This window comes from Aethalodelphis obliquidens, unplaced genomic scaffold, assembly GCF_003676395.1.
Source record: "Aethalodelphis obliquidens isolate GAN/ISIS:26980383/991018 unplaced genomic scaffold, ASM367639v1 scaffold14, whole genome shotgun sequence".
In the NCBI taxonomy this organism is placed as follows: domain Eukaryota; kingdom Metazoa; phylum Chordata; class Mammalia; order Artiodactyla; family Delphinidae; genus Aethalodelphis; species Aethalodelphis obliquidens.
In genome coordinates this window covers 37,878,023-38,002,463 of record NW_020837958.1, presented here as the reverse complement: position 1 = coordinate 38,002,463, position 124,441 = coordinate 37,878,023, and the positions used below count along the sequence as shown (strand labels likewise).

Here is a 124,441-nt window from a genome sequence, read left to right as displayed (position 1 = left end):
TACAATGAATGCATGTAAAAATGTTCCAGATTTGACAATTTCACTGTTGAAATTGTCTAGCAGATAAATTAGAATCTCATTAGAGAGAATTCCCTGGCAGTCCAGTGGATAGGACTCAGTGCTTTCACTGCCAGGACCTGGGTTTGATCCCTGGTCGGTGAACTAAGATTCTGCATGCTGCTAGGTGTGGCCAAAAAAAAAAAAAAAAAATTTCATTAGGGAAGTAAAGTCTCAATGAAAGGAAGGCGGAAGTAAGACACATGACAAAGGGGAGAAACATGTCCCATCCTGTCTGGACAGATGGGGTGGCAGGGGTGGGGGGGATGGATGAAGGAGTGGAATCAAGGGAGGGAGGACTATGACAAAATCAACCTGATCTGGGACTTTAGCAATAAACTGAGGTACTGAGGGCAGAGGCTTTTGCCCTCTTCCCTAACTGGGACTTTAGAAGGGAACAGCTCTGCAGCATGGACCTACTGTTGCCCCAAGAGGATAAAGAAGGCAGAGGGACATGGAAAGGAAGAAGTGTCCCTTGATCCCTACATGGTGTGGAAACTGAACAGAGACTTGTTAGGCTCGAGGGAATATGAGGCAGAGAATCACTGGGGTCTGCAGCACCAAACAGAGTTGTTGAGAGGAGGCCAAATTGGCAGGGAGGGGCAAAAGGCCCTGACAGCTGAAAAAGACAAGACCACGACGAATTCATCCACTTTAGAAGCAAATTCTGGCAGGATGCCCACGGGTGGAACTGGGCCAACCATACCCAGAGAATTCCAGCTTGTGCACACCCAAGAACCAGTATTAGGCCAGGGACCCCTTCCTTCTGACATCAAAATGCCACACAAGCCCTCCTGTCTACACCTAGATGCCACTCTGGAGAGGAGCAAAGGTAGAATGCTCAGAATTTTAGAATGCTCAGAATTTGAAATTCTGAGCCTGTATTTCAAAGAGAAAAAATGAAACCTAAAGAGAGTGAAACAAATTGATTTCTAGCCTCTTCTCCTATCCAGCAGAGTAGAGAATGGGAGTGAGACTTGTGAGGAAAATCAGATCAGTAATTGAGAAAGGAGCTAAATTTTATTTGCATATCCAAATTTGTGAGGAAATTTGTGACCCTACTCTGTACACTATATGCACTAAGAATCCAAAGACCAAAAATTTCATTCATTAGTGCTCTGCAGCTCACCTGAAACTCATACTTTTTCAGCTTTTCAGTCTAATTTGAAATCCTCATTCAGAAATAGGATATATAGGAGAAATGTCTGAAATAGAAAAAAAAAAGTGCCAGTTCACCCACTAATGCCTAAGAAGCCCTGGTAGCTGTAAGAGTAGCTATAATAGGTACTATTATTATTCCGTACTACAGATTAGGAAACTTAGATACAAATTCAGTCAGTTATTCAAGGTCATAAAGTCAGAGCCAGTTTGTTTTTTACTTTATTGTCTATACTTTCTTTAAAAAAAATTTAGTCAGGGCTTCCCTGGTGGCACAGTGGTTGAGAGTCCGCCTGCCGATGCAGGGGACACGGGTTCGTGCCCCGGTCCGGGAAGATCCCACATGCCGCGGAGCGGCTGGGCCCGTGAGCCGTGGCCGCGGAGCCTGCGCGTCCGGAGCCTGTTCTCTGCAACGGGAGAGGCCACAGCAGTGAGAGGCGCGCGTACCGCAAAAAAAAAAAAAAAAAAAAAAATTTAATAGTTATTACAACAAAATCATACCTGGGCCTTATTTTAGGCTAAGTATACTCTTACTCAGGTTTCAAGTTCTTACTCTGCTTGACATACTTTTCTCACTTTGTGAGAGAAAATTGGACCATTTTAGACCATATGACTATGAGCCTGTGCTTGAGAGCCATGCAAGGAATGGCATTTTGAATAAGAGTACTTTTAAACACTTCAGGATGACAAATCCTCTTGGATGGGACCTAAGACAGCACTACTTTATATTGAACTTTTTTCTGCATGATAGTAAACATCCAGCACAGTTGTCACTGGCCCTGAGGATCTGAGCCACTGGTTAGAATGGGGATTCAAGTTCGCCCCACTGAATATGGCTTTCTCTAGGTGTATGTGAGTTGGGGGAAGGAGGCCCCTCTTTGATCTTGGATGAACGATTAGCCCATCCGCGGAGAGTATGGGTCCGCTGGAAGACTGGTTGGTGCCAGCACTGAAGGTAGAGACATGGGCCTTTTGAGTGTTTAGTCTTTTTAGATTGAACAGATTAACCCATTTTGGGAAGCAGATCCTACAGGCCATATGCCAGGTCCTGGAGGAGTCACTTTCAAATCGGTTCTCTCCTTTAATCCTTTTAACAATCCTGCGACTGTTGTCAACACCCCCCCACCTTTTTGCACTTTTTAAAACTGAAATATAGCTGATGTACAATATTACGTACGTTACAGGTACATAATATAGTGGTTCACAATTTTTAAAGGTCATACTCCATTTGTGCTTAATATTATTATTATTATTAAAGTATTCAGAGCCAGGTTTTGAATCCGGGCATTTGTCTCCAGAATCCATTCTCGCTATGGCATTCTATTGCCTGTAATGTAACAAACGTTGGGTAGACAGTGGAAAACATGAATCCTCACGCACTGTTGGTAGATGGGTATACTAGTGTATTCTGGGGAGCAATCTGGCAGCACGTAGTGAAATTAATTAAATACAATATGTCCTAGCAATTTCGCTCCCAAGTTTAGGTCTTAGAGAGTCACACACAAAATGAGTTGGGAAGTGTTCTGTCCTACTCTGCTTTCTAAAAGACCTTGTGTCAGAATGATATTATTAAAATGGTTGATATAATTTTCCAGTAAAGCCACCTTTTTTGTTTTGTTTTTCTGAGGAAGTTTTTAATAACAAATTCAATTTCTTTAGTAGGCTATAAGGTAGCCTGATATAAGGCTATCAGGTTTTTTTACCCCTGAGTTTTCAGAGTTATTTATATATTCTAGATACTAATTCTTTGTCAAATAGGTGGTTTGCAAATACTTTCTCCCAGTCTGTACCTTCCTATCTTAATAGGATTTTTCATAGAGCAAAGGTTTTAAATTTTGATGAAGTCACCATTTATCAATTTTTTCTTTTATGAATCATGTTTTTGATGTCAAGTTTAACACTCTGCCTCACCTTAGATATCAAAGATTTTCTCCTGTGTCTCTTTTCTAAGGGTTTTATCGTTTTATATTCTACACTTAAGTCCACGATCCATTTTGAGGTAGTTTTTGTACAAGGTGTGTGACTAGGTCCAGACAGATAGATTAAAACTTATGTATTTCTGTATGCATTTATTTTTGCCTACGGATGTCCAAGTTCTCCAGCTCTACTTGTTGAAAAGGCTACTTTTCCCCCATTGAATTGTGCCTGCACCTTTGTCAAAAATCAGCTGGGCATGGTTGTATGGGTCTGTTTCTGGGTTCTCTGTTCTATTGATTTATGTATCTACCCTCCCCTCCATCAATACCACACAGTCTTGATTACTGTAGCTATGTAGTTAAGTCTTGAAATTCGGTAAACTGATTCCTCCTACTTTATTCTTCTTTTTCAAAACTGTCTATTTATTCTAGTTCCTTCGCCTTTCCATACAAATTTTAGAATACAGTAAGTCTCCTACATACGAATGAGTTCCGTTCTGAGATCACGTTCGTAAGTCCAACTTGTTCGTAAGTCCAACGAAGTTAGCCTAGGTACCAACTAACACAATCAGCTATATAGTACTGTATTGTAATAGGCTTCTAATACTTTTCACACAAATAATATATAAAAAACAAACACAAAAAATAAAGAAAACATTTTTAATCTTACAGTACAGTACCTTGAAAATACAGTAGTACTGTACAACAGGTGGCATACAGGGGCTGGCATCGAGCGAACAGGCAAGAAGAGTTACTGACTGGAGGAGGGAGGGGAGGTGGGAGATGGTAGAGCTGAAGGACCGTCAGCAATAGAAAACGGAGGGCAAGCTGCATGTGACTATGTACGCCAGACATGTGAACTAACTTACGTGACTGGACATCTGGACGCATGTTTGCATCTTTGAAAGTTCAAAACTTGAAGGTTCGTGTGTAGGGGAACTACTGTAATCTTACCTGTGTCTACAAAAAGTCATGCTGGGATTTTGACAGGAATTGTGTTTAAACCTCCGTACCCATGTGGGTACACAACTGATGTCTTTACTAAGTTTTGCAATCCAAGAACATGGCATGTCTCTCCATTTATTTACATCTTTGATTTCTTTCATCAGTGTTGTAGTTTTCAGCACAGAAGTCCTGGAGACTTTTTTCTTGGGAGTTTTAAAGTTACAAGTTTAATTTCCTTAATAGTTACAGGGTTATTTATTTATTTCATATTGCATGAACTGTAATATTTTGGTGTCTTTTTTGGGGGGGAAATTGTTCCATTTCAACTAAGTTGTCAAATATAGGTCCAGAGTTGCAGTATTCCTTTATATTTGTCTGCACAGTCTGTAGTGATATTTGTTGTTTCATTCCTGATACTGATAATTTGTGTCTTTTCTGTTAGTCTTGCTAGAAGTTTGTAATTTTATTGATCTTTTCAAAGAAACAGCCCTTTGTTTCATTGATTTGTTCTATTCAGGTTGGTTGTTTGTTTTCAATTTCATGAAATTCTGCTCTTACCTTTATTATTTCCTTCCTTCTGTTTGCTTTGGATTTATTGCCCCCCATTTTTCCCCTAGATTGAGGTGGGAACTTTGATTACATTCATTTAAGGCTCTTTCCCAATGTATACATTTAGTGCTATACATTTTCCTCTCAGCATTGCTTTAGCTATGCCTCACAAATTTTGATATGTTCTATTTTCATTACATTCAATGTATTTTTATATTTCCCTTGTGACTTCCTCTTTGACCTATAGATTATTTAGAAGTGTATTGTTTAGCTTCTGAATGTTTGGAAATTTTCCTGTTACTAATTTCTAGCTGGATTTTTTTGTGGTCAGAGAACATACTCTATATGATTTCAAATCTTAAAATTTGTTGAAATTTATTTTATAGCCCAAGATGTGGCCTATCTTTTTTTTTTTTTTTTTTTTGCGGTACGCAGGCCTCTCACTGTTGTGGCCTCTCCCGTTGCGGAGCACAGGCTCCGGACGCGCAGCCTCAGCAGCCATGGCTCACGGGCCCAGCCGCTCCGCGGCATGCGGGATCTTCCCGGACCAGGGCTCGAACCCGTGTCCCCTGCATTGGCAGGCAGATTCCCAACTACTGTGCCACAAGGGAAGCCCTGGCCTATCTTAATGATATGTTACATGGGTACTTGAAAATGATTTGTTGGTGGAGTATTCTATAAATGTCAGTTAGAGCCTACTGGTTAAAGGTGTTGTTGAGTTCTTCTATGTACTTGTTGTTTTTCTGTCTAGTTGTTTTACCAATTGTTGAGAGTCTCCAACTGCAAGTTTGGATTTGTATATTTCTCCTTTCAGTTATATCAGATCTACTTCATGTACTTTGCACACTGTTGTTTGGTGTGTACACATTTAGGATTGCTATGCTTCCTTGCTGCATTGACCCATTTATTATTATATAATGTCCCTTTCGCTCTCTGTCAAAATCTTTTCCTCTGAGGTCTACTTTATCTGATATCAATATAGCCACTCCTGGTTCCTTTTAAATAATGTTTGCATGATATATCTTTTTCCTCCTCTTACTTTCAATTTGCCTATATTGTTATATTTAAAGTGAGCTTCTTGTAGACAACATATAGTTTGGTCTTTTTTTTTCAAATCACTCTGCCCATCTTTGTTGTTTAATTGGTGTATTCAGTTCATTAACATATAATTATTGATATGCTAGGGAGTAAATCTGCTTTTTGTTTTTCTGTTTACTCTCTCTGATTTTTATCTGTTTTCTTTTTTCTGCTTTCTGTGAGTTAACTGAATATTTTTTAGAACTCCATTTTGAGTTATCTATAGTGTTTTTGAGTTTATATCTTTATATAGCTTTTTAGTAGTTGTTTTATGTATTACATTATATATACATTACTTAACATGGTTTACTGGTGTTGTCATCTTGTTCAAGTGAAGTACTGAAACCTTACTTCCCTTTATCCTTCCCTGTTTATAATGTAATTGTCTTAATACATTTAGAACCACATCAATGTTATAAACTTTGCTTCAACCATCAAACACAATTCAGAGAACTCAAGAGAAGGAAAGCTAGCTGTACATGCATACGTTTGTTTACACATATATTTGTGCCCTTTCATCCTTCCTGATGTTCTAAGACTTCTTTTATCATTCCCTTTCTATTTGGAGAACTTCTTTTAGCCATTCTTTTAGGGTAGGTCTGCTGGTGACAAATTCCCCCAGTTTCCCTTCATCTGAGAATATCCAAATTTCCCCTTCACTCCTAAAGGATATTTTATTTTCACTGGGTATAAGTTTCTGTGTTAACAGTTCTTTTATTTTAAAATCTGAGAAAAATTGTGCCACTCCCCTATAGTTTCCATGGTTCCTGATAAGAACTCTGCTGTCATTCAAATTGTTTTTCCCCTTTAGGTAAGGTGTCATTTTTCTTTAGTTGTTTCAAATTTTTTCTTTTTATTTAGTTTTCATAAGTTTAATTATATATGTTTTAAATGGATTTCTTCATGTTTATTCTGTTTGGGGTTCACTTGCTTCTTGAATCCATATGGATTTCTTACCAAACTCGGGAAGTTTCTGGATATTTTTCATCAAGTGCTTTCTCAGCTAAATCCTCCTTCTCATCTTCTTCTGGGACTTCAATGACACAATGTCAGATCTTTTGTTATAATCCCACAGGCCCCATCAATTTTTTCAGCCTATTTTCTCTGTTGTACAAATCAAGTACTTCGTATTATCCTTTTTTTTTTCCCCTTTAGTTATTTATATTTTTCTGTTGTAGAATTTCCATTTCATTCTTTCTTGTAGTTTCTATGTTCTGGCAAGGTTCTCCATCTGTATATTCGTTGAGGCCATATTTTCCTTGAATTTCTTATCCATATTTTCATTTTATTATTTGGACACATTAATAACAGCTACTTTGAACTCTGTGACAACTAAATCCAATATCTGAGCCCACTAGAGTCAGTTTCTATTGAGTGTCTTTTCCCTTGAGAATAAATTACTGTTTATAATTTCATATTTTTATAATTATAATAGGGCTATAATTTCTTATTTATTTGCATGTCTCGTAATTTTGGTTGAAAACTGGATATTGTGAATAATATGTTGTAGAAACAGAAACTACAAGAAAGAACCAAATGGAAATTTTCATTCTGTTATGTTCTGAAGATTTGTTGTTGGTGTTGTTATGAAGGAATTTTGGGATGGGGGGCCTCAAAATGCAAATTTTATATTTCCTATGTTGTGCATACAACAGTTGACATATCTACTTAGTTCTTTTGGCTTCTAGCAGCTGCTTTTTTAGCCTAGCCTCAGAGCATCCCACCTGCATTTACATAGGTTAGTCACTGGCCAAAGACTTGGACAGATTTTGGGGGTTCATCTCCTCTATAGTGCTTTTGCTTCTGGGATTTTCCTTTTAAATTTCCAGCTGCTCTCCACTGCCAAACCCTGTCTTCTGACACTTCAGCTGCCACCCAAGCTGGACATGAATTGAGGAAATGTATTCAGGCAAAAAAAGCAGCAAATTTGCATATCTCACTCCAGTGCATTTCTGTCATTCGAAGATAGACTCCACACTGGATTCTGCCAGCTATTTTTGCTAGGTCCCACTGAGTCTCCCCTTTGCATGTGTAATTTAGTAGTCATCCAAAGATTTGGGTTGAGTTTGTCCAAATTTTGGTTTCACCCCTTATACCACTCTTTCTTCCAGGATTTCTGCTCTTAAATTTCCAGCATTTTTACCAGCCTTGAACTCTGTCCTCTGCTGTTTTGAGTGAGTAAGGCTGTGGTTTTCTGTGTTTGGAACTGGGGGATAGGGTGGGGCTGGAAAATGGGGTGGGGAAGGAAAACCTTCAGACAGAAAGACCACAAAAATCACAATTCTTACCCACTGCAGCTAAAGTCTTTCATGGGTAACTCCTCTGCTTTCTGCCTGCTTTTGTTCACTTTCCAGGGCCTTCAAATATTGTTTTTTGTTTGTATTTTGCTCAGATTTTATAGTTGTTAATTGTGGCATAACTGGCCTGACAAAGTAACTCGAAATCTGGAACCAAGGCTCATATATACACTGTATACATTTAAGAGAACATTTATAAGAAAATCCTTCCCCCATTTTTTTGTAGTCACAAGGATTTGGATAATCTAAATGTCTTTAGAGGAATGGCTATGTTAAATGTTCTAAACAAACACATGTTGGAACACTAAACAGATGTCAGATGCAAGTATGTACTAGATCCCAGGGATACAGTATTAAATAAAACAGATAAGTCCCTACTCTCTTGGAATTTACATTCTAGTGTGGGGAAATACATAATAACTATATAAACAAATAAATATGTAATTTAAAAGGTGGTGATTAGTCCCTTGAAGAAACACTAAGCATGGTAAGGCAGTAGAAAGTATTGGCTTAAAAAAAAAAAGTTAAAAAAAAAGTATTGGCTAGAGAGAGGGATTACCTGATAGATTGACATTTGAACAGAGATCCAAATATAGTGTGGAAGTAGGCCATAAAGATAACTGTGAAAATATATTCCAGGTAGATGAAATAGTACAATGGCCCCGAGGCAGGGGCATGCCTAGAATATTCAATAATTAGCAAAGTGGACAGTATGGCTGAAAAGGTGTGTATGAAGGGGGCGAGTGTTAGAGAGATAATTGGAATCCAGATAATACAAGGGGCTTTTCGGTTATAGTAAGAACTCTGGGCTATATTATGAATGAGATGGGAAGCCATTAGAGCATGTGAAGAAGAGGTTAAAGTGAGTTATAGGTACATATAGCAACACGAAGAGAACTTAAAAGCACTGTGTTGAGTGGGAAAAGGAAGATTTATAGGAAGATATCACTTATGTTCACTCATGAGCACAGATTAAAAAGTCCTATACAAAGTATTATTAAACTGATCTCATCAATACTTAAAAAAGATATAATCAACTAAGCTAATTTTATTCCAAAAACTCAAGGTTGGTTTCACATATGGAAATATCTTTTACTTGCTACACTGACAGAATTTTAAAAAATATATGATCATCTCAATTCAGAAGCAGCATTTGACAAAATTCAAAATCCAATTCATGATACAAGTAACAGCAAGTAGAGCACATTACTGATCTGACAACCATTAATCAGAATCTCACTTCAAATACCACACTCAATGACAAAATACTGAAAGCTTTTCCTTCAAGTCTGATAGTGATTCAGACTTCCACCAACATCACTCTTCTTGAACATAGTGATGGATCTCCTGGCCAGTGGAGTATAGCATGGATAAGAATAAATGCTATAGAATTAGAAAGGGTGAAATAAACTGATATGATGTTCAGAGACGATATGAGTATAATATATGTAGAACATAAAAGAATACAGATAAATTATTAGTTAGTAAGTGAGGTTATTTAGCAAGGGTGCTGCTCCATGGTCAACACATAAAAATTGGTTATATTTCTATATAAAAGCAAGGAGAAAATGAAATTTCTAAAGATCCCATTTGCAAGACGTTTAAAAAAGCAACAGAAAATGCCTAGGAATAAATATAACAAAAGATGTGCACGAAGAACTTTGCACATAAATCTATAAAACATTATTGACAGCAATTAATGAAATGGAGCACACAGACCACAGATTTGGAAGCCCCAGTATTACAAATGTATCAGTTCGCACCAAACTGAGCCTGCATAAGAAAATCCCATCAGGGTGTTCAGGGAACTTGACAATCATGGAAATGCAAAGGTCCAACAATAGTCCTTCTGGAGATGAAAAACGTGTGGGACTTGCTGTACCACATACTAAGACTTATTAGAAAGCTACTGTAGTTAAAACAGTGAGGTACTGCTGTAAAGATAGACGTACAGACCAAGGAATGGATTAGGGTGCCCAGAAACAAACTCGCACTTAACAGAAAAATATGGAAAGGTAGAGAGTAACAGGAAAATTTTTTTTTCAATGAACAGTTTTGTATTAACTGGATATCTAGATGGAAATAAAATTCAACTTGGCTCCTATTCTAACCACACAGAAAAATCAGTTGCACATGGGTTGTAGAACTATGAAAAGCAAAATACTAACACATCCAGAAGATAAGTTAGTAAGATATCTTCATCATTTTGGGGTAGGAATGATTCTTTAAATAGGCACACACAGCATTAACCATGAACAATCGATAAACCAGGCTACATTAAACTTCTGTTCATCAATAAACACCCATTAAGAGAGTGAAAAAGCAAACCACAGAATGGGAGAAGATACATGCAGTACATATAACCAGAAGGGATTATGGTGTGTGTGTGTGTGTGTGTGTGTGTGTGTGTTTATATATGTATATATATATATATATAAAAAATACAAAATCAACAAAGAAAAGACAATCCATTAGAAAAAGTGGGCAAGAGACTTCAACAGGCACTTGATCGAAGAGGATTTTCAAGCAGTCAGTATATGAAAAGAATTTTCAAGCAGTCAGTATATGAAAAGGTCAATCCCATTAGTAATTAGGGAAATGAAAAGTTAAACCAAAGGACATAACATAACACATATACTGGAACTGGGGGACAATGCCACAAGATAGCAAAGATATGGAATAAAGTGAATTCTCACGTGGATTAAGTGAACACTCATTTCCCTGGTGAAGGGAGTATAAATTGAAAAATTTGTAAACAGCCTGGCATTAACTATTAAAGTTGAGGATATACATACTTTATGACCAGTTTTCTCCTAGTTATATTCCCAAAGGAAGCATGTGCACATGCACAAGAGGCACTTGCAAGATTGTTCACAGCAGCATTGTTTGTAGGAACCACAAACTAATCATTAGGCAGTTCACATTCTGTTTCTCTTCCTTCCGGGTACACGGTAGGCTCGTACGGGAGGTATATATGGCAATGAGACTTGTTTTGGCTAATTAAACGGGGCAAAGAGGACATGTGTCGCTTCCAGAGTGAAGCTTTTGGTGCCAGGGTGTGATCTGTCTCGTTCCCTTTTCTCGCCTAGTGATTACGGAAGCATGTACTGCAATGGAGTTTCATTAGCTTGAGTACCTTAGTGACTACGAACAGAGTCCCTGCCAACCTACAGCAATAGTAAAAAATTATCTTTTGTGGGGTTAAGCCATTAATATTTTGGGTTTTTGTTTCCTGTAGCATGATCCAGCCCATTCTGATTGATATATAACTCAAAGGTACATCAACAGTTGAATCAATCAATAAACTGTGGTTTCTTCACAGAATGGGATATATTTCTACAGAAATAAAAATGAATGAAATTCAGCTGCGCTCAAAACATGGCTGAATCCCATCCATGGGATGGGAAGAAGCCAGACACATGGAAATATATACAATTTAGGTATGGATGCTCAACTGGTAAGACTATAAAGAGAAGCAAGGAAATCAATGTCATGAAAGTTAGGATGGTGGTAACTTCGCAAAGTCAAGAGAAGAAAGTTGGGAGGTGACATAAAAGAGGCTTCTGGGTGTTGACAGCCTTCTGTTTCTTAGTCTAGGTGGCGCGTACACAGGTACCGGCCTTGTGATAAACCATTAGGCTTAACATTTTTGTTTACTTTTCTGTATGGGTGTGTGTTTTGTTTACTTTTCTGATGTGTTCAATTAAAAGGGATTTAAAAAAAGATTACTAGCCGCTGTAACAACAAACCAAGGGTATAATGGCTCAAAAAGATAGAGATTTCTTTTTCACTCACGTGAAATCCAAAACAGATGTTCTTAATTGGTGGGTGGCTCTCCTCTAAGTGATGTTCAGGCTCCTTCCACCTTTTGGCTCCGTCATCTTCAACGTGTAGCTTTCAAGGTCATATGCTCAAAGGCCAAAGTGGAAATAACATGGGGGACTGTGCATAGGAAAATTTAAGGACCCAAGTCACAGAAGTAGCACACCTTAGTTCCACTACCATCCAACTGGCTAGATTCAATCACATGGCCCGACTTAAGAATAAGGGAAGCCGGGAAAGAATACAGCTAATTTCCCAGGAAGAAGAAAATGGGTGCGAGGAACAGCTGGCAAGTCTCTGCCACAGCATGCATATACTAAAACCACCATCTATTTTGCCAAAGATACACAGGTGTCCAGGGGCACACAACAAACACATTGTGGGGTACAAGAGGAGTAGAAATATGAATCAGGAATAAAGTAAACAAACAAAATAAAGAACAGGAGAGGGGCCTTTCTGAGCCGGTCCTAATATAGCGCCATGAACCTAGAGGAGGATTATCTCAATTCTCAGCATCAATCTATGTACCCAAAACAGTGAGAGTAAAGTCAAGTAGCAATGGTGACAGCACTGCCATCCTAACCAGACTGACTAAAGTTGACCTTAGGTTTTGCACCTGTTCATCCTCCCTTGGCTCCTGTCTGTTCTCTAAGCCTCACTCCCTGGACTTTCCATTAGTTCTCTGAGTAACTTATTGACACCCTTCCAATAATTTTTCTTCTTAACCATCTTATTAAAGCCAAATTTGTACAGAGCAGATTTATTTTACCTACTGCACTTCCAGAATATGCTGAACTTTCGCCCTTACAGCAGGCACCCTATTCTGTCCCTGGCTTCGGCGGGACGCTGCTGCAGAAAGCCCAGCGCTTACACCTGCCTCCAGCAATAACAGCCAAGCGGCAGGAAGATGACCCTTACCTCCCAAATCTCAAATGAGTGCATCTAGTCGGGGGCACTTATTTTGTACTCAGAACCCTAGCTGCAAGGATTTTAATTTCTCCAGATGGCAAAGAATTTGAGGCAACCAGGCCAATATATAAGTTTACTATGGTGGATGCATATTATGAAGTACTTCACAGCTGACAGAAGCAACAATCTAGATGTATGAGCAGCTACGTGGAATATACTGGCTATTTACCTATTTTCTTTTGGCTCCTACACTCTCCATATCTCCCTCTGCAGCACACCTCCCTCTCAGCCCCCACGTACACACACTCTGGAGTTGTGTTGTTGCAGCTGTGACTCTGCAGAGTGTATTTCCCAGAATCCACTGGCAGGTGGTTCCATTAGGTTCTGCCAAAGGATGCCATAGAGGGAAACTGAAAATGAAACATGGGGGGAGAGTCTTCATTCCTGTTTTCCGGTTGCTGTCACAGTATTTCAGCTGCAGACAGTTGTCTCTGCTTACTAGCTTCTTTTGCACTCAGCAGCAGCTTTGCTACACTTCTGAGACACCAGCAGCAGATCAGCTCCCCCCTTGGCAGTCAGAGAACAGTCAGACCTTGCTCTCTCACCCTCAAGGCCATTTCCTTCCTCAGAAGTCCAAGCACCAGGTATGTGGAGGGAGCCTCCCCATAGAGATCTGAGTACTGACCAGTTAAAAGTGGCCCCTTTTCTGAGCTCCTAGTTTCTGGTAATTATTTCCCTTCTTCCCTTTTGTTTTCCCAGGCCTTAGGACATTATCTGATTTCTCCAGTTCTTAATTTTTAATTACATCAAGCATCTTCTTTTGTCTCAGCCTCTATCACTTGTAATCAATTCTCTGCATTAAATGCCCTCTATTTGAAACACTTAGTACTGTTTCTATTTCCCTGAGTGGGCCCTGATTGATAACATAGATGGATATTAAAAACACAGTTGAGTGATGGAAAAAAAGAAGACAAGATTTGTTGACAATACTCTATAAATAAAGCACATGCATGAGAACAATTCACATTTTACAAGAATACTTGCACAAGTAAGAAGATGTTAAATAAGGGTGCTAGATACACCTACACAGAATTTACTCTAAGGTAATAAAGCTGATCCAGGCCCACCAACCTTCCTATTGTACGTGAAGTTAGAAATGCAAGCTTCATTGACGGGAATTTTTAGGAATAGAGAGAACTTCTCCCTGAAAGGTAAAGAAGCAGCGCTGTCCCCTCCATCCTAAATCAAGCGAGGAGGGCTCCAACACAACCACTTATAGTCATTTCATGTTCCCAGGAGAGGGAGAGACCTTATATTCATTCAGCATTACATTCTCTAGCAAGACGCTTGCTACACTCAGAAACTTATAGACCCGGCTCCATATGGCCACTGGGGTGGAGCCTGGGGCAGAGGCTTCTTGGGAGAAAGTAACCTGAGTCACTTGTGAGGGTTTGGAGCCAGAGAGAGAGAGATGGAGAGGTCAGAGTCAGGCTAGCTGGGACAGGGCAAGGGGAGTCAGGGGCTGGCGGGGCTGCACTGCTGCTGTTTGGTAGGACAAACATGCATGAGTTTCCCGGGAGCTCCCAAAAAGGTAACCACTCCTAAGGTATTTGTTGGAACCTCTCCCAGGAGGGCTGCCCGCCAGGGTGAGGGACTTCAGCACTAGGACGCTGTGCATACGCTGTCAGTGTCGGGAGCTGAAGAGCCGAGGGGGAGTGTGGGCTGAGTATTGTAAGCAGGGAACCAAAACCAGTTAGTGCGCAAGTGCCATGGCGGGACTCCAGAGAACCCCACACACTGAGCCAACATTTAAATGCCTGTCTTAGTAGAACACACTGATGAAGCTAAACTAAATCAAAGTTTAGCCTTTGTGCCTCTAACATGCCTTCCCCCATCCCAGTCCTAGAAGTGACAGAGGAGGTAGAGAATGAGTGAAATAAACAGACCATGAAGGTTTCCCCACCCCACTGAGCTGGAGGGAGAACAGCTTTGAATTGGATGAGTTGCTGACAGGCCACTGAGATGTGGGAAGGGGCGGGGGAGACAAATATATTTAAAATAGTAATATTTCAGATTGGTCTCAGCCATGTTATAGGGAATAAATGGAACGTATTTACACCAGAGTGCTAACAATGTGGAAGGACCCTTGAAGTAAGGCCAAAAAGATAGGGGCTGTGGCTACCTGTGCGACTCCTGAGAAGGGTAATAGTAAGTAGGGTGTCTCTGCTTAATCAAAACACATCATCTTGTGACCATGAGGATCAAGAGAGTCACACAGACCTAACTGCTAACATCCTTGAATTCCTGAACCAATGCCAACAACCACCAACCATCAGGTTTCTAGTTTTACAAGAAGAAAAATCTAATTTGTTTAAGATATTCTTTAGGGGGATTTCCTTTTTTTGTTGTTGCTTTTGTCACAATCAAAATGTAACTGATAAACTGATAAAATCAGTATCTCAACTTCCTCATGTGAGCATTTTTTTCCCCAGTTAGGAGCCTAATTCATAGGACTGGGGAAGTGTTGACCGGCATCTGGTAAGCTAATTAAATGTCTGAAGCACCCTGAAGGAAACAGAAAGGGTTCTGTGATCAAGACAAGGTGGACAGGGTGGCCAGAGAAGCTATATTAGCCAGGGCATATCATGCTAAACACTAATGCAACAGAGGTTATTCCTTGTTCAAAGAAGTGTGGATATTCTCGATCAAGCAGTTCTCCTCTAAGCAGGGACTTAAATATCCAGACTCCTTCTATGCTCTGACTCCATCTTCAAAACACGTGCTTCAAGGTCACCCTGGAAGGCAGAGGAGGGGGTGGAGAACACGGAGAAGGCTCGTCCACTCTTGAACTGTCTTGGTCTGGTAGTGAAACGTCACTTCTGCTCCCTTTCCACTGGGGAGGACGATGTACACAGCCCCACCTTGATGCAAGGTGCTGGGAAATGTAATTTAACTGTGTGTCCAGGAAAAGGACATTTTGGTGAGCATCTAGCCCGGTTTTTCCACAGAAGAAAAGGTGATGCTGGTGTGAAGATCTGGAAGATGAAAATGAACTCACCAGGGAAAAGTATCCTGAGAAGATGGAGTGGCAAATGTAACGACCCAGAAGTAGAAACGGCTTGGAACACTTGAGGAATGGAAAGAAAGCCTGTGTGGCTGCCGTTTCGTGTGGAAGCAGTGGGTTAAGGTGCAGCTGGAGAGGGAGGCCTGGGCAAGATCACACAGGGCCTGGGAAGGAGTTTGCCTTTTGTTCTCAGAGCACTGTGAATCCACTGAAGGATTTTCAGCAGAGAAGTGACATATCTGACTTACATTTTAAAAAGCTCACTTGGCTGAGTGGAAAATGAATTGCTCTGGGGACAGGAGTGGAAGCAACTGGACCAGTAAGGTGGTTACTGCAGTAGTCGAATGTCCTAGAACCAGGTGGACAGCCTGGGAGGTCACCAGGGATGGAGGACAATGTAATTAGAGGTCTCTGTGAGAATCTGTAAAGGGCTTCGTGAAATTATGTAAGTGGTTGAGTGACTGGAGCCGAGCTGTGTCTCTGCCAAGACCACGTTGCTTCTTTGGGAACTGTGCTCCCTTAGAACAGTGTTACAGGAACAAAAGCTGGAGCACCCCAATGACTGCAGGGGCAATAAGCCTCTAAAAGGGATGCTGAGGAAGCATAAGCACAGACTGCTAGCCAAACCCAACTTTATTCTCGTCTCTCACCACGCCTCCAACCCTTTTTCATTTAGAGAAAAGCTGCAGCAAGCCTGTGACTTTTCAGCTCATTCTTAGTTCACAGATGTCTTAGAATCAGTTTAAGATAGAAAAACAGTCTCAGATGATTGCAATGTCTAATCCTACGTTACAATAATTAATCTGCACCTATTGTAGCTTTACCTATTTTCGCCTCCCAGCTCTGTCCCACTTAAGTCAAGGAGCCTGCACTGGGGAAGGGAGGAATGGTCTGGATGCTCTCTGCTCTTCTCACCTCCTCTCCACCTAAGAGCTGCTGACTGCTCTGGGCCCAGCTGCAGAGAGGAAGCGGGTAAAACAGTGCTTGCTTGACTGGGTGTTTCTGTGCCCCGCGGGCCTGCTAGATATTTAAAGGGAGCATCATGCTGTCCCTTTTCTGCAGTCCCCTTTACCTTGGTGGATGCAGCTTTATTCTGGGTGGTTTCCTGAGACTCCCTCCTCAGCCCACATGGCACACTCCTAGCTTCTTTGTGCTAAGGTCTCCTTGCCTCTTCAAATGGTCCTACCGGACAGGACTCAAGACCAGCTGACACTTCCCTCTCCTGCAAGGTGCAAAGGATACACTCATGCATGGCTTACCACGGCAAATTCTGGGAACACAGGCCAATGCAAAAGCAGCAGCACTCCCCTGGCTCCGCCCCTGAAACAGTTAATGAATCTCTGTTTGCCCTCCGCATTTCCAGGGCAGGAGTCAGATTCCAGGTTCACCATTTCTTGGCTTTAGGAATAAATACCTCAGGCTTCCCAAATGCTCCCAGTGGAATCTCCAATTACACTCTTTCCCACTCTTGTTTACTTCTTACTATGACTGCACTCCTTCATTCTGTTCTCCAATTGTTCCTTAAACTGATCTCACTGTTCCTTAAACAGCTGGCATGCTGTTATTTCTTAAAGAAATATATATTGTTCTCTCTTCAGTCTAGGCTCTCAACATTAGACACTGAAGCCCAGGCATGGACTTGAAGAACAGCTTGTCCTGAAGCTGACGATGGAGCAGGGGGGGACCCAGACTCAGGAAAGTCCTGCTTTCAGAATTGATAGAAACGCAGATGGAGGCTTGGCTGAGTTAGGGGGAGCCGGGGTCCTGAGTGAGACCCAGAAAGATGTTTATGTAGGTGGCTGGAGCCAGAACAGGCAAAGAAAGAACCCAAATTTTAAGTAAGGGAGGAAAGCAAAAGAGGGAAGAAGGCAGACCCCAGCTGTCCTGCTGAGCATGATAATAAAGCAGGGAAAATTAATCAAGATCTAGGAATATAAATAACACTTGGGAAACAGAGATATGGAGCTATAAAAAGGTGACGTGTGCACTACAGTGAGACAGATGCCCTGCTACTCCAAAACATCCCTTAGACTTTATGGCTTGCCTCCCTCCCTGTTATCCCAGGAGATTCCTGTCCCATGGAGCTGCCACAACAGTTGTCTCCCCAACAATCCCCAGTGAATCCCGCCAAGCTGGAGAGGACTGTCAGGGTATTTTGTCTTGGCTGCCTGGTAGCCAGCTCCACTCACCAGCCTCACATCACCCCCAAGATGGAAGTCTCTCTAGTAGGCTGTGTGAACCCTCTGTCCCTTTGAAATTCACGCTATCCCACCTCTCCTACTCTTTGCAGATCTCCTGGATCTGCCCCCTTCTTCAAGAGGTTGGCACCTGTTCCACGCTTATGTCTACCATCATCCTGGAGACCTTCAAAGTCCACGCAGAACCTCTCTCAATACCTGAGGCCTCCATGCATTAACCAATCTCCGGGCAACCTCCCTTGCACACCTCTCAGGCACTCACCCCTATAACTACACTCTAAACTTAGCCATTGCCTGGAGCTGCTCTGCTTCCAATATGAATTATTCAGGCATTCCAGTTTCTGACCACAGTCTCCCATCCTTCTAGGTTACTTGTTCAGTTACCCCCAATGCAACAACCTACTCCTGTCTTTACTCCACTCACCTGTTCTACCAAATTCCATGGTCCAGCATAGCAATCACTTACTTACGAACGGTCTGAAATTCCTTTGCTCACTTATTTCAATTGCATGGCAAGTTTCCAACTCTGGATGATCCCTCAGTACTCATTTTTCCCACAGCTACACCTAGATTCCTGAGTACGTAGAGAGAACCACAGCATTGGGCTCACTATAAATTCATGAATAATACCACTACAAATTCAAACCCCAGGCCCTCAACATTATGCAGCAATCCTCTCCCTGCTGCGACCTGACCTCTCTCTCATCTTAATAGACCTTTCAACAGCATCTGTCGGCCTAAAACCTCCCCACTCCTTCCACATTAAGAAATTCATTCTCCTGGTTTTACTCCTCCATCTCTGGCCCCAACTTATCTTCTTGTCCCCTTTATTGGTTCATTTTCCTTTACTCATCCATTAAATGCTCCTGGGAGTTCTATTCCAAGCCACTTTCTCTTCTCGTTATCTTACTTTGGATATCTTACCTATTCCTATGACTTGAGTTACCACCTCTGGCTGCTGAGTTTCTGTCCCACTTCCAAGTGAACATCAAGGTACCAAAAACCCAACCTTTTGAATGGCGTCACCAGCCCAACCAGTTGCTCAAGCCAGAAACCCAAGACTTGCTTCAGATTCCTTTCTCTCACCAAGCCGCAATGTCCCACCAGTTCTACTCACTGAAGTTCTCCCAACCGCCTCCGCCTATTCCACCGTCACTAGTTCACAGTGCCCTCATCAAGTGCCCGAACCTGGGCTCCTGCAACACCCCTGCTTCTCATCGGTCCCACTCAACTGGACCCTGTCATCCTTATCACCTCCTTAGATGGATCTCAAGTGACCAGCTCAGGAATACAAAGATAAATATGAGTTGAGAAGACTGCAGCCTAATGCACAAAGCAATCGCCACACAGTATTTAGATGCTGAAATTGCACTCTTCTCGTAGCGCTTTGAGAGCGCGGATGAAGAAGTTAGTTCTGCTTTGGGAGTAACGGAGTAGGAAACAACTAGGCTGTTTGGAAGGATGAGTAAGACTCTGCTGATCAGATGAGTATTCAGCAGAGAGAAGCACATGCAAAGGTACTGAGCAGTAGCTGCTGGATGGTTCATAGCCCAGTCTCCAAACATGCCCTCTGGCCTACACAGCCTGCCTCAAAACACCCACCTTACTGGAGGCACCCAACTGGCTCAGAGCCCTGGAACCTGTGTCCCAGTGGTCACTCTCAGTTCTTGTTCTTTGAAATAGGTAGAACAGGCTATATCTTTATACCTGGGCCCATGGCAGATGCCTTCTGGAAGGGGCCAAGGACCTATCATTCCAGTTCATCTTCTCCCAGCACTAGCCTTCCCTGCCCATAGCTTTCCTAAGACATGCTGATTTGGGCCCACTACAAGGCAGAAACAACAGACAGACCCTTCTGCCAATGAACAGCCCAATCTCCACCCCAAATAGCATCAATCAGTTGTGATTTATGAAGAGGCCCAGCTCCTGCACCATCCCCCCCTCCAAGAACAGCTCATAATCTGTCAAGAATCTCTAAAAATCCTATAAAATAAGCCTGTTGAAAGGCCTACCTTGAGCTCTCCCAGAGTCTTCCTCAGTCAACAAGTCCATTCTTTACTCTTCAACCCCTAACCCTGACTGCAGAAGGTCTTTAGAAAACAGTAATGCTTACAACACACATCAGCCACAGCTACAGTTTATTGTGCACCTCCTGTGCACCCAGCCCTAGCTACAGATTTCCTCATTAACCCACACCACACAACAATCCCATGAGACGAGAATCCTACCATTTTCCAAATGAGTAATATGACATTCAAAGATTAAAAGACTCAGCAATCAGTGGCAGGCCTACCTGATTCCGAAATTTGTGCCCTCAGCCAGACACACACCAGGGCCCTATGGGACAACAGATACTAGGAGTAGTTTGGGCCATATAGCTCCAAAGATGGAGATAAGGATCAGGGGAAAGAAACACTCAGTACAGGGACAATCAAACCATCCTGACCTAGAAGCCCAGACTGACGTGCTCAGCCAGGATGCTGGTGGGCTACCAGCTGCCCCAGAGCCAAGAAGCAATGCCTGCCCCAGGCCTTCAAGGCCTGGGCAGACCAAAGCTGTAGAAGCTATGGGTAAGCAGAAGGAGCTGATGCGCAAACAGGAAAAGGACAATAGAGGAGAGTGGAGATGCTAGGACAGAAAGCCCACGTGGCTCCTGAGAGATGGAAAGAGGAGCCACACCCAGAGATGCATTGAATTCCAAACCATGTCGTTTCCATGACACTAAGGGCATCCACAATTCCCAGTTACTCCTGCGTTCTCACAGTAACTCCTTATTCTTTAGCTAGCCCAAATGACTTTATGCTTCTGGAACCAAGAAGCCTTCATTAGAGCAGGGCTGAGCCAGGGGTTTCATTACATTTTGTTCTTGGGACGGAGTAAGGGTGGTACCAGGCCCCGGGTCACAGCCTGAGTACTTCAGAGTACTGAGCCTGGAGTTTAAGACTTGCCTCCCCTTTCAAGGGGGGTCCAGAGGTCACCTGCGCTTGTAGAGACAAGGCTGGAGCTTCAGGCCTGAGAGCTGAGCCTTGGGCCCGACCCGAGGAGGCCCAGTCTTTTGAAAGTCAAACAAGAAGAAGTGGCTGTTGGTCAGGTCCTAGGGACAGAAAAGACCCAGTGAGCTGTAAATCCTCACCCCAGCTCCTCAAACCACCTCTGTCCACATCCCGTCCCTGCTCAGAAAGCTTCCCAGGGCTCTCCCACAAGTCATGCCTTCAAGGAGCAAACGTCTGTGTCTGATTATGACCTCCATCCTGAACACCACTACTACCCTGAAGGGCCACACATGTGACAAAGATACGGACAGACTTCTTGGGGCCCTCACCTTGGAGATGACCTTGAAGCCCAGTTTGGTGACAGCCCCCAGAAAGGTCCGAACATCTTCAAAGCGGCTGCTGACCTCAGCCACTTTCAAGAGACCCCTGAAAAGGATGGAAAGTTCTGGGTAAATGCACAGACACACGCACGTGCACATATACATGCATCTGTTTCCTGGGGACTCCTACCCTGGCTTCAGCACTCGATTTGCCTCCTCTAGGAAGTCTCTGATGTTGGTTCCCATCAGTGAAAGGCAGAACACAGCCACGTCTACAGATTCATCCTCCAGAGGCACCTATGAAGAGTATCGTATGAAGCACACATTATGGGGAGGAGAAAGCCAGCACCGAGTGCTAGGGGTGCCGGGCAGAGAGGGCATGCTAGAGATTAGCCCATGAAGTTTGGGCCTAGGGCACAGGCCAGATACATGGAAGGAGTGGGGTTTACCTGGGCCATGTCACACACAGTGACCCGGGGGTCCAGAGAGGCCAAGTCGAAGCAGTGCACAGGGTTCCGGATACTTGAAGCCAGGCGGCAGTCCCCACAGCCAAAGTCAGCCACCACCAGGGACGCAGGCCTGGAAGTGGAAGGGAGGAACAGCTCGCTGGTCTGGTCTGAGCCCGTGACTGACACACCTCGCTTCTCACAATGCCCAACTCCCACTCACCGCTGGTGAAGATCCCTGGCAATGCGGTCCACTGGCTGCAGTGGCCACTTCTTGACTTGGCTCTGGAAGCCACGGTGGTAGAGGAGAAAGGCCTCAGGGTCTTCCTGGAAGAGGCGCTGCGCAGCACTGCTGGGCCCTGAGTACAGCCGTTCATTGAGGCAGCGGAACCGGGCACCATCCAGCCGCTGGGCCATGCGGGCTCGCAGAGCCTCCGCCCGGGCTCCATGGCTGTCTGGACTGGGGGCAGGAGGCACCTCTGTCTCCTCTGTGGCGGCTGTGGCTGGGGCCTGCTCTGGCGCCCGAGGAAGCCGAAACTTGTTCTTCTGTCTACGCTTGTTCTTCTGCCGGTTCCGCCACTGCTTGCGACTCAAGGTGTGCGGAGGATTAGAGCAAGGGGTCTCAGGGCTTGGCTCGGTGGAGTCATTTGCAGCACTAGAATTCCAAGCTTTGGAACCTGCAGGGAGTGAGATGGGAAGGCATATTTGGGGCGATATCCCCTGAATTCAGAGGCTTAGCAAGAGACTAAACCTGAGACAGAGATTGTGGCCTAGATGAAAGTACTTCTTATTCCCTAACCCCAAATCTAGTGGTGGCAGATAACCTCTGTCATATGTAGGATCAGCTGATCCCCCCTCCCTGTCCCACATGCACTAATACCAGTTTGGTCAACATTGTCCAGGGGCTGGGCAGGATTTGAAGGGTCCTGTTTCTGGCATTTCCTCTTTCTTTTCTCTTCTGCAGCAAAGTCATTGCCAAGAAGAGCCCCTTTGTGGCACTTCTTCCTTTCCACTTCCCCTTCCTTGGAGTCACTGCTAGGTGGGCCCTGTTTTTGACGTTTCTTCTTCCTTTTCTTCTTTACTTCAGGAGAAGTGCTGGCAAACAAGACCTTTTTTGGGCGTTTCTTCTTTCTTTGCACCACCTCCTCCTCGTCCTCCTCGTCACTGCCAGGCAGACTGGGGGGCTGCTGGGGAAGAGATGCTGCCTCCAGGGCCCGTAATGTGGCCAAGAGCTGGCGGTGCTTGGAGCCCTGGGGGAAAACAAGGGATGAGAGCAGGGGCGAGGAGAATGGATGGGGCCTGGAGAAAGAAAGGAGAGATGGGGACCTCATTCAGACACTGGTTAGAGGCATATGGATTATTCCCAGTCAACTTAACTTGTCATGAAGACTGCCAGACCCTGAAGAACTTTCAAGTCGCCATCCCAAGGAGGGCAGAGAAATCAGCCACCCCACTTTCTTCATTGTGCAGATGAGGTAATGGGGTTCCCCAGAGAAATGTTCTCTGCACGTGCTTTTCCTTCCAAGCTACAAGATCAAGGCCAGGGACCAGGAGTTCCAACCCTCAATCTCAGGCTTCTACCTCTAACTAATACCTTTTTATAAAAGTTAGGAAGGTTTCTGAAAACAAGAGTAACGGGATCACACGTGTGTGTATTAAAGGTGCCTCCTTTAATAGTTGTAGTGTAGAGAACAAACTGAAAAGGACAAGCTGTAGACAGAGGCCAGTGGCACGGACTACAGCAATGGGTTGAGGGGCTGAAGAGGAGGGAATAAAGCAGACAGATTCCATGTTGGAGGCTGACCGAAGGGTAGAAAGAGCCTGAGCAAGTGCAGCAGCCCTCACATCGGCAAAAGCTTAAAGGAGAAAGGTCTGCTGTCTGGGAGGCCATTCTAGGTTGAAGTCCTACTGGGTGGTCCTAAGCCAGGCACTTATCTTGGAGCTCCCCTCAGCACCACCTCCCTTTGAAAGGTAGTGCTGACAACCCTTCAACGTCGCTTACTCTTGCTCTCTCCAGTGTCCACACAGCACCCAATGACCTTTTCAAAATGCAAATCTGAAGAAATCATTCCTCTGCTAAAACACTCCACTGGCTTCTCTCTCTCTTTACCGTATGCAAAGCCTCTAATCTAGCTCTCCAATTTCTACGGCACCCCCTCTCACTCTCTCCGTTCCAACTACACAGATTATTTCTGTGTAGGTGTGTGACCCTAGCAGAACATGCTCTCTCACACCAGGGTCTCTGCACGTGCTTTTCCTTCCAAGAAACACTCTTTGCTTCACTAACTTCTACTCACCAAGTCTCTCTCAGTTCCAACATCACTTTCTTTTGGAAGTTCCGGGATTTTCGGGCGGTCGCAGGCGTCCCCCTCCCCCTAATACACATGCGGCGCGCCCCAGCTCTGGGATCCAGCGGGGTCCGTTCCGAGTGCCCCTGCGGGTCCACTCACCTTGATTTGCGAGTCGGCCGTGGTCCGAGGCCGTAAGGCTACAGACCCGAGGTCCGCGACTACTGGGGCCTCCTCGGCCCACTCCGGCTCCTCGAACATGGGGTTGGGGAGAGCGAGGTCGCGCGGTCCACCAGCCTCTCCACGTGCCCAGCTAGTCTCCAGGAGTCAAAGCGCTCAGAGCCTCCAACACAGGGCCGGAAACCAAAGAGTGAAAGCTAAGGCGGCTAGAGCAGCCGGCTCAGCGCCGAAAACCATCGAGTTTAGACACTGGTGGGCTAGAAGGTCAAGGAAGGCGGGCTGGAGGGCTGGGGGAAGGAGGCCCGCGCTAGCCAGAGAGGGCCAGGGGCGGGGCCGGGCGGCGGGCGCGGCCGGACGGGAGTTCCCCGGAGAAGGCTCCTCCAGCCCGAGTCCCGGTGAGTGTGGGAGCACCCGTGCCCCCTCCCCAAGTCTCAAGCTCTACCAGGCGGTCACCCCTCACTCCGCCTACTCCATTCTGAGTGGGGAACGAAGGCCATCCCCGGGAAGGACCTCCGATCCCCTCCCCCAGGGTATAGGGAGCCTAAACTCCCCCCTCCCCCCAGCTCTGTCCGCGGGTAGGGTCTCTGTGCTTGCTCTCTGACATCCCTTCGGGAGGTACTGCCTCTTAATCACCCCCTACTTCGCCCGACCCGCCTTTCCCTCGCGCCCAGGGGACACAGTACGGGATCATCCCGCTGCCCCCCTAACCCCTTCACAGACCTCCAGTAGCCGGGTACGCAGTGCCCAGACCCCCACCCCAACACAAACACTTCTCTCCTTTAAGGGACAAGGCTTGGGGCTTACCCCCCCCTTCCCTGGATCCTTCTACAGTCCCCACGCTTTCCCAATCGAGGGGACTCAGCGCCGGGACGCTGCTATGGACGACATTTTCACTCAGTGCCGGGAGGGCAATGCGGTTGCCGTCCGCCTGTGGCTGGACAACACGGAGAACGACCTCAACCAGGGGTGAGCTGAAGTGGCTGGTGGGGGAGAGGAAGGGTAAAGACATGCTTCTCTCCTTGATGTGGGGTGCTCACGTCTGGTGCGGGCTGCTGACTTTCCTATCTAGTGTGATGAGGGCTAAGCACAGCCAGTCAGCGGGGCAGAGGGTCTCCACACAGGAAGCTGTTGTTTGAGCTGAATCTGGACTGAATAAGAATTTCACAGGCAGAGGCTGCAGAGAACTTTTCTAGCCTCAGTAAACTGCATGGGCAAAAGCTAGGGGGCAAGACACCCAGAAGAGGGTGCCCAGAAATTGTCCGGAGTTCCATATGGCTAGAGGATAGAAGACCTCTGTGGGCTTCTGTGAGCTGAAGCACTGGGTACAAGCGGAGAACGACAGGAGATAAGATTGGAAAGGTCTGCAAGGGTCAGCCAGATCATGCAAGAATATTTAGACTATAATAATGCATTTATTCCAAGAACAAGGGTTTAAAGCCATGTAATGATATGATGAGACTGTCCATTTGTTAAGTGTCATCTTGGATGCTTTGTGAAGAGCAGGTGGTGATGTGAAGAGTGGCACCAGAAGTGGTGATAGCTTGGACTGGAAATTGGGGCAGGTAAAAAAGAAAAAAATGATCAAATTCCTGAAATCTTTAGGATAAAGAATTGGTGAGACTTGGTGTGGGAAGTGAGGAAGGTCAAAGATGATGACCAGGGTTCTGGCTTGGGCACTTGGGTAGATGGTGGTTCCTTTTACTGACATGGACAAGACTGAAGGGTGATGAGTTCCACTCTGGACATGTTAAAGTGACAGTACAGTGAAGTGGATATGTTGAGTAGGCTGTTGGATTTCAAGAGAGAGATATGACTTGGAGACAGATTTGGGAGATATTAGCATGTAGGTGGCACCTGAAGAGGAGGGTGTGAAACAGAGGGGATGAGAAACCTACAAGACCAAAAAGGAGCAACTGGAGGTTGAAGGATAAACAGGAAAATATGCTAGTAAGGCTTGGAGAAGTGAATGTTTCAACAAAAGGGGAGTGGTCAACGGTACTATAGACTGCTGAGAGGTCAAAGAACTTGAGCACTTTAAAGTAACCACTGAATTTACAATTAATTATATGTTTGATGATCTCTGTGAGGGCTGCTTCAGAGGAAAACAAGTGAAGAAACTAGACTAGGTTCCTTCATTTAAAGAACTATACTGAACTTCTGTGCTGGGTGCTAGAGGTCCAGAATCAGACATAATGCTCGCCTTCAAGGCAGCAGCCCTGTGACAGGTTGAATGGGAGGTAGAGAAAGTGAATGTAGACAAGTTCTTTAAGGCTGGCTGAGACAGGAGGACAAGAAAAGCTGTAGTGATGTTGATTCAGCATGGTGGATTTTAATTTTATTTTAAAATTTTAGTTTTTGAGGTTGGGAGATTTTATTTTTTAGGTTTGAGAGGTAAGGATCACCTGTCATCTTCATCCAGGCTTTACAGTTTTCCATTAGGCTTCTATGCTATTTCTCCATAATTCGCAGTCACTCCTTCCGTTTTTCATATAATTCTTCAAAGGGTGCTCTGATAAAGACAGCGAGTGCAGTTAGTATTTTGTTGGTGGGGTTATAACGGGTCAGGTGAGGTTGTCCAGTGAGCCTGGCATCTAGGAAGACTCAGCTGCCAAAAGGTGAAGGGGTGGCATTAGCGTAACCGGTGCTGGTTTGAGTAGATAGGCTTTGGGGGCCCAACTGGCTATATGCTGGATATGAAGTGAGGGTGAACTTCCTGCTGGCCTCTTCGGGACTAAAGTTCAGGTTCTGAGGTGACCAGCAGCCTGACAGTGGGCAGAACCCTTGTGCCTATACTTTTGCTCTCAGGCTCTGGCCTGCCCTGGGGCTACAGACTGCCAGAGGCTGATAAGCTGGGGCACAAATTAAAGAGCTGGGATGCAAAACTGACTGATAAGCAGGGGGTGGTGATTGCTTTAGGAAGAGGAAGGGGAATACCCACCTCCCAGGAAAGGTTTTGGCTATCTTTGGGAGCAGATGAGGGCAGCTGTGGAGGGAAATCTAAGTTAAAGGCCACACCCACCACCCACATTGGCTGTGGGGACATCTGGGTGGCCCGCGGTGGCGGCTCCAGGCCCCGCCCAGAGCCCGCACACGGGAAGTGACCGCAGCACTAAGGCATCCTGAGGCTGCCGGCCCAGACCACGGACTGCCCCCCTGCTCCGCCCCTTGGATCTGCAGCCCAGGACTGGAGGGAATTTCCTTTTATGGCCCCAGGCTGTCAGGCCGGCCTAGCTTCCACACAGTTGGGTTTTTTTTTGTTTTTGTACATTTCTTTTACTTTATAAAATACAAGTTCTTGAGAAAAGAAAAAAGTCAGGTGTAGCTTTCTTTCTAAAGAAGCCATTCTCATTTTCTTGTTTTCTGTGCCCAGGATTGCTTGAGTAGAGGAATCCTGTCTTATGTGGTGGTATCTACTTCATCATGAATGACTTATCAAAAGCATTTCTCCTTTTCATTATAAACCCTTCCAAACCATCATTTTAATTCCATTTCCTTTTTAGATCTTAATTTCAGTATCAGAACCAATCAGTAAGCTTGCTTCCTCTCCCATGAGCTGCGGCTTTCCTTTTCAAACCTACTTCTTCCCATTAACGTGCACTGAACAGCTGCCGTCACTGCTTTCTCTCAAGAAGCTTACAGTCTAATAGACAAGACAGGCCACTAACAGATTTTTACAATCCAGTGTGACAAGTACTGTAGTAGGGGGATGTGCCAGATGCAGTGGAAAACAGAAAGGACCAACAGATGTTGCAAAAGGGGTGCGAAGGAAACCAGATGAAGAATGTTACCACGTAATGAGGGCATGCCAGGGAAGAAAGGCTAGTGGGAGGTGGTGATGGAGACAATGAATCATGTGGATTTGTTGGGATTTCAGGTAGTGGTTGGTTGGGTTTGAAGCTCAGGGGAAGGTCTGAATTGGACAGCTTTGGGAGTTGCTGGCATGAATGAGAATCAAAGTCCTAGAGGTAAAGTTTCTCAGGGAGAGTATGCAGAGTGACTATCAGTTTTTTTTGTATCAAAGCCTTTGCCCCCATCCCACCTCCAGATCAATGACCATTGCCCCTTCCTCAAAGGGACGATCATGGCTTCTCCCCCTTGCACTGGGCCTGCCGAGAAGGCCGATCTGCTGTGGTCGAGATGCTGATCATGCGTGGGGCACGAATCAATGTGATGAACCGTGGGGATGACACCCCTCTGCACCTGGCAGCCAGTCATGGGCACCGTGATATTGTACAGAAGGTATGTATGAACCCCTGCCTCTGTCATCTACTTGATGTACCTGCCTGGAAGTCAGCCATAGGCACTATAACATACCATAGAAAGTATGTATACTCTTCTCCCTCCTTGCATGCCTCAACACACATCTCTCATTTGGGACTGACTGTACCTTCTGCCTCTTTCTGTTTGGCCATGGGGACCAGCTGCTGCAGTACAAAGCTGACATCAATGCAGTGAATGAGCATGGGAATGTGCCCCTGCACTATGCCTGTTTTTGGGGCCAAGATCAGGTGGCAGAGGTGAGTACTCAGCCCCAGAGTTCTGGGATGGGTGGGAAGCAAAGTCTAAGCTTGAGTGGGAGATTCTAGAACCCTCAACCCATCCTATGAGTACTGCCCAGTACTCACGACATTCACAGGGTTTGTACTGCATCTACATTGATGGTTGGTTGTGACTGCCCTCATCACAGCCACCTTTTAATTCCAGGACCTCGTGGCTAATGGGGCCCTTGTCAGCATCTGTAACAAGTATGGAGAGATGCCTGTGGACAAAGCCAAGGCACCCTTGAGAGAGCTTCTCCGAGGTCTGTCCCCACCCACCGCTCATGTCTTATCATGTTTCAGCCTATCTCCTCCCACCACACAACAGCTGAGGTCAAGACTGTTTGTCTTTCTTCCTTAGAGCGGGCAGAGAAGATGGGCCAGAATCTGAACCGTATTCCATACAAGGACACATTCTGGAAGGGGACTACCCGCACTCGGCCCCGTGAGTCAGTTGTGAGGGGAGGGGTGGTGATAGAGAATAATCCTGGGCTCCTGGGGCTGGGTGAGAGGGAGCCTGGTTAGAGGGAAGTACCTGACCTGCCCGTACTCTCAGGAAATGGGACTCTGAACAAACACTCCGGCATTGACTTCAAACAGCTCAACTTCCTGGCGAAGCTCAATGAGAATCACTCTGGAGAGGTGACCCCTGCCCTTGCCCTCCCACCCCCCGACACATTACCTGCTCTGCACTCATTTTAAGTTTTTCCTCCAGTTAGTGGGCAGGAAAGCAGTGGCCTTAGTTAAAGCCTTCTAACCCACATCTGTCCCTCAGCTATGGAAGGGCCGCTGGCAGGGGAATGACATCGTCGTGAAGATGCTGAAGGTTCGAGACTGGAGTACAAGGAAGAGTAGGGACTTCAACGAGGAGTGTCCCCGGCTCAGGTGCGGCAAGGCCTAAACTGGAAGCCTGGGTTCCAAGGAACCCTGCCCAGCACCCAGAGGGAGATCTTTTATGCTGGGTCTCAGCCAGGGACACTCTCTCCCTCTTCCAGGATTTTCTCCCACCCGAATGTGCTCCCAGTGCTCGGTGCCTGTCAGTCCCCACCTGCTCCTCACCCCACCCTCATCACACACTGGATGCCATATGGATCCCTGTACAATGTGCTACACGAAGGCACCAGTGAGTAGGGGATGCCAAATCTCGTCGTGGCGGGGGAGGGGAGAGAAGTGTAAGCCTCTCCAAACTACTTAACTCTTGCCTCCTCTTTTAGATTTCGTTGTGGACCAGAGCCAGGCTGTGAAGTTTGCGCTGGACATGGCAAGGGGCATGGCCTTCCTACACACACTAGAGCCCCTCATCCCACGACATGCACTCAACAGTCGTAGTGTAATGGTGAGGTCACAACTTCACTCCCGGCCCAGGCCACAGAAGCCCTTTCCCTATCTAGAATAGGACTTACCTCCTTCCACACAACTATCTTCTCCTCCTCAGATTGATGAGGACATGACTGCTCGAATCAGTATGGCCGACGTCAAGTTCTCCTTCCAGTGCCCCGGACGCATGTATGCACCTGCCTGGGTGGCCCCTGAAGGTGAGTGAGTGCATTATATTGGGAGGCAGAGAAGGGGCAGCTCAGTAGTAATGGAAGGGAAGCAGAGACAGGATAGGCAGCTGGAACAGTTAAGTCCTGTCCCTCCAGCTCTGCAAAAGAAGCCTGAAGACACAAACAGACGCTCAGCAGACATGTGGAGTTTTGCAGTGCTTCTGTGGGAACTGGTGACACGGGAGGTACCCTTTGCTGACCTCTCCAACATGGAAATTGGAATGAAGGTGAGAGCATAACTGGATATACTTGTGTTGGGGGAATGGTGGTGGTAGTGATAATAATTGTAGTGGGGCTGGGCTCTTCCTACATTTGTTCAAATATACAGAATCCTGTCCTGAGGGCTAGAGGCCGCTCCCCACATGAGACTCAAGTTCTGAGACCCACGTTGTTTTTCCTTGTGCTTGCAGGTGGCACTGGAAGGCCTTCGGCCTACCATCCCACCAGGCATTTCCCCCCATGTATGTAAACTCATGAAGATCTGCATGAATGAAGACCCTGCTAAGCGGCCCAAGTTTGACATGATTGTGCCTATCCTGGAGAAGATGCAGGACAAGTAGGGCTGGAAAGTCCTTGTCTAAACTCCAGAGGTGTCAGGACACGGTTAGGGGAGTGCACCTCCCCAAAGCAGCAGGCCTCTGGTTGCCTCCCCTGCCTCTAGTCATGGTACTACCCCAGCCATGGGGCCCATCCCCTGCCCCCATCCCTACCCAAAAAGGGAATGGGCTTAAAGCTTTGTCACTTGCCACACGGTGTCTCCCAGCATGGGAGGGATCAGCCCTGCCTGTCACAATAAAGTTTATTATGAAAACAGGCTGGTGTGGGGACAAGGGGATGGACAAGTACATTTAGACTGGGTGGCTCAGGTGAAGTAGTGCGGCTTCTTCACATTGATGCCATACTCGCTGAGGGCAGGGGTCAAGTCCTCCATGGTTAGAGTGTACTTGCGGTCCTGAGGGAAAAGGGAAGAGCACCAACTGAACAGAGGAATTCCAGATTTCAATCCCAGGTGGGTGACCCTGAGTAGGTCTTTCACCTCCCCTAGGGCTTAGTTTCCCTCAAAGGGGTTTCAGTATAATTTAAGCCTCTGCTGCTGTAGGAGGTAATAACTGACTCAACGAGCCTCGCCTCACACCTTGCTCTTGCTTCGGGAACTGCCAGAGGCTGTGCCCTTCATTTTGCAGTGCTGTAGGGCATCGTTGGCAATATCTGAGATGAATTTCTGGGCAGCTAGGGAGATGAGCCGAATTCTAGAGAGAAAAAGATGGTATGAGAAGGAGGTGGACAACAAACTCCACACAAGCACCCAAGGCTCTAACCTGCCCGGAGTTTACTCACATGCGTGGGTCCGAGGCCTCAAAGCCAGCACGGTTCAAGTAGTAACCAGTCACTGCATCGGGGATCTGAGAAGTCAATTAGACGACTGTCAGTGTTAGCCCTGTGTACTGTGGGGCTGAGAGTGGGAGGGTACGGGAAATGGAGGGCAAGCCTGGCTACCAGGAAGCTCCTCATTTGGGTGGGCAGAAGGGATAAATCACAAGAGCTAGTAGGGGAGTAAACGCAAGAGGACGCTGCAAACACAGGCGGCGTGGCAGAAGCTGACGTGACAGCGGGCCAGCAGCCTGTTCAGGCGGGAAGCCCACCGTAGGCGTGTAATCCTCCAGCTGCATCAGGAAGTCCACCAGAGGCGTGCTGGACACCACCGGCTTCACGTCTCCGTTGGCCGCGCTTGGCAGCACGTAAACCCCGTTAGACATGGCCCCCTCCGGGGGCGCCGCGCCGCCCGCCGTCACCGGAGCTGGAGGAGAACCAGCAAATTGAGACATGGAGGTGGGAGGCGCGGGGGCCCAGCTAGGTCTGCCTTAACCCTCTGCCCTCACCCGCCGCTGGGGCCAGCCCAAGGCGCGGCCCTCGCCCTCACCCGTCCCGGCCCTCACCCGCTCCGCGCCGCTCGGCCGGCTCCCCGGCCCGCGCCGCCACGGCTCCCGTGCCCCCTGCCGCGGCTCCAGCCCCAGGCCCCCCAGCTGTCCCCGCGGGGCTGGCCTTGTTCTCCGCAGCGACGCCGGCGGGCAGCGCGGCGGGGGCCGAGACCGCGGGGGCCGGGCCCGAGGCCGAGGCGGCAGAAGCCGGCGCCGCCTCGGGGTCCGCGCCGGAGCCGCTGCAGCTCATCGGGCCGGTGGGAGAGGCGGCGAACAGAACCGCTTCCGCTTCCGTTCACGTTACGCACGCACCAGGGTTGGCGTCACACGCCTCGCGACTCGCCCCTCCCACGTCACGTTCGCTCCTCCCTTAGGCTGCTCGTCTGTTTCCGCGGCCCCTCCGGCGGCTAGATGACGAAGGCCGATGGGCGGAGACAAAGTGTTGGAGAAGCGCGATAGCGCGAACATTTCTCCTAGGCGGATCCGCTGGGATGGGAACGCTTGAATGTCGAGGAGTCTCTTCCGTAGGTCTGGGACCCCTCACCAAGCCTGACGCCCGAAAACCTTGCTTTGGGGCCCATCGCCCCGACACCTCTCGACCGTTGGTCGCCTGCCAGTCTGCATCCTTCCTAGTCCCTTTATTCAGCCTTTTAAGGGTTTGTAGTGGAGTTGGATAGCCTCTCTCGCTGGCAGCTGCCCAAAGAAGTGAGGGCAACAGGAGAAAGTGCTGCTGCAGATGGGGAGGGAGGTACAGTCCACCCTCCGTATAGGTGGTGAGGGGTGGGCTGTATTGGTTCCAGGACCCTCCCCCAAACCCCCTGTCCCCCTTCCCCCCCTCCCCCGCCATGGATACCAAAACCCATGGATGCTCAAGTCCCTTATATGAAATGGCATAGTATTTGCACTGTATACTTTAAATCATCTCTAGATTACTTATAATATCTAATACCATGTAAATGCTATGTAAATGGTTGCTAGTAAATTCAAGTTTTGCTTTTTATAACTTCCTGGAATTTTTTTTTTTTAATATCTTCAATTCATGGTTGGTTGAATCTGTGGCTGTGGTATGTGAGGATACAGAGGGACGGCTGTCTTTCAGCCTGAATAAACAAGATCTGAAAAATCACAGCTAGTGAAAGAGTGGGTTTTTCAATGCAGCAAACATTTATTTAATTCCTATTTGCCAGTCCTGAGCTAGGGCCTGCAAATACAAAGTTAAGTAGGACAAGGTTCTAGTCCTCTAGGCACCAATAGTCTTGGAAAGGGAGGCAAAGAGTTAACTGGCCATTTCAACAATATATGGGGGTTTAAATACTGGAGGTAGACACAGAGCGTACAGTGCAAGGGAGGAAGGGAACTAACAGCTGCTGCCTGTATCTGTGTGTTAGGCATTCTATTAACTTTATCCCGTTTAATGATTCCCTGAATATTAGAGGCAGGTATCAATATCCTCACATAACAGATGAGGAAAAAGCTTCAGAGAGTTGAACTTACTTGTCCAAGGCTCTCGCCTAGTCTATATCAGAACCAAGAATCAAACAGGTTTGTTTTCAAGAATCTAGGATTTTTCTGTCATACAAAAATCAACTAGCTTCAGGGAGCCAAAAGGTTCACACGAGAAGGTGACTTCTGAGCTGACTCTTGAAAGAATTCTGTAAGTCAACCAGGCAAAGGGAGCCAGGTGTAATGTTAGGGCCCAGAATATCTTGAGCAAAAGTGAAAGTGTCTGTGGGGAGGGCAGGAAAGGATAAACAATTTGTTACTCAGGAACAAATGGCAAGTAAGGGATTAGGTTTTTAAGTCATGATAAAAAGCCTGAACTATATCCAGTAATCTTTGAAGGGTCTTAATCAAGTAAATGACCTTATGGGATTTGCATCTTACTCTGGTAGATGGTTTAGGGAAGGGCGGAAAGTAAGGACACTTCTTGCAAGGGCCTCCTCAATTCAGAGGAGAGGGAATATGGCTCAGGGCTAATGTCGTAGCAGTAGAGATGGAGAGAATTCGATGAGTTCTAGATATACTTAGGAAATACAAATGGCAGGACTTGTGGATTGGTAAAGATATATTTAAGAGTTTTAAAGTCAGCAGGACTTGTTGATTGAAGATGATGATGGGAGGAGGTGAGGAAAAGGGAGTCTAGGATGACACTTTAGGTTTCTGGCTTGGTTGGAAGAAGCATAGTGTCATTTACAAAGAAGAAACAGAAGAGAACAGTTTGGGATTGGGAAGAAGGGAGATGAAATATTGAGTATCACACATATTACTTTTGAGGTATCGATCACTGTTGGATAAAAACTCTGATATAGGGAGATGGTGATGGCTGTGGATGCCAGTGATTGATTTGTTCCAGGGTCAATGAGCAGAGTGAGAAGAGCAAAAGACTAAGGATGGAGCAATGAAATACAACAACATTCGATGAGGAAGCAGAGAAAGAGAAAGAGGGAAGAGGGAATGAAGGAGGAATAGGGAGTGGTCAGAGGAGAAGTTAAGCCCTGGTCGCTAAGGAAGGAGAGGCAGTAGACTACTGTGACAACCCACAAAGCAAAGATTGGGAAGTGTCCACTGGATGAAGCAGCAGGGAGGCATTCATTTCTCAGTGTTTCTCAGGGGAGGAAAGAGTGAAAAATAAGAGCAGAGGTCTCATGGCAATGAATTGAGGAGTGAAGATGAAGTGAAATAGTGTACTACACAGACAGTGTAAACAACTGAAAAAAAAAGTTGAAAAAAAAATAAAAGAAGAAATGGAAGAGGGGGCGGTGTGCGGAGGACGCTCCCAAACAGTGCAGGTTATAGCATCTGTAGAGGAACCCGGGCCAGGGGCAGGGGTACCTGAGTATAAGGGAGCAGGTAGCGTTGGGAGTCAAGTCAAGCTCACAGCATTTCTGGGTTAGGGAGATAAGCTGCGGCAGTCAACAGTTGAGGGTTTAGCAGGGCTCCCAACAGTGCAGAACCAGGGACCAAGCCACCGGCTGTGGGGCAGTGGACAGGCCCACTCTTCTAGCAAGAAAGGATCAAGGGTTAATTAGTGTCTTCAGCAGAGCTGGGAAGTTGGGTGTTCCCCAGCCTGTCACAGGATCCCAGCCAGGGCCAGAGCAGAAACCTTGACCCTCCACCTCTTCATTCAGACAGGACTCATGGCAGCCACGTGTTACCTAGGGAGAAGGTGGGCATCAGATCCCGGCTTGCTGATACTAGGAGACTGCAGCACCTCACCTTGTATGCACATTCCAGAGGCTATCCCACCCCATCAGAATTGTCCTCAAGTTCATCTTAGCACTCGACATACTCTTACGTAAGTGGCCACACCCCTCTCTTCCAAACTCACATCAAAGAGTCCTTCCCCATGCTTCTGGTAGAGCCGTGGGTTGAGAAAACCAAGAGGGGGGAGGCCTCTGAGGATTCTGTGTTCATTTATCAGGGATAGGAGTCCCCCAAACACTGGAGTAGAGGCCTGCAAGCGTGAGGGTACAAGTAGAGGTTAGGGGTTCAGAGTGATTGGACTTTTTGGGAGGGATGGATCAGAGGTCTCTGAGGAATCAGGGGTTCTGGGTGTAAGGTCTTGGGGGTGGAGGGTGAGGGTAGTCCCTGGGTGGGGGTTTGGAGCCAGGCTAATTCTCACCGAGGTGCCAGACACCCATGGAATGGGCACATGGTTGCTGACCACCCAGTAGCCATCAGAGAGTGCAGCCACGTCTGGGTAGGCACGGCCGCTGGCATTGAAGTAACTGGATGGTGGCAAGTGGGGACTGGAGCTCAGGTACTGGGCTACAGCTTCCTCCTAAAAGGCATTCTTGAGTGAGTATCATCTGCTGAACTGAGGATCCCACCCGTCCCCCCTCCATCCACACAAACACACACATACCTGGTATGAAGGCCGTGGGAATACATTGCTGAAGCCGCCACCACTGATATAGTCAACAACCTCATCTGTGACTCGGAAAGGATTCTGGAAAGATGTGCCTCCCACCGTGGTGACATAGGGGCTGAGGACAGAAGACAGCATTCAGATTGCAGGGTCCAAAGGGCACCTCCAAAATGCATGGGGATGGGTGAGTATGGGTCTGGGTCTTGCTGGAGGGACTGGGGAAGCACTCTGGTGAAGTATGTACATGGGGATGACTGAGAGATCTTGGGTCCTCAAAGCATGGCCTGAGGTGACTGCACACTTTTTCCTACGGAACACCCACCAAATCTCCCCCTAAAATGCCTGGAGACTGAGGAAGTGGAACACTGGGAGCTATGTCCTACTCAGGAGACTCGGGGCCTGCGACCTACAGGAAGAAGAGGGGGGTGCAGGTAAAGTTGAGGGTTGGGCCACAGGAGCACCTGGTGATCAAGACAAAGGTTCCAGATCATGAGGACATAGATGAATTGGTGGCCACAGGCAAGTGGTGGACTGGGGTGCTTACCTGGAGGCAGGGAAGCTGGGACGGAACCGGTGTCTTCCCGAGACAGACCAACACCCAGCCCCACTGTCACCTGGGAGAGAGACCAAGTTTGCCACTCAGTTTAATTGGTCAGAGTTTGGAATGTGGGTTCAGATGTCGGAGAGGAAATTCAAGTGTTAGTCATTACTGCAAGAGGTCAGAGTTGAGGTCAGGTCAGTGGTCCCTGTTGAGTTCAGATTATGAGATAGAGATCAGGTCCAGGAGTCACTGCGGGGTCAAAGTTCTGAGGCTGGGTGGGTGTGGGAGTCTAGGTTTAGAGTAGGAGGTCACCTGAGGCAAAAAGCACAGTAAGACCCCGAGCAGCAGCCTTCATGAGCTCGGTGTTGACCCGCTGGATGTAGGCGCTGCTGAGGGAGTCCTCATCATCTCCGTAGCTCACGGTGTGCACATGTGGCAGGGCTGACTCATTACTGAGCAGCAGGAGCCACTGCAGGAAGGGCTCCTGTGACTCATGCCGGCCTGGGGCATAAAGGCAGTCATTTGGGAGGTTGTCAGGATCTCCCTGGAGCTCACGGGATTCCCTTGGGGAAGCAAAGACCACCACTCACCCCCACCTCTATCCCCACCAGCCAGTCCCCTTGGCAGTACCAGGGCTACTGTAGACCCAGGTGGAGATGTTGGCGCCAGCACTCATCAGGTACTCTACATCTAGGCTGGCCTCAATTCCGGCCTGGCCCCGGCCCTGCTGTCCGACCACACGGGCTACTGATGCCTGGTGTGCAAAGCTCCCACCGAAGAGGTGCATGAACTCAGCCAGGTCTGACTCATGGAAATACTGCTCCAGGAACTATGGAGGGAATCAGAGGCGATATCATGGGTCAGAGGACACAGCCCCAAGGGTCAGGTCAGGGGATACTGTCCCAGATCACAGGATTGGGGGTGAGAGCCCAGGGGTTAGAGTCAGAGAGTCAGCTGGTCAGGCACCTTGGGGAGGTGGTAAGGACCCTGAGGCTCTCCGCGTGGCTCACCTGGGCACAGGCTTGACTGTTGTTGGTCGTGCCAGAGCCCACGTCTTGTGCCGTCAAGTTGTACCGCTCACGGATCACAGATGGGGTCACCCCCAGGTGTAGGCCAACAGTCCCTGGGGTCACCCCCAGGTGTAGGCCAACAGTCCCTGGCACCTGTGGCTTGGGGCGTTGCCTCAGGGTTGATGTGGGGGGAAAGCGGTGCAGCCCCCCCACTGTGGGGAGGAGTCAGCCTTGAGGAAGAGATCCTTTAGCCTCCAACCCCCCATTTTATCACTCACCCCCCCCCCCCCCGCCACCAACCCCACTGGGTGTTACCAAAGTCCACGTGGGAGGCCAAGGCCTTCGGGAGCCGGTAGGGACGTGGGGACCTTACAACATGGGTCTCTGCAGGTCCCCCCATATAGTGATGAAACTCAGCCCCAGAGAGCAGCAGCTCTGCTTGTCTGAAGTCAGAGATCAGAGAACAGAGGTCAGAAAGCATGGAACAGAGCTGAGGAGGCTGCCTGAGCATCACGGGGCAGTTAGTCGTTATCTCCCCAAGTGTTTTCACCCACAGGCCCTGGCAAGCTCTCAGCTCCCTTCCACTGCAGTGACGAATCTCCCTGATGGGATGATTGGTGCCCTCCATGAGGCAATTATTCCCTCTTACCGGACACTCAGCCAGCAAGTCAGAAAGTCCTGTGTGGTCACTGAGTGGCAGTTCCGGGCTCCAGCAGCCAAAAGCCATTTTTGGACTGTGTGGAGGGTCAGTGGTGATGGCCGGACCAGTTCAGCCACATCCTCTAGGGTCAGGTACTTTCCTGCAGGGATTCAGTAGAGGCTCTTGCCTTCATTCCTTGCTTTTCTCAGTTGCCCTTTTTGAACTTTAACCAGGAGACACTGGAGCTTAACATGATGGCGAGTCACTGCTCTCCTGTGTGGATGGATCGTGCATACACCTCCCGGGTGAACCTTAGACTGCCCCCCTCACCACGAAGGGCTTCCAGCAGGGGAAGCCCACCGTCCAGCTTGACCGTTGGAGCAAACCATGGACCTTCTGGAGCATAGTGGGGGGTAAAGTGGGGAGAAGAGTGGAGGGGAAGAGACTGCAGACCGGTGAGGGGGCTGGCAGCAGTCCAGGTGAAAGAGTAATCAGCTGAGTTGGTGGCAACAAGGAATGGTGAGACAGTGGAGTATTTCAGAGCTGGAACTGGCAGCCTTAGGGTCGAATGGAGGAGTAAATGAGAGTGAATTTAGTGGGGGGAGGTGAAATTTGAGGTAATGAGCACTTATATGTACTGGATGCTACTTCCCCATTTGTCTGGTAGTTGGTAAATAGTAGAGTCAGAATTTGAATCCAGATCTGATCACCAAGCCTGTGCTCTTAACCATACCCACTTTCAGTTTTTGAGCCTGATGAACATAGGTGGAAAGTTTTGGAGGAAAGAATGTGAATTAGTTTTGGACACTCTAGTTCCAATTCACCTTTTTATTCAGAAACTCTTTAATGAGGGTTACTGCCATTCATCTGTCCTATACCACCCCCTCGACAGGCCCCAAGAGCACATCCCTGACATGACCTGCACTGTCCCACACTCAGCCCAGTCCTGTGTCCCTTTACTGCATCCCACATCCCGCCCCCAGTCCCATCAGGCACCATAGCGAGAAGAGCCGGGATCCGACACAGCCTGCACCAGCTCAGACAGTCTCTCCAGGTTCTGCTGTCTCAGGGCAAACGTGAGACTCAGCTCTTCCTCAGGGTCCGCACGGCCCAGAGACACCCAGCCTGGTGGCAGCCTGTAGGGTCAGGGGTCAGGCACATGGCCTTCATTAGAGTAGGGATGGGAAGGTTCACCATTAGAACCTAGAACTTGGGGAGGATTCCAGAAGCAGATATGGATCACAGGAGGTGGATTATCGGGGACTGAATCTGGGAACCTGGGAATAAGGCTATGGAGTGGGTACCAGGAGCTGGTAAGGGGGGTGAGGGAGGCTAGAACCAGGAAAACGGGTACAGGAGAGGCCATGGGGTAGGGGTTGTCAGTGCTAAGTCAACTCACGTCCACTGCTGGTCAGGCTCCGGGCTGTAACTGCATTTGCCGGCGACAAAGAGGCCAAGGAGCCCTAGGAGGCTGCAGGGGCAGCACATGGGTTTCAGCAGGAGCTGGACTGTCATTATGTTCCCACCCTCCAACATATACTCCCTCCAACATGATTCCCTTCTCCCAGGGCCCCCTAGTTTCTTACCAGGCTCGGGGGCCCATTCTGCCTTTCTGCAGATCCGCTGTCATGTGACAGATCACATGAGCCCTATAGTGCACCACCTCCCGTCTCTGCCTAGAAACTAGTGACGATGCTGGCTCCTCCCTTGAATGGGTGGGCCTGAATGCTGAAGAAGGGGCGGGGCTGCTCCTCGGATGCTCCCTCTGTGGACTGTCAAACACTGGGTAAGCTCAGGGCTCCCCACCTGCTGCCAGAATCCAGGACTCACCACAGTGTAGGGGGTGCTTCAGAAAGGGGCTTTGGAGGCCCACAGACCCAGGTTCTCACTAGCTGTACGGAGCCTAGGTTTCTTCATGTAGAATATGGAGACTATTATGTTAAAAGTGCTCTGCCTCAGAGGGTTGCAGTGAAAATTTACAGAGATAAAGCAGGTGGACCCCTCAGCAGAGAGCCTCACATGATAAAGGCTCAACAAATGTGTGCTCTTATTACACGCGAGTATATAGGGGCCCCACGGAAAACAAATACACCACGAGGCTGCTCTTGTACCCACCCCCACCTCCCTGAAGACCCTCAGGCCTAGAGCTGGTCATCTCCAAGATCTCTCCCCAGCCAGCCAACCCCTCTCTAGGTCACTGCCACAAGCAAGCCCCTGCTGTCTGCCGTCTTCTGGCCTCCTGCCCACGTTAGAGGGAAAGGTCAACTGCAGAGAGATGTGATAGCCTCAGGTTGGGCTCGGGCTCCCAGTGCCATCCCCACTCGCTCCCACCCTAGATGCCCCTGTGTCCACCAGCTTCTGTGACTCCTGAGGTGTCCACAGTGTGCCAGGTGGCTTCCCATCATCCCCCCACCCCTACGGCCCCCACAGAACAGAGCCGGACACTGGGTACAAACTGCAGTTTATTAAGGCTCCAGAGTGAGAATTGGCACTTGATTCTGGGCAGGGGCAGGGGTGTCAGTGGAACCCAAAGGAGCTGGGCCCAAACAAGTTAGAGGGACTGCCCCCATTCCCCCTACCCCCCAATAAATAAAGTCTCAGCTCCATCTCAGGGTGCTGGCACAGGGCAAGAAGCCCTCACTGAGGAGGACCCAGGGCTGCTGCCTACTTCATCATCTTTCTCTCCACACCGGACCCGGCCACAGGTCAGTGCCCAACAGGGCCTCGTGGTGCTGGTGCTCTGACAGGGCCAGGGTGAGACGTGAGACCTGTCCCCACTGGAGGACTCTGGAGTGGGGATCTGGCCTCCCCCGCGGCCAATCATGGTCCGAGGCTGCCCAGGGCAGGCTCAGATGGGGCCTGCATTGGGGACACTGTGCGCATCCCAGGTCGGGGCCCAGCCTGGGCCACAGCTAGATATGCAGCTCCGTGTCATCGGGTGGCTCCAGGCCGGACTCTGCACTCAGTGCTGAGGCTGAGGGGCCCTGGGCCACCCCAAATGGCGAGACGACAGGTGAGCGAGCAGCCAGAGGAGACAGTGAGGGCGAGAAGCTGGGGGACATGGCAGCTGAGGACAGGGAACCTTCATGGCTGATGGGGGAGCGGTGAGAGGCTGGTGGGAAGATGGCCCGGGTTGTAGCCGTGCTGGCTGGCTTGGGGGGCACAGACTTGGCTCCTGGGTGGGCCACGGCAGTGATGAGGGGTGGTGGGTCAATACGGGGAGCCGGGGGACACGGCCGAGCCTCATCCTTGAGCCGGGCGATCTCTGTGAAGACGCTGGCCAGCGGCTGGAACTGAGGGCACCAGCTCAGCAGGTAGTCCCAGTTATAGCTGCCACGGAGCTCCTCCTCCCCAGCCACAATGGCCGTCAGTGCTCCTGCCACACATGGCTTGCCATCTGCTGGAAAGCCATAGTCCCCAGTGGGTGCAGGGCTTAGGCCACAGCCCCCCAAGAAGGCTGTGGCAGCGGCTGGGGGGCCCTCCTCTCGGTACAGAGTGGCCCCTGCACCCGGCAGCAGCAGCCCTGCCTTGCGGCCCTTATACCAGGTGTCGGGGGCAGGTGGCTCGCAGGATGTGTCACTCAGTCCATCTGCATCCTGCTGGATGCCAGAGTCAGGGCCACGGGCAGCCAGAGAGGAAGCCACACTGGCCACACGGGGGAACTCGTTGATCATGCGGATCTCGTCATCCTCTGCAGCCTCCGCTGAGCCTCGGCCGCTTGAGTGTGAAGGGTCCAGGGAGCCACCACGGGGGTAGGGTCCTCCAGCTCCTGGCCCACCATAGCTGGGGAGAGTCTGGTGATACAGGTGCTCTGAAGGCGGTGGGCTGGGTGGCTCTCGGCCCAGCTTCTGTAGAGAGCCACTGGCCAGGGGTGCTGCCTGTGACATCGGGCCAGGTGCCGCCTCAGCCTTGCGGCTCCGGGCCCGCACCAGCCCTAGGACCAGGGCTGCCAATGCGAGCACCACCACGACTCCCAGGGAGGCCGCCACAGCCCCCACCAATAGCAGGTTAAGGTCAGGTGCCAGGCCCAGCGCAGTGTGGGTGATGTCCACAGTTACGGGCACTGTGGCACTCCGGGAACCAGGCAGAGGCCCCCGTGCTACCACCTCCAGCCTCAGCTCCCGTGGTGCCTCACGTCGGGTCCGGCCCCCACCCCCAGAGGTGCCTGTTCCGCTGCCTGGTGCCCGGCTGTCCACCCGCAGGTACAGGGCACCTGTAGTCTGGTTGATACCAAAATAGGGGGAAGAGGTGGCAAGGGAATAGAGCACCAGGCCATCAGCACCTCCATCCTCGTCTGTGGCCTGCACGTGACCCAGGCTGTGGCCACGCCGGGCACCTTCCGGCACTTGGAAGTGGAAAGCTGGAGCCAAGAACACTGGGTCATATTCATCCTCACCAGTCACCAGCACTGACACAGTGACTGAGGCTGACAAATTCCCAGCATCGGTAGCACCCACCAGCAACTGGAAGCTTCCTGTGTGCTCATAGTCAAAGGCCACTCGTGCCCGCAACTCCCCTGTTGAGCTGTTCAGCGCAAATGCCTCGCGGCCCTCAGGCCCCGGCCCAGCGTCCAGCAGGTCGTAGCGGAGCCTTCCGAAAGCCCCAGCATCGCCATCCGTCGCATGCAGAGTAGTCACGAGAGTGCCTGGAGGCTGGTTCTCTGCCAGGCTGGTGCTGAGCAAGCCCAGAGGGAAGGCTGGCCTGTGGTCATTCACATCCTGCACCTCGATGGTCACTGGTGCCAGAGCAAAGTGTGCCCCGGCAGGGTCGGCAGCCCGCACGACAAGCTGATGTCGAGCCTGGGTTTCACAGTCCAAGGGGTGGGCCAGTCGCAAGTCACCCGAGCTCTCATCCAGCTGAAAGAGCCCAAAAGGGTCGCCTGAGCTGAGGGTGAAACGCACAAGGCCATGCGGGCCTGGGTCAGCGTCGGAGGCCTCCACGTGCAGCAGCTCGGCTCCAACAGGTGTGTCCTCAGGTACTGCCACACGGTAGGATGCTCGGGTGAAGACAGGTGGGTTATCATTGACATCCAGCACAGTGACGGTGACCGGCACAGCCGAGCTTCGAGGTGGCTGCCCCCGGTCAGCTGCAGCCACAGTTAGATTGTACTGGGCTAGGCTTTCGAAGTCTAGAGGCTCAAGCAACACCAGGCAGCCCAGGGCCCGGGGGCCTCGTCCATCACCCTCCCCAGTCTCAGCCAGCCGGGGTTCCAGCTGGAAGACTCGGCCCCGGTTGCCACTGACAATGCTGTAGTCCACGGCGGCATGGGTGCGGCTTCCGTCGGCATCTGTGGCCTCCAGGGTGAGCAGGGTGGAACCAGGGGGCAGATCCTCAGTTACTGCCACACGGTAGTGTGACAATGTGAAGCTCGGGGTGTGGTCGTTCTGGTCCTGCAGCTGCACGTGCACTGTGGTGCGTGCTGCCCGAGCCGGCGTCCCATGATCTCGTGCTTCCAGCACCACGTCCACCACTCCTGGCCCTTCATGGCCCAAGGCCGTTGTCCCCACTGTTGTGAACAAGGTCCCTGAGATGAGAAGGGAATGAAGAGAAATATGCCATCAGCAGAGGCTGTGGGTGAGCAGAGTGACCCTTCGAGGACTGGGAAATGGCCTCGGAAGTCAGACTCCAGGGAGTGGCCCATGTGCTAGGAGATTACAGAGGGGCCTCCAGGATTCAGAGAATGGCTTCTAGGCATGCAGTCAGGACAGTGCTTAAAATAGAGACAAAGGGCAGAAAATGTCCTCCCTGGGTCAGAGATCTAGGGAGTTAAGAGTTCAGGCAAGAAATTCCAGGAATGAGGTCAAAACATGGCCCAGCACAGTCAAGGATAAGGGGTAGATCCCAGGAAGGACGCACCGTTGTTGGGGTCAACACTGAAGCCCTCAGCAGGGGAAGCCAGGTGGTAGGAGACATGACCATTGGCACCTGAATCCCGGTCAGTGGCAGAGACGGAGAGAATGGCACTGCCTGGGGGTGTGTGCTCAAGCAGCATCACCTGGGGTGTGAGGACAAGGGTTTAAGGCCAAGCGTCCCAGCTGCCCACTCAGCCTATGTTCTGGAGCCTGGTCTCATGAGCTCTGCTTGGCATCCGTCCCAGCTTGGAGCCCATCTACCCCTTAGAATTTGGACTGTGCCCCTTCCCCCATTTGTGGGCACCGGATGAAGAACCTGGACACAGTTCCCAGGACTTATAAGGCTGGTCTTATATCCCCAAAGATCCGTCCCCAAGTCAGTTCTGACATCCAGCCCACCTCAGATCCTTCCAGCCTTGTCACTCCCCTCCGTTGTGAACAACCCTGGGCCCAGAGGTGGGGGCATCAGTACCTGGTAGAGGGTCTGTGAGAAGGCGGGTGCATTGTCATTGACATCCTCCACGAGCACCGTGAGGTTGGCACGGCCCTCGTGAGGCCCATCATGTGCCAGGAGCTGCAGGTGGTAGCGGTCACGCTGCTCGAAATCCAAGGGGCCCGTGAGGGAGAGGCGGCCACCATAGCGGCCTACACTGAAGGGATCCTGGGGCCCAGAAGGGCTCAGCACATACCACAGTACTGGTCCTGAGTCCACATCATTCCCTGTTACCTGTGCAATCTCTGAGCCCAATAGTGCATCTGCAATACATGGGACAAGTGTGTTTGGCATGGTCCCAGAGGCCCCTGGAGCCCCAGAGTGGGCAAAAGTGCTTCCCTACCGCCCTTTGTACCTCTCACTTTACCCAGTCCTCACCTTCCGACACTCGGAGCTCCCAGGGCTGGGGGATGGTGGGGCGATTGTCATTGGTGTCGATGACCATCACCGTCAGGGTAGCTGAGCCCACCAGGGCTGGGCTTCCTCTGTCTGTGGCCATCAGCACCAGCCTGAACACAGAGCACAATCGGGGTGGGGCCTGGGGATAAGGGAGAACCTTGGGCAGGGATAGGAGGGCTCAGGACAGGCTGGGGGGTGGGGAACTCAAGACGTGGCCTAGGGATTGAAGGGGATTCCGTGCGGGGCTCAAAACTGGATGGACCTGGGATGGAGTCTCAGGGTCTACAGACCCACCCAAGCCTCACCGTGTTTCGGCCCAGATCTCACGGTCCAGGATAGCTGTGGTAGTGATAGTGCCTGTGGCTGAGTCCACACGGAACAATCCCCGGGCTGGCTGGGATGCGGCCAGACTGTAGGAGATCTGTCCACTGGGGCCTTGATCCAGGTCATCTGCTTCGACCTGGGGAAAGCAGGAGGCTGCTGGCACTGGGCTGGCCACAGACAAAGTCCGCCCAGCCCTGCCCCCCATCTTCCCGTCACACCCCACACCTGCAGCAGGGGTCCCTCCAAGGGCCTGGACTCGGGCAAGAAGGCCACGTAGTGGGGCCGCAGGAAGCGGGGAGCATTGTCGTTGGCATCTTGCAGGGTTAGGGTCAGCACGGAGAAGGCAAAGGCTCCTCCACTCTCCGCCTGCAGCACCAGTCGCAGCCGTGGGTTTGCCTCAAAGTCCAGCCCCTCCGCTGAGCGAACCGTGACGGCTCCTGGAGGGAGGTGGAATGTATCACTGACAGACCTCTTGCTTGCCCTAGAGCCTCCTGTCTGAGGCCCGCTACTCAAGGGCAGCCTCTCCCCAACCAGAGACTCCTCGGGCCCAAAGAGGACCCCCGCCAGGAGCCTGTCCCCTCACAGAGCCCCCTGCTCCCGCCCCTTACCTGTACTAGGCTGGATGGAGAATGTCCCTTTCTCATTCCCACTGAGAATGCTGTATGTGATGGGTCCACTTGAGCCCCCTGTATGGATAGCCTTGGGGGAGACAATGGGAGTCCCTGCAGAGGGGATGATATTGGTTGAAATGTGAGCACTAGACGGAGGGAGTCTGGGGACTATTTTTAGTTAGTAACCCCAACCCATCCAGGGATACAAAGCTGGGCGACACGGTTGGGCACCCACCTGGGGGTGCATTCTCACGGAGCATGGCTTCGCTACTAGCCCGGGGAAAGCGGGGTCCACGCTCAGACTCTCCCTGCAGCCCAACAATGACCACACCAGTGGCAGAGCGAGCTGGACGGCCAAGGTCGGTTGCCACGATGAAGAGGACACGATCCTGGGGACCCAGGGATACAGGGGAGCGGGCCACACGGATTTCACCAGTGTAAGAGTCCACAGTGGTGCCAGGAGGTGGTGTGCCTGCCAGCCGGTATAGGATAGAGGCATTGGCACCAGCGTCACGGTCTTCAGCTCGCAGAGTGGCCAGAGCCAGGGTTGGGGTACTGAGGCTAGGGCCTGGGCGGGGCAGGCGCAGCCTCAGGGGACTGGTGGGGAAGGTGGGCGCGTGGTCATTGACATCGCGCACCATGATGGTGATAGGCACCGTGGTGCTTAGGGGTCCAGCAGCTGCACCATCCACTGCATTCACAGTAAAGGCATAACTGGGACACTGCTCTCTGTCCAGGGCTGTGGCTGTGCGCAATTCCCCAGAGCTGGGCTCCAGCAGGAAGGCTCCTGCTGCACCTGCACCCAGGTAGTAGGTCACGCGGCCATTGGGCCCAGCATCAGGATCATGAGCCTGTAGCTGCAGCAGCAGGGTCCCTGCAGGTGCATCCTCAGGCACCTCCACAGAGTAGGCAGGCACAGGGAAGGCGGGGGCATGGTCATTAGCATCCAGCACTGTCACTGTCACAAACAGAGTAGCACTGAGAGCTGGCTGGCCTCCATCTCGGGCTTCTATCTGCAGCTGGAATGCTGGCTCCACCTCCCGGTCTAGTGGCCTCATGGTGCCAAACTCCCCTGAAGCTAGGTCCAGAACAAAGGCTTCTGATGGGTCCCCATCTGCAGAGAAGGGCATGCACACATAAACATACATGTGTCAGCCCGTGGGAGTGGGGGTGATTTACAGGCAACCTGGCAAAGAAAGAGAAAGAGAGAGGGAGAGAGAAAAGAGGGAAAGTGGGATAAAGGCAGAGAAACAAAGAGAAACACAGAAGGTAAAGAAAGACACTGCAAAGTAGCTTTTCTAAGAGTGTGGTCTGCAGACCCCAGGGATTCCCCTGAGACCCTTTTGGGGAGTACATAAGATCAAAACTATTTTCATAGTAATACTAAGACATTGTATGACTTTTTCATTCTCATCAACTCACAAATGCAGAGTGGGGTCCGGATGCTACATGACATGTGATGACATCATGACTTGGATGGTTAATGGAATGTGTGTGCTTGTGTAGTCTTGTGTTTCCCAGAATATTCTAGGTAGAAAGTTTAGAGCATAAATATGTGTTGTTTTCAGAGATTCACTCGTTTTTGCTGGCTTGCGTTCGGTTATACATGCTGTAATCTTTGTAACCTCATTACTGTCCAACAAATTGTTAGTTGAAACCCTAACATTTCCTTGGGCCTACGCAGAAACACGGCAAGTGGTATACTTCATTGGCTTGTTTTGCAATGATATTTTAAAATTTTCTCATCTTTAATATCAAATATTGTAAATACTGATATAATTTGTTTACTATATATTTTATATATTAAATTATTATTTCACATTTTATTATATCAATAAATGCTGATATCATATAAGCCAAAGTTCTTTACAGTTCTCAAAAATTAAGAATGTTAAGGGTTCCTGAGACGAAAAAGTTTGAGAACAACTGCTCTACAGGGAGAGACAATCAAGAAAGAAAAGAAACAAAAAGATAAAAAGAGACAAAGAGGAGATCAAGAACTGGAGGGGCACAGAAACAGATGCTTGGAGACACAGAAACATAAAGAGAAGGAAAAGGAGACCCGGGCACGCTGGGTCTGACACAGGCCAACAAGGAGTACACCTGGGCAAGTGGGTGCGGGAAGGTTCTCACCCAGGATGCGGTACTGCAGCTGCCCGTTGGCTCCCACATCCGGGTCAGAGGCCCGCAGCGTGGTAAGGGTCTGTGGGTCCTGGCCCTCAGGCACCTCCAGGGAGAGATGGGCACTCCCAAAGGTTGGGGCGTGGTCATTCTCATCCTCCACAGCCACTCGCACTGTGACATGGGTCAACAGCGGAGGCGAGCCCCCATCCCGGGCATACACTATCAGGAAGCAAAATCAGTGAGATCCAGCCTGCTCCCATCCCATGGAGGAATCCACACCACATAGTGTTCCCCAGGTGCACACAAAAATCAGAATATGTCCCTCTCTCCACACCCCACAAGCACACAGGCACACATACATATATGTGGTGGTGTGACAGAAAAGGCACTAAGTGAGGTAACAAAAGATCTGAGTTCAAGTCCCAGCTCTGCCACTTCCAAGTTGTGTTAGCCTAAGCAAGTTACTTAATCTCTTTGGTACTCAATATCCACTTGCTCCTCTGTTAAACGGCTGCAGTGTAACCTGAGGGAACCCTAGAGGGCATAGCTGCGACATTATGCATTTGAGAGCGTGATCACACTGGTGACAGCCTAGACGTCAGTTCAACTTGCACTCTGCCAAACTCTTGACTCCCCAAAAGGATTAAAAATATAATAGAGGGCTTCCCTGGTGGCGCAGTGGTTGAGAGTCCGCCTGCCGATGCAGGGGACACGGGTTCGTGCCCCGGTCCGGGAAGATCCCACATGCCGCGAAGCGGCTGGGCCCGTGAGCCATGGCTGCTGAGCCTGCCCGTCCGGAGCCTGTGCTCCACAACGGGAGAGGCCACACAGTGAGAGGCCCGCGTACCGCAAAAATAAATAAATAAAATAAAATAAAATAAAATAAAATATATATATATATAATAGAAACTGTGCTGTAAGCTTATAAAATGTACTTTGCGGGTCCTGCCCACGTAACACTGCTGTTTACAGCGCCTCAGGCTTTGGGGATCCTGCAAACGCGCACCTGTCAGATTGATCTCCTCCTGCTCCTCCCGATCCAGGGCCCGAAGAGTTGTAAGAACTCCAGTGTCTGGGTCCAGGGAGAAGCTTTCGCCAGAGATGCCTCCATAAGTCACTTGCCCATTGGCCCCTGAGGAGGGGCAGCGTGGGGGAAGATCAGAGGGTGAATATATCCTTTCTTGACCCAGTCCATCCCTCTTTCAACCCATCCCCCCAGGCCTTACCGAGGTCTGGGTCGGTTGCCCGCAGAGTGAGCAGAGATGTGCCAGGCGGGCTGTTCTCACGCAAGAGGACGCTGTACTCCTGCTGTTGGAAAGTGGGTGCCTCGTCGTTGACGTCGGCGACACTGACAGTCAGGAGCTGTGTGGCTGAGCGCGGCGGGGAGCCGTGGTCGGAGGCCACCACAGTCAGCAAGAATTCAGCTCGCTGTTCACGGTCCAGGGACCGCACCACGGACAGCGCTCCTAGTTGAGCGGTAGGGCGGGTTGGAAGGAAACCTCAACACTCGCCCCACATCAGCACCCTCCTCGTCCCCACCCCCACCCCCGGCCCAACTCACCGGTACTGGGGTGTAGCCGGAAGTAGCCGTCCCCGCCAGCTGCCAGGCGATAGGACACGCGTGCAGCCTCGCCCAGGTCCGGGTCCCGGGCTACCACGTGCAGCGCTGCGGGCCCCGGCGGCTGATCCTCAGAGAGGCGCACACGTGAGGGCGACGCAAAGACCGGAGCGTTGTCATTCTCATCCGTGACAAAGACGCGCGCGGAAACGCGTGCTGCGCGGCGGCGGCTGGCATTGGCAGGCCGGTCGGTGGCTTCCACGAGCAGCAGCAGAGCGGGAGTGGTCTCCCGGTCCAGGCCTCTCGGGGCGCTGAGCGCCCCGGTGCGTGAGTCCAGGCGAAGCGCGGGCACGGGCGGCTCCTGGCGCAGCAGACGGTAGCGCACGTCGCTGTTGGGGCCCGGGCCGTCGGCGTCCGACGCGCGGAAAGTGTACAGCGCCGCCCCCGGCTCTGGGTTCTCCGGAAGCGCCAGAGCCAGCGGGTCACGCGCGAAGGCCGGCGCATGCTCGTTCTCGTCCTGCACGCGCACCTGCACTCGCAGCAGCCGCGCGCCCGCGCCTCCCGGCCCCTCGGCGCGCACTGTGAGCGCGCGCCACGCCGGGCCCGCCTCGAAGTCCAGGGGCCGCGCCAGGTACAAGCGCCCGGAGGCCGCGTCCAGCGCGAAAGTGCCCTCCGGGTCCGCGCCGCCCACCAGTGTGTAGGTGAGTGCGCCCACTCCCGCCGACTCTGGCGGCGCCACCGAGCCCAACAGAGAGCCGGGCTGGAGGCCCTCGGCTGCTGTCACGGTCAGCACGACAGGCACAGGTGCGGCCGGGTCTGGGTCTGAGGGTTCCGGCGGAGGCTCAGCCGAGCGAGCTGAGGGAAGCACCTGTTGTGGACCCAGGAGGGAGTACGGAATCAGGCGGACCCATGTAAAAGGGAATCTGGGCTGGCCTGCTGAGTAGCAGGAAGGGCGGTCAGAGTGGCCTGACTAGAGGAGAGGGTGCCCACACTGGTGACCAAGGAGACGTGGACAGATTGGAGGAAGGGCAGCCATACCTGCACCAGCAGCTGGAGGCTGGAGCTCCGAGGGGGGCTGCCTTGGTCGTGAGCACTTAGCGTCAGCACATAGTGAGGCCGCTCTGCTCGGGTCAGGGGTGCTGCAGTGAGCAGCTCCCCTGAGTGAGGGTGCAGAGAGAAGAGCTCTGAGCCAGGACCTGGGGACAGGCAGAGGAAGGGCGAGGCCTTGGGTTCCAGAGCTGGGCATGTCATGAGGGCCTGCCATCACCCACCAACTCCCTTCTCTCCAGCCCCAGTACCAGTTAGCATGTATAGGATTGTTCCATTCTCCCCCTCGTCCGGATCCCTGGCCTGCAGAGTTGTCACCAGCGTTCCTGGAGGCACACCATCTGGTACCTGTGGGAACACAACTCATCTACAGTTGTCTCCTTCCTGTTCTTGAGACAACTCAGGATGGAGTTCCCATCACCTATGTTCAGGCAGAGCCCCGTTTTTGCTCTCAAACCTGTTCCAAGACGCAGACTCTCTTACTTACACCTACAGTTCTAAGCAGAGACCCATATACCCTCTTACTTCTTCAGGGCAGAGTACTGCAGCTTCACATACCTGTATGGGGAGGCCCCCACCAGCAGCCCCTGAAGCCTGCAGGAAGGTGGGGCTGTTGTCATTGAGGTCGAGCACTGCAATGTGTATGGTGCCTGTGACACTGCGGGGTGGGCTCCCCCCATCCTGCACCTGCACCAGGAGCTGGTAGCTGCTCTGCCGCTCACGGTCCAGAGTTTGGAGTGTGGTAACCTCTCCTGGGAGTGCAGGACAGACAGAGATCATGTATGGGGTAGCTAGGGATGCAGAGCCTGAGGTCCATGAGAGGCCGGGGTTTGGGGAGTGTGGAAGGGAATGCCCGGGTAAAACTCTAGCTCAGTCCTGGTCCTCGTGGCCAGGCTCTGGGGAGCGTGTCTGGTTGCTCACCCAGTCAGAGGATGAGGCTATGGGCTCTCAGATTTTGGGTCCCAGTGCTCACCAGTCTGGGGGTGGATGCGGAAGGCCTTGCTGTCTTCTGACAGCTGTCGCAGGCTGTAGGTCAGACGTCCATTGGGTCCTGAGTCTCGGTCAGTGGCAAAGACCCGGCCCACACTGGTCCCTGGGGGCTGGTTCTCAGCCACAGCCAGGAAGGTGGGCTCCTCAGACAAGCGGGGACTGTGGTCGTTCTGGTTGAGGATGCTGACCCTCACGGTGGCTGTGGCTGTCTGCTGCCCCATCTCAGCTTTGGACCCAGACACTGCCGTTACTTTTAGCGTGTATAACTCCTGGGCCTCACGGTCCAGTGCTGCTCGCACCCAGAGCCACCCAGTCTGTGGCTCCAGGCCAAAGGGGCTACTTGGCCCATCTGCTGCAAGGCGGTAGGTGACAGGGCCCCCATCTGGTGCTCGAGCCTGCACTTGCAGGACTTGAGTTCCAGGGGTGGTGCCTGAGGGCAGGTCCACACGGTAGGTAGGACTGTTGAAGTGGGGAGCCAGCCCACGGGTCCCCAAGTCCTGTACCACCACCCGCAGTCGAAAGTGGCTGGTGCGGGGTGGGGAGCCGCCATCCCGGGCTTCCAGCTCCAGTTCATGGGCTGGCCCCCCTGGAGGCCCCAGAGGTCCCATAAGCAGTATGTGGCCTGTGGTGGGGTCCACAGTGAAGGCCCCGCCACCCCCAGCAAGCAGGGTAAAGGTGACTCGACTGTTAACGCCTGAGTCGGGGTCCAGAGCCCGCAGTGTATAGATGGGAGTCCCTGGGGCAGTGCTTGGCGGCAGCAACACCGTGTCTTCAGGTGCAGGGAAGGCAGGGGAGTTGTCATTCACATCATCCAGCAGCACACGCACCCGAGCTACGGCGAAAGCCGGGGGCACTCCACTGCCTGCCCGTACCTCCAGCTCTAGCACTGGTCCCAGCAGCTCCCGGTCCAGAGCTCGAAGCGTTTGTAACAGCCCTGTGGCCCCATCTAGGGAGAAGAGTCCTCGGGGATCCCCACCTGATAGGGTGAGGGTCACAGGCCCCAGGCGACCTAGGGAAGAGGAAAGAAGGGTCAGAAAAGAGATGGGGGGGCACCTATTGAGTTGGAGCCCAGACTCCGATCCCCAAAAGGGCGAGGCAGTGCCCACACCGGGGCCTTTCGAAGTATTAGGGGGAGGGGCAGGTGTTGGCAGAGAAGCTGGGTGGCACCAGGGTGACATTCGTGTACCTGGGGATGAAGCAGAGTGCCTGTACCATGCCCACGGAGGTGGCGGGGATTGGAACCAGAGTGTTTTGTATTGGGGCTATCAGTGGTGTGATACTCGAGGGTTATGTTGGGGTGTCTGGGTACGGCACCGAATGGATATAATGATAAGTGATACCTGATGGATTGTGTGCTTGGACTACACCCACACTGGTGCCTGGTGCCACATCCTCTGGCACAGAAAAGACATACTGTAGTTGCTCAAATACTGGTGGTATGGGAGTTCCAGGCACAATGCTGACGTTGACTCGGGCACTGGGCTCTGCCTGCAGGCCACCTCCATCCTGAGCCCCGATCTCCAGCTGCACCACGGAATTGGCCCGTCTGGCCAAGGGCCAGGCTACCGTCAACAGCCCTGGGAGGACGGAGAAGTGGAGATGTATAAGGAAACAGAATAGAGCTGGAAAGGTTGGGGGATGGGGGGCAGGCAGTGCTTCATTTAGGCAGATGGGGAGGCAAGCCCTGGGAATGTGAAGATCCTCACCTGAGTGCTCATCCAAGGCAAACAGTGGGGGGCTATTGCCAGCCAGGATGTGGTAGGAGAGTCGCCCGTGGGGTCCCTGGTCAGGGTCATGGGCACGCACCCTCAGCACAGCTGTGCCTGGTGTACTGTGGGCGCTCAGACTGGCAGCATACTCCCGTGGATAAAACTGAGGTGGGTTGTCATTCTCGTCTGACACAAACACCTTCACGTACACCATAGACTTGAGGCCTCCCTGGTGAGACATGCAGCCGTTAAGTCAGGTGGCCCTTGATTGGCCCTGGTGAATGCCCTACCCCAGTCTGCCCACAGACTGTCCACTCACCCCATCCACAGCTGTCACTGTGAAGTCGAAGCTTGAGGGCCCCTGATCGCGGTCCAGGGTCCGGGTCGTGCACACGTCGCCACTGTGGGCATCGATGCGGAATGGGGGAGACCCCGAGGCCCCAAGTCCGGCACCCAAGGAATAGGAGAGGAGGCCAAATGGGCCACTGTCTGCATCTGTGGCTGTCACCTGGGGAGAGGCTGGGGTGAGTAATGCCCCATCTTTTTGGCCAGAAAAGCCATAACTAAGGGGCAACTGGAAGGAGCAGGCCCTGGGCCAGTTGGTGCCCAGAGTCTTGGGATGGTGGACACACAGAAGGGACTAGTAGGACACGGGCCAAAATCCAAACCCAGCTCAGACCTCACCACTTGCGTTAGGTTCCTGTGAGACTCTGATCACAACATTTTTGTCGACTGGTCAATATAGAACTTTGTTTTATGTGTGTTTCTGTTTAAAGGCACCTTATTTAATATATATTGTTGGTTCATTAACACTGAATTCATGGCCAATGGCACAACTCATAACTAAATGAAACTTATCTAACACGTGTATTTTCTCCATAAGGCACAGCACAGCCTTCTTGTGTTTAGGAAAACAGACATCACTTCAGCACTACAGTTGGGGACAATTTTATACTGCAAAATCACCAAACAAAAAGCACAAAAATGCAAAAAACGTGGCATTAAACAGACCACGAAAAGGACCCTTGTTTACCATATAAGAGCTGTAACATGAAGGCAGAGCTTTGCCTTGTTCGACCTCAGCCGGGAATGTGCTTGTTGAGAGACTTGAATTTTCCATCCTTCTGCACATGTCCGGGAATGACTGTGAAAGCTCCATGAGTATTGATTCAAGGGTTACAAATAGATTTTAGAGAGTTGGCGAATTCACAAATACAGAATCTGCAAATGATGAGGACCAACTGTACTTAAAAGGAGAGTGCTAAGGGCTGTGATAGCAAATTCCAGGTGGGTCACAGGGAGTTAATAACCATCGCCCAGTCTCATAATCACTCCAATCAGAGAACTGGCTGACCGACAGAGTTATTGAGACTGATGTTATAGGCCTGCTGTTTATTGCGTTTGGTTATAAAGTGGGATCCGATTGGTACTCGGATCTGGTAACTGGAGTGATCAGGATCTGCACTATGAATTTATGGGATGTGGCTCAGGCACCTTTAGCGTCCCTTCATCTCTCAAGCCAACCTCATTGGAAATGAGAAAGGGAGAACTGCAGGTCTATAGGAAAATACCGAGGTCATTAAGTTCCAGGGGCTCCCCAAAACTAAGAAATAGGGGAAGGTTTTCCTGGTGACTTCTCAGGCATCTCCCAGACTGGCTCAGGAAGAGTTTATGACTGGACACCAATGTCAGGAGCCTCTGAACATTTCAGAGCCAGATCAGCAGGAGACACCATTCCAAAAGCTTCTGAGCCTAGGACAGGGCCAGGCACACAGTAGGTACTCTATGTATATTTGTTCATTGAGTAAACAGACATTCAGATTGCCCTGCCTTACAACAAAAGCTTCTTTCAAACTAAGTTTTATAAATTGGGTGCACATTAGGCCCTCAGTAGTGAGTTAGCTGGTGCAGGCTGCTGTAGCTTGTGACAAAGTACTCTTTGTGGCTACACGGGCCTCAGGGTCATGATATGCTGCAAAAGGAAGCTGGAGAGTTCCCCTTTCTTGGCCAGAAAATGTTGCTCAGAGAGAAGCCTAGCCGAGGACTGCTGATCGTTGCCCGGGCCTTTGACAGAAGTGATTTGTGCCATTGTTTACCCTCCTGAGAGACACTAAGACCTTGCCATGCTGAACCCTGGAAACAGCTCCTGCCCCAACTCTTTACTATGGCTGTGGGCCTGGATATCCCAGGAGACAAACTTCCCCCTGGATCAGTCTGGCGGGCTGCAGCACAGCTGCCGCACCGTCTCCAGAAGCTGTTAAAGACCTCTGCCCTCTGACCCGCTGCAGGAAGAAAGCAATAAATAGTGGTCAAGAGAAGTTGTCAGGAAGTGACCCCAAAAGGCGCAGGGGCCGTTGACTGGAAATGACCAAGGCAGAAGTGAATTTTCTGGCCTGTGCAGCCCCTGCTCAGAGGTCCTAGTGCAATTGCAGTCTCCAGTTTCAGCAGGCTCTCAGCCTTGCTACATAGTCCAACCTTGGTCAGCTCCCACTTCCAGCTCTGCCTGAAAGCTGTAACTAACCTCATCTCTCTCCTCTTGTCCCCACCCCACCCCACCCCTAGCTCTCATCACATGCACTAGTGCAAGGAGAAAATAAAGACCTTCATCTGTGAACTCTCTAAAATTCCTAGCAGACCACAAACTTACTTCATCTGCCCCATGCTGACCTCCTTCCCAGGTGTCCCTCCTGCTTTGACACTTTAACACTGTGCTCTCCTGCTTCTCCACCCACTGCTTCCCCACTCCCAGCCTCCCTCCACCTCTCCTTACTCTGTCTGTTATACACTGTTGTTCTCTGGAATCTTTCCTTGGCCTCTTCTCATTCTGCACACGCTCAGGGCCTTCTCTTCCACTGCTGTGGCTTTGACCCTCATCTGTACTTTGACCCAGACCACTCCTCTGTGCTCCAAACTTGTACATCCAGATGCCTGCTCAACATCTCCACTTGGACGTCCCACAGGCCCCTTAAATCCAACCTGTCCTAAACTAAACTCATGATAATCCCAACCCCTCTCTAATGATTCCTCCATCCACGCAGTTGCTCGAGCCAGCAATGTGTTCTTCCCTTTTCCTCTCTTGGCATATCAATCAAGCAGGGACTAAGTAAATCCTCATTATCCCTCCTACTTGTCTGTTGCTCTCCATCACCATTATCACTGTCCTGACTTGGGCCTGAGTCGTCTCTCCCCTGGATTACTGTAGCTCCCTTCTCATAGGCGTCTGACCCTCCGATCTGTCCTCCATACCAGGACTTCTCAACCTTGGCATGACTGACATTTTGGATCAGATAAACTCTTTGTTGTGGTGCTGTCATGTGCATTATAGGATGTTGACAGCATCTCTACCCACTAGATACCAATAGATCCCACCAGTTGTGACAACCAAAAATATCTCTAAACATTGCCAGATGTCCCCTCCAGAGGGCAAAATCACCAGCCGTTGTGAACCACTGCTCTACACTAACTAATAAAAGCATCTTTTGAGAAGACAAATGTCATATTATTCCTCTACTCAGATGTCTTCAGTGTCCCCGAAAGAAAAATGCTCCAACTCCTCGGCTTGGCTTGACTCCTCACCGTCTGGCCTCCTGCAGTCTCATCTCCCACTCTTTCATCTCACACCTTAAATTCCAGAGATACCGAGCCACTTGTAGGCCCTTGAACGAGTCAGACAAGTCAAGCTCTTCCACTTCTCTCTGCGTGTCACCTCTGCTTCAACCCTTCCCTTATCTCGTCCCCTCATCAGCTCCTGCTCATCTTTTAAGTCTCAGCTCAAAGGTCCTTTCTTTTGAGAAAACGTTCGAACTGCCTATCTGTACCTCATGAATATCCCCATATAGAAGTTTTTATTATTGGAATAAAACTGTTTCTCTGCATATGAATCTCACCTCTAGACTATAAACTCCATGAATTAGGTAGTGGTTACTCAGTCATTACTGTGTTCTGTGTCCCTAATACAATGACAGGCACATGGCAGATACTTGATAAACGAATACTGAATGAATCAAATATTAAGACTTCTTGTAACAGTTATGAACACCCAACGGTCATTTTTACCCCTGCTTCCCTATGATTACTACTAGTAAAAACTCCAGGAAACCACCTGGAGAGATGCCCTCTTGCTTCAGGCACTAGTGAGGAGGGAAGACGTTTGGAAGCCACAGCCCATTGGTCCTGGGCCAAGAGGGAGAGTAAACACATGGGAGAGTGGGTGGGAGCTGGACAGCAGTAGGCAGGCAAGTACCCAGAGTCTGGCCAGACAGGAGGTCAGCCAGGCCTAGGCACTGGCTTGAAAGTCTAGGCCAACAGGCAGCTCCTAGAAAATGCTCGGGGATCTGCTGGACTTCTGAGACATAAAGACTCCTAAGAGACCACCCTGCCCCCAGTCTCCTCTCCTGCATCCATATTCCATGGGGCAGCCAAAGCAATCTTTCCAGAAGACATATCAGATTTGCCTAGAGCCTCTCAATGGCTCCCTGTGATTTCTAAAATAAAGTCAAAGCTTGGCAGCTGGTCCCTGTCTACTCGCTTGTCTCACCTCCCCATAACTCTTTCTCATCAGCATAGTCGAGGCCAACTTGAACAATGCAGTTCCATGAACACATCATGGTGTTCTGTAGCTCTTTCTGTGGCCTTGGAGTCCCTGTCCTTATACCCCATGTTATCCACTTGGCAAAGTCTCACTGCTTCTGCAAAGGTCTGCCTCTAGGCTTCCATAGCCCCTCATATGCAGCCTGATGCATTACTAGTTACTGGTGTGTCTCCTTGCCTAGACTGGGACTGGCCTGGGAATAAGACTATTTCCTTTCTTTGTTCTCAGGGCCCAGCAGAGTGCCAGGCTTACAGTGGGTAAGTTAATTTTTGAATGTATCACTTACCATTGATCTAATCTCTCTTTCACCCTTAAAGCAAGTTAGCTTCCAAAAAAAAAAAAATACAAAAATGGGACTTCCCTGGTGGTCCCAGTAGTTAAGACTGTGCACTTCCATGCAGGGAGCACGGGTTTGATCCCTGGTCGGGAACTAAGATCCCATATGCTGTGTGGCACGGCCAAAAAGCAAACAAACAAACAAACAAAAAAACAATCTGTAGTGAGGAGGGAGGGATGAATAGGTAGAGAACAGAGGATTTTTAGGGCAGTGAAACTACTCTCTATAATACTATAGTGTATGTCATTATATATGTCAATTATACATATACTTTATACTTTTGTCCAAACCCAAAGAATGTACAACACCAAGAGTGAACCCTAATGTAAACTATGGACTTGGGTGGCAATGATGTGTCAACGTAGGTTCATCTGTTGTAACAAATGTACCACGCTGGCGTGGGATGTTGATAATGCGTGAGGCTATGAGTGGGGGCATGGGGTATATGAGAAATCTGTACCCTCCACTCAATATTGCTATGAATCTAAAACTGCCCCCAAAACATAAAGTCTTGAAAAAAAAAACAAAACCAAATTTGATTATGCCTTTTCTGCCTCAAAGAAGTTCAGTGACCTCTTTTGCCTTCCAAGTAAAGCCTTAGCCCTTCATGGCTTGGTGTCCAAGGACTTCTGCAGTTTGGCCTCAGCCTGCCTCTCCAGTTTCATGCTCCACCCATCTCCTCCAAGCCTGACTTGCAGGAAGCCTGTGGCCCCCACAGCCTCTCCAGGGCTCCTGCCTTTTCCTCTGAGGTCTTCCTGCTCTGGACATTGGGATCTCACTGGATACTTCTTGTTGTCTCTCATCCTCGTGCCTGAGCCCAAGTGTCCCATCAAGGCTCAGTTCCAAGGGCAGGGATGGGGGTGTGTTCCAGGACACCTCAGCACTAGACTAGGGTTGGAGAGCTCTGTAAATGCTGGCATCTCCCTTGGGGAACAGGAGCCACATGGGTGTGCAGGATCTCCGTCTCTGCCCTGCAGAACAACTTTGAAACTTTAAAGAGTCCTCTCTCCTTTCCTGCCACCGCAAGACACATTTTCTCTATATCCAATCTTAATTCTCTCAACTGCCAAGATTACCTGGCCCAGCTCTTGTACCCTGCTTTCTCGTCTTCTCATTAATCCTCACCCTCTGCACAGACTGTGGAGCTCATCGAGTAGGACCGAACCCTCTGGCATATGTCACCATCAACAGATGGCACCTGCAAGGCTTGGTTCCTGCTCTGAGGTCCCCTGTGACCCTCTGATCGATCCACGCCTGCCCACAGAATCATCCTGCTGTGTGCGGGGGTGGGGGGGGGGCTTACCCACCTGCAGGAAGCAGGTTCCGGGCTGGGTGCCCTCAGGCAAGGAGGCATTGTAGAAAGTCCTCTGGAACTGCGGCTCATTATCATTCACATCCTGCAAGGCCACACTCACTGTGGCAGAGGAGATGAGAGGGGGCAAGCCCCCATCCGTGGCCACCACAATTAGCTGCGGCTGTGGTTCCAACTCATAGTCCAGTGAAGCAGCTGTGGTGATGATGCCTGAAGTGGGGTCGATGGAGAACCAGCGGGTGTGGGCACCTGGGGCCAGGCTATAGGTGACCTGACCGTTGGTGCCCTGGTCAGGATCCCGGGCCATCACGCGCACCACGAAGCTGCCAGGCAGCGCAACCTCAGGCAGGGGCTCGGGTCGGTAGAGCTGGCGGTCAAAGGCAGGGGCGTTGTCGTTGACATCAGTGACATGCAGCACAAAGGCAGCCTCGGCTCGCAGCGGGGGTGAGCCTGAGTCTGTGGCAGTAACTCGCAAGTTATAGGCATCCCTTTCCTCTCGATCCAGCTGCCGAGCCACGCACACCAGGTAGATGACGCTGTCCTGGGTGCTGAGCGCAAAGTGGCCCTCTCCACCCTCCAGGGACACATTGACATGGGCAAAGTCACCATCGTCTGGGTCTGACACAGAGATTCGAGCAACAAGCTGGCCAGGGGGGGCAGCCTCAGACACTCGGGGGGAGCCGTCCGCACTCAGGAAGATGACAGTCATAGAGGGCTGATTGTCATTGGCATCTCGCACGTGCACCGTCACAAAGGCCGAGCCCAGCTCAGGGTGAGCCCCTCCATCCCGTGCCTGTACCACCAGTTCATGGACCCGCCGTTGCTCGAAGTCCAGTGGCCGCTCCAGCCGCAGCAGCCCCGTGTGTGCGTCGATGGAGAAGGGTCCGTCACCCTCGCTCTGCCTCCGGTTGATCTCATAAGTTACAGCCCCATTGGCACCGGCATCGGCATCAGAGGCATACACCTGCAAGACAGGACTGCCAGGGGCCAGGCTCTCGGACACCACAGCGTGGTAGCGGCTCTGATTGAAAGCTGGGGCATGGTCATTGATGTCCAGCAACGTCACGTCCAGTAGGGCCTGGGCCCTCCGGGGTGGTGAACCACCGTCGTAGGCCTCCAGTTGCAGCATGTAGTGTGAGCGGTTCTCTCGGTCCAGCTCCCCGGTAACTACCAGCTCAGGCACTGGGGCCCCATCTGGACCGGGACGTGTCTCCAGCCGGAAGGTCTCTCCAGCCCCATCACCAGACAGCGCATAGCCCTGGGTTCCTAGGCGGCCAGCGTCTGCGTCACGAGCAGGCTCCAGTGGGTAGCGGGTGCCAAGAGCGGTATGCTCAGGTATCTGCAGGACAGCTCGAGCCTGTGGGAAGGCTGGAGCGTGGTCATTGATGTCAGCCACTCGCACGGTAACTTCCACGGTGGCACCATCAGGAGTGACTGCAGTGAAGCGGTAGCGATCCCGCCGCTCACGGTCCAAGACCCGGGCTGTACGGACCACCCCGCTGTGCTCGTCAATGGCCAGGTCTGTGCCCACACCGCTGCCCTCCTGGGCGGAGATGAAGTACATGGGAGGTGCTGCCGTGCCCGCTGGAAGCCCTGCACTGATGTCCCCGATCAGTGTGCCCGCTGGCTGCTCCTCGTCAATCTGCAGGTCCAAGCTCCCAGCCTGGCCCCAGGCGCCCGGCACCCCCGCGCCCAGGAGCAGCAGCAGTGATAGCAGGGGTAGGGGCCTGGGGCTCTGCATGCCTGGGCAAGAAGGTGCAATGCCCCGCTCCTTCTGCATGGCAGGGGCAGTCCAGTTGTGGCTCGGGCTCCAGCTCCAGGCCAGGCTCCGGGCCCAGCTTGATCTCAGGCTTTGGATCAGATCCAACTTGGACCCTGGCTCCAGCTCACGATTCCTGGCCTGGGAGAAAATCGGAAGCAAAAAGGTCATCATGGGGGAGGAATCAACCGTCCAGGCTGGGGTCTAGGCCACACCAGGACTCAAGCATGCTCAGTGCCCCCGCAGGGCCCTTGTGCTGCCTCACACCATCTGGGGCCCAGGAAGCTCCTCAGGACCCACTCCAGTCTTTACCTGGCAGGTCCCATCCCACTCTGATTCCCGTCCCCCCTCCACCCCCCAGCAGATTGTTTTTTCCTATTGTTCAGACCTAAATGCCTTCAGACTCCCTTCCTTCCATCTGTAGACTTAAACGTGTGGCCAATTCTTTCTCATTTTTCTTCTCATCCAGGATTAATACCTCAATAATCATGTGCTTGGCAACCTCACCCGAATCTCAACAATGTCCTCTCTGCCAGAGCCTTCTACCAACATTTAACTATGCTGACGTCTCTCTCTCTTTCTCTCTTCTCTCTCTCTCTCTCTCTATATATACCTTTAGCCCTACTTCCCTCTCTATTTAACAAGAGATTGAGCACCTATTATGTGGAGGCACTGGAGACACCTCAGAGAATAAAGGAAACAGTCCAGGAATTGGACAAGTAATTACAAGTGTGATAAGGGCTGTGAGGGAGGAGTGCAGGGAGCTGTGAAGGCATAGATAGAGGAGGGGCTTACCACAGTCAGGGAGTCAGGGAGTGCTTCTCTGAGGAAGCCACATTCAAGTCAGGATCTACTTAATGTAGGTATTTGCTAGACAATGGTGGGCGGAGAAGGGGGATACAGAAACATTCAGAAGAGGGAACTGAATGGGAGGCTTAGAGTCCGCAGTCAAGAAGGGGCTGAGGGTGTCGGGGCAGGTAGGGCACAACGTGTGTGAGGTGTAGAGTGCTGAGGCAGAAGGTACGAAATGGGGCAGGGGCTCGAAGGCCATACTGATGATTCTGACTTTATGCCGGGGACAAATGGAAGCCATGAAAGCATCTTAAGAGTGGGTGCTGCAATATGACTTACGTCTTGTGAAGATCTCTATGGCTGCCCCTTTGTAAACAAGGATCACACAGATGGGAAGGTTATCTTAGGACAGCCCTTGTAACACACTTGGGGGAGTCCAGGTGAGGGTGAATTGACGGTGAATTGGATGAGTGTTAGCAATGAAAATGGGGAGAAGCGGATAGCTCTGCGGGACGTTTCGCAGGTAGAACAGGCAGGACTTGATGATGGCTTGAGGCAGGGGATGAGGGAGTGGGAGGAGTCACGGAAGATGGGCAGATTTCGGGCCTGAACCATCAGCTGGACCAAGGCAGCCTTAACTGGCCAGAGAGAGACAGAAAGAAATCCAGGGAAGGGCGGTGCCTCTGTGGCTAAGGGAGCCAGGGCTTCAAATGCTGCTGACGTTCAAGAAGGAGGAGGCCTAAAGCCCCATGAAGGCCTTTAAGGACTGAGTGAGAGCCGAATCCGTGGAGACGTTGCCCTCTCTGAAAGGTTTGTTCACTTCCTCCAGTTTCTCACCTCTCAGCCCCTCCTCCATCTACACAGAGAGTCTTCCTCTCCTGTGACACTGCTTTCACTAAGCTTCCAGTCATCGCTGTACTTTACATCTGATGGACACATTTTTATCTCCTTGCTGGATCATTCTGGAACACTGAAACACTGATCACTGGCTTCTTGAAGCCTAGCCCTCCTGGCCTCCCATGGTGACCCCCCACGTCTTGCTTCCATTGTACTTCTGTGTCCACTCTTCAGTCCCCTGGGCAAGTTCTTCCTCTGCCCTTAAAAACTGGTGCTCCTCAGGACTCAGTCCAGGGCCGCATGTTTTCCCACTTACCACACTGCCTGGGTGATCTTAGCCACTCCCATGCCTTCAATTCAAATGTATCAATCATCTTCTGTACCATCTATTTGCTGATGACTTTGCAACCTCCAGCTCTGGAGAGCACTGGAGACACATGTCCAGCCATACAATGGACTTCCTTACAATGTATTCCCAACCTTCAGCTCAACCTGATTTTCTTCCTCCATTCCCTTTCCTGTGAACAGCACCACCGCTCAGAAACTCTCCTTGCTTTCCTTGCTTTTCTTCAGTCCTGATTTCCAATTAGTCTTCAAAACCTGACCATCTTAACTAGACATGTTTCAAGTCTGCCCTTTCCTATGTTTTCACACTGTTGCTGTCCCAGTCCAAGCACTGTCATCCCTCTTTTTGATTCCTGCCACAGCCCTTTACTGGTCCCCATGCCTCCTGGATTGGCCCCTCTGATCCATGTCCGCCTGACCAGAGCTATCCTCACAACTCTCACCAAACCAGTCGCGACAAAAGGCTTCCACTGGTTTGCCATCACTGACGGCAGAAAACTGCTGCCCATTATGGACAAAACAATGCAGATGTACATCTGCCCAAACTGTCTGCAGTTTCACGGGTTCATGGACACTAGGTATAGAACTTCTCTTCGCAAGACAAAGCCCAACCTCCTTAATATATCTTACTGACCTGAGCCCTGCCAACCTCTCCACTGTGCCCCACATTCACCTTCCCCCACTGCACCCTGCATTCCAACACTAAACCCATCACCTGATCCGTCCCAACTCCTTGCCTTGTATGTACCATGCTTTTGTCCTGAGATATCCTTTAAAAGTCCTGTCCAATTGGCCATCCCCTACTCAAACTTCAAGATCCCATTCAAACATCCTGTCTTCTGTGGACTCTTCTATGATATCTCTCTGACCTCCCTGCAGTGCCTACGGTATCCCCTACTGGGCTCTCACTGCTTTAGATGCACACTGACAATAAATTGCACAGCAGCCCTGATTTGTTCATGTGTCTGCCCATCACACCCCTCCCCCTCCACCAAACTGAAAGCTCCTTGAGGAGAGCAGCTTGAGGGTCTTAGTTAGTTTCTGGTTCTCCAGCAGTTCCTAGAGGTATCACGAGAGCAGGCAATCAGTGCTGAACAAATGTGCAGAACCTCATAAGTGCACACCACCACCCTTACCTACTGACACAGGGAGAAACGTCCCTGGACACGCCAACTCAGACAACACACACAAACACGTGTGAGCCCGCGCCCCTGAGGCACCATGGTCAGGAGTGTGGCGTAGAAATGGCTGCAGAAGTGTGTCCTTTGGTCTTTCTAGATTTGCTCTGCTCTAGGACTTCCTGTCCTCCCACGGGATGAGAGTTTCTGACCCTCTACTTATACTTCCAACCCCAATGTCTCCCATCTGTGTGAGGCAATGAAAAGAGCTGGGACTCTGGAGTTTGAGCTGGCTTTGAGTCCAATCTGAGTGTTATTTTCCTAATCTATGTAATGGCCATGTTAATGCCTACTTTGTGGGGTTTTAGGAGAATCACAGGCAATGGAAACAAGGAGCTCAGAGTTGGGCATTTGGTAGATGCTCTCTCCTCGGTTCCCAACACCATCCTTGGCTTCAGAGCTCTAGGATTTACTAAGACCCCTCTCCCCAAGGCTCAAGGCTGTGAAGTCTGTGGAGCTTTCCCATGGAATAACAGATCAGAGGAATTCAGAACAAGAAGGTCAGAGTAAACACAGGCCTGACTCAGAGAGGGGAGAGGCTGTGTGTAGAGAGATGGTGCAGTGGCCAGGGCAGGGATCTAGGCCTAGAGACTGGGTTAGGAGTCAAGGGTTAAGAATTGGTCCTGTTCATTTAATCGGTCAGTGGAGAGAAAGCAGAGTGGGGATAATGGATAGTGAGGTCAATGTACTTCTTACATTGTGTTAGGATTCTTTGTCCCCAACCCAGAATGTCAGCTGTTTGAGGGCCAGGACTGTATCTTATTCACCTTTGTGTGTAGCACAGAGCACGGCACGTAGCACATGATCAATACATTTTCTGAACGAAAGGATGTATGAATGGTATGAGGTAAAACTCAGGTGAATGATCAGCCTTGAGGAGGAGGGATTCAGGCCCAGGCAGATGTCCCTTCTCCCAACCTGTGTAGACCCTGATGCCCTCCCGGGTCCCTGTTCAATGCAAACTCCCCCATACACCCTCACAGTGGATGCACAAAGGTGCCTACTCACGAAGTCACAGACCCACACACAGCCAGGCACACGGATGCACAGACTCACATGCAGACAGGCACACTCAACACACACACTCACATGGACAGGAGCTACTCTAACATACACAGAGACGCCCAACTTCACAGAGGAGCATGTTATCACTCACACAGATGGGCATGTTCATTCGCCTGGAACCTTCCCCCACCCCACACACACGTGCAGGCACACATGGAAACACACACAGGCATGCTTTTGCCCACACAGACACATACACACAGAAAGACACTTTCTCGTGGGCCTCACACAGACAGGCGCGTGCGCACACACACACGCACACATACACACAGGCACACTCACTCACACCCCCTCCCTCTCACGGACACAGACAAACCACTTTCACCCCTGCAGAGACTCACGCTGGCAGGCCCGCACACACACTTGCAGACGCACCCACACGCCGGCATGCTCTCACACACACTGTTGGGGCACTCGTGGTCAGCTCTGTGGCTGCAGCTGTGACCTCGGGGTCCCTGGGGCCTGTCTGGACTATGCTTCATCACTTCCTGCTCCAGGGCTTCTAGTTCCAAACTCGAACTCCAGACTCTCTCCCGAGACTGTCTCATCCCCTCTCCAACTCTCTTCTCAGCACCATCTCCCCATCTGTCCACTGTTTCTCACTGCTTCTTCCCCAAGACTTGCTCCTCCTCTCTGTTCCTGTCTCTTTCCCTCTCCAGGTTTGTCCCATCCCTTCCCCCAGACCTGGCCTAAGCCATCCATCCTGTCTCTTTCCCCAATCTGTCCTGCCCCCTACCCAGATCTATCTTCTTTCTCCCCCCAGATTGGTCACATCTCTTCCCCCACCCAGTTCTGCCTTGCTACATGCCCTCACCCTGTCCCGGTCCTGTTACTCTGTCCTCTGGCTCCATCCTGCTCTCCCCCTCTAGCCCCACATCTGGGCCTCTGGAACCACAGCTGGTTCTCATTAGGAGGGGGAGGGGCGAGACTGTTCATTGGGGCCTGCAATGTGATGTCAATCCCCCCCCACCAGCAGGCTGTGCGTCTATAGGACCTGGGAGCAGGGAGAACATGGGAGAGGAAAGAGGTGGGCTGTGGGGGAGCAGTAGGGGGACCATAAGGGAAAGGGTGCTCCAGAAGGAAGCAGAGGAATGGCCCAAGGTGCAGAGGGGAAGCAGGCTGGGGGAGCTGGCACCTCACAGGTCTCCTCCCTCAACTTCCTGTCCCAGAGCCAGGGAGGGACTTAGACCAGAAAGACAACAGGGTGAGGAGAGGGCTTCAAAAGGCAGATTGGCTCAGAAGTGGAGGAAGAAGAGGGTAGCTTTGGTGAGCAAAGGGAGGTGGAGATACAGGGCCAGGCGTAAAGGGGAGAGGAAGAGAGGCGAGAGTTCTCATGGGGGACCACGGGGAGCAAGACTGAGGGAGAGGGAGTGTGTATCGGCAAAGCAAAGAGTGAGTGGAGTTCATACAGAAAGGGGAGGCAAGTCAGAGACAGGAACAGCTGGGCTGGAGAGGTGGAGGGCAGTAAATAAAGGTGGGAGTTAGGGCTGGGGAGTCGGCGGAAGGGGGTAAAGAGGAGAGGAGGCATTAGTAAGGGAGGAGGGAGGAGAAGGCCGACAAGCTGGCTTCCTTGGATGTCCCCGGGACAACCTCATGGATGGGTGGCCCAGGGCAGTGCCCGGGCCTGGCTCTGTCCCTCCCGAGGACTGGTCTCATTAGGCACCTCAGGGAGAGGCCGGGGATGGATGTGAGCAGAGAAGGCAGAGGGAAGGTTTCTTTTCTGGACTGCTAGTGTGCTGGCAACTCATAGATGGTGCCTTATTTAATCATCGTAGCAACCGCATGAAGAAGGCATCCCACCTTCCACTGAGGAAACTGGGGCTCGGAGTGAAACAACTGTCCTGAGTTAACACAGCCTTGATTTGATCCCAGGACTATGCACTCCATACTGCCTGAGATTCATGGAGAAGGGAAAGATGAAGCGAGGAAGAAATTTCAGGGGAGAGACCTAGGAAGACAATGGAGGCCTGGAGAAGAGAACCTCTGGGAGAAGGGACACCAAGGACAAGGTGTTTGTAACCCAGGTCAGCAGTAGCGGGACAGAGAGGACACAGAGAAGAAAGATGTGAGGAGGTGAAGTTGACCAGATTTGGCCGCCGACCCTTCAGGAAGGGTGAGGGAATGGAGGGGCTCTAGACTGACTCCAGGGTTCTGGCCTGATTACTACTGTGGTGCCATGAGGACAGCACAGAAGAGAAGCCATCTGGGGGCTTCCTGTTGAGGCCCCCCCATGGAGGTGTCCCAAACACAGCTGGATCTGCAGGTCTGGAGCTCAGGAGAGAGGTCTGGGTTGGAGATGGATTTGGACCAATCAAGGAGTAACTCATAGCCATGGGTATGGAGATCCATCAGGTAGGACATGTAGAGCGAAAAGAGAGTTTAGGACAGAGCCCCGGGGAGCAGTCACATTCAAGGGGCAGACTGAGGAGAGCATTATTCTTCTTGGAGGAGAAAGAGAAGGAGGCCATAGCTCAGAAGTTAAAGGAGGGAGCATTTCAACAAGGATGGAGAGATCGATAGTGTCCAATGCTGCTGAAAGGTCCAGAAAGATGAAGACTGAGAAGTGGCCACTGGTTTTAGCAGTCAGGAGGTCATAGTGATCTTGGGGAGAATCGTTTCAGGAGAGTCCTAAGGGAGCAAGCCTCCTGCAGTGGGAACTGATAGAGAATGAATCAGCTAACAACTAGCCATAGACCAGATGTCAGTATAGATTCATTCATCAACACATGCTTACTGCACTCCTAGAAAATGGAGGCAATGTGTCATGGTGAGGTAGGACCAGACAGTGCTGAAGACATGGACTCTGGGGGCAAACCAACTCTGGGATTTCTCCCCAGCTTCTCACTTGCTAGCTGTGTAATCTTGGGTGTGCCTCTGAAATGCTCAGTGCTTCCATTTCCTCATTTATAAAATAGGGACAGGGACTTCCCTGGTGGTCCAGTGGTTAGGACTTCGCCTTCCAATGCAGGGGGGGCGGGTTCGACCCCTGGTCGGGGAGCTAGGATCCCACACGCCTCATGGCCAAAAAACAGAAAAACATAAAACAGAAGCAGTATTGTAACAAATTCAATAAAGACTTTAAAAAAATGGTCCACATAAAAAAATAGGGACAATAATAATACTACAGTGTACATGCAGTTAGAATAGTGTGTTGCACACAGTCAGCACACATAAGCATGAACACAAAGATGCTTGTATAAGTACACAAGCATGAACTCTTATTACAGTGGTTAAGAAGATGGGCTCTGCTGTCTGACAGACTCAAGTTCAAATTCTGACTCCGCCACTTATAGAGAAATCCTGGGAAAACTGTTTAACCTTTCTAGACCTAAGTTTCTTCTTTTGTAAAATGGGGATTAAAGTGCCTACTTTATATGGCTGATATGAAAGTTAAATGAAAGAATGACAAAAAAACTTAGCACAGTGGCTGGTACACAGTGAAGGCTCAATAAATGTTGGCTGCTATTGCGTGCCAGGCACTCACAATAACCCTGGGATAAGTGTTATTCCACAGCTGAGGAGACTGAAGCTCAGACTAGGTAGCAGAGAAACGTCTGGAACATAGCTCTGATGGACTCCAAAGCTAGTGCTTTCTCTTCCACAATATTGCTTCTCTGCTGGAGGGCTTGGAACAGTCTGATAAACGTTCATTAAGTGGCCAGGCAACCGAACAGGGAAGGAGCCTGAGCAGAGCTGTGCGTAGGAGAGTAACTCCAGCAGTACATGCAAGGTGGGTCGGAGTAGGAGGTGATCAGTGACGAGGCAGTTATGAATCCAGGTTGAGAGTCAGGTGGGCATGGTCAGGTGGTTAGAGGGGAAGTGACCAGAGGATGCTTGGAGGTCTCCAGGAGACAAAGGGAAAAATAGGGGAGGTGGGCCCAGGGCATGTGTGTGAAATGATTCACTAATAGATTTATTCAATAAGTACCTATTGAAGACCTACCATGTGCCAAACACCATACTAGGCACTAGAGACATAGCAGTGACCTGGACAGATCGCGTCCCTGCCTTCATGGTGTTCACGGGTCGGGAGGCCTGGGCAGGGATGGGCAGGGCAGGGTGAGGGAGCTACAGTGGTGGGATGAGCAGCAAGGACCTGGTCTTAAGATCTGACTCTCACAAGTACAGTCCGGGCTGCAGAGGAGGCCAGTGAGGCTGGAGCTAGCAGAGAAGCTGGAGACGTAGAGGGAAGAACGAGTCTGGGGAAGCAAGAGGTGGAGGAGAAGGAGAGAGTAGTAGAGGGGCTGAGATCTTGGAAGTGAAATGAACTAAGTTAAGAGTTGAGCACTTAATAGTTGTTTCCTTTCTCAATCCTCAGAACAACTCTCTTACTGTTACCTCCATATTCAACTGAGGAAAGGGAAGCTCAGAGAAGCTAAGGTCATCCAGGTGGTAAATGGTGAGGCTGGGAGGTGTGAGGTGTAGCCCCCCTTCCTTTCTTCCCTGTCCTCCTTCCTCACCAAGCATGTGACAGTGTGTTCTAGGCTCTGAGAGGAAACAGCTCCTTCCATGGAGCAGCTTAGACAGAAAAACATAAACAACAGGGCACTCCACTGTGCTAAGCGAACACAGAGGGGCATCCTGACTCAGGCCTGGGGGTTCTAGGCGGACTGCCGGAAGGAGGTGCCCTCTCACCAGGGGACACAGGAACTGAGAAGCCCCTCCTAAGTGGCAGAGGTTGAAATGCCCGGAAGTCAGAGGATTACCTGGAAACACTGACACCGGAGCTGAAGGAAGGGGCAGGCAGCAGGAAACCAGGAAAAAGATGGGATCCAATACCATGAACCCATGGGAGGGGCTTTGTCCAGTGACCTGGACAGATCGCATCCCTGCCTTCATGGTGTTCACAGGTAGGGAGGCCTGGGCAGGGATGGGCAGGGCAGGGTGAGGGAGCTACAGTGGTGGGCAAAAGGAAAAGGAAGGAGAGGGCACCAGTATCTGGGAAGCTGATACAGGGAGGAGCAGGGGCCTGGGTGCCAGGAGTAGGAGGGTTCAGAGTGGTGTATGTGAGTGGGTGTTCGAGGAAGGAGCAGCCCGCGGCACCTCCAGGGAAGGGGGCCTGGTGGAGCAGAGCAGGTGGAGAGGCACTGTAGTCCTGTGGCCTGATGGCATGTCACAGCTTCCTCGTCTTCCACTCCCTCCAAGAACCCCAACAGGCATGTGGCCCAGTAGATTTGGATCTGCAAATTTCTGGTGTTTGTTAAATATTTGCTAGCTGAATGAAAGGGAAATAAAGTCCAATAGGGGAGCGGAAGAGGATCCAGGAAAAGAGAAGTCCAGGTGAAAGAGAGAGAAGAGGAGAGACAGTAGGGTGAGGAAGGACAACTTGTGCGGGAGGGGAGTGGAAAATGAACTAAGTTAAGTTCATGAACTAGAGACTTTCTGTCTCTAGTGGGTAAGTGGGCGTGTGTGAAAATGTCTCTACTGTGTGGGCAGCTGAGACCAGGGGTCAGTCTTCTGAAGAGTGAATGAGGGTGAGGGAGGTGCTGTGAGGTGCCTCATTCATTCATTCATTGTTCATTGCCAAGCATCTGTAGAGGGGTCCGGGGACACGAAGATGAATAATATACAGCCTTGTCATTAAGGATATCCCAGCCCAGGCAGAGAGACAGAAAGGGAAGAGGTAATGACAACAGTGAGACAAGAGGGTCCCAAGCTTGCCTGGTGGTCAGGAGAGACAGGGTTTGAGACTAGAGCTGAGGATGGGAAGGGGTTATCCAGGAGACAAAGGGAGTAAAAGGCTTTTCAGGCAGTACGTGCAAAGGGCCAGAAGCATGGAAGAGTGCAGTGTCTTTGGGGAACTACAAGGAATTCAGTATGGCTGGAACTTGCAATGTGAGGGAGCTATGGAAATGGGAGAGGGTGGGGAGGCTGGGGGTGTCAGGTCATGACAGACCTCCTAAGCCTCCTTAAAGTAGAGATCTCACCCAAGACAGTGGTAGGACACTAAAGAATGCTGAGCAGGGAATGCCGTGGCTGGATTTGCACTTTAGGGAGATCCCTCTTGCCGCAATGAGAAGACTGGATTGGAAGAGTAGACGTCTAGGGAGACAAGTTAGGAGGCTCTTGAAGTAATTCATGTGAAAAGATGGTGAAGGCAGTAGCTGAGGCCATGGATAAAAGGGGATGGGATATCAGAGACAGCTGGAAAGGAAGTAGAACCAACAGGTCCCAATGACTTTCTGGGTTATGGGACATGTGGAGAAGGGAGTGGCTACGGTTAATTTCTGGGTTTGTAGCTTGGTAACTGAGTGGGGATGGTGGTTTGGGGGAGGAAGGAATGAGGAGATCAGGTCTGGACATGTTAAGGGGCTTATGGACTCTATAGTAAAGATCAGGTAGGAAGCAGACCTGCAGGTCTGGGGGTCAGAAGAGAGGTGTGGAAGAGATAGATATTTGGGAGCCATCAGCTTATACAGATGATAATTAAAGCCCTGGAAATGAATGAGACAGATGACCAAGAGGGGTGTATACAGTGAGACAATAAGAAGGTCCAAGCCAGAACCCTAATAAACAGTAACATTTAGGGGCCACCCAAAGGAGCCCCCAAAGCAGACTGAGAAGGAACAGCCAGGAGGTGCTCTGAAAGAGAGATGCACAGATCCCACCCTACTGTATCATCTGCTTTTTTGCCTGTATCCCTTGCCAAGGGTAGGAATAGAATAGTGTCTCCTATTACAGTATCCCCACCACCTAGCAGTGAGCTCATTAAATACTGACAGAATAAAATAGTGGCTCAAAAGGCGTAAGAATGATTCAAAGAGAAAAAAACAGTCAACAATGTTGGACCCTGCCAGGAGGTCAAGCAGTTGAGGACTTCTGAAAAGAGCCCCTAAATTTGGCAGGTGAGAGGTCATGTTCTCTTAGGGAGAGCAGTTACATTGTATGGGGCAGGAGCAAATGGGAAGTGAGGAGCTCTGTGCGGAAGACCCTTGCACAAAATGTGGCAGGGCGGCAAAGTGAGAGAGCGTCTTAGTCAGGTATTACAGGGTTAATACCTGGAGAGGTATTATAACCTAGAAGGTAGGAGAGCCTGGAGGCTCTTCATGTGCTCACGGGAGGAATGGGTACAGAGGGAGAAACTGGACACATGGATAAGACTCAGAGTAATTTGTCAAGTGAGGCCGAAGCGGGCGGGATCCGCAACAGCCGAGGGGATTCAAACGGGATGGCCTCAATTCTCCGAGTGGCCGACAGACCAGGTGTGTCTGTCATGTCTACTCTTCCTCCCTTTCCTTCAGCCTCCACATCCATTCTGTCACTGAGCCCTTCTGACCCCACTGCCTAAAGAATTCTTGAAACTATCTACTTCCTCGTCCTCTACTGCCACTCCTCCAGTTCAGACCAGCATTATCCCCTCCTGGGTTCCTGCAACAGCCAACCATCCCTTTCTTCCCAGACTCCTCCCTCCAGTCACCACACTGCTGTCAGAGTGGTATTTATAAGACAGATCTGATCCTATCACACCACAGCTTCAAATGATTCGGTGATTTTCAATTATTCTCGGCTTCCATAAGCTTTCATATGGACCTGCAAGAACTGCATGACCTAACTAACCCTTCATTACCTCTGTCAGACTCTGTGACCTGCCCTCACATCATGCTACTAGAGCCAGGCTCACTGGATTGCTTTTTCCCTCAGACATACAATACTTTCTCACATGTGGGCTTTCCATTGCTGCTCCCTAGGCTTGGCATATTTTCCACCCGCTTCACCTCACCTCCACCTCTCCTTTGCTCGGTAGACTCCCTATGTATCTATCAAGCTTAAGCTTAAATGTCACTTCCTTCCAAAAGCCTCTTCTGGTCTCCCTACAGGGGCTCAGGTTTCCCTGCTATGTGCTGCCATGGTACAGCGCTCACCCCATAGCCTGTAAGCTCCATACAGGCAAGGACCATGGCTATTTGGTTCACCCTTGTAATGCCACCACCTACCACACCGCCTGGCACAGAGTAGGTGCTTAATAGGTGTTTGCAGAATAAATGGTCCAGCGAGTTGACTAATTAATCTGCTGAAAACAATGAGGGATGTAAGGTAAAGGGATGTGAAAAAATAGAAAAAATTTCATCTATTTATTTATGGAGGGCCCAGTTGAGGGTGCAATTTATAGAAGCGTGAATTTATAGAAGCATAACTTGGTGTGGTTGAGAAATCATTCCAGCTAGGGCTGAGACTTTGTGGGATGGGTGGTCTCAAGGACAACAATAAAACGGAACAAAGAGTGGCCAAGGAGTGGATGAAGTGATGGTCCTGGGCATATAAACTGGAAGGAGAGCACAAAGCCAGAAAGGGGCAGATTAGGACAAAGCAAAGAGGTCAAGGGCAAGGAGTCATTATGAGGTTGAAAAGTAAGTGGAATGGGAGCAAGGGCATCCGGGAGCTGGAAGGACACTGGAGGCTCTGGGCAGAGTGGAATGTAGGAGTTCAGAATTTTAGAGATGGACCAATTATACAGAGTGGTCATGGGAGGGGAGAAGGTAACAGGAGCTAAAGAGCTCAAGAAACTGTGAGGCTACACTTGGAGGAACACTTGGAACCATGGCAGTGTATAGGGTGAGGGGAAGACTGATCTAGGTCCCCAAGTTTTCAGGGAACTAGAGGGTAAGCCTAGGAAGTCTATGAGTGAGAAGCCATGGTGTGAGTATCGTAAGTTAATGGGAGTTTATTCAGCAGTTGGGACAGCTCAGTCTGTGGTGTGTGCAAGACACCTAAAACTGTGTTTCCTATGGGATATACAAACGGGTGTTGGTAAGGGTGACTGCAACACAGCCTCCTGTTAGTGTCAGGTCTCTGAGACACCTGCTATGTACAGGCAGTCCTGATGAAGTATAACCTAGATGATGGGTTGGCTGTGACAGGGTTACCAGTGGATGTATATTGCTGTGGCAGTGTCTCCGGAAAGGTGCTGGCAGCAATGGTGTCTCCCATGGTTTGTGGTGGCCTTGACAATGATCCTGGGGGAATGTGTTGGCTGCACCATTTCTATCGTGGGTGTATGCTGTTCTGAGAGCACCCTCTGTAAATGTGTATTGGCTCTGACAGTGCTTCCGGGGGGTGCGTGATGGCTGTGAAGGCATCTCTTGTGGATGTGTGCTGCCTGCAACTGTGTCCCCTGTGGGTATTTGAGGAGTTGACATAAGCAACAATATTTTTCTGGCCTATGACCCCATGGCTGTGAGCCCGGCCCACGCCACACTGAGCTCATTGTACTTCTAGACCTCCATTTCCCCACCCCCTCCACGTGGGACCAGGCCCGCAGTGACCTCCCTCCGTCCCCTGCACAGGATTCCCATCTAGGCATCCTGGACACAAACTCAACACCAGTCTGGGTGACAGACCTCCACTTCGGGCTTCGCCTGTCTCTCCTCTGTTTCTCTTTACTTCTCCCCCCTCAGTTTCTTTGTTTCTGTCTCAGTTTGTCTCTGTCACACACCCATCCTCCACATTCTGACACATGGCTCCCACAGAGGCAGGCAACACACACACACACACACACACACACACACACACACACACACACACTCCCTCACAGGGACTGGCTCACCAGACACATACTCACTCTGACCCACACACCCTCGGAGTGACACGCACGTACACACGGCCAAACACACACACACACACACACAACTCCCCAGTGACACGCACTGACTCACACTAGGCGATGCACTCGCGCTCACATTCACATTCGGAGGAGCACACACACACCCTGCCTACACCTCCGGCACACTCACGCCGCCACACATCCGACTCGATGACACACGCACACAAAGACCCCCAGGCCCTGCCCCCACGCTCACGTTCACGCTCGTCCTCGTCCCGCAGGCCCAGGCCCCCCCTCCCCCATTGTCTCCGGCTCAGAACAAAGCCCCCGGCTCCGTCGCCGCCACCGCCGCCCAGGAGAGGCCGGCGGCCCGGCGGGTGCGGCCGGACGGGCCGGGCGGCCGCGGGCACTGACCTCCGCGCGGCGCGGGCTCCCTTGCCCGGTCCTGGGGCGCCGTCCGGCGCGGTCAGCCCCCTGGGCAGCGCCCGCCCGCGCGGGGCCTGGGGCCGCGCATCGTCCGCCACCGCTGTCTCCCGGCCAGCGAGCAGCTTCGGGCGGCCGGCCGGCCGTCGGTTCGCGAGCACCCGCCCGTCGGTCGGTCCGTCCGCCGCCGCCGTCGCCGCCGCCGGGGCGCCGCCTCCTACACAGCCGCCCCGAGGAGGAAGCGAGATTCGCCGCCGCGGCCCCGCGCCCCCTCCCCTCCCCTCCCCCGCCCTCCGCGCGGTAACCCGAGCCCCCGCCCCTCCGCCCGCGAGCCCCCGCCCCCGCCCCCACCCGCGCTCCGCGCCGCTGCCCCCCCAGCGCCCGCCAGTCCTCCCTCCGCCCCTAGACTTCCCGGCCCCAGTCCCCGGCCGGATCCGGCCCCAGCGCTGCGCGGTTCCCGCGTCCCCGTTCTCTTCCCTTCTCCTGGTCCAAGCGCCCTGTCCCCTTCTCCCATCCCGTTCTCTACATCCTCTCTCCTCGTCCCCTTCTCCTTCTCGTCCTGCTCTTCCATCTTCTTTCCTACCCCTCATTCCTCCACCGTCCCCTCTTCTCCCTCACTGCCCTAATCTCCCTCCCAACCCTTTTCTCTCCATTCCCCTCTCCCTTCTACCTACCCTCTTCTTCTCGCCCCATCTCCCATCCTTTCCTCTCCAGCCCCTTGTTCCCATCCCTTCTCGATCCTTTCTCCTCAGCCTCTTCTCCACACCGGTTCTCCCCATGTCCTTTGCCTGCCCTTCTCCTTTCCCTGTCTCCCCACCTCTTCTCTTCACCTCTTTTCCCCCAACCCCTTCTCCCTGTCCCTTTCTCCCTGTCTCTTCCCCACATGGCTTTCCCTCCCAGTTTCCTTCTGTCATCCCTCTTTCCTCATCCTCTTCTTCCATATTAATCTTTCCATTCTCTCCTCCTGGTCACTTCTGTTTAACCCATGCTCTTTATTAGTTCTCCTTCCCTCACTTCCTCTTTCATCCCAAAGTTGAGGCTCCAGATGGAGGGTTTTGGAACGAGGAGATTTAGGGATGGTGGTCTCACTCAGGGTATACTCCTCAGAAAAGGAAAGCGAGATGGAAACTAGGCAAGGAGGTGGGAAGGGGCTTGAGGGGCCAACTGGCAGAGAAAATGGAAAGAAGTAAATCAGAGGCAGACAGTATTAAAGAACTGGAAGAGTTTTGATCCCTCCTCTTCTGTCCTTCCTGTGACTGAATATATCGGCTGTGAGTCCAAAGGTATTCTGACTTGAGACATGTGCAAATGGTACAAAGAAATCAGGAACTTCTGGGGTGAGAGAACACACTTTCAGTTAAAGCAGAAGGGAGTGTGATTTTGAAAAAGAGGAGTGAAGAAGAGGCTGGAATCCTTGATAACATCCAGGTTTCTGGCTTGGGCAGCTGGGTGGATGGTGGTGACATTCACTGTGTTGGACAAAAGGAGCAGGAGTTGCTTGCAGGAGGCTGACTTAGAAAGATGATGACTTTCAATTTGGGCTGCTAACTTTGAAGTGTCTGTCGGGTAGGTAGGTCTGCAGCTTAGAAGAGTGGTCTGGGATGGACATAAATATTTGGGAGTCATCTGCAAATACCGTATAAGCTTGAATATAGGGTGAGGTTTTTGCTGTTTTGTTTTTCTAAAATCATCCCAAGGAAAGAGGGAGTAACCTTATATTTGAGTCCTTACAAAGTCTCTCATATTACAGGGTTTGCTCTCATTTACTTTATTTTGAACAACAAACCACTGGATAAAGCAGTATGGTATGGTGACTAAGCTTGTGGACTCTGGGGCCAGACTGCCTGGCTTGGGGTCCAGACCCTGCCATTTACAAGCTGTGTGGCTTTTAAAAAGTTACTTAGCCTGTCTCTGCCTCAGTTTTCTCATCTATTAAGTGGGGCTAAGGGTTAAATTATTTAATATATATAAAATGCTTCGTACCTGGCACATAGTAAGTGCTCCATAAATGCTAACTATTTTTACTGTTTGGGCGAGACCCATTAACCTGAAATGTCCTCAACAATGCTATTTTGGATGCCTGTATAGGTCATTTCCCACAGAATCAATAGTCACAGCTTTGATAGCTATTCCTGGTAACAGTCTCACAACTGCATGTGTTGAATGTTTCTAAATATGCTTTATAAAAAGTGCCTTTAAAAGTAATACTGTAGTACTTGGGAGGGGCTTCTAGGCTGCTGGAAATATTCTCTTTCTTGACCTGAGTGATGTTATATGGATGTTTTACTTTGTGACAATTCATTGAGCCAAACACTTATGACTTGGGCCATTTTCTGTATGAATATTATACTTCAGTAAAAAAAAAAATAACAATTAAAAAGTTTTTTTAAAAGGCAAAACATTAAGTGACTTTTAGAGGTCATGAATATATTGCAGGATGCATGCCAAACACCAGCTGCCCTAGAGTGATGCAAATGGGGACCTGTGACTTGGGATACAGTTTCCAATGACTGCATCACAAATGGATTCAAATTGTGCTGTGTCCTCTCCGAAATTCTCCACGTAGACTGAAGAGAAGATCATCTGTTCTGGAAAATAGGTAAGATGGCTGAAAAAGTGACCTTCATAATGAGAAAGATGCTGCTCTGGAGAACTCATGTTAAAAGTATGCATTAAATTGTTTATGGAATTATGAGAATGGAAAGAAAGCCATATTTATAAATCAATATATTATTTATAAATATTTATACTTCATGATGATGATATGTGAATTTAAATATATGTATAATAAAGTGAATTAACCGATAGAAGTAAACTTTTGGTTGTTTCATCCTCATCCCTGAAGGTATACAGTTTCAGGGTGATCAAAAAGCTTTTTGGATTTTCTCAGTAGGAAAATGAGGAATCACCTTGGGTTTGGGTTGGCTTATATGGGAAATGTGATAAATGGTAAATGAAGCTAAGGGAGTGAATAAGATTTCTCAGGAACAGCATGTACACTGGGAAGAGAAGGGGGCTAGGACAGACCCTAAGAAGCTCCAGCACTTAAAGGTTGAGGAGAGGAGGCACAGCCTTCAAAGGAGAGTGAGAAGGAGTAGCCAGAGAGGGAGAAGAAGGGGAGGAGGCAGTGCCAATGAAGCCAAGGGAAAGCCAAGGGAAGCCATGGGACAGAGAGTGTTCATCAGGGTTGACTGACACAGAGGAGGCCAGGGAGGCAAGGACTGATACGTATCCATTGGATTTGGCCAGAGGGAGACCACTGGTGACCTTGGGGACAACGGGGTGGGTGGAGAGGTCAGGGTGGAAACTAGTCAGCACTCAATAAAGGAGTTGGGTAGGGTGGAGGGGGGAACTGGAGACATGGAGTAGAGCCTGTTCTTTAAAGAGGCTTGACTACAGGAAAGGAGAGAGATCTATAGCAGGGGGAGGGCACAGGTGTTTTAGGGGGCCAGAGAGTTTTTCAAATAGGAGAACCTAAATTTTCTTACTTCCTTCTATTTACTGAAGACACATATAAGTGGCCAGCTTTGTACTTAAGATACATAGCTAGGATATGACTAAGGAGCTCACAGTAAGCTGTGAAGACAGATCTGCACACTGGCACTGGGTAGTATAATGATAGAGGAAAGCATGGGATTGTGGGCATAGAGAGGATTCTTAATCTAGCCCAGGGGTGGGATGTCAGCAAATGGTGTCACAAAGATGATGCTGGAACTGGATCTTCAAAGATGAGTAGAATCGTAGCAGAGGGAGAAGTTGGAGAAAGGACTTTCAGGCAGAGTAAACAGCACCATGTTCAAAACCACAAGAGCATGAAAGAAAATAGCCTTTGGCCGTGGAGGCTGGTGTACAGGTGGTAAGTGTTGGTGTTTCCTGAGTACATTGACTTGGCTGGAGTGTAAGGCATACGGGCTGGTGCGAAAGGAGAAAACAAGAAGGGTAAGTGGGGCCAAATCATGGAGGATATTACCTATCATGCATATAGTCCAGGCTCTGAGGAGCCATTGTAAGGTTTATTTAATAAGGAAAATGGTCAGATTATGTGACATCAGCATCATTTTGGCTTCAATACTAAGGATCAAAGGAAAATAGACAAGAGTCATTTTCAATTGCCCAGCTTGTAATGAGGATCTAAACTAAGCTAGTGGTCGTGGGATTAGAAAAGAGGAGTAAGATATGAGAGAAGTTACAGAGACTACAGTTCTTGGTGACTGACTAGATGTGAGGAGTGGTGGTGCAGGAGGAGTGTAGTGCAAGATGACTTCCATCTTCCTGGGACGTACATTAGTGATGTTACTCATGTTGTTTGGGAAGAAAAGGATGAACAGGTTTGAGAGGAGAGACATACCATAATGAATTTGGTTTTGTACATGATGACTTTAAGATGTATGTGAGATATCCAAATGAAGATGTCTAGGATGTGGTTGAGTATAAAATTTGGAACTCAGGTGAGCTGAGGATAGATATTTTGGAGACATCAGTCTGTCAGTCTATAGTGGTTAAGTGGAACCATGAGAATGGATGTTGTCACCTCCAGAGAATATGTAGTGAAAAGAGGGCCTGGGCAGCATTAAGGGTAGATAACAAAAGAAGAGCCGTGAAGGGGATTGGGAAGAGCAGCCAATGAGGTAAGAATTGAACAAGAGAGTAGTGCCCAATGTGTTATCATAGAAGCCGAGGGAGGAAACAGCTACTAGAATGAGAGTCGCCAGCAGAGTAAAAATACCACAGTAATATGAAGTCTGATAGGTCTCCATTAGACTTTGAAATTAGGATGTGGCTGATGATCTTAATGATTCAAAGACAGGAGAGGAAGAAGAAAAAAGCTGGAGGCATCACACTTCCTGATTTCAAACTGTATTACACAGCTATAGTAATCAAAACAGTATGATATCTGCATAAAAGCAGACACACAGATCAATGGAACAGAATAGAGAACCCAGAAATAAACCCATGCATATGTGGTCAATGTTTTTTTAATATTTAAAAAAATATATTTATTTATTTATTTGGCTGCATCAGGTCTTAGTTGTGGCACACGGCATCTTTGTTGCCACGTGCGGGATCTTGTGGGATCTTCGTTGCAGCATGTGGGATCTTTTTTTTTTTTTTAATTTTTTTTAGTTGCGGCATGCGAACTCTTAGTTGCGGCATGTGGGATCTAGTTCCCTGACCAGGGATAGAACCCGGGCCCCCTGCATTGGGAGCGCAGAGCCTTAGCCACTGGACCACCAAGTCCCTGTGGTCAATTAATTTTTAACAAAGGTGCCAAGAATACACAATGGGGAGAGGATAGTGTCTTTAATAAATGGTGCTGGGAAAACTGGATATCCATGGGTGAAAGAATGAAACCAGACCCTTATCTGACACCATACTCAAAAATCAACTCAAAGTGGATTAGATTTGAACATTAGGACCTGGAACGATAAAACTCCTAGGAGGACTTCAACATAGGGGGTAAGCTGCTTGACATTGGTCTTGGCAATTACTTTTTTGGATTTGACACTAAAAGCAAAGGGAACAAAAGCAAAAATTAACAAGTGGGGCCACATCAAACTGAGAATCTTCTGCATATCAAAGGAGACTGTCAACAAAATGAAAAGGCAACCTATGGAAGGGGAGAAAATATTTGCAAACTACGTATCAGCTAAGGGGTTAATATCCAAAATATACAAGGAACTCATACAACTCAAGAGCAGAAAACCAAATAACCCAATTTAAAAATAGGCAAGGGATCTTAATAGATCTTTTTCCAAAGAAAATATACAAATGTCCAATAGGCACATGAAAAGTTGTTCAACATCACTAATCATCACGAAAACGCAAATCAAAACCACAATGAGATATCACCTTATACCTGTTAGGATTGCTGTTATCAAAATAAAAGACATAAAAAATGCTGGCAAGGATGTGGAGAAACAGTGAACCCTTGGACACCGCTGGTGGCGATGTAAACTGGTACAGCCACTATGGCAAACATTATGGAGGTTCCTCAAGAAATTTTAAAATAGAACTACCATATGATCCAGCAATTCTGCTTCTGGGTATATCCAAAGGAAATGAAATCACTATCTCAAAGAGATATCTGCACCTCATGTCCATTGCAGCATTATTCACAAAAGCCAAGACATGGAAACAACCTAAGTGTCCGTTGATGGACAGATGAATAAATAATATTCATTTATGCTGAATATAAGAAAGAATATAAATATTCTTTCCAGAATAAAGAAAGGATGCTAGTGAGACAGGAGGGTGAAGAACTACTACTCAGTGAGTGCAGCAAGGAAAGAGAGAAAGGATGGGTAACAGGAGGCTGAGAGGAGGAGTGGGGAAGGGAAGGATTGAGGAACAGTTGCTGAGAAGTAAGCAGTGGGACGTCGTTTAACACCGCAGGTAAAGAGCTGATGGACAGGCAATGGCTAATGGAGCAAGGTCCCAGAGGAGAGAGGAGGGTCTGAGGAATTAACCGTGGCTACAGGAAGGAATTGGTTTTTAACCTAGAGAGGTACCTCCTCCTTCAAGACTGAAAGGGAAGATGGGTGAGGATGCAGATAAGTGCATGCATGAGGGTATAATGGCAGTGCAGAAGGAGGATAGACAGGGTGGGAATTTGAGGCCATCATACCTGGTGATCCCATTCTCTCTGGAGAGGAGTTGGAGTTTGTGAAAAATGGGGCTTGAGGGAGGCAGTATGTTAGTGATTTTGAGGGAAGTGTTAAAGGAATGGAGACACTGTTAAGAGGAATGATGGCTGGTGGCCTTACAGGCTTAAAGGACCATGGAGTTGAGGATGCTGGTGAGAGAACAAAGGGTACAGGCACAGCTATACTAAAGTCTTTGATGAAAAAGAAAGGTCATTTCATGACAACACTGAGGAGGGTAGAGGCTTGAATAACAAGATGGTATGATTCTCAAAGACTGGGGGGAGGTGTGGAAAAGTACTTATGTGTGTTTGGGCCCTAGGGAGCCCCAAGAGTGGAGACAACTTCTCTCTCCTCCCTAGACTTGTGGCAGAATGTGAAGAAATGATGTACTTAAACAAAGCCAACTCTCCTAGAGGAAGTGGAGACTCGGGGGTGTATAATGGGGCTGAGAATTTAGGGGTTTCAGAACAGGAAAGATTGGGAGGAGAGTCCACGATGGAAAGGGCTAAACTCTGGGAAGCAGTGGAAGGACAAATTAACCAGGGGCAAGGAAGGACAGATGAATGTGGGGAAGATCGAATGGAAAAGGAAAGATGACCCAAAAGGCCTGCCTTGTAAATGATGCTCCTGAATGACAAGGATGGGAGGCTAACAATTCTCACTGGCTCTGTTATCCGATTGTTCCTTCTTAGTGCGTGAGGAGGCACCGGGCAGCATCATTGCTTGGTTGCAGACTGCTCTGAGACTGAGCCCCCGTTCAAATGCTCATGAGAGACCACAGTCATTAGCACTCTTCAGTAGAGCCCAGCCCTGGAGAAAGTGAGAAGGAGTATTAAAAAAATGGCCAGAGTCCAGCACTGTTTGAGCTGGGATCTTCCAAGACCAAGTATGTTTTCCAGGCTCTGAAGGATTTCAATTCCCTGCAGAGACTCTAGGAAAGAAAAAAGGAGACTCTCAATTCTCTCCCACAGGGCAGGAGCCAGAGAAGGCAGAACCAGATGGAATCTAGAACACAGGTGGAGGGATTAAATGTGGAGAAGAGGAAGGACTCCTATCCTCTGGGATAGGAAGTAAGGAGAGCCAGTTCTCTGAATTTCAGTTCACAGAATGATCAATTTGCTGAAATTCACCAATTTTCTCAATTTACCAAAATTTTGTTTCTTTTAATTATGTGTAAAGTTTACAACAATTGCATGGTTGTATGGATTTTAACTACTTTTGAACATTTCTACAAATTAGCAGTTGACTCATTTGAAGTGTAGTTTAGCTCAGTTTTAGTTTTAATTTATTTGCTGTTTCACTGAAGTCATTTTGCCATGGCTGGCCAAAGTTCAGTGTAATCTAAAATTTTCCTTACTTTGAATCTAAACTTTTGAGAATGAGAAGTTCTTGTGTATTTTGTTGTACAAGTGTTGTGCAATGACTCAAATGTCAAATATAAACAATCTTGCGGGGGGCGGGGTTCTCTCTTTCAAAACATTTTCAATCTAATAATTTTCCTTTTTAAAAACACTTTTTTGTGCACTTATAATTTTAATAGGAATATAGATATGGGCTGAAATATGGCCATACTGTATTTCCATACTGGTTGGTAAATGGAATTAATAGTTACTACAGTAAGTGATAAAATTAATTATATAAGTTCATTAGTTCAAAATAATTGTTCTAAGATCTCATGATGACCATTGATGAATGGGCCTCCTGCCATAGTGACATCGAAGAAACATTTGTAGAATTTCTGCCAGTCCCCTTCATGTCACAATAGGATGACTGTAGGAATATCTCTGCTTATTCTTATCCTTGATTATGTAGTTGCTACTACTTCTAAATAAAGTTTTTACTTTATTTATTTGTTTAAGTAACAGTTTTATTGAGATACAATTTATATACCATAAAGTTCATCCTTTTAAACTGTATAGTTCACAGTGGTTTTTAGTATATTCACAGTTGTATATCCATCAACCACAATCAAATTCCAGAATGTTTTCACTGTTCCAAAAGAAACCCCATACTCATTAGCAGTTACTCCCCATTTCCTTCTCCCTTCAGCCCCTGGCAACTAATAATCTGTTTTCTGTTTCTGTGGATTTGCTTACTTTGGGTATTTCATATAAATGGAATCATACAATAGGTAGCCTTTTGTGTCTGGCTTCTTTCACTTATCCTATTTTTGAAGTTCATCTATGTTGTAGAATACATCAGTATTTCATTCTTTTTTGTGACAGAATAATATTCCATTCTATGGATATATCACATTCTGTTTATTCATTCTTCAGTTGATGGACATTTAGATTTTTTGCCCTTTTTGGCTATTATGAATAATGCTGCTGTGAATATTTGCATACAAGTTTTTGTGTAGATGTACTTTTTCAATATCCTTGGGTATATACCTAGGAGTGGAATTGCTGGTATGATACACATTGTAACTATGTATTATAAACTATGTTCACCATTTTGAGGAAATATTTGAGGAAATGTGGCCAAACTTTCCTACAGCAACTTCACCATTTTACCTTTCTACCAGGAGTGTATGAGGGTTCCAATTTCTCTACATCCTTGCCAACACTTGTTATTGTTTATCTTTTTTATTATAATCATCTTAGTGGGTATGAAGTGGTATCTCATTGTGGTTTTGATTTGCATTTCTCTAATGACTAATGATGTTCAGCCTTTCTTTGTATGCTTATTGGCTATTGTGTAACTTCTTCTCTGGCTTCTTTCAAGATTTTCTATGTCTTTTATTTTCTGTGGTTTGAATATTTTCTGTAGTTTAAATATTCTGCAGTTTTGTACACCTAGGTGTAGATTTTTTCAGTGTCTATTTTGATGTCTTCTGAGCTTTCTGGATCTGTGGTTTGGTGTCTGTCATTAATTTCAGAAAATTCTCAGTGATTATTACTTCAAATGTTTCTTCTGTTTCTCTCTCTCTTTCTTCTCCTCTGGTATTCCCATTACATACATTTTGTTATTGTTCCACAGTTCTTGTTATTGTCCCACAGTTCTTGGATATTCTGTTCCTTAAATAATTATCTTATTTTCTTTTAAAAACTTTTTTAAATTGAATGATTCTTTAAATTCTGTAGCGCTTTAAATTTTCAAGTTTCACACATGATTTCATATAATCACATTAAATAACCCTTTTTTTCCCCACCCCTACGTTGCCCCTTCTCCCTCTCATTTTCCTTTTGTTGCTTGTGTTTTTGGCATTCTATCTAAGAAATCATCATCTAATCCAAGGACAAGATTTACTGCTATTTTTTTTAACAGTTTTATAGTTTTAGCTCTTTTTTAGGTCTATGATCCATTTGAATTAATTTTTGTATGTGGTGTGAGGTAGCGGTCCAACCTTAATTTTTTACATGTGGATAGCTGGTTCTATCATTATTTGTTAAAAAGACTTGTCTTTCCTTATTTGATTTTCTTGTCATCCTTGTTAAGAAAAAAATCACTATAAATCTAAGGGTTTATTTCTGACCTCTCAATTCTGTTTCCTTGATCTACATGTCTGTCCTTATGCCAGTACCACACAGTCTTGATTACTTTGTAGAAGTTTTAAAATGAGGAAGTATGAGTCCTCCCACTTTGTTCTTTTTCAAGATTATTTTGTGTGGCTATTCTGAGTCTCTTGAATTTCCATATGAATTTTAGTATTTCTGCAAAAAAAAAAAAAGCCGCATGCCTTTGATAGGGATGGTGTTGAATCTCTAAATCAATTTGGGGAGTATCTGCACCTTAACAAATATTAAGTCTTCAAGTCCATGAACATGTGTTATCTTTACATTATTTAGGCGTTTTACATTTTCTCTCAATAATCTTTTGTAGTTTTCAGTGTGTGAGTCTTGTACTTCTTTTGTTAAATTTATTCCTAAACATTTTATTCTTTTTGATGCTATTATAAATGGAATTGTTTTCTTAATTTATTTTTTGGATCATTCTTTGCTAGTGTGTAGAAATATAATTGATTTTTGTATACTGATTGATTTCAGAATGGTAACCAACCTTGTATTTCTGGTGTAAAGCTCACTTGGTCCTAGTGTATAATTCTTTTTTTATGTTGTTGGATACAGTTTGCTAGTATTCTGTTGGCAAATTTTGCAACAATTATTCATAAGGGATATTGATCTTCTCTTGCAATGTCTTTTTCTGGTTTTAGTATCATGGTAATAATGGCTTCACAGAATGAGTTAGTGCTGTTTTTAACTTTGTTTACTTGCTAGATTTTTTTTATCAGCTTGATCAAATGAGTATTATATATTCATTTTAGGCATCTGAATCCTAAGTTTCTGATATGAGTATCACACACAAAAGTGACATTCAACAGAGTTTGATTGAAATCTGGTTATACAACAGACCGAATGAGAAGACTCTGGTTAAACTAAAACTAAACTAAATCAAGCTGAAATTAATTGAAAACTAAAACTAAAAAAAAAACAACCAAAAGAAAAAAGAGTGAATCCATAAGGTTATTAAATCTTTCCACACAACACAATTTCTATAAATTTTATACATTATTGATAGAAACAAATTTTTGGTGAGTTGATAACTCTACCAAATAGGTTTTGGTGCTCAAAACTAACAATTTTTTTTTTTTTTTTTTTCGTTACTTGGGCTGCTCTTGGTGTGCCCCTTTTTTTTTCTTTCCCATGGCTCCAGACGCGCTGGCTCAGTGGCCATGGCTCATGGGCCTAGTCGCTCCGTGGCATGTGGGATCTTCCCAGACCAGGGCACGAACCCGTGTCCCCTGCATTGGCAGGTGGACTCTCAACCACTGCGCCACCAGGGAAACCCTAAAACCAACAATTTTTAAACTTGATAACTTTGGAAAATTTGATGAATTGAGCTTTTGGGAGCATGGTCATTGGATGAACTGTCTTCAATGAATAGATTTTCAACTTATTGCCTAGTTCTTAGATATAGATAAAGATCAGGAGGGTAGGGAATTGAGAAGACCATGCCTACAGACTCCTTTTTTTTTTCTGGGAAGTAGGAGGTGAAGTTAAGTGCTTATACTAAGAGATGAAGATGATACAAAGAGTTTAAGGAAAGTGGAGAAAGTTTGCAGGGGTCAAAGAGATGGTAGGATTGAGCAATCCAGGCTTGTTGTGTTCAGGGCCTGATTCTGTTGATCCCAGTGCCAGTGGTTGTGTGCTATTGTTTGTTCCTGGGAGCTCTTAGTGTTGAGGGCACAGGAGTAGAGAAATCTGGTAATTAATAAGTGGGTGGGAGAGAAAGACATGGGGTTGAGTAGGGGCTGCCATGAGAACAGATGAAGTTGGATCATGATATCTAGGCTGGGTTGAAAAGGAAGAAAGGCCCGGTATATACAGGGAGCAATGAGTTCAGAGGACTAGAGTTTCTAGAGTTTGAAAATTTGATATGTGTGCAAAGGGAGATCCAGAGGCAAGAAGCTGGGTTTAGAGAGTGAGATTCTGGAGGATAAAGCTTCAGGGCTAAAGTAGATCTGGTCATGAAAGGGTCAAAGTCCTGGTAAACAGAGCACACTGGATTGATGGGCTTCAGTAGGAGAGAACAATAAAGAACTATGGGGCCAGAGTCTTTTTTTTTTTTAATAAAATTTAAAAAATTTTATTTATTTATTTATTTATTGGCTGCATTGGGTCTTTGTTGCTGAGCACGGGTTTTCTCTAGTTGCAGCGAGTGGGGGCTACTCTTCGTTGTAGTGCATGGGCTTCTTATTGTGGTGGCTTCTCTTGTTGTGGAGCACGGGCTCTAGGCACACAGGCTTCAGTAGTTGCAGCACACGGGCTCAGTAGTTGCAGCATGCAGGCCCTAGAATGCGCGGGCTTCAGTAGTTGTGGCGTGTGGGCCCAGTGGTTGTGGCACACGGGCTTAGTTGCTCTGCGGCATGTGGGATCTTCCCAGACCAGGGATCGAACCTGTGTCCCCTGCATTGGCAGGCTGATTCTTAACCACTGTGCCGGCAGGGAAGTCCAAGGGGCAGAGTGTTGAATGGGGCATCCAAGGTTGGGATGGTGAGTAAGACTCTGGGCCTAAGACTTGAATGAATGTGTGAGTGATCAGAAGCTGTCTTCCCCCACCTTCACCCCCCGTCAGCCTGGCATGAATGGCCCAGTCTGTTATAAAAAAGACAGATGTGGGGTAGGGTTCTTAGTGTTACAAAACCCCTCCAGAATTTTGACTTTTCCTGTACTTGCTTTTATCTCTGCTAGCTCCATGTTGACTTCTCAGTCATGTTCGGAATTCCTGATATTTTGTCTGTCTGCTGTAGCCCATCCTGTTAGGTCTGAGACTGACGGAATTTAACGATTCATTTTGTGACTAGCTCTGGGCTATACACTGTGTATGTTTTCTCCTCAAAGGCAGACACGTTCAAACTGCAAGCTTGCCAACCGACTTCCTGTACGTTGGGCCAGCAGGTGCTTTAGGCATCCTGTAGCAGCTAAGGCCAAGAACATCAGGAGGAGGTGGTCAACCAAGGTCTCGAGTCCCCAGAGAAAAGAGGCTTTACGTAAAGGTGGAGGAGCCATGGAAGCCACAGTGGCAAATGACAAAGCTCTCTTCCATCCCCTTTGCCCTCAACACAAGATTTTGGACTTTTCCCTCAAACCTATATAAACCCTTAAGTGTCTTATCTCCATAACTAAGGCCTGTCTTATCTCCATAACTAAGGCCATAGTAAGTACTCATTATAAAATTGTCTTAGTCTGTTTGGGCTGTTATTACAAAATACTGCAGACTGGGTAATTTATAAACAATAGAAATTTATTTCTCATAGTTCTGGAGGATGGAAAGTCCAAGATCGAGGTACTAGCATGGCTGCGTTCTGGTGAGGACCCTCGTGCAGGTTCACAGCCAGCACCTTCTCACTGTGCCCTCTCATGGGGCAGGGAGCAAGAGATCTCTGTGGGGTCTCCTTTATAAGAACAATATTCCCATTTGTGAGGCTTCCACCCTCATGACCTAAGCACCTTCCAAAGGCCCCACCTCCCAATACCATCAAATTGGGCATTAGGATTTCAGCATATGAATCTGGGTAGGGGTGTGACACAAACATTCAGACCATAGCAAAAAATAAATACATTAATCTTCAAAATTCACTTTTTTTTGGGCGGTACGCGGGGCTCTCACTGTTGTGGCCTCTCCCGTTGCGGAGCACAGGCTCTGGATGCACAGGCTCAGTGGCCATGGCTCACGGGCCCAGCCGCTCCACGGCATGTGGGATCTTCCCGGACCGGGGCACGAACCCGTGTCCCCTGCATCGGCAGGCGGACTCTCAACCACTGCGCCACCAGGGAAGCCCCCAAATTCACTTTTTAAATCTCCTTTCCTCTCAAGTTGCTGCCGTATCTTCTCTTTTCATTGTCACCAAACTTTTCCAGTTGTCTTTATGGTTTCTGCTTTTGCCCCTCTCAAGAGACTGCTCCATTAGAGGCCAACAGTGAACATCCTAACTTTTAAGTCCAATGGCCAAAGATACTCATTAAACCACTATTCTGGAGCCTGGCCAACATTAGGTTCTAAGAATACAAAAATCATCTAGTGTCTGTCCTTAGGACCTCAGAATCTGAGGGAGATGTTTTTGACCCCACCTCCCTTGGATTTTGAGACACCAGTGTTCTAGCTGTAGTCCTTCTTTTCACCCTCCTCCGAGGGCTTCTCTTTTTTTCTGTCTGGCCTTTGAATATTGGCTCTATCCTTTTTCTTTTACTTTTACTCTATATTTTTTGTCTGGGAAATCTCATCTAGTCCAATTGCTTCAATTTCCTCCTATGTGTGAATAGCACATCTGTATTGCTGGCTTACCTATATCCTTTGAGCTCCAGAACAACTGTTCACAAGACAACTCTGTAACATGAATACGTTTACAACAAAGCTCATCACAGAATCTCAGACCTGCTTCTCCTCTGCTATCCTCATTCTCTGTGAATGGAATTACTTCACCCAACTGCCCAAGTAGAAACTTGGTATCGTGCTTGACTCTTAACTTCTTCCTCTACCTCGTGTAGTCACACACGATGTCTAGTCTATTCTATCTCCTGTATATCTGTTTGATCTGTTGGCTTCTCTCCTTCCCCCCTGCTTCTGGCCTAGTCTAGCCTTCTCTCAACTCCCCTCGGATTCCTTAACTAGCCTCCTATTCGGTTTCCTTGCTTCTAGTCTTGGCCCCTAACCCATCTTCCGGTCTGATGGAAGAATGATATTTCTGAATTGTAAATCTGATCCCTTTTCTCTCCATTTAAAAATCCTTCAGTGGCTTCCCCTGGTCTTCAGGATAAAATCCAAGCACTTTATCATGTCTTACAGGGTCCTTTGTAACCTGATCTTGCCTGGCTTTCCTGCTTCATTTCCTCCACTTCTTCCTCAAAACTAAATCCCAGCTGTACCAAATTACTTACTTGGAATTTCTCAACCACTCCATTCTGTTTCATAATTCAGTGCACTTCTACCTGCAGAGCTTGCTGCCTGGAATGCCCTCCCAGAGGACCTCTCTACCCAAAGCTTGATGAATGCTTATTCATTCTTCAAGATGCAGCCCTAGCATTGTTTCCTCTGAAAAGTTCCTTATTGACCTCCTCCTTTCTTGGTACTCCGGTAGGCCTTGTGCACACCACGTTCTTAGCTACCTGTCTTACTATCTTACACTTATTCATGATCTGTCTCTCCAACTGGCCTGATGGCCCCAGGAGTCATCCCTGTATTCTCTATACTAGCACAGTGCTTTGAATGAAAAAGGACTATGCTTGCTAAATTCATTTGATAATTATTTTTTGAGTGTCTCTTATGTACAAGGAAGACACTGTACTGGGTACTGTGATGAATTTTGCAGGTTCTCTTTCCTCTCTGTAAGGCACTTTCTCAGTCTCCTTCGTAGATTCTGCATCCTGTCTGTCCTCTAATGTCTGACCTCAGTCTCCTTTCCCTCTACATATACACTCTGAGTCATCCCATCCATTTCCTTAGCTTTAATTGCCAAGAACTCCCAAATCTCTTTTCCCGGCGAAGAACTCTTTCCTAATCTCCACATGCTCCCAGGGATCTCAAACTCAGCACATACAAAACTGAACTATTTTTCCTTTCTTTTGTTCCTTTTGGGATAAAAGGAAAAGATAACTGTAGGAAAGCTTCTGAGACCATTTTAAGGAGAAGTTAGAAATTAAGTCAGAACAATGGCATTGAGTTTTCAGTGACATCTCTAGGTACAGCGTTTGCATTTTCATCTCCTTGAAGTGAATAGCAGTAAAACTTTAATGCTGTGCTTCCCATGCTGGGCTACACGGTGGTGTGCCAAGGCATATGTGAAACCACAGCGTAAACAAGGCTCATCTTCTTAGAGCTTAGAGCATCAATTTTGATAGAATTGTGTGTGTATGTATGTGTGCAATGTACAATATTTAACTTGCAAGAACTAAAAACATTACTTTTATATTAAACAGATATACTGTGGAACAGAATGCAAAATATCAGAAAAGGTGAAACTTCTTTCCTCAAAATATAAGCACACAGACCATTTTTATTATTAGGGTATCTCAAATTTAACTACCGAATTCATGTCCCTGAGTCAGAGAGCTACAATATGGCCCCACATTTAAGGGCACGGACAGGAAAACCTTAAGGGTACAGACGTTACCCAGTAGTGAACAATGGGGAATCAGTGTTGCAGGAAGTTCATTTTCAGATGAAGTAAGAGGAAACTGGGGAAGGGAGGAGTTAGTAAACCTAAAATGCAGAGCTAGGCTGAAGAACTCAGTACAACAGACATTTATAGACGCCTATTTTGTTCCATGTTCTCTACTGGGTAGCCCAAGAGTTGATTAGGTATGTCCCCTACCCTCTAGGAATAAATCAGCTAGTTATGGGTGCTGAACAATGTAATTGTGCCATTGCTACAATGATGTACGTGTGAAACTGGACCACTGGAAAAGTCCCTAACTTAGCTTGCAGAATTCAGTGAATACTTCTCAGAAGAGGCATCAGATCAGCTTTTGGCTATGTCTTGGAAAATGTATAGGTATTTTCTGTCTGTAGGTAGGTTAGAAATATTTCAGGAAATTGAGATATGAAATGTGTGGGAAATGAATTAGACACATGCTTACATTCATGACTGTCATTATGAACACTTAAATCCCTGGAGAGGAAGGAGCCCATTTCTTCAGTCTTGGTATACTCAGCAGGGTAGCTTAGCACTGTCCCTGCACACAGTACCATGTTTATGGTTTTATACAGCTAAGCCAGGGAGTTGACTATGTCAGACAACATGTAGCTTACTCCTCCTCATTTAATAAACATATATTGAATCAGGTCCAGTGGTAGGTATAGAGTTACCCAGAAGAATGAGTCCCAGTTCCTGGCTTTGGGAGCTCAGTTGAGTGAAGGCGTCAGTCAAGCAGACAGGCTACTGTAGTAGAGTGTAATGAATGCTTTGACAGACATATGACCCAAGGGCTATTACTGCACCCAGGAATGGACCTAGCCCCATCTGGAGGATGATGTGGAATTTGGAGAAGGCCTCAAAGCAGTGACTTTGAGATTTGAACGACGTGTAGGAGGTAATTTGAAACAGGGCAAGCACAATAGTAAAGGCACCATCATGCAAAAAGTTATGATATATTCAGAGAATAACAAGTTAATTTCCTGTGAAGGGTGGTAGCAGGTAATGGTAGGAGACGAGCCTGAGAGGTGACTGAGACCAGGCCATAGATGGCCTTTGTGCCATGATAGAAGCCTGGATTTTATCCAGCAAAGGTAATGGTGAATCACTGTAATGCTGGTTTAGATCAGTGTTTCTCAGAGAAGGTTGTAAAACATTAGTGAGTTGTAAAATCAACTTAGGGAATTGGGGCCATCATTTTAAAAAAGTAAACTAGAAGAGTAGACAATATCGATGCACATGATATTTGTACAAATAAATAATGTTTTGTGACGCTTTTGTTTCAATTACATATATACATGTCATTTCGTGTTCTGATGTGTTTTTTGATCTGTGGGTCATAGTAAAAAAAATTTGGGGAAACAATAAAGATTCAACAGTACAAAATAATTTACCAGATTACTTTCAGTAGAAATTAACAGAAAACTCAGGCACAAATGGGAGTAGTCACTAAAGATTCTTACTATATAGTATCTTTTAGTTGTTCTGACCTGCCACTCTAAGTGTCATCTTCAGCCTAGAGCCAGTTCCCTGTGTTTATCAGAATAACAAGCAATCTTACTCTTATCTAGCAGAGTTGAGCCTGGATTCTCATTGCCTCAAATTATTTAAGGCCTGTCCATCCCTGAATCCATCAATAGCTAGGGGATGGAAGTAGCAGGACTGCCTTAAACTAACCTGGGGTGGATGTTTGGGAATTAACCCACTGCAGGGAATTGTAATGCAATGTGGTAAATCCAGTGCATTATGGGAATACCATAGTGGCACCTAGGGTCACAAAGTAATGAACTTAGGTGTGGAGATGGTCAGAGCAGTCATCCAGGAGATGCCAAAAGTTTGTGTACAAGGCAGGTAGGTAAAAGGGGGAGGGTTTTCTGGGTGGTAGATGAACAGAAGGTGTTAGGAAAAGACCTGCATAGGGAAACAGTCAAAATAAGGCCTTCCAAGCCTCTGGAGCATAAAATTAGAGGCAAGGGAAGAAGTTGGAGCAACGAGCAGGTGCCTACTCACCGAGGGGAGTCATGGTAAGGAATCTGGACTCTCCCTACAGGAAGAGAAGAGCCACTGGAGATCAAGCAGAGAATTAAGATAGCAAATTCCTATCACCATGGCTGCAGTGGGGAGGAAGGCAAGTTAGGAAGTTATATTTCCGGGGGCCAGGAGGAAAAGCTGTGAGAGTCCAGACATAACTCACCTGTTACCGTTACTTAAAGATGTGGTTTTAATTTTAAGGAAAGAGCTTTCTCTAGGAGTCAAGGATGATTCCAAGACATCTGGCTGAGGTGAATGTTCGTACCAAAAAGATAAAAAGAGGGCAAATTTTTTTAGAGAAGCATTCAGAGTTGTAGGTTTATTCAATAAATGTTTTGAGGGCTTGCCTGGTGGCGCAGTGGTTGAGAGTCCGCCTGCCGATGCAGGGGACACAGGTTCGTGCCCGGGTCTGGGAAGATCCCACATGCCGTGGAGCGGCTGGGCCTGTGAGCCATGGCCGCTGAGCCTGCGCGTCCGGAGCCTGTGCTCCGCAACGGGAGAGGCCACAACAGTGAGAGGCCCGCGTACCGCAAAAAAATAAAAAATAAAAAATAAAAATAAATAAATAAATAAATACACGTTTTGAGTGTCTACTATACGTCACTCAAAATATAATGTCAGAAAGAGCTTTCTGGCAATAGTGTGAAAGACCAACTGGAGTAGAGTAAAAGAGATGAGACCCCTGTTGGGAGCAGATGAGTCTCAGACTAGGGCAGCTGTACTGAAATAGTACCAGAATAGCTCTGTCACTGAAGCTAATATCTGTCTGCTAGACCAGTGACCCCTCCACCCACAGCCTTTTTATCTCAGACAATGGATGAGTTTGGTGGGCCAAACCCCCTCTGTAGGTCTGGCCTAAGATAAAAATCTGTTTTTTCCACTTTACTAGAAAGGTGGGATTTGCTAGGCCTTGCTGTCATGTGTTCATGCAGGGATGACAGCTCCAAGTCTTCCCACGACTATCACCCCTGTCAAGCCTGAGTGTGAGGGATGCGCAGCCTGCCTGGGCCAAATCTGGCTTCACAGTAACTAGTGCACATAAAGGAACTTCCTACTTTTCATATGCCCTGACCATTCTGAAGCCGGATGTCCTTTTTCTGAGTTCCCGGAGAGGCCCAGATTGAAAACTTCCAGGAAATTCCCACAGGTTTAACTTCCTAATCTTCCTCCCACTTCAACCCTCTCCTTCACCCTTCCACTCCCACCCCAAGAGGAAGGAGCTTATCCTGGAGTCAACATCCTCTGCTGAACACTTCCGCTCCCTTGGCCAGGGTGGTGGTACATCTGAGTTCTCAGGTCCTCTCCTCTGAGGCCTATTTGGGGCTTGAGGTGAACACTTAAGGGTGATACGTGATCTTGTCCAGAAACAGAGGAATGGAACCTTGAAGGTTCCTAGAGTACCAGATTATTACAGAAAGTTCACTTCTAGATGTTCACCCTCCCACCCGTCAGGAGGTAATCCTTCTCTAAGAAATCCCTGGGGCTCAGTCTCTATGCTAGATATCAAAACTCAATCACCTCTGGGGGCTAAGTTTGGAATTACAGGATACATACCCCATATAATCTAGCATTAAAAAAAACAAAACTGCTAACCCAACCCAACCCAGATTTAAGAACCAGAGACATACACCATGAATTTACTATCCCACACAGACTGAGCATGTGGGTAGTTCTCATTCTCCAGAAATCCCAAGGGGAGGGGAAAAGAAAATCAGTTTACATATAGTCATACACTGAATTTTATCTGTTGTGCAAAGAGAAGGTTATCTGGCTCCCAGAAGGTTTTGGGCTCCAATCAGACAGTTCATTTTACAACTCAAGATCCAGTTCTTCTTAAGAGATTAAAAGCGCTCCCAAGGCCTGTGGATCATGGGCACTGATGAGGGCCACATACCCTTTGGCTCCAGTTAAATCTCTGGTGTTTGAACTGTGTGGGAGCTGTGGGTGCTTGCTTCCTGATCCTTCCGCAGCCCCTGAAGCAGCTGGTTTAGGAGTGTGAGGTTGCTGTCTCTGTGAGGAAGGGGCAGGGGTGGAAGGCAGTTCCCTTTATACTCGATCACTGCCATCTTGGCCCGATCCTGCTTATTCCGGTTTGGGATCTGCAGCATTCTCGTGTAGCCCCCATTCTGACCTTGGTACCGAGGGGCCAGTACGTGAAACAGCTTTGGGATCAAGTCTTTCTCCTGGAAGGGGAGAGTTATCCAGGAGACAGCAGAGTCAGGCACCACCGCAGAGATATTTAAGTTTCAGCACTCCCAAAGGTAGGGTCCAAACACACACACACACACACACACACACACACACCCCTTCCCTCACCCTCTGATGTGGTAGAGTCAAAATTACACAGAGTGGATCAGTTACAGGCAGTTGTGCAGATTGAGATTCACACTGAATTCAACTTAGGACACAGATCTCTAATTTAGTTCACATTTGTCCATAAGCGTGTGCCTTATCTTCATTCTGCCCAGTTCCCTTTCCTCTAACAACCCCCTCCCACTTAGGGAGCAAAGGATGAGATTTGGGAAGCAGACAGGATGCACTCACCGTGAGCCAGAAGTCAGCCATGCGCATGGCTCGTTCGTTGGTGTCTCCCAGCTTCCCATAGTCGATGAGCTGTGAGGACATAACATCACTGACCCAACCCGAGCAAGAAAGGAGGCCATCAATCTTACTCCTTAAATGCCGGACTGCAATCTACTCATTTCATACACTAGCAAAGCATCTCGCCAATTCAGGCAACCTCTAACTCCGCAGCCCTAACCAGTCTTCAATGAGAGGGGCCGGAGGAGTAGGTTCCGCTCACTGTATCAGGGGAATCAGCCTTCGGGCACAGCTTACCAGGGCGGTCCCAATTCTTCCCCAACTCCAGCCGGATCCCGCCTCCCCAGGCCAGACCCGCGAGAGGAACAAGAGGGTCCCGCCCCTCACCTTCTCCGCGTAGCCCCTCAGCTCGTCCACGCGTGCCCATGACGCCTCGATGCGTTCGTGTCGCACCAGTCCCGTGAGCAAGTTCTGCAGCAGGTGGATGCGGGATTCGGGACCAAGGCCCAGGCGGCGGAATACGCGGCCGTGAGAAATGGCAGCGGCGACCGACAGCCGCATGCTCCCAACTTCTTCCAGCCTCTGTGAGGCCGGAACTGGAAACTCCAGGGGAGACGCGGCGGAGAGGCGGAGCTTAGAGGACGCATGCGCCATACATTGGTGCGTGGTGGACGTGTTTGCGCATGTGTATCAGAGCCTGCCTCGTTGGCAGACTGGGGGAGGGCGGGGAAGGGGCGTTGACTTCTTCCAGAGGAAGCGAGCCTGGTGGGGTTGGACCCTGGGAACGCTCCCTGTCAGCCGGGGAACCAGGCGCCCCCTGGTGTGGAGTGACCCGGCTGTCGGGTTTCACTGGTGCTGCGTCATTCGTCTTGTGGCCGGTAGGGCGCTGGCAAGGTCCGCCTGGTGTCGGCTAGAAAAGTGAGTACCTGAGGGGAAAGTGCCTGGCGGGGTCCTGGTCCCTCAGGCTGGCTGCCCTGCCCTCCCTGAGGCGCGGCGCGTCCCACACCCTGAGCGTGTCATTTTTAAAAGAAAATTGTTTTCAGTAGTAATGGTGAAAATGAGTGGGATAACAATGATAAGAAAGAAACGCAGATGCTGAAAATTTTCTTTGGGTTAAGTTGTTGACTGAAAAAAAGCACAACATAAAAGTTGAGAGTTATGTTTTATTTGTCAGACAAAACTGAGGACTTAAGCCGGGGACACAGCAGCTCAGATAACTCTGAGAGGCTGCTCTGAAGAGGCAAGGGGTGGGGTCGGGGTGGGGTGGGGACCAGGATACATAGGAGTTTTTGCAGCAAAGACCAGGTAGTTGGAGCATCAAAAGACTACTGTTCATAAAAGAAAACCAGATATCTCAAGTTAAGGAATTTAGCGCTTTTCTATGTACGAGACGATGCAAGAATCTGGGCTCACTGAAATCACTCTTTTGATCTGCACCTCAGCTATTTGGGACCAGTATCCTGTGTTTTCTCATCCTGAGTCTCCTCAGGGTGTGCTGTCCGGGGTGACTGTAGTGGCTGATGGCTGCAACATCCTTTGTTTACTGATATGGCAGGTGGCATTTTTAGTTCACAAAGTACATATAATCATCCCGGTTCAAGAAGAATTACCGCACTCCAAGGAAAAATAATGGGCTAATACTTTTAAATTACATCAGTGTGTTTTTTATTTTAAAACGGGAAAACCATGCCTATGCATTTATGTGTTAAAGTAATGAACAGTAACATTATCGTTTCTGGTTTTGAGTCTTCGTGTCTGCCGATTTGCAATGACCTGGTCAAAATTGCTCTTAGTTATGGATTCAGATATGTCCCCCCAACAAAAAAGATATGCTAAGACCTACCCCACCCCCATACAGCCTGCATCTCCCTCACCCCGTACCTCATGATGTGACTTTATTTGGAAATAGGATCCTTGCAGATGTAATTAGTTAAGATGAGGTCATACTGGATTAGGGTGGGCGCCTAATCCAAAGTTACTGATGGCCTTATAAAAAGAACACCTGTGGAGAGACAGAGACACACAGAATGCCATGTGACCCGGAAGGCAGAGATCAGAGTTGCCTAGTTGCAAGCCAAGGATTTCTGGCAAACATCAGAAGCTAAGAGCAAGATATGGAACAGATTCTTCCCTAGGTCCTTCAGAGAATGCATGGCCTAACTGACAGGTTGATTTTGGACTTCTAGCCTTCAGAACTACAAGACAGTAAATTTCTGCTCTGTTTGTGACACTTTGTTACAGAAACCCTAGACACATATTCATGTTTGTTAGAAAGCATATTTAGATTTGTCATTCTGTCTTCCTCTTAGGTGACCAGAGAACACCTCTTGCTAATTTTAATTTTGAAAAGTTTCTTTTGTCTGAAGCAACATACATGCAAATAGGAAAAGTCTTAAACATATGGATATGTTGGCAGAAATTTATACAAACCACACTTCACAATAAATTCCAGAAATTACAATACTGTCTGTGTCTTGTTTCTTTGGGATCGATTCTTGCAGCTTTCAGTTATCTCCACATTTCACTGTAACATCGTCATCAGAAAATTCATCATAAATTTCTACTGGTAAAAACTTGGGAAGATTTTCTTCTTTGCAAAAGTCAGAGAAAATGAACATTGACACTGGTGTTATTTGACCTATTGCTTTAAAAAAGGAATGTCCACTTGGTCAAAATGTACAGCATCGAACATTGTCCATATTTATTTTTTTGGTTATGTGAGGCTGATCTAGGGGGGCCTCGGCCTGCAGCAGCTTGAAACAGGGTTTCAGTTACTGGCCAGTGATTGAGGTCGGGTCGCGGTGGTGAGAGCGCCGAATCCTAGCCACTAGACCAGTGGTCAGTGACAAGGCTCTGGCCCTATGGCTTTGCAGAAAAAGAATTCCCACAAAGATGGAAAGTAGTGAAACAAGTAAAGTATTTATTAGGAAAAAAAGAAGTACAGTACGTGTGGATAGACACACGGGTGGGCTCAGAGAGAGGGTCGCGCCCTTGTGGCAGTTTAAATCACTTATATGGGGCATTTCTTCTGTGTTTCCTTTGGCCAATCATTTTGGTTTGTCTGGTTCAGAGTCCATATTGGGTGTATCTCGGGATCTTCCCATGTATGCACACGCATCTCTTAGCCAAGATGGATTCTACCGAAGAGGCCTATGGGTAGTGAGCATCAGTTGGCATCAGCTAGCATCACTCCCCTTTTGGCCTCCAAGGAGCCTTTCTGCGCATGTGTAGTCGGGGAGGTCTCCTGACTCCGAGAATGAGAAATATGTGGTCTCTTACCTTCTATCTGGGCAGGGCCCAGCCTCCTCTCTCAATTGTCTTGTTATTTCCGTCTGGGAGTATTGGTCCACAGGGAATGAACTTTGACCGTTTGCCCCTGGGGTCCCATCTGTCTCCTGCTTCAAGATCATCATCTCTTGTTTGTTCTCCGGGCAGTATTCAAACTTTTTGTCTATGTCAATTTCTTTACATTTTGTTGGTGCATAGTTAATGGCTTTCTCTACAATTTTTGAGGATTGATGTTCAAGAAACCATCTTAAACCTTGGTGTCTTACTGTATGTTGTTCAAGGCATATTCTGGCTGTTTGTAGATACTTTTGTGTCTGGTTGATCTCATCTGAAAATTCACCTTAAAACAAAAACAACTCAGGAAAGAAAAATCTCATACAACGAGGATTGTTTATTTTAAATTTATAGTTTTAGAAGCAGGGCTATGTTCTACCACAAGGGTTGGAGGTACAAAATGTGCCTCAAGTGAGCTTGAAAGATCACAAATTGTTATGAATTTATCAATACTATGAAAAATAATACATGTGGCCGAATCTGACTATGTAACTGATAGTTTTCCAAATTAACTTGCATGTGGAATAAAATGTTTTAGTGGATTAGTTTTAAAAAGTGATAGTTTGAAGCTTACATGTATTTTATTTTAACGCAACAGTAACCATATCAATTGTTTAGAACTTAGACCAACAAAAGATTTTTCTTTAAGGGTTATTATATCACTAACACTGTTTAGCATAGTCATGCAATGTGATAAAAATCAGATTGACTTTTAGTTAGTTTTATTACGATTTAAAAATTCTTTACAGAAAATTCACCTCCTTATGCTTGCATTGGGCCAGACTGCATCTACCTCCCAACTCTTGGTGCCCACTGGCTTTGAGAGATTTTGGGACTAGGATAATTGCTTTGGTGTCAGAACTATTGTAAATAGAAAAACAAGCTTTCTCCTTTACTCTGAAATAACTGCATCCTTTTCTACTGATGCCTTCATGAAGCAATGTCCTGGGAGCCTGTACAGGGAGCTCAGCAAGTGTTCAATCAGGGATTTAATGATGATAGTGAAAAGCAATTGTCGATTGGACCCCAAGCCAACTTTTTTTAAAAATTAGGTTTATTTAATTAATTAATTTATTTATTTATATTTTTTTAAAAGATCTTTATTGGAGTATAATTGCTTCACAATACTATGTTAGTTTCTCTTGCACAACAGAGCGAATCAGCCACATGCATACACATGTCCCTATATCTCCTCCCTCTTGAGCCTCCCTCCCATCCTCCCTATCCCACCCCTCTAGGTCATCGCAAAGCACCGAACCGATCCCCCTGTGCTATGCTGCTGCTTCCCACCAATGGACTGTTTTACATTCGGTAGTGTATATATGTCCATGCTACTCTCACTTCGCCCCAGCTTCACCCTCCCACCCCATTTCCTCAAGTCCATTTTCTATGTCTACCTGTTTATTCCTGCCCTGCAACTATGTTCATGAGAACCATTTTTTTTTTTAGATTCCGTATATATGTGTTAGCATACGGTATTTGTTTTTCTCTTTCTGACTTCACTCTGTATGACAGACTCTAGGTCCATCCACCTCACTACAAATAACTCAATTTTGTTTCTTTTTATGGCTGAGTAATATTCCATTGTATATATGTCCCACATCTTCTTTATCCATTCATCTGTCGATGAACATTTAGGTTGCTTCCATGTCCTGGCTATTGTAAATAGTGCTGCAGTGAACATTTTGGTACATAATACTTTTTGAATTATGGTTTTCTCAGGGTATACGCCCAGTAGTGGGATTGCTGGGTCATGTGGTAGTTCTATTTTTAGTTTTTAAGTAACCTCCATACTGTTCTCCATATTGGCTGTATCACTTTACATTCCTACCAACGGTTCAAGAAGGTTCCCTTTTCCCCACACCCTCTCCAGCATTTATTGTTTGTAGATTTTTTGATGATGGCTACTCTGACGGGTGTGAGGTGATACCTCATTGTAGTTTTGATTTGCATTTCTCTAATGATTAGTGATGTTGAGCATCTTATCATGTGTTTGTTGGCAACCTGTATATCTTCTTTGGAGAAATGTCTATGTAGGTCTTCTGCGCATTTTTGGATTGGGTTGTTTGTTTTTTTGATATTGAGCTGTATGAGCTGCTTGTATATTTTGGAGATTAATCCTTTGTAAGTTGCTTCATTTGTAAATATTTTCTCCCATTCTGAGGGTTGTCTCTTCATCTTGTTTATGGTTTCCTTTGCTGTGCAAAAGCTTTGAAGTTTCATTAGGTGCCATTTGTTTATTTTTGTTTTTATTTCCATTTCTCTAGGAGGTGGGTCAAAAAGGATCTTGCTGTGATTTATGTCATAGAGTGTTCTGCCTGTTTTCCTGTAAGAGTTTTATAGTGTCTGGCTTTACATTTAGGTCTTTAATCCATTTTGCATTTATTTTTGTGTATGGTGTTAGGGAGTGTTCTAATTTCATTCTTTTATATGTAGCCGTCCAGTTTTCCCAGCACAACTTATTGAAGAGGCTGTCTTTTCTCTAGTGTATATTCTTGCCTCCTTTATCAAAACTAAGGTGACCATATGTGCATGGGTTTATCTCTGGGCTTTCTATCCTGTTCCATTGATCCATATTTCTGTTTTTGTGCCAGTACCATACTGTCTTGATAACTGTAGCTTTGTATTACAGTCTGAAGTCTGGGAGCCTGATTCTTCCAGGTCCATTTTTCTTTCTCAAGATTGCTTTGGCTATTTGGGGTCTTTTGTGTTTCCACACAAATTGTGCAATTTTTTGTTCTAGTTCTGTGAAAAAGGCCATTGGTAGTTTGATAGGGATTGCATTGAATCTGTAGATTGCTTTGGGTAGTATAATCATTTTCACAATGTTGATTCTTCCAATGTAAGAACATGGTATATCTCTCCATCTGTTTGTATCATCTTTAATTTCTTTCAACAGTGTCTTATAGTTTTCTGCATAAGGGTCTTTTGTCTCCTCAGGTAGGTTTTATTCCTCGGTATTTTATTCTTTTTGTTGCAATGGTAAATGGGAGTGTTTCCTTAATTTCTCTTTCAGATTTTTTATCATTAGTGTATAAGAATGCAAGAGATTTCTGTGTATTAATTGTGTATACTGCTACTTTACCAAATGCATTGATTAGCTCTAGTAGTTTTCTGGTAGCGTCTTTAGGATTATCATATCATCTGCAAACAGTGACAGTTTTACTTCTTTTCCTATTTGGATTCCTTTTATTTCTTTTTCTTCTCTGATTGTTGTGGCTAAAACTTCCAAAAGTATGTTGAATGATAGTGGTGAGAGTGGGCATCCTTGTCTTATTCCTGATGTTAGTGGAAATGATTTCAATTTTTCACCATTGAGAACGATGTTGGCTGTGGGCTTGTCATATATGGCCTTTATTATGTTGAGGCAAGTTCCCACTATACCTACTTTCTGGAGGGTTTTTATCATAAATGGGTGTTGAATTTTGTTGAAAGCTTCTTCTGCATCTATTGAGATGATCATATGGTTTTTATCCTTCAGTTTGTTAATATGGTGTATCACATATATTGGTTTGTGTATATTGAAGAATCCTTGCATTCCTGGGACAAACCCCACTTGATCATGGTCTATGACTCTTTTAATGTGCTGTTGGATTCTGTTTGCTAGTATTTTGTTGAGGATTTTTGCATCTATGTTCATCAGTAATATTGGCCTGTAGTTGTTGTAAAGCTGGTATTGTGGTGCTGAATTCTCTTTGCTTTTTGCTTGTCTGTAAAGGTTTTAATTTCTCTGACGAATCTGAGTTAGATCCTTGATGGGTAGAGTAATCTTGGTTGTATGTTTTTCCCTTTCATCACTTTAAATATGTCCTGCCAGTCCCTTCTGGCTTGAAGAACCTTATGGGGATTCCCTTGTATATTATTTGTTGTTTTTCCCTGCTGCTTTTAATATTTTTTCTTTGTATTTAATTTTTGATAGTTTGTTTAATATGTGTCTTGGTGTGTTTCTCCTTGGTTTTATCCTGTATGGTACTCTCCGTGCTTCCTGGACTTGATTAACTATTTCCTTTCCCATATTAGTGAAGTTTTCAACTATAATCTCTTCAAATATTTTCTCAGTCCCTTTCTTTTTCTCTTCTTCTACTAGGACCCCTATAATTCGAATGTTGGTGCGTTTAATGTTGTCCCAGAGGTCTCTGAGACTGTCCTCAGTTCTTTTCATTCTTTTTTCTTTATTCTGTTCTGTGGAGTTATTTCCACTGTTTTGTCTTCCAGGTCACTTATCCATTCTTCTGCCTCAGTTATTCTGCTATTGATGCCTTCTAGAGAATTTTTAATTTCATTTATTGTGTTGTTCATCATTGTTTGTTTGCTCATTAGTTCTTCTAGATCCTTGTTAAACGTTTCTTGTATTTTCTCCATTCTATTTCCAAGATTTTGGATCATCTTTACTGTACTTACTCTGAATTCTTTTTCAGGTAGACTGCCTATTTCCTCTTCATTTGTTTGGTCTGGTGGGTTTTTACCTTGCTCCTTCACCTGCTGTGTGTTTCTCTGTCTTATTTTGCTTAACTTACTGTGTTTGGAGTCTCCTTTTCACAGGCTGCAGGTTCATATTTCCTGTTGTTTTTGGTGTCTGCCCCCAGTGGCTAAGGTTGGTCCAGTGGGTTGTGTAGGCTTCCTGGTGGAGGGGACTAGTGCCTGTGTTCTGGTGGATGAGGCTGGATCTTGTCTTTCTGGTGGGCAGGTCCATGTCTGGTGGTGTGTTTTGGGCTGTGTGTGACCTTATTATGATTTTAGGCAGCCTCTCTGCTAATGGGTGGGGTTGTGTTCATGTCTTGCTAGTTGTTTGGCATAGGGTGTGCAGCGCTCTAGCTTGCTGGTCGTTGAGTGGAGCTGGGTCTTAGTATTGAGATGGAGATCCCTGGGAGAGCTTTTGCCGTTTGATATTATGTGGAGCTGGGAGGTCTCTGGTGGACCAATGTCCTGAACTCGGCTCTCCCACTTCAGAGGCACTGGCCTGACACATGGCTGGAGCACCAAGACCCTGTGAGCCACACGGCACAGAAGAAAGGGGAGAAAAAAAGAATAAAAGAGAGAAAGAAGGAAAAGAAAAGAAAGTTATTAAAATAAAAACTGAAAAAATTATTTAAAAAAAATTTAAAGTAATAAAGAAAAAAATAGGAAAGAAAGAGAGCAACCGAACCAAAAAACAAATCCACCAATGATAGCAAGCGCTAAAAACTATACTAAAAAACAAACAAACAAACAAAAACGCAAGAATAGAAAGGCAGAACCCTAGGACAAATGGTAAAAGCAAAGCTATACAGACAAAATCACACAAAGAATCATACACATACAAACAAAAAGCGAAAAAGGAAAAAAAAAAATATATCATTGCTCCCGAAGTCCACCGCCTCAATTTGGGATGATTCGTTGTGTATTCAGGTATTCCACAGATGTTGATTGTGGAAATTTGATCCACTGCTTCTGAGGCTGCTGGGGGAGATTTACCTTTCTCTTTGTTGTTCACCCAGCTCCTGGGGTTCAGCTTTGGATCTGGTCCTGCCTCTGCGTGTAGGTCACCTGAGGGCATCTGTTCTTTGCTCAGACAGGACTGGGTTAAAGTAGCAGCTGATTATGGGGCTCTGGCTCACTCAGGCCTGAGAGAGGGAGGGGTATGGAATGCAGGGCGGTCCTGCAGCAGCAGCGGCTGGAGTGACATTGCAACAGCCTGAGGTGCGCTGTGTGTGTGTTTTCCCGGGGAAGTTGTCCCTGGATCTCGGGATCCTGGCACTGGCGGGCTGCTCAGGCTCCCGGGAGGGGAGGTGTGGATAGTGACCTGTGCTTGCACACAGGGTTCTTGGTAGCTGCAGCAGCAGCCTTAGCATTTCATGCCCGTCTCTGGTGTCCACGCTGATAGCAGTGGCTCGCGCCCTGCAAAGTAGCTGTTTTAAGAAAACTCAGTAAGCTACAGAAAACTCAGAAAGACAATGATGAAATAAATTGAAAGACACAGATAAATGGAAAGATATCTCATGTTCATGAATTGGAAGTATTAACACTGTTAAAATGTATATACCTCACAAAGCCATCTATAGATTCAACATAATCCTTATTATAATTCTAATGGCATTTTTTCACTGAAATAGTCAAAAACAATCCTAAAATATGTACAGAATCACAAAAGATCCCCAATACCCAAAGCAATCTTGGTAAAGAATAACAAAGCCAGAGACATCACAATTCCTTACTTCCAACTATGTTATAAATCTATAATAATTAAAACAGTATAGTACTGGCATATAAATAGACACATAGACTAATGAAACAGAGCAGAGAGCCCAGGAAGAATACTCTGTATTTGTGGTCAATTTATATTTGACAAGGGAGCCATGAATACTCAGTGGGGAATGCATTGTCTCTCCAACAAATGATGCTGGAAAAACTGAATAGAGATTAGGCCCTTATCTTACACCACTCACAAAAATTAACTCAAAATGGATTAAAGACTTAAAGAGAAGACCTGATAACGTAAAACTAAAAAAAGTAAACATAGTAAAGAATCTCCTTCACATTGTTCTTTGCAATGATTTTTTTGGATATGACATCAAAACTTAAGCAACAAAAGCTGAAATCAACATGTATGACTATATCAAACTAAAATGTTTTACACAGTAAAAGAAATAATTTTAAAAAATGCAAGGTAACCTTCAGAAAGGGAGAAAATATTTGCCATTCAAATATTGAATAAGGACCTGCTAATAAAAATATATAAAAACTCGTACAACTGAATAACAAACCCCTAAAAATTACAGTTGAAAAAATGAGCAGAGAAGCTAAATAGACATTTTTTTTCCAAAGAAGACAGTCACATGGCCAACAGATATATGAAATGATGCTCAACACTAATGGTCATCAGAGAAACGCAAATCAAGACCACAATGAGCTATTACCTCACTCTCAGTAGAATGGCTTTCATCAAGAAGACAAGATATATATATATTTTATGATTAAGGTTTACTTTATTTTTATTTTTTTTACATCTTTATTGGAGTATAATTGCTTTACAATGGTGTGTTAGTTTCTGCTTTATAATAAAGTGAATCAGTTATACATATACATATGTTCCCATATATCTTCCCTCTTGCGTCTCCCTCCGTCCCACCCTCCCTATCCCACCCCTCCAGGCAGTCACAAAGCACTGAGCTGATCTCCCTGTGCTATGCGGCTGCTTCCCACTAGCTATCTACCTTACGTTTGGTAGTGTATATATGTCCATGCCTCTCTCTTGCTTTTTCACAGCTTACCCTTCCTCCTCCCCATATCCTCAAGTCCATTCTCTAGTAGGTCTGTGTCTTTATTCCTGCCTTACCCCTAGGTTCTTCATGACATTTTTTTCCTTAAATTCCATATATATGTGTTAGCATATGGTATTTGTCTTTCTCTTTCTGACTTACTTCACTCTGTATGACAGACTCTAGGTCTATTCACCTGATTACTAATAGCTCAATTTTGTTTCTTTTTATGGCTGAGTAATATTCCATTGTGTATATGTGCCACATCTTCTTTATCCATTCATCCGATGATGGACACTTAGGTTGTTTCCATCTCCCGGCTATTGTAAATAAAGCTGCAATGAACATTTTGGTACATGACTCTTTTTGAATTATGGTTTTCTCAGGGTATATGCCCAGTAGTGGGATTGCTGGATCATATGATAGTTCTATTTGTAGTTTTTTAAGGAACCTCCAGAGATAACATGTGTTTGTGAGGATGTGGAGAAAAGGGAATCCCAGTGTTGATAGGAATGTAAATTGGTTCAGCCACTATGGGAAAGAGTATGGAGGTTCCTCAAAAATGGATAAAAGAACGACCATATTATCTAGTAACTCCACTTCTGGGTATATATCTAACAAGTGAAAGCAAGATCTTGAAGTGATATATGCACTTCCATGTTTATGACAGCATTATTCATAGTAGCCAAGATGTTGAAATAGCCTAAGTGTCAGTCAGCTGCTGAATGGATAATAAAGGTATCTATCTATCTATCCCTATCCATCTATCTATCTATTTCCATGAGAAAGAATGAAATCTTTCCATTTGTGACAACATGGATGGACCTTGAGGGCATTATCCTAAGTGAGATAAATCAGACAGAGAAAGACAACTATTGTAGGATATCATTTGTAGGTAGATTCTAAGAAAGCCAAACATGTAAAAATTTAGAGTAGAATGGTGGTTACCAGGGGCTGGTGAGTGTGGCAATTGCGGAGACGTTGTTTAAGGGTTCAAACCTGCAATCATTAGATAAATAAACCCTGAATATCTAATGCTTAGCATATTGTAAACAGCAATACTGTATTATAAACTTCAGAGTTGCTCAGATTCTAGATCGAAATTGTTTTGACCGCAATAATGAAATGGTGATGATGTGACATGACAGATGCTTTAGTTAACTCTTCAGTGGTAATCATGTTATGGTATGTAAATGTATCAAATCAACACATGTTTATACCTTATATTTACAAAAAAAGACCCTGAATAGCTAAAACAGTCTTGGGCAAAAAGAAGAGAGCTGGAGGTATCAGAGTCCCTGACTTCAGACTATACTACAAAGCTACAGTAATCAAAACAGTATAATACGGGCACTAAAGCACACACATAGATTGGTGGAATAGAATAGAGAGCTCAGAAATAAACCCACACACTTTTGGTCAAGTAATCTATGACAAAGGAGGCAAGAATATACAATGCAGAAAAGACAGTCTCTTCAGTAAGTGGTTCTGGGAAAACTGGAGAGCTACTTGTAAAAGAATGAAATTAGAGATTTTTCTCACACCATATATATAATAAGCTCAAAAGGATTAAAGACCTAAATGCAAGACCGGAAACCATAAAATTCCTAGAGGAAAACATAGGAGGAACAGTCTTTGACATAAATTGTAGCAATATTTCCTAAGGCTAAGGAAACCAAAGCAAAAATAAACCAATGGAACCTAATTAAACTCAAAAACTTTTGCACAGCAAAGAAAGTCATCAACAAAATGAAAGACAACCTACTGAATGAGAGAAAATATTTGCAAATGATATGACCAATAAGGGGTTCATATTCAAAATATGTAAGCAATTCATATAAACTCAACATCAGAAAAACCAGAAGAACGGATGAAAAAATAGGCAGAAGACCTAAATAGACATTTTTTCATAGAAGGCATAAAGATGGCCAACCAGCACATGAAAAGATGCTCAACATTGTTAATCATCAGGGAAATGCAAATCAAAACTTCACACCTGTCAGATTGGCTGTCATTGAAAGGAACACAAATAACAAATGTTGGCAAGGATGTGGAGAAAAGGGATCCCGTGTACACAGTTGGTGGGAATGTAACTTGGTGAAGCCACTGTGGAAAACAGTATGGAGATTTCTCAAAATACTAAAAACAGGATTACCATTATTTAGCAATTCCACTCAGTATATAGCTGAAGACAATGACAACACTTTTTAAAAAATACATGCACCCTGGTGTTCGTAGTAGCATTATTTACAGTTGCCAAGATATTGAAGCAACCTCAGTGTCCATCAACAGATGAATGGAAAAGATGTTTCACGTATACACACACACACACACACACACACTCACACACACGATGTAATACTACTCAGCCGTAAAAAATAATCAGATTTGCTATTTGCAACAACATAGATGGACCTGGAGGGTAACGTGTTTAGTGAAATAAGTCAGACAGAAAATCAAATGCTGTATGTTATCACTTACACCTGAAATCCAAAAAATAAAACAAACTAATGTATATAAGAAAAAGGAACATACTCATAGATGTAGAGAATAAACTAGTGGTTACCAATAGGTGGAGGGGCAAGATAGGGGTAAGGAATTAAGAGGTACAAATTACTATGTATAAAATAAATAAACCAAGTATATGACATTGTGCAAGCCAAAGTTATGGAGACTGTAAAAAGATCAGTGGCTGTCAAGGGTTGGAGAGAGGCAGGGGAGAATAGATGGAGACAGCATTTTCAGGGTTAGCGAAACTTTTTTTAATAATGTGTAATGTTTTATCATATCGTTATACATTTGTCAAAACCCATAGACTGTACAAAACAAGAGTGAGCCTTTAGTTAATGATGGAGTATCAGTATTATTTCATCATTTGTAACAAATGTACAACACTAAAGAAAGATGTTAATAAAATGTATGGGGTGGGAATATATGCAACTCTGTACTTTCCATTAAATTTTTTGTAAATATAAACAGGTCTAAGAAGATAATCTACTAATTATTTATTAAATACTTTATTAATATGAAAGTTGGCAAGCCAGGAAAAAAGAACACAAACCTTGTGGTTCAAGTAGAAATCACATAGTAAGATTGCAAACACAAATATATCACTAATCATATTAAGTATAAGTGCACTGCATGTTTCAGTAAAAGACAAAGATTATTGGAATGAATTAATAAAGCAAATCCAACTTTTGTTGCTATTGACAAAACTAACATATCTAAAACATAAGGATAGAGAATGCGTGAAAGTAAAGGATGGGAAAATTCAGACACCAAAAGAAAGCTAGAGAAGCTAGTTATATTAATATCAGAGAAGTAGAAATTAACTTGAAAAGCTTCCTGTAACACAAGTTCTTAAGTTGTAATGATAAAGGTTTTTCACAAAGAAGATGTAACAGTTTACATAAATATCATCTAGTAACATGGCCGCAAAGTAAAAAGCAAGTCATCCAGTTTCCAGTCTGGCATGTAAGAAGCTTGGAAGTCAACACTCCATCCTAACAACAACTAAAATGCTGTACAAACTGAAAAACCAACAACTCTTCTTAGATATGACAGATAAATGAAGTCACAAGGCAAACTGCTGCCCCCCAAATTGTAGAGACAGATAGGCAAATGTAGAGAATCATGACTTACTGGAGGTGAAACTTATGAGGAGAAACCTCCATGAGGTAGGAAAACCTAAACTGTAATTGAGAAATTGCTGGGGGCTCTGTGGACAAGTCTGAGTGTCAGAAACTCCAAGAGGACCCTGTAATAGAGGCTCTCCATACCTTTATTTTATCTCCAGGAGGTTGACCAGGTTCTCACAGTGAATACGGGAAAAAAATCCACTTGTGCAGAGGGAGGGGGAAAGTAACCATTTTGAAATATTTCAGAGCATTTTGTTTTTCTTAATAAGGCCTGTGCTGAGGGAAACTATATTTTCAGACTGTAAACTATTAGAATTTTTTTCAGTGTTGAACCGACCTGGGGAAAGTGAAATACCCAACTCCTGTTTACTCTAGCATTCCACATGGGGAAAACAAAATACCCAAGTACAGGCTACTGTAGCCTTCCATGAGGGAGAAGGGAAATATCCAACTCCAGATCACTCTAGCCATTATCTCCCACCCACAGGGATAATAAAGCTAGGAGAAGCATTTCTGAAGTTCACAGTACAGAGACACAGGCTCACTAAAAGACTGAGACCCAATCACCAGATTATAGCACATTTCCCCTCCCCTATACCTCATCACCACATTATTAATGACCTATTTACAGCAGTTTCCTTTACCCAGTACATTATGTCTGTCAAGAAAAATTATAAGGCATACAGAAAGACAAAACAAAACAGAAAAAAACAGTTTGAGGAGATAGAGCAAGCATCAGACCAAGACTCAGACATGGCAGGAATGTTAGAATTATCAGATTGGGAACTTAAAACAACTATGATTACTATCCTAAGGCCTCTAATGGATGTAGTTGAATTCATGCAAGAAAAGATGGACATTGTGAGCAGAGAGTTGGAAATTCTAAGAAAGAATAAAGTAGACATGCCAGAGTTAGAAACGCAGCAAGAGAAATGAAGATTGCTCTTGCTAGGTTCATTAGTAGACTGGCAACAGCCAAGGAAAGATTCTCTGGGCTTGGGAGTACTTCAGTAGAAACTTCCAAAACTTGAAAGCAAAGAGAAAAGAAGATTAAACAAACAAACAAACAAACAAAAAAAAACCCCACCAGAATATCCAAGAACTGTGAGATCACTATGGAAGGTGTAATATATGCATAATGAGAATACATAAAGGTGAAAAAAGAAAGAACAGAAGAAATATTTGAAGCAATAATGACTAAGAAGTTTGCCAAATTTGTCAAACACTGAACCATAGATCCAGGAACCAGAACACCAAGAAGGATAAATGCCCCACCCCCAGACCTCACCAAAGCTTATCATATTCATACTGCTGAAAATTGAAGACAGAAAAGTTAAAAATTTGCCAGAAAAATGAAAACCTCACCTATAGAGGAGCAAAGATAAAAAAATGCATCTGAGTTCTCCTTAGAAACCATGCAAGCAAGAAGAGACTGGAGTGAAATATTTCAAGTTTTGAGAGAAAAAATCCACTGACTTAGAATTGTGTACCCTGAAAAATGATTCTTCAAAAGTGAAGTAGAAATACTTTCACAGACATCAGAAACTTAGATCTGTATAAAGAAAGGAAGAGCTTTGGAGAAGAAACAAATAAAGGTTAAAAAAAACAAAACAAAACACAACTTATTTTTATTTAGTCTTAACTGACCTAATAGATAAATTTGTTCAAAATAAAGAAGGAAGGGGGCTTCCCTGGTGGCGCAGTGGTTGAGAGTCCTCCTGCCGATGCAGGGGACGTGGGTTCATGCCCCGGTCCGGGAGGGTCCCGCTTGCCGCGGAGCGGCTGGGCCCATGGGCCGTGGCCGCTGGGACTGTGCGTCCAGAGCCTGTGCTCTGCAGCGGGAGGGGCCACAACAGTGAGAGGCCCGGGTACAGCAAAAAAAAAAAGCAGACATAGAGAATGGACTTGAGTACATGGGGAGGGGGAAGGGTAAGATGGGACGATGTGAGAGAGTGGCATTGACATATATACACTACCAAATGTAAAATAGATAGCTAGTGGGAAGCAGCTGCATCGCATGGGGAGATCAGCTCGGTGCTTTGTGACCACCTAGAGGGGTGGGATAGGGAGGGTGGGAGGCAGTCGCAGAAGGGAGGGGATATGGGGATATATGTGTACGTATAGCTGATTCACTTTTTTATACAGCAGAAACTAACACAACATTGTAAAGCAATTATACTCCAATAAAGATGTTAAAAGAAATAGCAAGAATATATTTAATTATGTATGCTTATGTATACATCTTTTGTAAGTATAGGTATGAATGCTTATTGAAAGTGAAATGAATTGGTAGCAGTGATATAAGGGACAGAAGGTCAGAATTCATATTGTCTCATTACAAGGTACTTGCACTACCCATGAAGCACTATAATGCTCTTTAAAAGTGGGTTTGTGGGGCTTCCCTGGTGGCGCAGTGGTTGAGAATCTGCCTGCCGGTGCAGGGGACACAGGTTTGAGCCCTGGTCTGGGAAGATCCCACATGCCACGGAGCAGCTGGGCCTATGAGCCATAACTACTGAGCCTGCGTGTCTGGAGCCTGTGCTCTGCAACAGGGGAGGCCACGACAGTGAGAGGCCCGCGCACTGCAATGAAGAGTGACCCCCACTCGCTGCAACTAGAGAAAGCCCTCGCACAGAAATGAAGACCCGACACAGCCAAAAAAAATATATAAATAAATAAATAAATAAATAAGTGGGTTTGTGTTGCCTTGGAAAACATGACTAAAGCGTAACTGAGGATTGTGTTTCTCTGGCCTGGCTTCTCACTTGTATCATAAAGGTGATGGCCCAGACGTTAACTGTTCTGAGTAGCATGATCTGTTTTTGTTCATCTGCTTTCTGGGATGGGTATACAACCTATATACTCATTACGTTTTTCCCACTATCCCAACTAATAGTGTCATGCTCCCTCTTCCTCTACCAGTATGTAGCCTAAATCCAAAAGGAGAAAACTGGATCACCTATTTTTCCCCAGTCTTACACATTTTGTTAAGCCATTTCAGAAACCATAAGAGATGACCTGCTTTCTCTAGTATACTCATCAATTCTGACACATGGAATAGCAAATAAAACTGATTTATATGATGCCAATGTCTTTGTACTTCCGCACTTTGGAACAAGCACATTTCCAAATAGTCAGCTCCAGGAATGTTAAAAGGTCCTCAAAATATTAGGAATAATATCATCTCTGGTAGTCATTTTTCCTAAGGCAACAGTAAATAAAAATTTAACCATTCTTGTATATAAGCGTATTATTCTTTTCCTGAATAACATGCAGATGAGTAGCATATTAATGGCTGACTTTAAATTAATCTTGATTTCTCTATCATGTAGGCCTAAAACTCACTGTAAGGGATTTCAGTTTTTTTCTTCAAGTGACAATTTCAAGCTTCCTAAATACTCACACAAGTCTTTTTTCTTAGGAAAGAAAATAAGGCTAACCTTGGCCACTGTAGGCAGCTGATAGTTTTCATATATTCCCTGAAATATTTCATACTTAAAAATGAAATTCTTCCTTAAAATATCACTGTAATATACTGCGTCAGCATTTTTCACTCATTTTTCAATTTTGTAAACACCTTTTATGAGAATATTTCCCAAAATTTAAAAAATCATTTCTTTGTGTCATATAACAAAGTAATTTTATGTTAAATCCATGTATTAAGGGGTTTAGTCTTAAGTATATTTACTAATCAAAACTTTTAAACAAATTTGTACATTAATAGTATTCTAATTTTTAAAAATTGTACCAAAGGCTATTTAATGAAAAGTGAGTTTCCTTACCATCCCTTATCCAGTCCCTTAGGCAGCCATTGATAGCAGTTTAAGCATTCTTCCAGAGGTATTCTATGCATATCTAAGGGTATCTGTCTATATCTCTTATTTTAAAAACAAATGATGGCATATAATATTTGCTGGTTTGCATCATGTTTTTTTGTTTTGCTTAACATATCTAGTTTATAATAACTTACAGTGTAAAAAAATATACAAAATCTTTAATGACCTAATGTGAAAACTTTGCATTTGTCTTTAAATATGTAATGGTTTATTTTTATAATTTTTGTGTCTATACGGTTCGCAAGCCATATGTAAATAGACTTTACTATTAATAGCAAAACCAATTTGGATAGAAAAAAAATAAATTTGGATTAGTTGTATCTTTCAGAGAATAGAAGCAGAGGGAGTACTTCTTGACTCATTTGATGTGGTTAGTGTTACCCAAATACCAAAACCGGACAAGTCAGATCAAAAACTGATAGCTAATATTTCTCATGCACATATGAAAAAAATCCAACAGTGTATAAAAGGAATTATACACCACAGCCAGTTGGGATTTATCTCAGGTATGCAAGGCTGGTTCAGAATTTGAACATCAATTAATGTAATACATCACATCAACAAGCTAAAGAAGAGAAATAGCATGGTCCAATAAATAGGTGGAGAAAAAGTGTTTGATGAAATCTAACATTCATTCATTATCAAAACTCCTGGCAAACTAGAAATAGAGGGGAACTTCCTCAAATTGATAAAACATACCTACAAAAATCTTAATGGTGAGACACTAGGAGCTTTCCCCCTAAATTCCGGAAGAGTCAAGGATGTCCCCTATCACCAATCCTGTTAAGCATCTTCTAGCTAATGAATTAAGATAAGAAAATGAAATTAAACATATATAGATTGGGAAGGAAGAAATAAAACTATTTGCAGGGGACATTATTGTCTGTAGAAAATCCAGAAAAATCAACAGCAACAAAATCGCTGGAACATAGAGAACCAGGGAAGTCCCTGTTGGAAGATTTTTAATCACAGTTTCAATTTCATTACTTATGATTGGTCTGTTCATATTTTCTGTTTGTTCCTGGTTCAGTCTTGGAAGGCTGTATTTTTCTAAGAATTTGTCCATTTCTTCCACATGGTTCATTCTTTGGTATATAGTTGCTTGTAGTAGTCTCTTACGAGCCTATGTATTTCTGTGGTGTCAGTTTTAACTTGTCCTTTTTCGTTTCTAAGCTTATTGTTTTGAGTCTTCGCCCTTTTTTTCTTGATGAGTCTGGCTAAATGTTTATCAGTTTTGTTTATCTTCTAAAAGAACCAGCTTTTAGTTTCATTGATCTTTGCTATTGTTTTCTTCATTTCTTTCTTTTAAAAATTCATTCATTCATTATTTATTTTTGGCTGCACTGGGTCTTTGTTGCTGTGCACGGGCTTTCTCTAGTTGCGGCGAGCGGGGGCTACTCTTCATTGCGGTACGCGGGCTTCTCATTGTGGTGGCTTCTCTTGTTGCAGAGCATGGGCTCTAGGCACACGGGCTCAGTAGTTGCAGCTTGCGAGCTCTAGAGTGCAGGCTCAGTAGCTGTGGTGCATGGGCTTAGTTGCTCTATGGCATGTGGGATCTTCCTGGACTGGGGATCGAACCCATGTCCACTGCATTGGCAGGCGGATTCTTAACCACTGTGCCACTAGAGAAGTCCCTATTTTCTTCATTGCTATTTCATTTATTTTTGCTCTGATCTTTATGATTTGTTTTCTTCTATTTACTTTGAGTTTTGTTTGTTCTCTTTCTCTTACTACTTTAGGTGTAAGTTTAGGTTGTTTATTTGAGATTTTTCTTGTCTCTTGAGGTGGGATTGTATTGCTATAAAATTCCTTCTTAAAACCGCTTTTGCTGCATCCCATAGGTTTTGTATCATTGTGTTTCTTTGTCATTTGTTTCTAGGTAGTTTTTATTTCCTCACTGATTTCTCCAGTGATCCATTGATTATTTAGTAGCATATTGTTTAGCCTCCATGTGTTTGTGTTATTTACAGTTTTTTTTCCCTGTAATTGATTTCTACTCTCATAGCGTTGTGGTCAGAGAAGATGCTTGATACGATTTCAATTTTCTTAAATTTACTGAGGCTTGATTTATGACCCACGATGTGATGTATCCTGGAGAATGTTCCGTGTACACCTGAGAAGAAAGTGTATTCTGCTGCTTTCAGATGGAATGTCATATAAATATCAATTAAGTCTATCTAGTCTAATGTGTCATTTAAGGCTTGTGTTTCCTTATTAATTTTCTGTTGGATGATCTTTCCATTGGTGTAAATGAGGTGTTAAATTCCCCCACTATTATTGAGTTACTGTCGATTTCCCCTTTTATGGCGGTTAGAATTTGCCTTATGTATTGAGGTGCTATGTTGAGTGTGTAAATATTTACAATTGTTATATCTTCTTCTTGGATTGTTCCCCTGATTATTATGTAGTGTGCCTCCTTATTTCTTGTAATAATCTATATTTTTTAAAGTCTATTTTGTCTGATATGAGTATTGCTACTCCAGCTTTCTTTTGATTTCCATTTGCATGGAATATCTTTTTCCATCCCCTCACTTTCAGTCTGTATGTGTCCCTAGGTCTGAAGTTGGTCTTTTGTAGACAGTATGTATATGGGTCTTATTGTATCCATTCAGCCAGTCTGTGTCTTTTGTTTGGAGCATTTCATCCATTTACATTTAAGGTAATTATTGATATGTATGTTTCTATTACCATTTTCTTAATTGTTTTGGGTTTGTTTTTGTAGGTCTTTTTCTTGTCTTGTATTTCTTGCCTAGAGAAGTTCCTTTAGCATTTATTGCAAAACTGGTTTGGTGGTGTTGAATTCTGTTAGCTTTTGCCGGTCTGTAACGCTTTTAATTTCTCCATTGGATCTGAGTGAGTTCCTTGCTGGGTAGAGTAATCTTGGTTGTAGGTTTTTCCCTTTCATCACTTTAAATAGGTCTTGCCACTCCCTTCTGGCCTGCAGAGTTTCTGCTGAAAAGTCAGCTGATAACCTTACAGGGATTCCCTTTTATGTTATTTGTTGCTTTTCCCTTGCTGCTTTTAAGATTTTTTCTTTGTATTTAGTTTTTTTTGTTGTCGTTGCGGTATGCGGGCCTCTCACGGTTGTGGCCTCTCCCATTGCGGAGCACAGGCTTTGGATGCACAGGCTCAGTGGCCATGGCTCACGGGCCTAGCCACTCCGTGGCATGTGGGATCTTCCCAGACCGGGGCACGAGCCCGTGTCCCCTGCATCGGCAGGTGGACTCTCAACCACTGCGCCACCAGGGAAGCCCTATATTTAATTTTTGTTAGTTTGATTAATATGTGTCTTGGTGTGTTTCTCCTTGTATTTAACCTGTATGGGACTCTCTGTGCTTCCTGTACTTGGTGACTATTTCCTTTCCTATGTTAGGGAAGTTTTCAACTATAATCTCTTCAAATATTTTCTCAGAGCCTTTCTCTTTCTCTTCTTCTCCTGCGACCCCTGTAGTACAAATGTTGGTGCATTTAATGTTGTCCCAGATGTCTGTGAGAATTTCCTCATTTCTTTTCAATCTTTTTTCTTTATTCTGCTCTGCAACAGTTATTTTCACCATTCTATCTTCCAGCTCACTTATCCGTTCTTCTGCCTCAGTTATTCTGCTATTGATTCCTTCTAGTGTATTTCTAATTTCAGTTATTGTGTTTTTCATCACTCTTTTTTCTTTAGTTCTTATAGGTCCTTGTTAAACATTTCTTGTATCTTTTTCATCTGTTCCTCTGTTGTATTTCTGAGATCTTGGATCATCTTAACTATCATTACTCTGAATTCTTTTTCAGGTAAATTACCTATTTCCTCTTCATTTTTTTGGTCTTGTGGATTTTTACCTTGCTCCTTCATCGGTGCATATTTCTCTATCTTCCTATTTTGTGTAGCTTACTGTGTCTGTGGTCTCCTTTTCACAGGCTGCAGGATGGTAGTTCCCGTTGCTTCTGGTGTCTGCCCTCTAGTGAGTGAGGTTGGTCCAGGGGCTTGTGTAAGCTTCCTGGTGGGAGGGACTGGTGCCTGCACTGTGGTGGGTAGATCTGAATCTTGTCCCTCTGATCGCCAGGGCTGTTTCAGGTGATGTGTTTTGGGGTGTCTGTGAGCTTAGTATGACTTTAGGCAGCCTGTCTGTTGATGGGTTGTGTGTTCCTGTCTTGCTGGTTGTTTGTCATGGGGTATCCAGCCCTGGAGCCTGCAAGCAGTTTAGTGGAGCCAGGTCTTGATGTCGAGATGGAGACCTCAGGGAGAGCTCCTGTTGATTAATATTCCCTGGAGCTGGAAATTCTCTGGTATTGCAGTGTCTTGGTCTCAGTGCCCTTACCTCAGAGTCTCAGGCCCAACCCCTGGCCTGGGAACCAAGACCCTGCAAGTTGCATGGTTTGGCAAAAAAAGAAAGAAGAAGAAAAGTAAAGAAAACAGACAAAGAAAACCAAAATCAAATGATAAAAACAAAACCAATCAAAGAAAAGAAAAAAAGAAAATGAAAATCAAGAGAACAATATAACAAAGAAAACAACCCCAAAACAAAAACAAACAATAAAAACAAAACTAACAAAAATGAAAAACAGAAAGCAGAACAAAAACAGAAAGCAAACTAAAAAATAAAATGAAAAACAAACACACAAAATCCATCCAAAATAAAACCCCCAAGAACAAAACCAAAAACAAGAAAAAAAACAGAAAACAGCAGAAAAGTCAAGTCATAATAGAAAAATAAAAAATATATAATATATATATATTAAAAAATTGAAAAAAGAAAAGAAAAATAACTAAGAAATAAAACAGCAGACAAGAGAACAAAATGAAACAAAAAGAGAAAACAAAACAAAAAAATAAGAATTATTATATTTTCCTGAGGCATCCACTGTCAGTGTCCTTGCCCCCCCCACCCCAGTCAGCCACATCCAAACCCCACCTCCCCAGAAGGCCTTCCAATACCTCTAGGTAGGTCTCTGGATCCACTGTGATCACTGTGGGAGCAGCTCAGACTCTGACCTGGCCCAACTCTCATGTGCACTTTCTCCAAAGTCCACAGCTTCCAAAGTTAAACCAGTCTCAGTTGTGGGAGTTCTCATCCATTCAGATATTCTGCAGATGCAGGGTTTACCAAGAGCATCATGAGGATTTATTTTGCAGCTTGTGCAGCTTCACAGAGAGATTTGCATACCTCTGCCTTAGTCACACAGCCCCTGGGGCTCAGCTTTGGCTTTGGCCCCAGTTCTGCATGCAGGCTCCCCTCAGTAGTCTATTCCCCACCAAGGTGAGAGGGGGCAAAAGCAGCTGCTGATTGGGGCACTTAATCATTCAGGCCCGGGAGGGATAAGGTGGACACAGCTGGGGCATGCGTGAAGTTCCTGTGATGGCAGATACCGGCAGGAAGATGCAACAGACTGGGACATGCTCGCTCTGGTGGGAGTTCCAGTGCCTGGGGAGGCAGGGGTCATCGGGCGGGGAGGGGGTTTGCAATGGCAGCCCCGCCCCTTGGGCGCCACTCAACAGTCATGCCTCATTTCCAAGGCAGACTACACTTCCTCTTGGAGCATTCCCAGCCGTGGAGCCCCTCACTCCTGTCCCCTTAGGTTGTCTCTGCATAGCCAACAGCGGTCCTCTCCCTGGGTCCACTATCCTAACCCCACCTTTTAGAACTCAGCCCCCGCCAGCATTGGCATCTTGCTGTCTCAGGTTGGAGCACTCAAGGCTGATTCTGGAGGAGGCTTTGGTGTGGGCAGTGCATGCAGGCCCTGTGTGTGGTCAAAGGAGGCTTTGGTGGTGGCAGCGCTCAGGACCCTGGAGTCTGCGCCAGCGGAGGAGACCTTGGCTTGAGGGGCGGGCCATTTGCTTGGAGTATCTTCCTCCAGCCCTTTATTTTGAACCTATGTTTATTTTTAGAGCTGAAATGAGTCTTTTGGAGGCAACATATAGCTGGGTCTTGGATTTTAATTCATCCAGCTACTCTGTGTCTTTTGATCGGTGATTTAACCCATTTATATTTAGGGTGATTATTGATGAATGAGGACTTAGTACTGCCATTTTATCTTTTGTTTTCTGGTTGTTCTATATAAGTTCTTTATTCCCAAGCTACCTTAAAAATTGTTTCTTTGTTATTGACTTTTGACAGTTTTACTCTAATATGTTTTTGAGAAGGTCTTTTTGCATTGCAGTAATTAGGTGTTCTCTTAGCTTCATGGATTCGTACATCCAGTTCCTTCCCCAGATTTGACAACTTCTCAGTTATTATTTCTTTAAATGCACTCATTTCCCTCTCTTTTCCTAGGGGATACCATTATACTTATGTTGCCTTTCCTAATAGAGTTGGATAGTTCATGTAGAATTTCTTCATTTTGAAAAATTTAGTTCTCTTTCCTCTTCTACCTGTATCATTTCTAGATTTCTGTCTTTGAGCTTGCTAGTTCTCTCTTCAATACAGTCTGTTCTAATGCTTTGTAGTGTGTTGTCTCATTTCTTGAGTCCTTCAGTTCCAGGATTTCTGTTTGGTTGTTTTGTAGATTTTTAGTCTCTTTGGTAAATTATTCCTCTGTTCATTAATTTTATTCCTGAGTTCATTGAACTGCCTTTCTGAGTTTTCTTGTAGCTCATTGAGTTTCTTTATGACAGCTATTTTGAGTTCTCTGTCAGCTACAACACATTATTTTGTGTCTTTAAGTTTGGTTTCTGAAGAATTGTCATGTTCTTTTTGTTATACTATGTTACCATGGTTTTTCATGGTGTTTGATGAGCTGTTTATCTGCTGGTGCATTTGAAGTAGTGAATACCTTTCTTTAGGCAGAGCTTTTTTCACTTGATTCTATTTACTCAACAGATGAATAATTAGAGCACTTCCTTTTGTTTTTCAGTAGGTGGCACTATAGCAGAGGTTTCTGGTTTCTTTTACCTGAATTACCCCTGGTTAAATATGAGTGTCTACACTTTCCACCCTCTATCTCTGTCAGAGATTTTGTCCTGTGCCGTTGTTGTTGTTGTTTGTGCCTCCAGGGTTGCCAGTGACTTGCTGCTGCCAGTGCTGCTGTTATCAATGGTGTTGCCACATGGGACACTCAGATGGCAGTTACCTCTGTTTTACCTGGAGTCATCTGGTTCATAGGCTCTGTTATAATAAGGAAAGGTGGGGAGAAGCTGGGGTTGTGGGTGCCTCTGCCATGTCCACGGTTGTCAGGTTTGTGGGTACCACTACTGCAGGTGGGGGAGTGGTGCAGAGTCATGGATACTTCCACTGCTGGAGAGACAGGGTGTCAGGCTCTACTGTTGCTGCTGCCCCGTTCCCTGTGGCTGTAGGCATCGTGCCTGGGAAGCTGGAGTCATGTGCACTACTCCCCTCTTGCTACTGGGTTCTCTGGGGCTGTGGGCTCAATTGTTGTATCTGGGGGTCCAGGATTATAGGCACTACCTCCACTGTTAACCTGGTCTGCCTCCTCTATGTTTTCTAGTTCACCCACATTTAGATGTACGGATGTGTGGAACTCTGGCATCCTAGTGTGTTAAGCAGAGGAAACTTTGTTGAGTTAATGAATATTTTACTGGTTGTAGATTGAAGGGAAGAGACAGAGGGAGTGTCTCATGCTACCATGATGCTGACATTACCTTCTTCTTCAGCTGTTTTAGTGGTTTTCAGTTGGATTGGCCTGTACCAGTAGATGGCATGAATTTCCCCAGTGAATGTGAAAATTATGATTCTCCTAATAGTAGTTGCAGAGGCTAATTATGAGAAGGCAAGTATACTCATCAGATGGGCTGCTCTACTGGTTACCCAGGTACTTAGATTCTCTGTGTGAGGAATCCATGGCCGTTGCAAAGGCTGGAGGTTATTTGAGAGCATCAGTCTGTTTCTGTGTCAGTCCCTGATGCTGCCTTTGGAATTTTTCATATGACTCTCTTATTCTCTTTAGTGAGAGAATTTTTCTTGTGGCTTTATCCTAGACTGGAAGGCCACAGCTCTGATTCCTGGGACTGGTTCAGCTTTTCTGTAGCTCTTTAACTTTCCCCCTGAGCATAGCATGAGCACTACAGTTCCCTGATCCAGCTGTCTGTGGTCTTAGGGATTTTTCAGGTATTGTTGGAAAAATTTACTTAAAAACAAACTTCCTTTTTCACATATGCTAAGTTTCACATGTCTATATCTATATCTATCTGTATAATTTACCTATATCTCTACATATATGTGTATCAGGTTTCATATATATATATATATATATATATATATATTGCTGTCAGTTAGAGGCCACGTACTTTACATTGCCTAGAAGTTTCTCAGCCTTTTTAGTCCACTGGAAATTTTGTTTGAAATGCACAATTTGTTTGAGCCATCTACATTAAAGGAATAGAAAACCTAAGTAAAATAATTGTCATGAAAATAATTGAGAAAGGTGTCAAAACATTGTCTGTGTTGTTCTCTCTTTCCTTACAGAGTGGAATGAGATAAATGAATTAGGCCCAGATAGTTAAAAAGGGAATTCTATTAGACTTCAAAGAAAAGTAATGCCAATGACATAAGAACAATTCCCAGACTTAAAGAGAGAAGGAAATCCTCTAAATTATTTTACAGATTCTGTTGTGATTAAAAGTGACAGCTATGGAATCAGGCCACCCGTATTCAAATTCTGGCATCATCATTTACTAGCAGTATGATGTTAGTCAAGTTATTTAACCTCCTTTGCATCAGTTTCTTTCTATTAAAAAGGGGATAAAAACAGTGCTTACATGTTGTTGTTGTAAGGTATAAGTGAGTTAATACACCTAAAACTCTTTGAATGTTTGGTATAGAGTAAGTGTGTAAGAGATATGTGCTACTGTTATTGTTGTTGCTATTATTATTATTACTACTACAGACTGACAAAAATATTCAAAATAAATGTACATATTAATCTCACTTATAAATAATTGGGTCAACATTCTAATTCCAGTTAGCAAATAGAACACACAAACATTACAAAATAAAATACACAAGTGCGAAGTATGGCTTGTTCACTATTAGGAAATATTATCTTTTCTGTGGATACAGAAAATGCATATAATAAAAATACATATCCATTTATGAGTAAAATTCTTAATAATGTAGGCATAGGTAGATACTTCTATAGAATGGTAAAAATACATATCTCAAATAAGAAACCCATGTCATCTTTAATGGTGAAAAGCCAAAAGTATTTTCACTAAGGCTAAGAAAACAAAGATACCACTTTACTATGATACTACATCCACTTTACTTAACATTGTTATATCTAAGCAAATTAATGAGACATGATAAGAACAAAAAGACTTAATACAAATTGAGAAAGTGGGTGCCTGCTTGTTTGCAAATGATAAAATAACAAACCTGTAATCAATTGAGAACCAGAGAATAAGTATAATAAAATTATTCCATTATTTGGTGTAAGATTAATATTTAAAAATCAGTGTTTTAGAGCTTTTATCAATATCAATTATAAATGATTTTTTATATGTAAAAAATATGTGGTCAGTAAATATAATAGAAAAGTTGATTTCGTATGCAATGGTAACTGAAAAGAGATAACAAATTGGACTAAATACAATGAGAAATGTACATACTACTGTTCTGGAGAAATATCTAAAGCCTTTGGCTGGTACATAAAATACTGAATAAATGAGATACATTTTTCTGAGGAAGCTTTCTTGCTGCAAAGGAATATATTGTTCTTTAAGTATACATTTAAGTCAATCTCAATAAATATGTAACATTTATGTTTGGAATTAGTCAAGTTGATATATTCAGAGAAATATATGAATGAGCAGTCAAGGAAATTAGAAGATAGAAGATATAAGCTTGTACTATTCTTGCAAGATATTCACAAATAAAGGAAACTTCATATTTAAAAAGGGTTTGGTACTAATACTCAAAAGTCCATAAAAGGAGTCATATTGACTCTGTTTATGATTAAAACTTTATTTAAAACGAGTGACAAAAATTGGATTATTCAAAAACTACATGGCCATAAGAAAATAATATTGA

At 46.7% G+C, this 124,441-nt stretch overlaps 7 protein-coding genes across 13 annotated transcripts in view; 2 read left to right on the top strand and 5 right to left on the bottom strand.

The window, feature by feature from the left end:
• Positions 1-5,633: 5,633 nt before the first annotated feature.
• Positions 5,634-24,427, bottom strand: RRP8 (ribosomal RNA processing 8). Of its 2 annotated transcripts, XM_027115523.1 has the most exons (8): positions 24,202-24,427; positions 22,632-23,001; positions 21,975-22,428; positions 21,755-21,884; positions 21,496-21,602; positions 21,315-21,411; positions 20,971-21,086; positions 5,634-11,941 (listed from the first exon to the last, which is right to left on the bottom strand). In XM_027115523.1, the coding sequence occupies exons 1-8, from the start codon at positions 24,298-24,300 to the stop codon at positions 11,911-11,913; spliced, it is 1,404 nt and encodes a 467-aa protein (XP_026971324.1). In that variant the 5' UTR covers positions 24,301-24,427; the 3' UTR covers positions 5,634-11,910. The 2 variants fall into 2 exon arrangements, with proteins under 2 accessions (XP_026971324.1, XP_026971325.1); XM_027115524.1 differs by having other exon boundaries at positions 7,275-21,086.
• On the top strand, positions 23,087-31,119 carry ILK (integrin linked kinase). 3 transcript variants are annotated; one of them, XM_027115526.1, is made up of 13 exons: positions 23,087-23,226; positions 25,004-25,185; positions 28,293-28,458; positions 28,641-28,736; positions 28,924-29,020; positions 29,119-29,202; positions 29,314-29,399; positions 29,533-29,642; positions 29,753-29,880; positions 29,972-30,093; positions 30,193-30,292; positions 30,401-30,531; positions 30,715-31,119. In XM_027115526.1, the coding sequence occupies exons 2-13, from the start codon at positions 25,097-25,099 to the stop codon at positions 30,862-30,864; spliced, it is 1,359 nt and encodes a 452-aa protein (XP_026971327.1). In that variant the 5' UTR covers positions 23,087-23,226; positions 25,004-25,096; the 3' UTR covers positions 30,865-31,119. The 3 variants fall into 3 exon arrangements, with proteins under 3 accessions (XP_026971327.1, XP_026971326.1, XP_026971328.1); XM_027115525.1 differs by lacking the exon at positions 23,087-23,226 and adding an exon at positions 24,513-24,614; XM_027115527.1 differs by lacking the exon at positions 23,087-23,226 and adding an exon at positions 24,726-24,749.
• On the bottom strand, positions 31,062-32,518 carry TAF10 (TATA-box binding protein associated factor 10). The gene is made up of 5 exons (XM_027115531.1): positions 32,242-32,518; positions 31,948-32,102; positions 31,643-31,707; positions 31,440-31,554; positions 31,062-31,256 (listed from the first exon to the last, which is right to left on the bottom strand). Exons 1-5 carry the CDS (start codon positions 32,471-32,473, stop codon positions 31,167-31,169), a joined length of 657 nt encoding a protein of 218 aa, XP_026971332.1. The 5' UTR covers positions 32,474-32,518; the 3' UTR covers positions 31,062-31,166.
• An 846-nt stretch (positions 32,519-33,364) lies between these two features.
• Positions 33,365-39,932, bottom strand: TPP1 (tripeptidyl peptidase 1). The gene is made up of 13 exons (XM_027115517.1): positions 39,869-39,932; positions 39,682-39,753; positions 39,279-39,418; positions 38,292-38,442; positions 37,958-38,085; positions 37,643-37,854; positions 37,263-37,461; positions 36,945-37,133; positions 36,636-36,705; positions 36,089-36,209; positions 35,846-36,004; positions 35,552-35,677; positions 33,365-35,378 (listed from the first exon to the last, which is right to left on the bottom strand). Exons 1-13 carry the CDS (start codon positions 39,910-39,912, stop codon positions 35,238-35,240), a joined length of 1,752 nt encoding a protein of 583 aa, XP_026971318.1. The 5' UTR covers positions 39,913-39,932; the 3' UTR covers positions 33,365-35,237.
• Positions 39,933-40,726: 794 nt separating this feature from the next.
• Positions 40,727-75,860, bottom strand: DCHS1 (dachsous cadherin-related 1). 2 transcript variants are annotated; one of them, XM_027115515.1, is made up of 21 exons: positions 75,561-75,860; positions 59,625-61,529; positions 53,709-53,897; positions 53,387-53,618; positions 53,021-53,257; positions 51,664-52,689; positions 51,249-51,442; positions 50,942-51,038; positions 50,682-50,839; positions 49,647-50,511; positions 49,312-49,551; positions 49,092-49,217; positions 48,095-48,304; positions 46,197-47,075; positions 45,959-46,072; positions 45,576-45,787; positions 45,332-45,486; positions 45,006-45,136; positions 44,607-44,890; positions 44,139-44,277; positions 40,727-43,806 (listed from the first exon to the last, which is right to left on the bottom strand). In XM_027115515.1, exons 2-21 carry the CDS (start codon positions 61,407-61,409, stop codon positions 41,195-41,197), a joined length of 9,885 nt encoding a protein of 3,294 aa, XP_026971316.1. In that variant the 5' UTR covers positions 61,410-61,529; positions 75,561-75,860; the 3' UTR covers positions 40,727-41,194. The 2 variants fall into 2 exon arrangements, with proteins under 2 accessions (XP_026971316.1, XP_026971317.1); XM_027115516.1 differs by lacking the exon at positions 46,197-47,075 and having other exon boundaries at positions 75,561-75,815.
• A 19,638-nt stretch (positions 75,861-95,498) lies between these two features.
• Positions 95,499-97,018, bottom strand: MRPL17 (mitochondrial ribosomal protein L17). Its single transcript, XM_027115514.1, has 3 exons — positions 96,804-97,018; positions 96,420-96,488; positions 95,499-96,058 (listed from the first exon to the last, which is right to left on the bottom strand). Exons 1-3 carry the CDS (start codon positions 96,975-96,977, stop codon positions 95,783-95,785), a joined length of 519 nt encoding a protein of 172 aa, XP_026971315.1. The 5' UTR covers positions 96,978-97,018; the 3' UTR covers positions 95,499-95,782.
• A 145-nt stretch (positions 97,019-97,163) lies between these two features.
• ZNF215 (zinc finger protein 215) overlaps positions 97,164-124,441 on the top strand; it is a 152,024-nt gene continuing 124,746 nt past the window's right edge. The window contains exon 1 of one of the 3 annotated variants that reach the window (XM_027115511.1): positions 97,164-97,334. The gene's annotated coding sequence lies outside the window, so the exon portion shown is untranslated. The remainder of the gene's footprint in view (positions 97,335-124,441) is intronic. The other 2 variants (XM_027115509.1, XM_027115505.1) reach the window with 2 other exon arrangements.

What these genes read in the sequence shown, in the direction of transcription:
- RRP8 (XM_027115523.1), bottom strand. Translation starts at nt 24,300, where the DNA reads ATGTTCGAGGAGCCGGAGTGGGCCGAGGAGGCCCCAGTAGTCGCGGAC. An exon ending in AATCGAGTGCTGAAGCCAGG is followed by an intron (nt 21,412 to 21,495) that starts GTAGGAGTCCCC and finishes CATCCTTTTCAG; the next exon opens with GGGTCTCTTGAAAGTGGCTG. An exon ending in GCTTCAAGGTCATCTCCAAG is followed by an intron (nt 21,087 to 21,314) that starts GTGAGGGCCCCA and finishes TTCTGTCCCTAG; the next exon opens with GACCTGACCAACAGCCACTT.
- DCHS1 (XM_027115515.1), bottom strand. Translation starts at nt 61,409, where the DNA reads ATGCAGAAGGAGCGGGGCATTGCACCTTCTTGCCCAGGCATGCAGAGC. An exon ending in GCCTCCAGCTGCTGGTGCAG is followed by an intron (nt 50,512 to 50,681) that starts GTATGGCTGCCC and finishes GGTCCACAACAG; the next exon opens with GTGCTTCCCTCAGCTCGCTC. An exon ending in CCGGCTACACCCCAGTACCG is followed by an intron (nt 49,552 to 49,646) that starts GTGAGTTGGGCC and finishes CCGCTCAACTAG; the next exon opens with GAGCGCTGTCCGTGGTGCGG.
- TPP1 (XM_027115517.1), bottom strand. Translation starts at nt 39,912, where the DNA reads ATGACAGCGGATCTGCAGAAAGGCAGAATGGGCCCCCGAGCCTG. An exon ending in GGCCTCCCACGTGGACTTTG is followed by an intron (nt 37,855 to 37,957) that starts GTAACACCCAGT and finishes TCCTCCCCACAG; the next exon opens with TGGGGGGGCTGCACCGCTTT. An exon ending in TCCCACGGCCTTCATACCAG is followed by an intron (nt 36,005 to 36,088) that starts GTATGTGTGTGT and finishes AATGCCTTTTAG; the next exon opens with GAGGAAGCTGTAGCCCAGTA.
- MRPL17 (XM_027115514.1), bottom strand. Translation starts at nt 96,977, where the DNA reads ATGCGGCTGTCGGTCGCCGCTGCCATTTCTCACGGCCGCGTATTCCGC. An exon ending in TGAGGGGCTACGCGGAGAAG is followed by an intron (nt 96,489 to 96,803) that starts GTGAGGGGCGGG and finishes ATGTCCTCACAG; the next exon opens with CTCATCGACTATGGGAAGCT. An exon ending in TGGCTGACTTCTGGCTCACG is followed by an intron (nt 96,059 to 96,419) that starts GTGAGTGCATCC and finishes CTCCCCTTCCAG; the next exon opens with GAGAAAGACTTGATCCCAAA.
- TAF10 (XM_027115531.1), bottom strand. Translation starts at nt 32,473, where the DNA reads ATGAGCTGCAGCGGCTCCGGCGCGGACCCCGAGGCGGCGCCGGCTTCT. An exon ending in GAGGCCTCGGACCCACGCAT is followed by an intron (nt 31,555 to 31,642) that starts GTGAGTAAACTC and finishes TTTTCTCTCTAG; the next exon opens with AATTCGGCTCATCTCCCTAG. An exon ending in GTTCCCGAAGCAAGAGCAAG is followed by an intron (nt 31,257 to 31,439) that starts GTGTGAGGCGAG and finishes CTTTTCCCTCAG; the next exon opens with GACCGCAAGTACACTCTAAC.
- ILK (XM_027115526.1), top strand. Translation starts at nt 25,097, where the DNA reads ATGGACGACATTTTCACTCAGTGCCGGGAGGGCAATGCGGTTGCCGTC. An exon ending in TCAACAGTCGTAGTGTAATG is followed by an intron (nt 30,094 to 30,192) that starts GTGAGGTCACAA and finishes TCTCCTCCTCAG; the next exon opens with ATTGATGAGGACATGACTGC. An exon ending in ACATGGAAATTGGAATGAAG is followed by an intron (nt 30,532 to 30,714) that starts GTGAGAGCATAA and finishes TTGTGCTTGCAG; the next exon opens with GTGGCACTGGAAGGCCTTCG.